This window comes from Hemicordylus capensis, chromosome 1 (genome assembly GCF_027244095.1).
Source record: "Hemicordylus capensis ecotype Gifberg chromosome 1, rHemCap1.1.pri, whole genome shotgun sequence".
NCBI classification, from domain to species: domain Eukaryota; kingdom Metazoa; phylum Chordata; class Lepidosauria; order Squamata; family Cordylidae; genus Hemicordylus; species Hemicordylus capensis.
In genome coordinates this window covers 100,708,888-100,853,066 of record NC_069657.1, presented here as the reverse complement: position 1 = coordinate 100,853,066, position 144,179 = coordinate 100,708,888, and positions in this window count along the sequence as shown.

Sequence of the window (144,179 nt, the reverse complement as noted above, 5' to 3'; positions counted from 1 at the left end):
TGAATTACTGTATCTGCCTTCATTTAAAAAGTGAAGCTGGGTATAGGCCCCCTGAAATGCAGGATACAGATAGGAGGTATATTGCCATACCTGATTTCAACAGAACATGTGAATGCCTGTGTACAAATCTGTACCTGTGCACTGTACACTTGTTGAATGAGTGCTGAACACAACATGTGAATAGGGCTCTCGTTTCTCTTTATGAACTAGACACACAGGCTCAGGGCACACGGTTTTTCTGTATGTTTACTTTGGCTATTTGATTCTTGCGTGTTTTGTATTATATTTGGTGAAAGCTGCAAATAAAAGAACTTAAAAGTTCAGGGCTAATCTCTCTTCTGCTTTGGAACAAATAAACTGCAGAGTATCCAAAATACATCTGACAGCCCCTTCCCTGCCATGCCTCTGTTGTCTACTGTAGTGAACTGCGCTCTGAAAATTACTGACCTGTATCCTAATGGCAGTCTGTCTTAATTCATATATTCAGGAAAATTGCTTGATAGACAAGAGAGACATCTGTCTTAGAGCTGAAGAAGGCCTGCAAAGCACTGTCTGTACCCTTGGGTTATGGGTGAAGATACAGCAAGACCCTGACCAATCGCCACACTTGTCAAGTCTGCCCATTCACTTCCGCTGCTGCCCTGATTTGTAGCCTGGGGAAGAAGAAGATATTCTCTATCTTAGATACATCTTCGGAGGGTGGGGGGAATCTTTTGCAAAGAAAGCATTAAAGTGTGTGGACGAAACAGGAAAACGACACAATTAGCATTTGGCTTACTGGGAGCCATTAGATTGAAGGGCCTCTTATAAGTGGTTGAAGAACCACTTTGTTTCAAAATGGTTTCAAAACTGATTGTATGTATTAACTCTCTGTCTAACTATTGTAACCTGTAGTTTCACTAATGTATGGAATTCACCTCCACAGGATATGATGATAGCAACTAGCGTAGATGACTTGGATTAGATGTATTTGTGGCAGATATAGCTAACAATGGCTATTAGTGGGAACATCTGGCAGCTGGGCAGGGCCAGATCAGCTGAGCGGCAGCTAGGAAGGGACAGAATTGTGCATTGCTGACCAGCAGTGAGGAGTCCAGGCAGGGTCAAGTTCAACTGAGAGTTGGAGGGCTGGATCTGGGAACAGTGCCATATCCCTGCTAACTGGGCAAAGAGGCACCTTTTACCGTGGTGAATCTCTTTATTTAGCAGGGGGAGAGTAACTGGCCCTATCCACCCCCAGCACAGTACTTCCAGTGACTGTTGCTGGTGTGTGTCTTATGTTTCTTTTTAGAATGTGAGCCCTTTGGGGACAGGGAGCCATCTTATTTGTTTGTTATCTCTCTTTGTAAGCCATTTTTGGAAGGGCGGTATAGAAATCGAATCAATCATCATCATCATCATCATCATCATCATCATCTGCGGGGAAGGAGAGCTTCTGCTGCCTTCCCTGCCCTCCACCCTCTCACGCGATTGTGAGAAAGGGCTCGAGATCTATTTAAGATTATCTTAATCTCAATCTATTTCAGATTTCCACTACTTCCTTTAGACAGAACTAGCATTACATTGGAAGGATTGCAATACACAGATACTTTTGTAGGGAAAAACAGCTGTGAGAGTAACAATCCAGAGTGAAGGAGTTGCAGGGAGGTTGCTTAATCCTTCCTCTGCTTGCTGCTTTCTTCACATCACGTGGTAAGGCTTGTTGCCATGAACTGCTGGTTCCCAGCAACAAGTGCATGCTTCCAGGGCAAGCCACAAGTTCTTGTTCCAGTGTGTCGTGTAAACTGGCTATTGCCTAGTTCCCCAGCCGCACCTCTTTCCACTACCCAACATCTATAACCAAGATTTGAAGTTGGGTGGCAGATGTTGGGTGGTAGAGGGAAGTGTGGCTGGGTAACTGACATTGGCTAGTCACATGACACACTGGGACTAGAACCTACAGATTGCATTAGGAGTGCACGCTTGTTGGGAACCAGGGGATCGTGGCAACCGGACTTGCTGCATGTCGTATGCAGCTGTCCACTAAAACTCCCAATCTAGCTGTTACCACCAGCAAGGTTTATTTATGTTTATATTTTTTTTATCAAATTTGTACACCTCCCCAAACTTCCATCTCTGTGTGGTTAACAATAACATAAAGCAAGTAAAAACATACACAAAAACTTAAAATAATCTAGACAACTTAAAAATAAAAAACAGATTAAAACCTTAAAAAAAAAAAAAAGCTTGGGTGAAGAGGTGGGTTTGAAGCAGTTCAAGATGCATATTCACCTTCACAAAGAAGTCTGCAACCCTGATGGGAAGGTAACAGCTTGGGAGAGCAATGCAGTGGGAAAGTAATCATGGAGGCGCTTCATACAACACATGCAAAGCACGTGACGGGGTTCTGCGGGGAAAGCGGGCTTAGCTTGCTCTCCCTGCAGACAAGCAGCCACTTGTAGCTGGGTGGCTGGATAGGCTGCCCACACGACTGCCAGCTCCGTGACAGAGCCAGTGGGGTCTGCAGGGATCAGGGGCTGAGTGTTCCCCAGAAGTTCCAGGATACCCCGCGCAGGCGTGCAGGGCATCCTGGAGAGACCCCTGAGCCCGGGAGGCTGCTTGCAGCCGGTCAGGGGTCTACTCGAGTGTTGCCGCACGCCACAGCAATACAGGAGCACCAATCCGTTAACCTCGTTTAAGGGGAAGGGGATTTAGCGTGGCTAGCTGCTGGGAGCCACACGGCTCCCACTGCAGCTCACGATCGCCCCAAAGGGGGCTGGGCTCCCTTAGCCCGCTTTTGGGCGATCGTGGGAAGAGCCTCACTGAATCTTTTAAATTCCTGTTTTTAACAGATGGCTTTATTTTGTTTTTCTTGTGTTTTTCTAGAGCCTTCGGAGACAGGTGGTATATAAATTAAAGAAAGAAATGGATACATGAATGGGTGCATGATTGAATGAATAAATACCAAAGTGGGTTAAGCACTAGCACCCCCCACCCAGCTGCTTCTCCTCTCCAAACTGCCCCTGCTAAAATAGCTTTTCTATACACGAACCAGCGAGGGTTTTGCTATATGCAGGCATGCGCATGTCATTTACAGTTCTGCTCTTAGTCACCTGTATTGTTCCTCGGGGGCGGGGGGGGTGTCTAAATCTTTAACCACCAGAAATCACAGCAAACCTGTTTTCTGACAGCAGCTTTAAGAACAAGGCCTTCTGCAGCTGAGAGCAGATATGGTGGCACTTATTGACTCAAAAGGAAAGAGTGGCACCTACTGCACCCTCTTGCTGCAGCCTGAATGTTTCTCTGAGATTTCCAATTCACAGACTAAGCAGTCTTGATCCTGTTCAGCTTGCAAGATCTGACAAGAACAAAGCCCCCTTGTTGTTATGGCTGCAGGCATAATCTGAACTTGGGCTATTAAAAATTGAAAACCTTCCATTCAGTTTGTTCACTGGCACATTTCTACTTCAGACCTGTTACCCTGCTTTGTGTATACTGAGCTATTCCTGGAAATCTTTCCCGACATAGGTCAAGAGTGGCGCACATCATGTTTTATAAAGGAGGAGGACTGTATGGAGATAGCCTGCTGGCTTGAAATAATGATCATCTGTAATGTTTGGCTGAGGTATCCTGGGACATTTACACAATAGGTAGGAAGCCCCCACACATATTCAAGCAGAATGCATGATCAGAACTCTTTGAAAGCATTTTTATGTCTGTGTTAACATACAGAGGATAAAGGAACAAAACAACTGGAATAAAGTTCTACTTATTTTACAGGCATGGGGGTGCCTGCATAGTAGAGGTGAGGTATAAAAACTGCATTACACCATGATAATCCATGAACATTGCAAGAAAATCAACATCAATGATTCAAAATTACTTAAATTCATTATGGAACAAGCACTACTAGCTCTCCAAATTTCATGAAGATCTTCTGAGAAATAACCAAGATACAGAAGTTTGAAAATTGATAGGGAGCTGTTTACACTAGTTTGCAATCTTTATGTAGTCAAGGCCAATCTACCTTTGTTTGTCCCCTTGCCCTAGGCCCATTAAACATGTCCAAAAATTCAGATGCATAGTAGATCCATTCTTTTTTGTTCTGAAAAAAATCCATGGAGATATTAGTCTTTGAACCATTATATCTTGGTAATCCAGTCCCAGCAATCAAGAGTAAGTCCTACAGTGACATGGGGAGCAAGTAATGGAGAGATCCTTTGTAAAAACACAGGAAATAACAGAAAACATATTTAGAAAAAGTATTGATACTGGAACCATCCTTTTTAAAAGGTGGGAGATAATAATTGAATGATCTCTGGGTCAGGGAAAGGCCTGCACTGGGCAGGCAGCCAGCACTGATAGAATTAATGGGGGTGGGGGGGAGCAGTTGACCTTGATAGACAGACTGGATACCCTAGATCATGACCCAATTGATTTACAGGTGGGGTGGGTCAAAAGGGCTCCTGGGGACTGTTGGAAAGAAGAAATGGGTGACCCAGGTGAGAGAGGAACAATGGAGGCTGGGCAAATTCTCTTGGGGTCAGTCTGCAAAATCACAGGATTTTGCAGACTCAGACACAGGACAGGATTGCAGGGGCTTGGTCTCACCAGGATTTTTGTGAGATTCAACGGTGAAGGAAGCCAAGGCTTGTGGCTTCAGAATTTTAGGGCAGGAGAAAGTAATTTTAGTAAGAACTTGTGTTAGGAGTTATTTCCTTTATGTGTGTTGCTTTGCAGACCTAAGTATCTGTTTTCTTGTAACTGAGTAACTGGTGTTGTGGACACCCTGACTCCAACATTGGACCCAGGGTTACCAAACCAGAATAGCTTAATATTTTTATTGTTCATTTGTATTGTATGTTTTTAAACTTTTGTAAACTGCCTTGGGATTGTTTTAAATGAAAGGTGGTATATAAATTTAACAATAAAGAAAAATAAATAAATAAATAAAATTATGTGGCATCCAGGCCTGCAGCTGATTCCATTTTATTAAGGAATCAGTTAATGCCTGAATTCAGATGAACTGACCCAGATCTCATGAATCGCTTCTGGACAGATGGTAATTGCTCTGCAAAGGAAGAGGCAATCCAGCATTGTTCTCAATGTTTGTGAAATGGGTAATCGAGAGACAATGGCCAGACTTGGTTTCCGGTTTCACACATATCCAAATGTTGTCACCATGGAATGCCTTTACATATGCAGGGCAGGAAGATCTACATACACTAGCAATTTGGATATGTTGGTGCCCAGCTCATTCATGCTGAATCAGAACTCATAGCCCAGAGGGCCACGTTCGGTTCTGATCTTTGCCAGTACTACTGAACTCCTTGCAACAGGAATTCAAATGGAGTAAAATGATTAAACTCCTAAAAGTTGCCTGAGCTTGCTTTCAGGTAATATCTCTGGGGGAAGCTAAGAGTTGAGCTCGCATTCCCTCTTACAAAAAGTCTGTGTTAATCATTGGTGATTGCTCTGCTTTGCCCAAAGGGGATAATCCTGTCTCTCTCTGAGAGGTATTTGCTGTGTAGAACTCTTGTACCTGACTGCTGTCTTTAGAAATTCCACCCTAGGTAGATGCACACAAAAGAAAATGATTTAAAGTCTCACACCTATAGCTGTGATTCTTCTTTTAACACTCTGGGGGGGGGGGGGGCAAGGCACCAGAAAAATCTAGGGACGAAAGAGGCCCATTTGCAAGCTCAAAGATGTCGATTTGCTTTGGGAATGTCAATAGAACAATACTCTGCCCAATGACAGTTAACAGAAGATGAGATCCAGATCACCCTGGACTGAGCTAATATCCTGAACTAATATTAATAATTAAAAGACAATATCCAGAGGGTAACAGCAATTAACACCTTTTGTGATCCAGGAAGGAGGATGATATTTTGAATAGACTCTATGGAGATCAAAAGGAAGAAACAACTTTAAGGAACTGAGCTCACCAAACAGAAAGCTAGCAAGCTTTGCCTAACCAGTAGATCTTTGCTCATGTGTGCATCCCAGATGCCTGATGCCTAGCTGTGTAGCGAAGGAGAGGCCTGAAACCTGCAGACAAGAGGCTGCTCAGTTATTCTTGCTGTGGGGTAAAGAACCAAGGGCTGACACTGTCTGTGAAATCCAGCACCAGGCTTTTTCCATCTGAAGCCTGCATCACTCTCAAGTCCCAGCAATGAACAAGCCCTTTGAAGCCTTCTTCGTGAACCTGGTGAGATGCCTATTCAACAAACAACTCAGCCTACTTCCCCTTCCCTCCTCCCTACTAATCACTGCCACCCCTTTTTCCTAAGCCCTCCCTTTTCTTCCTCTCTATCTGTTTCTTTCTAAATGTTTTAGTAGGGTTTATTAGACAGCTGTGATTATTGATTGCACACACATATGATAGCTAGGCACATTGCACTACACCTTGAATCAGAAACATGTTTAATTTGGGTGACCTGTTTGAATTTTATCCTGATGAGCAACTTTCTATAATAAAAGCCGACTGAATTATTTGGAAGTATTCTGGGTCTTTTTTCTACCTTCGTGCCCAGACTACACATGGTCGCTGTATAAAGAACTGGTCACTTTGTGACGTTGGTGAAACCAGCCTAATTTCACACGCTAGCTCTTGAGCATTTCTAGTATACAAATCAGGCTTGGTTCACAAAACTGGATTACCCCCAAAAAAGATCTGGGCATTTTGAAATACTCTTCTAACCGACTAAGAGGCTCTTCTTACGATTACGGAGAAGAGCCTCTAGGGGGCTTGTGGGCCACACACAAGCAGCAGTCTGCTCTGGGTGGCCGCCCACACAACTGCCAGCTCCGTCATGGAGCTGGCCGGGGCTGGAGAGTTCGGGGGCTGCATGGCCCCCGGAAGCTCCAGTATGCCCTGTGCGAGTGCGCAGGGCATACTGGAGAGACCCCCGAGCTGGGAGGCTGCTTTTAAGCCTCCTGGTTGGGGATCTACTCACGAGTAGCCATGGTGTGGAGCTGCGCCGCAGCAACTCATGATAAGAAAAACCGGGTTTGTGGAGCGCTCACTCCACAAACCCGGTTTAAGGGGAGGGGTAGTTTGGTGGATTAACCACCTGGAAGCCACCAGGCTTGGCTGCTCCCCTAGCCTGATTTCGCCTGATTGTGGGAATAGCCCCTAAGTGTTTCTAAGTGCAACCAAAAAGCTGAAGCCTAGGACCAACTAGTTTTGTAGCAACTAAATAAATTGATTTTCTGTTTTGACAAATCCTCACAGAGTGACAAATTCTCACTCTCAGTGTGAGGGATAGGATGCCTCTAGTGCAAACCATCTCCAAAAGGACCACTAAGCCAGCTATTGCTATCTCTCATCATGTGCAGACACACATGTGGGAACAGGGGTTTATATTTGCCAAACAACAAGGTAAAGAGAGAATCCTGGACTGTAGCATTCCAGACCAGGCTGTCCAATCTCTGTTTAGGGAGTGCTTGGTGGCAGAAAAGTAATCTACCAGAAATACAGAATAATTTTTATGACGAGTCCACTCAGGCAGCTCAGCAGGAGTGACTCAGTGATCATTTCCCTCACAGAGCTGGTCTGAATAGAAAGGATTTTGTTCCTTACAAGGCCACCCCCTGTAACCATAGGGAGTGGCCAATTTTCCCAGTAATGCCCCAGGCAAGGACAGAATGTCATGATGTTGATTCCCTCCCCAGGGCATTGTGGGGCAATATCCCCAAAGGCAGCATTTTAAATTGCTGCCGCTGCAGCTGCATGGAAGACAGCTGAATTGTCATTGAAAGAAAGAATACAGGTATGCCCCCTACTTCCCACTCCAGTGCACTGAACCATTCCAATATATCAGGTTGATTTGATACGTCCATAATTATTACTGCAAAATCATTGTTGGTATCAGGTCAGAACCCATTCTGATACTGATAATTAGCATTGTGCGAGCTACTTCCGCCTACTTCGGGTCTGAAGAGTGGATGGGGTGGCAGGGAGGTACACTACTGCCCCTCTGGAACAGTTTTCAAGTGAGCGCTGGTGGGAAAAGAGCGGAGGGAGGGGTAAGTGCACCCTCCCCCACCCTTAAAGTTGTCCCACCCCCACCTTCAAACTGGCCCCCACAGGTTCCATGCACATCCATATATATACTTGCCCACTTTAATCAGTTGTTTGTTTATTTTTACAAATAACCTCCTGCTCAACTTGAGTTGAACTGCAGAACACAATCCTGTGCATGTTTAACGTAATATAGGTGAAGTGGTTTAAACATCCTAAAGAACGGTAAAATCATAGAAGTCCAGTTTGAACACACATATACTCACATACAGAGTACTAAACATTTCTGTTTAAGATGAGAATTAAGCTGGTTATAGTTTTCACTGGTGCCTAATAAGCATGGAAATTGCAAGTCAACATGGTCACCTTAACTTCTACATCATTTAAGCAAAAAAGACTTTGTAAAATATATATTATGCTGGCTTTTCAAATAGGGCTCCATGCACCCACACTGCACCTTTGTCTTTCAAACTGATATTGGACTGGAGCGGAATGAACAGCCAGCAATTATAGGGTTAACTGGGAAAAGGGGTTTTCTTTGATTGACAGTCTGTAGACCTGAGGGGATGACCAAATCAGTTAACAAGTTGGGTGGGTCTAAAGGGCTCCTGAGGGTCATCTGGGAAGAAGAGAGGTGTGCCCAGGTAAGAGGGGAGCAATGGAGTCTTGCCAAGTTCTTTCAGGGTGAGGTTTCTGCAAGTCCCTGGGGTCAGAGATTGCATGGTTGGTATCACCTAAGTCCTGGTGAGATCCAAGGGAAGGAAGCCAAGGCTTATGGCTTTGGAAGGTTAGACTTAGGAGCAAGTGTTTCAGTAAGACTTGCATTTGGATTTATTTTCTTTTGTATGTGTTGCTTTGTATACTCAGGTATCTGCTTCTTGTAACTAACTAACTTCAACCCTGACCTAGGGACTGATTACTTTTAAGTGCCGCCTGAGAACATCTGGGTGTTTTGAAAAACTCTTGTAACCACTAAGCTAATATTATTTGCAATGGCTACACGTGAAATCCTGAAATGCTTGTTCTCTCTCTTTTAAAAATATATATCAATAAATTGTTTTCTTTGTTTTTACAAGCCCTCTTACAGGGTTTGACTGACTATAGGGGGGGTGGGAAGCCTCTAGTTCACATACCCTCAAACAGGAGAGCAAGACCTGCTGCTTTCCAACTTAAACATATATAAGTGGAACCACGTTTTTATATTTGCAAACTAGAAAAATAAAGAAGAGACTGCACGTTTTAGTTTCCCCATTCTAGTCAGGGGCAACTCTGTTAATTAAGGAATGTTTGGTGGCAGTGAGACAATCTACCAGAAATTCTTAATTTAAAAAAAAAAAAAACTCAGTCAGCCCATGATGCTCAGTGAGGCATGACTAAGCTGTAGTCTCCTCTCAGGTGGGATGGGCTTGGGATTCTTACACTGCCCAGGCAGAAATTCAACTGGTGAAGTTTCTGCAATAATTTGCTTGAGATGCCCCTGATTAATTGTTGCCTAATGCAGCTCTACAAGATACAGTGCTTCCCCAATTGCCAGGATTCTGGCAGGCACACAACCACTCCATGTTCTTTCTTTCTCAAGTCAATTCAACATACACCTTTGTTACATATCCAAGAGGCCATAGATTTTTTTTTATTACTGCAGAAATTGTATTATACCCCATAAATCAGTTTAACTTGCCTCACAGATCTAACTCTGATGCACAGAGATAGCCAATTCTGCAGGCACTGGAAATTGAAATTGGGTTAAGTCAAATTTATTGTCATCAAAACCTAGTTTTTATCCATACATTTTTACAACAAGGTCAGAAAAAAGTTTTGCTCCAATATCCCTTTTCAAATAGAATGGAAGTTTAGCAAATGACAGAAATGCTTAAGCTCCTTCAAATGTTTGCTGATAGGAGAGGCAATAGATTTTGCTTATTTCACCAATGATGGAGCATTATCCTAGTTACCGGGAGTTTATCCCCTGCTGAGTGCTAACAATAGGAGCTTTGCTATTTACATGATGCGCCTGTAATTTTCTTAATGACATCAGTAAGTGAAGAAAACGTTCTTAAAATAATGAAGCAAAGCAAGAAAGTAGAATCATGCATTTCTCTGTGGAATCAGATTCATAGTTTAAGCAGTTTAGGAAGGACTGGTGTTAGCTTCTATATCCTTAACACTGAAGAATCAATATTTAATTATATAGTTAATCCCCCACCCACCCACATATCTTTGCAAACTGAAGATGTTAAACTATTTTTTAAAAAGCCTTACACTTTTAAAATCAGATAATCTCACTGCTAGAGAAAAATGTACAGCTCATACCACAGAGCTAGCTGGCACTGGGTCTTCATGAACCACAGGTTCATGGATAAGTGGCACATAACTTATCTACACTAGCCCATATCCAGACTAATGTTGTGCTGACTGCATAGGTTTTCTGTCATGGAAGGATTTTTGGTGATCCCCTTCTCTCTGCAGCTAGTACCTGGTACTTTCCAACTATGACCCTGAGGGTTCTTCCAGCCCTATGACCCTGAGGGTTCTTCCAGCCCTTAGTTGCTGGAGGCGCAGGTGGCTAGAGAGGAAAAAAAGGATAACCCCACTTGCAACAGAAAACCCTGGCATATTGGTGTAGTGTTAGACTGGATATCAGCCACTGTGCTGAGGCCAGCTGAATGCTTTCCATGTGATGGCTGCTCCATATTGTGCATGAAGAGTTTCCATGCACTGCCAGTTAATGGTGTGAACACTCTTCAGATAATAAGGGCAAAGCATATGGCAGTCCACTTTACAACATACACAGCTGCTGCAGAGATCAACTGTCACACAGCCACTTCCGCACAGCCTTCCTAACAACATGAAGGCTATCCTTAAGCGTAAGAAGCTTGCAGGAAGGTGATCACAAGGGATTTAATACAGCCTAAAGATTCTTACTGAATTGCCATAATCTAAGTGGCCAGAGGGTCTGGCAGAAAGTGTTATCTGGCAAAGACCCTCTCTAGTCTCACAGTTTGCAGCAGATGTGTTGAATGCTGGCTGGTGTAGCAAGTTAGCAGGCCTCATATAACCCTCTGATATTGATTGTCCATAATGTTCCTCATCTCCTAACTGGAAGATTGGGAACATCCCAAAGGCTTACAGGAGCTTTTACCTTTCCTTATTCATCCATCTCACACGCAAATTCCGCCTTTCCTCTCCTTTTGGAGCTAGCCATGGTACACTTACTTTTGCATTAATATTAATGCTAGCCACAGTCAAGGTTAGCAATCCAGAGTGTGCAACTATACTTCTAATCATAGTTGCAATCTCTGCCTTAAAGCGAGGGATGGCTATCATTCGTTACGTGGAAAATGCCTTCCTGCTCAAATTGTACAATAAAGGTGCCCAGCTAACACTGAGACATTGCATTAATGAGCCATTATTTGTGAATTCTATCAGTATCTCTAGTTAGCATGACATCACTGTGGATGTAACTAGGGATGGGCATGGAACCACACAGGGGAGGCTCGAAGGCTACGGGGGCGCTGCTTTAAGAGCAGGGGAGGGTGCACTTACCCCTCCCGCCACTTTCCCCCCGCTGGCGTCCATTTTTGTCAAAGCCCATTGGGGCGGTGTACCTCCCTGCCGCCACATTGTCTGGATATAACCGTAAGTATCCAGTGGGCACGTGCACATCACACCCACCCACATGCACGTCGGGTGCCAGTGTGCACAGGCACGTCAGATTCTTCCGGTTATATCCGGACAACGAGAGCAATGGGGTGGCAGGGAAGTATGCTGCTGCCCTGATGGGCTTTGACAAAAACGGATGCCGGTGGGGCGAAAGCGGCGAGAGGGGTAAGTGCACCCTCCCCCACCCTTAGTCACCCCCGCTGGCAAACTGGTTCCATGCACATCCCTTGATGTAATACTGCATCATAGTTAATGCTGAACAGGAAAGGTAGAGGAAGGGGATATATGCAAGAAGGAGAAGGACATAGAAAGGAGTGCACAAACTTGTGAGGCATCCCCTACCTCTTAAATGTATCTACAAGACCAGGATGCATGCACTGACTTTAGTCTCTCTTTTTTAAGGACACATAGATATTGTAACATGCAGACACATTACCAGAGGTCAGTCTTCAGTAATGTTTCCAAGGGCACTGTGGAGAATTGGCCCACAAGTGATCTGGCTCCCTTGACAGTAATAGTCAGTGGTCTGCATGATATTTCAGAGCATCAAGATAGCACAACCTAAAATGACTGGTTCATTAGGAACAGTGATGATATTTTCTTTCCAAACCACTCATTCAGGTTGATGTGTGTGACTATTATTTGAATAAAATTATACTTCGATCTCTGTCATGACAACTGCTTCTTAAAAGCAAAAAGAAATTTCTTAGCTACAAATAAATAGATCATCATTTAACTGTCAGAGATATAAGAAACAACAATTGATTTGGTTTTATTTATTGAAATATTTCCACTGATTATTATTAGAAATGTGTGATATATACTATTGCTTATTCCATTATAATATATAACAAGGTTTTTCTCACAACCAGCTCTACCCAGGCTAGCGCAACCCTACCCAGGTAGAGCTGCTCATGAGAACTGCCGGGACCAATCTTGCTCCCAGCATTCCTCGGCCAGGCTAAAAGTGAAGTAGGAGAGCACACATACACCCTCCTCCCTCACCACCTGCTGGTCATGTGGGCAATAAGGTTGCTGGTAGCCATTAAAACCAGGCTGCCAGCAGCCATTTTTTCTGGGGGAAGGAGTGTATCCTCCTCTAGCATTTCCACAATGCACCACACTCCTCACGCGGTGCATTGTGTGATTCTTGGAGACCAGGCTTCACTTCTCCGACCTCCAGATTGCTGCACCACTTGCCACAGCGGCAATCATGTGGGCAGATGAGCGGCACAGCTGGGAGGAAAAAGAGGTTGTGTGTGGGCAAGTAGGGCTGATCCTGCCTTCCCCCCAGACTGCCCCAGCCCCAGGAAAAATGGTCGTGAGAACAACCTCAACATCTCTGTTTTCTTCCTTAACAAATGAATGCTTGCACATCTACTTAAAGCTACTATGAGATGTGTATTTGGAGCCCTTACCTATTTCTGTCCATAGTCTGAAATGTGTGGGTTTTGTTCCTTTTCCATTTAATTGTAATACAGCAGGACTAAGAGGTAGTGTGCATAATACAATTCATCTTTTTAATTGTCTCAGGAATCCAAGTGTTTTGTCTTCAGAATATATTATTTTAGAGAGATACAAGAGTCCCAAACAATCAGGTGTTAGTGTACAAAGCAACCTCTAGATGCTTAATGTGCAAGTGATGGTCACAGACAGGGACCTACTAATCTTTAACAGCAATAGTTACTACGGGATTCTAATAAGCATTTAATAAGCAAATCTCATGTGGCTGATATTCAGGAAATTCATTGCTTGTTTCCAGAAATGCAATTGATAGGGAAACACATGCACTAACTGTTGCAGACAATTTACATTTCTAAAACCAACGGGCCAGAAATTCTTCTACAAACATACCTATAGTAAAAACAAATTGGTAGATTCCAATTGGAGTTACAGGATTCCTGGATTCTTGACCTAAATACTAATTTGACTTTTGAATCTGGATACCTCAGAAGTGGGCATTCCAGGTGTGTCCCCCCCCCAATGCTGTTTATTTGCTGGAATAGGTACCAGAAACAGGATTTTGTAGAAGTTCTGTGGCTTGCTGCTTCTTCCCATCTGTTCTGATAAGATCTGTGATTTTCACCCAGACACAGCTGGACTCCAACCCAGAGAACACCTTCTCAGAGAAGGATGAGGAACACAAACCAGCTGCGATCCCTGGCTCTGATGAAAGTCTCCTAGATCTAATAGATCCTAAGCAGCCAAAGCTTGCCCCCTCCCCTGTGGTTGCTCCCTCAGAGGAGCCCTGGAACTGAATGGGACTCCTGTCCTATCCCAAGGACCCACTTCACCACCCTGAGACTTCACGAGCAGAGGTGACAGTGTGCCAATGCTGAACTCCAGCACAAAGCCGAACTCCAGCACAAAGGGCTTATCTGGCTGCTCAGGGCCTACCCATGAAGGTGTGTGTGTGTGGGGGGGAGACATCTGTTCTGGGTCAGGGCTGGCCTGAGCAATAGGGAGGAATAGGATTTGTCTCTCTTATATAGCCTGTCCATTTGGAGCCAGCCTTTGTTGGTTCAAACCATCCTTTATTGAGCTCTTGGTTCCAGCTGCTCCCTCACTGGATTTGGGTACAGATATTTTGGTTCATCTGCATAACTTACAAATTAGCATTCAAAGTCTATTCCCCAGAATACTATTGTTGGGATGCCATGTTACCTGGTTGCTTGGGTGGCCCTGTGAAGTCTGGAGAAGGGTGTGGTATCCTCCTATGGACCTTTTGTTCCCTTCAGGGGGTGGTAGGAATGAGAAGGGTCCAGGCTGGTTGGATCCCAGTGGAGTTAAGAAAGCTAGGCAGTGAGAACTGCAGGAAACAGCTCCAGGGAGACAGATAGGTTGGGTGTGACAGGAAACAGGATGCAAGGACAGGAAGGGGGTGGGGCTGGAAGTAGGCTTTAAGCCCTGTCAGCTCTGCACTGGGGTATTTAAAGCCAAGGCAGCTGATGATGAGGGGCTGCTTCTGAGTATGGGAGCCAGGAGTTCTCCAGGAGAGGGAACTGGCTGAATGTAGCAAACCAGGAGAAGGACTCAGGTGACAAGCTAACCTCCTCCCCTGGCTGTTCCTGAGGCTGACCTTTTTTGGTGTGCTTACCCAGTCATTCTGGAGTTCAAGAAGGGCTAGGAGCATACCCCGCCCCCTAGGAGTTTGATAACTATTTAATATCTGCATCACCGATGCCAAATCATAGATTTTGTAGAAACTTTGTGGCTTACTGAATCACATCTATCCGAATGGGGCTTGTGATTTTGATTGATCTGAATGGCTCAGAAGTTGGTGTTCCAGGCCTTTTCCCACCCCCCACTCCTTTGCCCAAATACCACTTATTGCTGGAATGGGTATTGAAACCTAGATTTTGTGGAATATTCTGGCTTACTATCTAGTCCAATAGGATTTGTGAATTTGGTTCTGCATAGGCTGGAAGTTGACAGTGAATCCCCTTTTGAAAATCTTTCTATATATTTCTCTTAGGCATACCCGTTGCTAATCCCATGTGTGCTGCCACACTCGGACTCATGAGAGTCCGAGTAGCTGCCAGATAGCGATGGGTGGGAGGGAAGAAAATGGTGGTGGCAGCTAGCCAGCTGGCGGGGAAATAAAATGGTGGTGAACAGTGGCGGCTGGCTGGATGACAGGTGAAGAGGGAGGGCAGCCAGGTGGCCGGGATGAAAACTGTGGCAAAGGTGGCAGCGGGCAGATGAAGTGGTGGCATGCAGGCAGGCGGGTGGTGGAAGCACCAGGGGGGAAACGGAGGAGGGTGAGCGGGAGAAGAGGCAGAAGAAGATGGTGGCAGTGGGGGGGGGCGGTGGCGAACTAGAGTTGCAGATGCTCTGTGCCCAGTTCAGCTAGTACCATTTAAGCATGGATCTGGACAGAAAAAATGTGGCTTAATCCATCAACCGCATTCAGGGGCGTACCATTAATAAGACAAAGGGAGACAAATGTTTCCTGGCCCAGCCTCCTCTGAGGGTCCTCCAAGGCCAGTATCCCCAACAGCACCCAAGAAGCCTGGCAGTCTGCTCCCCCCATTTGCAGTCACCCCATCAAGCAATGCAATTTCATATCTCCCCACCCCACTTTTCCCCCACCCTCTCCCCCACTTGCAAAGGCAGCACTGGCTGGTATTTGGTCTCAAATGGGGCCACACGGCTTCGTTTGAGAGTGAAGGCACACACCGTGCATCTGACATCAGACGCAGGGGGCGTGGCAGGGGCTCCAGGCAAGGCCCCTGACTGGTATTGTCCTGAGTGCTTTGAACCCGTCCACCCAATGGTGGCTCTGCCCTTACCTCTGATATTGTCTGTGGTAGGAAAACAGCTGAAATTTTCCCTCTTAATGTAGAGAATGAAATCTGATCAAATTATATAAAAATAATTATTTGTAGTTTGGTTTGCATGGGACCAAATAATATGGGTTAGCTTTTTGGAGATCATGATGTGCCATAGGTTTTTGTACCAGATGTCCATTGATGAAGTTTCATTTTTCCAGTGTTCGGCCATAACTAACCTGGCAGCAGTTACCATAAACACAATTAATTTTTTAGATGACACATCTGTATTGACCCCAGAGAATATATTTGCTAACACCAGCTGGGGGCATGATCCTATTTTCTTCTTTGTAATTCTGCACATCTCCATGAAAACCTCTGTCCAAAAGGATGAGACCCTAGGGCAGATCCACCAAAGATGAAAATAGGTCCCCTTCATCCCGCAACCACTCCAGCAAAGCAAAGAGCAGTCTTTTTGGATGTGTGATATTTTTACTGGGGTCAAGTACCATCTATGGAAAACCTTGAGAAAGTTCTCCTTAATTTGGGCTGAAGAGGAGTAACCGACTTCCATTTTATTTATTTGTTTGTTTGTTTTATTAAAATATTTCCATATGTTCAACAACTCACTCCTGCTCTTTGATTTCCTGGTGGAAATCATTTCCCCAAGATGTTTTAAGACTAGGCAATGGGTAAAATGTGTGGTTTATAATCAAATCATATAATTTAGAAACTTGTGTTTTTGATTGGTATATATGTTCATTAAGAGTGTTTATGGTTTCTTATACATACTGTTTACATTGATGTTTCAGCTAAGGCTCTTTATTAGAAGTTTCCTCTATCTACAGATTTTACGGTGTTCAGACATATGATAGATTTCTATTATCTATAGGTTTTATAGTTTTTGGATGTCTATGCATACTTTCAGATCATAGTTGTTTAGGTTATTATATTGTGGTGGGTTCTTTTTTGGTATATCTGTATATTTGGTGGAATTCATTTAGGTCCTTTATAGCAACATAGCTTTCCCCAGTCTTACCTGGAGATGCCAGGGATTGAACTTGAGGTTCTCTGCATGCAGAGCACTGCTATACCACTGAGCTACAAGGTCCTACAAGCTGCAAGATAATATTTGTTGTAAAAAATTACAACAAATATTTGAAGGAAAGCAATACATGGCCACAGGCCCTATCAAAGAAATATTACAGTGCTTGATGAGTCGCCCACCTTTTTAGAGACGCTTAATGGTGTGTTAGATCAGACTTAGAGGTTATGTTATTCCAACAGCTGGCATCAACCTACATTGCAGGATGAGAAAAGGCCTTCCCAGAAATAGCACTGGGTGTTTCCCCCCCAAAACTGTCATGAATACCCAGACTGATTTAAAGTAAGCCCCCTGGGTTCCAGACACCGTGATCTTTACTACAGGGATATAGAAATATCCTATGAATGATAAACTAAAGCTGACAGTCAGTCAGGCTCCTCCTGTACTTAGCTGCATGAGCTTTCCAATTCGATATTACTTGTGAAGCAGAAATGTAACTACAGGGCTACTCACTTTCCTTAGGAAAAGAGAGCTTTAGTGTGCACTTCGTTGCTTCAAGGTCTGCTCTGTATTGTTTGTTGCGGTGCCACTCATAGCCTTGCTAGCTATACTCCCAAGAGCTGTTAAAAATCCTTTGAACAAACTGGAAATTGCAGAATTGGCTCATTAACAGCTACATGTCAAAAGAAAGAACACTTGTTTTCTCTGGGTGGGATAATTATTAATAATAACTTAGTTACTTCGTCTTCGTCTGTACTGGATGAAGCAAACATTTCTGTCTCTCATTTTGATGTAGTCTTCAGACACATCGTAACAACACTGGCAAACTCAGAGAGCACAACAATTTCATGCTTTGGCATCAGGGTGCCAATTGTTCTTTACTCCTTTGGTACAGAGCAAGATGGTAGCAGCATGCTAAGCATTCTGAGGAATGATGGGAAAGTGGAATTGTCCTAACTGCTGAAGAAACCACAGTGATGGGCATTGGATTGGACCGAGATTACTGCTTGCTTTGATCAAGATCAAAAGAAGTGGGAAGGGGTAAAGAACTGGGACAGCACAGAACTGAGGTGAGGTTTTCAACTGTGTGGCTGTTAGCTGCAGTCACATTGTTTGTGAAGACCAAGGAAAGATGGCCGTGCAGCACTTTCTTTCTTTGGTGTGGAAAGGGAACAATCACACACAAGGAACCTGCAAGCGGCTTAAACAGTTTAATCTGAGAATTTGTAATGACTCTTTGAATAAGCAACCCTGCAGAGACATCATCAGTGACATAAATCCTGCTGCTAGGAGACAAGTTGCGTTTGCTGTACACTTAAGCAGCAGAAGGAGGCGGGAGGCAGAAAGCGTCATTGCATCAAATGCAGCCCTCTCGACGAAACTGACGAGTTACCAAGTGATAATTAATAATTATCCCACACAGAGGGAACAAAAGTGATTTATTTTCACATGTGCTTATTAACAAATGACATAACGCTATGTCATTTGGATCCCCTAAAAAGAGGAATTACAGACTGCAACTGTGGTTAATATATTAAAACATGCCCTTGTTGTTTGCTTCTTGGTCAGCCTTTTTAAAATAGATGAGTGGAATCAAAGTATGTCCCTTTTTATGTTGCTATGGAGATTATTTGCCACATGTAAAATCTTTCTATTATTTGCTCTTTCTTGATATTATTTTCCTTTCACATTTAGCAGTTGTCAATTCACTTACATGCCATCCATCTTCTCTCATTTATTACCTTCCTCCACTCTATTTTTGATGGACATAATGGGCTGAGAATATCATTAACACTGATCCTAGCAAGCATTTTCCCCCTATTGTGTTTCCCCTGCATTGAGTTTAAGATATAACTTATCTTCTCCCAGTTCACTACAACAGACATGAAAGTTTGGGCGGTATGTAAATGTGGAGGAGAGCTGGTCTTGTGGTAGCAAACATGACTTGTCCCCATAGCTAAGCAGGGTCTGCCCTGGTTTATTATTTATTTATCTATTTATTTATTACATTTATAAACTGCCCCATCCAGAGGCTCTGAGCGGTTGCATCTGAATGGGATACTTGATGTGTAAGCACTGCAAGATATTCCCCTCAGGGGATGAAGCTGCTCTGGGAAGAGCAGAAGGTTTCAAGTTCCCTCCCTGGCTTCTCCAAGATAGGGCTGAGAGAGATTCCTGCCTGCAACCTTGGAGAAGCTGCTGCCAGTCTGTGAAGACAATACTGAGCTAGATAGACCAATGGTCTGACTCAGTATATGGCAGTTTCCTATGTTCCTCTGATCTTGAATTGGTCTTTGGATGGGCATAAGTTGGAACAAGTTAAGACCTTTCAATACCTTTAGGGAGAGGAGAGCTGGTCTTGTGGTAGCAAGCATGACTTGTCCCCATAGCTAAGCAGGGTCTGCCCTGGTTGCATATGAATGGGAGACTTGATGTGTGAGCACTGCAAGATATTCCCCTCAGGGGATGAAGCTGCTCTGGGAAGAGCAGAAGGTTTCAAGTTCCCTCCCTGGCTTCTCCAAGATAGGGCTGAGAGAGATTCCTGCCTGCAACCTTGGAGAAGCTGCTGCCAGTCTGTGAAGACAATACTGAGCTAGATAGACCAATGGTCTGACTCAGTATATGGCAGTTTCCTATGTTCCTATGCTCAATAAATAAATAAATAAATAAATAAATGCAGTTCCGTGCTTATTTAATAACACATAAATTACTGACCATGGTTATCTATACATTAAAATGTTTGACTTTAATTCATAAAGCAGAATTTCTAGTGGCCAGTTTTTAACCCTTAATAACTTGAGCAATATACATGATGAAATTGAGATCTTTTAAAAATTTAAGATAATATTAGGTAGGAACATAAGAAGCTGCCATATATTCAGTCAGACCATTGGTCCATCTAGCTCAGTATTGGCTTCTCCAAGATTACAGGCAGGAATCTCTCTCAGCCCTATCTTGGAGATGCCAGGCAGGGAACTTGGAATCTCCTGCTCTTCCCAGAGGGGCTCCATCACCTGAAGGGAATATCTTACAGTGCTCACATTTCTAGTGTCCCATTCATATGCAACCAGGACAGACTCTGCTTAGCTAAGGGGACAAGTCATGCTTGCTACCACAAGACCAGCTCTCCTCCCTTGGTAGTTAAACAGAATAAAATTGCATGGTTGACAGAAGAGGCTATAATAAATAAAATGAATGAGCCAGTGTGGTGCAGGGAGCAGGACTGGAGTTCAATCCCAGCTCAGCCAAGAACTTACTGCATAGCCCTGGTCACTAACCACCCCTAATGCTCAGGTGTCTATCATCAAATTCGGGAACGTGTAAGACTTGTCTCGTAGGTTTGCTGGGACAATGAATGGGATATAGATTGTTATCCAAATTATATAGTGAGCATAATCCTATGCTATGGTTTTCCCAGGATCTGGTGCTAAGAGCTAGCCCTACAATGAAGCATTAGTCTTTTTTAGGGCGAGGAAGGGGAAAGGCTACTCCAGTCCTCTTATCACAACAATAATCTTTGCAAATCCAGAGTAAAAGCCTTGTTAACAAAAACAAGAAAAGATCTTGAGTCTAATTGATTGTGGCATAAGCTTGCAAGGGCTAGAGCCCACATCATCAGATGCTTGAAGAGAGAACTTCAGTGGTTAGGTATATATACTCCAAAATACAGAGAGAATATGAATACATGGTGCTTGTATTTCTTGACCTTGTGACTTGCCTTTGCAAAAGAAAAGAAAAATGCTTGTGCACACACTCCACTCAATAATAGTGATGTTATTATTGAAGTTCGTACGAACTATTCCTTGGATTTGAATATGGGCAATAGAGAGAGTAGCAATGCTCACTTTCAATAAGAAGATGAGCAATTGCAGACCTGGAGTTTTTCTCTTTATGCTAATACACTAACGATTCTTATCCTAGCTAGAGAGGAACGCATCCCCATTCACATCCACATCCCCAGCGCCACTGCTCTGGTGGTATCTTGTCTCTAGTCTCTCCGCACTCTCAGCAACAACAGCTCTCTCTCCCTCTTCTTCCTCCCACCAGCAGCAGTATAAAGGCAGTTTCTGCCCTCCCTTCTTTCTCTTTTCCTGGTTCCTGTAATGTATCATTGCTAACAGAACTAGGAGGGGAGAGAGATACTGTCCCTGCCACTGTCCCCAAAGAGGAAGAGAGGAGAGCTGGTCTTGTGGTAGCAAGCATGACTTGTCCCTTTACCTAAGCAGGGTCCACCCTGGTTGCATATGAATGGGAGACTTGATGTGTAAGCCTAGGTGGCCAGATTTGGCTTTTAAAAAGCCAAATTCTTGCTTACGGCCCATTTGACCCACGGGTATACCCCTTAGGTTCTGGCAACTCTGGTAAGCACTGTAAGATATTCCCCTCAGGGGATGGAGCTGCTCTAGGAAGAGCAGAAGGTTCCAATTTCCCTCCCTGGCATCTCCAAGATAGGGCTGAGAGAGATTCCTGCCTGCAACTTTGGAGAAGCCACTGCCTGTCTGTGTAGACAATACTGTGCTAGATGGACCTATGGTCTGACTAAGTATATGGCAGCTTCCTGTGTTCCTATAAGGTGATGTAGCTGGGGTGGAAGAGAGAGAGCTGGCTGGAGCAGAAACTACCATCAGTTGAGGTAGTTCTCTCAAGGGAGAGAAGGTTTGGAGCTGGGGGCTCATGGTTTGAATTAAAAGTCAATTTAGAACTCTTGGGGTGTGTGTGGGGGGAGAGAACTTCCCAAGCCTTCTTTACTACTTTTGATAACTCCTGGTCCCAATCTGAATCAAGTCTCGGGGAGTTTGCCTATCACTAATATTTAGTATTTAAATAGCACTTTTTGTACCTTCCAAACATACTTTGCATTAAACCCCTTAAACCCCTGCTATCTTGGCAAAGAGGCACCTTTTAACGTGGTGATTCTCTTTATTTAGCAGGGGAGAGTAACTGGCTGTATCCACCCCTAGCACAGTACCTCCAGTGATGGTTGCTGGTGTCTTATCTTAAGTTTCTTTTTAGATTGTGAGCCCTTTGGGGACAGGGATCCATCTTATTTATTGATTTCTCTGTGTAAACTGCCCTGAGCCATTTTTGGAATGGAACTCTAATAAAATACATACATACATACATACATAAAATAGAAATAACTAAAATGTATACTTTTATTTTAAAAATATTTACTCAGCGTTTCTCAATCTAATGAAAAGTGGCTTTCATCAATAGAAGAAAATAAAATGATTATATACTTATTATTGTATGTGGGTGTTTGTTTTTCTTCTTTCATTCTTGTACACTGACTTTTGTGTTTCTTAGGAATGGAAAGGCAAGATATAATATAATATAATATAATAAACAAAATTGTTTATGTAAACAATGTGTTAATATTGCATATGGTAATATGTTTATGTTAATAAACAAAATTAAAATTAAACAAGCAAAAAAGATAATTAAAATATCATCAACACAGGAAGACTGAATAAAAAAAACCAGAAGTATTAGAATGAATCAGACCAAAAATATGAAATTGGTTTGTCCCCTAAACTGAAAAGGCCTGGCATCTGATGCTCCAAAGCCCACATAGGCCACCTTGAGTTTCATAATGGAATGTTAGACAGGCAGAACATAAAGAATAAACAGGGACCTGGTGAACCTGTTTAGGTCATGTATTCCATAAAGTCAGTGAAAGAACGAAAAAAACATAGATCATGGTAGATACCTCAGTCTGCAGGGGAACTGAAGCAGAACCTCAGATACTGAATAGAATGTGTGAGGGGGATGTATTAAACCAGACAGTCTTTAAGGTTATCAGGTCCCTATCTCAAGCAGTTTATGGCTTTATATCATTGTTCCTTACAACAGTCCTCTAAGGCAGGGGGTTTCCCAACCTTGGATCCCTGGAGTACAACTCCCACCACCCCCAACGGGGATAATGGGACCCAGAGATCAACAACATCTAGGGACCTAAGACTGGAATACCTACTCCAAGGTGGTGGTGGTGGTTGTTATGCCAATAACACAAGGGAGTGGAAGTAGCCAAGAGGCCATTTTCTGCATTAAAATGTTGGATCGGTGTCAACTCCGACCCGACAGTCGAGTCGGTGTCAACTCCTGGCAAGCACAGAGCCATGTGGTTTTCTTTGGTAGAATACAGGAGGGGTTTGCCATTGCCATCTCCCGCGCAGTATGAGATGATGCCTTTCAGCATCTTCCTATATTGCTGCTGCTCGATATAGGTGTTTCCCATAGTCTGGGAAACATACCAGTTGGGATTTGAACAGGCAACCTCTTGCTCCCTAGGCAAGTTACTCCCCCACTGTGCCATTAGGTGGCTAATGCCTGAGGTTAAATCTGAACTGGAGGCTTCCCAGTTCTCAGCTCAGTCTCTTAACTACTACATTATGCTGCTCCATATGCCTACTCATCCTGAGGTAAGGATTAATCAAACCAGTTCAAAATCCCTAACCGTGAACTTTAGCAAAGGATTTCCCTCATTCCCCAAGGCAGCAAGCAATGTGCCTGCCTTGTACTGTGACTAGTGCTGCTAAAGCAACTGTAGTGCAAGCTTCTGAGTGTGCCACAACAATTCACTGGGGACAGGATAGGGCTGCTGACATACTAGTAAATGATTAATAGTGTAATATGTTTTTGACTCCTTTTAAATTTCCTATTCCAGCTAGTATGACACATTTTAGTCTCCAGTGTAGCAGCAGGCAAATTACCATTAGTGGTATAGACTAATTTACTGACTTTACCAGCATGGATTTATTTTCTATGGTACTTAACATCATCTTCATCATCATATAAAAGGCTACAGAATTACATCATCTTGTTGAATGACTGTCTGTGCTTGCCAACATAATATAATGCTTCTTTTTCACACTACGGAAGCTGCAGGCTGACCTCCTACGCCCATCACTATGGCTCCATTTAGCATACTTTGAAAAGGCCTGACTAGTATTACAGTAAAAAACCTGACTAAGAAAATAAAGGTAACACGCTAAATTTATGCAAGCAACATTCACTGGATAAGAGACTAACACTGCAGTCTTAAACATACTTATTACGAAATAAGCCCCATTGAACACAACAGGACTTTTTTCTGAGTAAACATATATCATGCTGCATGAAGTGCCAAAAAAGGCGCAAGTTTCAGATGTTTATGTTCGCCATTTCATGAAATTTTAAAATCCAAATTCCACAATGTTTAAAATTAGGATTGCAATGAAAGATTTTGACCTCACATTCAAATTTCAAAACTGAAATTGTCACCAGAATGTGAAAATCTGTTTTGTTTGGCCAGATTAAGTTAATATAAACTTGACTAAATTCTGTTGCAAGTCAGCTGTCATATATCATCAAATACTGACCACAATATGTCAGATACTGTTGAATACTGACTGCTACAGCATGCAAACTGTATAGGATACTGTCAGTTGCTGACTGCTACTGCGTGTCAGCTGTCAGAACATCTATTGCTGATTGCTTGGTATAAGATTCTGTCAATTACCAACTCGTACTGCACTACATCTGTGATTTACTGCTACATTTCAGTATACAGAGAGAAAAAGAGAGACTATCCATAGGAATATGGATTTGCAGAGCATGTTTTTGTGGAAAATGTGATGTGGGGATTTGTTTCTGTTTTAACTTGAACCAATATCCCTGTAGATAGCAAGAATGCATATGAGTATGAATATGAAACTGTAACCATGGGGAAATGTTTGGGCTTATATATTTGAATGAGACTATTGCTAAAAGGAAAAAAAATCACACGTAAGACCACCATATGGCTTTAACATCCTTAAGAGGTCTGATCTTATGTTTCAGTTTAAGCCAAGAGTAACTAAAAGGTTCTTCCAAGACATGGCTGTGCCACGCACGGAGTGAGGGAATCATGAAAAGAGCAGTACCTATAGCAGTTATTGCTCCAGCACTAGGGAAGGATTGGATCTTCCACAAAGATTATGCACACATAAAACCGTCAGAGGCAGGGACGGGCCTCTTCCTACTTTCCAGAGACAGACCTCTGAAGTGCTGGATCAGACTGCAAGTGGCTGGTCAATTTTCTTTTGCTTTCCTTAATTATTTGTATTTGTTTTGCTTTGTTGTAAAAGGGCACTGCTTGCCTTGAACAAAAAAGATGGAATAGAAGCAGTTATTTAAATAAATGCATACATAAAATATAAAATCGGCAATTGTGATGAGCCTGACACAGAAAGTTAGGCAGTGAGCCTAATAGTTTAATTAGCACTCTCATTCATTATTATCGTTCATAATCATGCTATACTGAGGCTATTCTTACGATCAGCCAAAAGTGGACTAAGGGAGCCTATCCCGCTTGTGGCCAGTCGTGTGCTGCAACGGGAGCCACGCGGCTCCCGGCAGCAAACCTCCCAAAGTATCCCTCCCCTTAGATGAGGTTAACGGAGCGAGCACTCCATTAACCTCATCTATTTGATTGTGTGTTGCCGCAGCATGCGGTGACACACAAGTAGACCCCCAACCGGGAGGCTGCAAGCAGCCTCCTGGGCTCGGGGGTCTCTCCAGGATGCCCCTGCACTTGCGCGGGGCATCATGGAACTTCCGGAGGTCGCGTGGCCCCCGATCCCCACAGCCCCTGCCGGCTCTATGACGGAGCCAGCAGTCCAGTGGGCAACCGATCCAGCTGCCCAGGGCTGCCTTCTTATCATCTGTAGACCCGGAAGAAGCTCTTCTCACTGATCGTGAGAAGAGATTCACAATGTAATCATACAAATGTAATTACATTAAAATGGAATTCAGTCATTTTGCTTCAGTATATTATAATTGAACAGGTCTTGGGGTGTCCCCCCACAGTTATCAGATGTTACAGGCATACCCTACTAAGCTAATGAGAATTTTAATGAACTTATCCCATGTGCCTTCTTTTAGTTCACTTTATGGAAACCTATCCTCTTTCTACATGTAAGTGAATGTGCCAGGTTTTCTTCCTCCAAATTTGAAGAAGAAGAACTTCTTAGTGCATTTGGTTTGATGAACATTCAGAATCAATTCATATTGTCTGAGTGCCATGATCGTGACATAACAAGAAGCGTGCCTTCAGTGTTTAATGCTCCAAGTTTTCCATCTGAAAGCAGATAGCAATGGAGCAAAAGGAATACTGGCCCTATCCACCCCCAGCACAGTACCTCCAGTGACTGTTGCTGGTGTGTATCTGTTTCTTTTTAGCTTGTGAGCCCTTTGGGGACACGGATCCATCTTATTTGTTTATTGTTTCTCTGTGTAAACCGCCCTGAGCCATTTTTGGAAGGGTGGTATAGAAATCGAATGAATGAATGAATGAATGAATAAAAATACCTCTGAGTAGGTATACTGATGAGTACAGTGGGAAGCTGGATAAAATCAGTCTTCCAGAGTTCCAGCTAGCCTCTTGAAGTCATATATCATACTTCCATATATAACCACATATCACACTTCCTAGCTGAAAATTTATGAATAATTACCCTTAAACAAAGTTGCTGATCACTGACTGTAATAAAGATCTGTAAGCCTGGCCTTTAAACAAGAAGCTCAAAATATCTTATTTTAAGCATCCCTAAGACATTCTGTTGCCTCAGGAGTCAGGACTCCTGAGGCACAAGCAAAATACAATGATATTCAGGCTGAGCACATTAAGCTCTAAAGCAATAAAAATGCTATACCTCTGGGTAGGTGCTGTTAATAGTAACGTGAATAGTACCAAAAGCCCTGAGCTAAGCAGGCTATAGTGTTTAAAGTATCCATATAAGGAAAACTGCTGTAGCACCCTTGGCACAAATTACCATGAAAGAGGGTTGCTATTGTAGCCTTGAGCTGTGATCCTTGAAACTGCTCCCTTGGTACCACACCTGATTTGATTTAAGTGGGGCTGGCATTAAGCACAGGATTTTTCACAGGCCAGGCAACCTACTATGAGGACATAAACAGTGTATGTTTTTCATCACTGTTTTCACATAAAATCTTTATATAGCAGATAATTAAAACACATATTGTATTCACATATGACACAGTCATCCTGGGAGTGCTTCCCAGGAGGGGGAATTCCCCAGTTAACCGTAGGTGGTTATTCATGCAATTACTCTAGCTTAAATATCATTTCTTTCTTTCTTTCTTTCTTTCTTTCTTTCTTTCTTTCTTTCTTTCTTTCTTTCTTTCTTTCTTTCTTTCTTTCTTTCTTTCTTTCATTTTTCTAAGTGGCAAAGTGAAGCCAAATTCCGTCGTTTAGTTTGTTCCAACTAGTGCCATGTCAAATTTTCACCCATGACATTTTTCAGAACAAAAGGGGTAGGAAACATTTTCAGTAGGAAACATCTTAAAACCCCTCCTATTCGTCCCTTTCTATGCTGTTTGTTGACTGCTTACAGCAGCTGCTTTTCCAAATCTGTGGCTTTGGTGCCACTGGGTGTTTTCTTTCTCAAATGGGCTTCTTCCTCAGGGGAAAAAGCTCATTTATTTATTTGATTGATTGATTGATTGATATACCACCCTTCCAAAAATGGTTCAGGGTTTTATTTTACATCAAAATAAAAACAATTAAAATCAATTAACAATTACAATCAAAACTAAATCAATCAAACAATTAAAATCATTTAAACATTAAAATCATTTTAAACCAACATTAAAAATGTAAAACCATACATCTTACCATACAGGCAAAACTATGGTATTGTGTAAAGTGTATAGTGTGCCGTCGAGTCGGCCCTACTCAAACATGATGGAGCATGCCCACACTCACACGTTGAAAAGTCCTGCCCCACTCCTGTCATTGCACTGTTTGTCTGAAGTGGGGAGCTCCATAAGTGTGATGGCTGGCATTTCTGTGAGCAGCCACCTCTGGGTATTGAGGCTGCTGTGAGCTATCATGAGTACTGTGCTTCCATTTTCAGACAAGCAGCACGGTAACCGTGGATGCCGGGCTCGGGGGGGGGGGGAGTGACAGTAGTGGGCAGGACTTCCTCCCCACTTTTCAAGTGCGCCATTATGTCTGAATAGAGCTCATGCGTTCATATATTTTAGAAGATCGCCATAAAGACCAATTAGAATGAGAGCACTGTTTCTTGCCTTCATTCTGAATTGATAAATATTTCCCTGTTTGCCGCCCACACTTTAAAAAATAAATAAATAACTGAATGGGGTTTTCAGAGGTGAATTTTTTCCTTAAAATGTCCTTGCAATTTTGGCTACTGTATTTACCTGAATATGAGACTAGATATCCCCCAAGTTTTTTAATATTAGAAATTGGGAGGTTATCTTGAATTAAGAGTCCTATTCCTTCTGATTAAATGTAAGTATCTATATCTTCTATATATTTATTTCTCCTAGGTGTACCCGTCGCTAGAGTTCACGAGCAGCTGCCCATTAGCAACGGGGATGGGAGAAAATAGGGATGGTGGCCACCAGTGGGTGGACAGCCAGCCAGAGCAGGCGGCAGCAGGCCAGCCTGGCTGACGGGAACAGCAGGAGGCAGCGGGCTGGCCTGGCCGCTGAGAATTGGTTGGCGGGCAGGAGGAGGTGGTGGGCCAGCCAGAAACCATGGGTGGGCGGGGGGGATGAAGCCGGGCGGGGGGAGAAGTGGGCTGGGGGGGGGATAAAGAAGCAGGCCGGTGGGGATAAATAAGTGGACTGGTGGGGGGGGGGAGAATCAGGAGGGGGGGGAGAAATGGGCTGGCCCAGCCAGCGGAGGCGCAGATGCTCTGAGCCCGGCTCAGCTAGTAACCTATATTTATCTACTTTTAAAGGGGGTCATCTTAAATTCAGAGGTCTTCGATTCGGGTACATACAATAAACTCTATTTGAGCCTTAATTGTCATATATAACTTGGGATCTGAAAATTAGTTTAGTAGTAATTCTTGTGGCAGTAAGTGACTTGAACAGGTTCTATTACTACAATTATATAATATTTTGGATTAATAATTAGGATTCTCCTTAGTTGCCCTCCCCACTCACCCTTGTTGGTGGCAGGTTTGACTGCTCCTGCCACACAATTCTTTCTATGCACTACTGACTTGATGGATGATGGTACATTCAATTTACCTTCACTGACATGTCCTCCTTGTATCAAATGAAGTAGGTTCTTCTGGCTACACACTCTTTTAAGTTTGCCAGGCATCTACCTAGGGCAGTGGAGCCTAGCCAAACAATGTGTCCATCCTCTGCACCCTTAGCATAGCAGAAGTAAGAATAACTATATAAATGCGGATATACAGAGATCCTTCTCATATTTTAAAATATTTTGAAAACCTGATTTAGAAGGGAAGAGGGTGAGTAGAATGGACAAATCAATTTAGCTTACAGTTTTTATAAATGAACACTTTCTCTTAAGCATTAATTAATCCTATATTGAAAAGCTGGAATGAGGAAAAGAAAAATGGATGATAACATTGCTAATGAAATTATTTTTGTTTTGTGCTGAGATGTAATTGGATTAATAGAGCCAGATATTAACTGATTGAAAAACAATAGATAATAATAAAATATTAAATTAATGGTAGCTGAAGACATGAAACAGAGAGCAAAGGAACCTGCTTTAACCAAGATAGGAGATAGGAATAAAGAATATCCCACAGATAAATTTGGATTACACAGGATTAATCTGATATGAGTTATTTCCTCCTACATGCATGGCAAAATGAATGAGAGGTGGTAGACACATAAACAGTCAGAACCTGGTGAGGTGGGGCTAATGAGAAGTCTGTCACTCCATCAGCTTATTCTTCTAATGGATCAGATTTAATTTAAATGAAATAATAATTAATATTGACTGTAGAATGGTAGCAAAACAGCTCAGCTTCCTTATCTGGACCACTTTTCAGGGTCCCCTCAAAATTTCACCCATGTTTTCCAAGTCAGACATGAGAAAGAAGTGTACAATTAATATATTTAACTTTATTAGTGTGGCATTCCCTCTGCACAAGTCTCACAACCTCTGGGCATACAGGTCTCAGAAGGATGGGGAGGGGTTCCTAAGCACCCTGTTCCTCCTCCATCTGCCAGGAAGAGCGGATGTCTTGCTCCTCCCAAGGAGCAGATACAGGCAGCCACCCTCTATCACTGGCCTTCTCATCACTGGATTCAAGCCCATTATATACGTTCATGGGTCAGCCGCCACCCCTCTTAACCCCTCCCCTGCCTTCCTTTCCCTTAAGATCTTCTTCAGAGGCCCTCCCCTGCCAAACGAGGTGAGGTGGATGGCTACCAGAGAGAGGGCCTTCTCGGTGGTTGCGCCCTGTTTATGGAATAGCCTCCTCAGTGAAGTTCACCTGGCTTCATCACTTCGTTCTTTTAGACACCAGGTAAATATCTTTTTGTTCACATGGGGCTTTTAAATTTAGGTTTTTAAATTTGGGTCTTCAGATTTGTTCTGATTTTTAACTAAATTTAAAATGAGAGTTTTAAGCTGCTTTGTATTGTATTTTGTATTTTCTTTTTACCTTTTCCTGGTCTGTTATGATTTAATGTGTTTTTATTGTATATTTTAAGCCTATGTTGTGAGCTGCCCAGAGAACAATTTGTTATGGGACAGCTAACAAATAAAGTTGTTTTTTATCATCTTTGTCATCATCGTTGTCATCATCATGTGACTGGCACCAGTTGCATGCCATCTCCTGCTTATGGTTTATAATTATTCTGAAGCTTCCATGACTGTATAAAATGATAGTCATTTCTCTTTGATGAATGCTGGGGTTTGATGAACACCAGTATGAAAACCACTGCCTTAGGGCAAACTGCATGTGATCCTAAATGTGTCACTGCACTGACCCTGAAATACATCGAGGGGCGATGGGAGCAGTATAGAAGCCAGATTGGGCCTGATTGAGCTACTACCAGAGAAAACTGAAGCAGATCATGTTCAGTGAACCATTTAATGACAAACATAGTGAGCCCTTAGCCTTTTGTGATAAAGTATTTTTACACAGCTGTGCAATCCATTCATAAGCTTCTTCGTACAAATTCCTGGCATTCGATTTGGGAATCACCGGTTTAGTTCACAACTTCTGGATGAGAAAAGAAACAGAGATAAAGGTGTCTATCCTTAAAATCATGCCAAAGTTAGATCAAATGAAAAATAACTGTAATTCCTTCTAGTTTTAATCTACTATCAGAAACATAGTAGATTTAGCCAACTTTCACATCTATTTCATCTGTAGCTTAGTACCATCTTCTGTCTAGAATGCAGATTGGTTTCAAAAGCACTGAAAACAGAGAATCCTCAATAATCTAGAGAAACTGTCTATAAATTATTCAGCAGCTTCCATCACTATATTTAAAAATGATGTAAATGTTCTTTAGACAGCCGCTTTTTCAAACTATCAAAGGCACTACATAGAGCTGTGACTACCTAAACCTGTAGATGATTTGTGGAATCCAAACATGCTGTTAGAATTTAAGTTATGTTTTGAACCAACTTAATCCTTTGCAACAGAAGAGAATAAAAACCAAAATTGAATTGTTATTTTAATGGGTGTTTCATATTCACTATTTCCTTTTTTACCTGCACTGCAGCTTTTTAATGGATACACTTTCCATTATTTGTCTTTTTAAAATCTCCACATCCCTGCAGAATTGTATTATCTTTGCTCTCCCTTATTTTAAATTTCTTTTTAAAATGTACTATGAACTCAGGCATGACAGAGTGAATTATATTACATTTGGTATTTAAAGCTGCATGCAGTTTGATTTCGAAATGCTCGGACAAGAGATAACGCACAAAACCATCAAAGTGCTATCAGTACTCATAAACTAGTTTTTAATATTTTCTGCCTACTGTGAGATAACAGCAGGGAAAAATGTAAAGCTAGTTCTCTCATGTCGCTATAACATTAAATGAAAGGATGGGGAAATCAACACATTAGTTTTATAGTAATGCTCTTTGTTCTCAAGAAAGAATCATATTTTGCATGTATATGGGCCAGGGTCCAAAGAGCAACTTTAGATATGTCCAATGGCTTGAGAAAGCTCCATAAAGGTTGTTTACTTTCTTGCTTTCAGTGACAGAGCCATCTTGGCTTCAAAAGAGATATGTTGTGCAGTATGACGGTGGGGGGGAAGCAGTTGTTGAAGAAATGTAAGCTCTGATCTCCTTAGGCATGGGTAACTACTTGTGCTTCACATATATCAATTAAGTAATTCTCACAACAGCACTGGAAGGTAGGTCAGTATCATCATCATCATCATCATGAGATGCAGTGGTGCCTGAATGTGAAAGACAATGGCTTGCCTACAGCTTTCTAGTTAGATCATATCAGATTTAAATTGGAGACTTCCAAGATCCTTATGTATTGTCAGTCTGTGTTGGAAGTTGGAGGCACATTGATTCCATTCCTTCCTGTTGATTGGAGGCACATTAATTCCATTCCTACCTGTCAGAGGGATGCCAGAAGGTAGTAAGAACATAAGAACAGCCCTGCTGGATCAGGCCCAAGGCTCATTTAGTCCAGCCTCCTGGTTCACACTGGAAGCCTACAGGCCCACTGGAAGCCTACAGGCAGGAGTTGAAGGTATGCCCTCTCTCCTGCTGTTATTCCCCTACAACTGGTATTCAGAGGCATCCTGCCTCTGAGGCTGGAGGTGGCTAGGAGACTATTGTTCTGCCCCCGGGGACTTATTCTACAGGGTGCTGCAAGGTTCCATCCAGTACCCCATGTTTTTATTGTCTGCATGAAACCATTGAGAGAGGTTGTCCAGAGGTCTGGGGTGAAGTGACCTTGCAGATCACACCCATCTCTCTTTCTATTTTGCAAGAGAGCCAGTTGCCATGGTGGAAACGCCTGACAAGTGTTTGTGAGCAGTGTAAGTGTTTTTGAAACTCCAGGCTGGACTACTGTAATGCACACTATGAAAAATTATCCAGAAATTTCAGTTAGTGCAAAATATGGCCATTTAGTTGATTACAGGAGTGAGCTTCAAGGACCTTAATACACTGGTGTCAAAGCTAGCGGCACTGGCTCCCACTGTTCCTTAAACACCAGTTTGGTTTTAACTTTTAAAGTCTTAAGTAGCCTGGGCCAAGGTGTCCTAGGGGAACTTTGTCTCCCTTTCCAGCCTCTCTGTATTCTGAGATTTGGGGAACTACTTTGGGGAACTCTCTCTGCAGGTAAACCCACCAGCGCTTCCATATATTAGTCAAGTCTGAGATGTTTGTAGTGGGAGGCGACCATAGAACATTTTATATTTGATGTTTATCAGTTTTGTGACTGTCTGGTGTTTTATAGCTTAACCAAGACATTTTTATTATATGGTAAACTATTTTATTAGGTTCAGAATGACTTTATCTGTTTTAATAGCTGTGACTTCATTAGCTGCCCTGAGGGCCACTTTTGGGATATAAGTGTGAAAATATTTCAGAATAGGAAACTTTGGATGTACGTGGGGGATGACACACACTGTCAAGCTCCTCCATCTTCTTCCTAAAGAGAGACTATTCCCTTAGATAACCTAGGGATAAGTTCCATGGGGCAGAACAAGAGTCTCCTAACACTACCTTACAGCATCCTTTTGACATTAAAGCATCCTTTTGATAGGGATAAGTAGATTCAATGCAACACTGTGCCTCCAACTTTAGACATAGCCTGCCAATACATAAGGATACCATGGTGGATGGCATCAAAAGCTACAGGCATGCACACACACACACACACCCCTTTATCTCTTGGTATCGTCATCCATCACGGTGATCAAGGCAGTTTCTACTCGCATTTCAAGCCTAGAGTCAAACTGCTAAGATTTTAGATAATTGGTTTCATCCAGAAGTCCCTGGAGCTGTTTGTGTGGTTAGTTTCATAACCCGTAGCCAAGAAAATATTGTTGAATATTGTACAGTGTTGTTTGGAACCATAGGCTATTATTTTGTACTGATGCTGATTCTCTTGTGTGGGTGTTCTGTCATCCTTAGCCTTTTCTGTATTATACAGCATTGCCAAAATGGGGTGGGGGTGGGGGGGAGGCTTTCAGAAATGATCTTCTGCTTTCTTGAATGAAACACAGATTGCAGCCTTGTGCTTCTCTAAAACGCTTTTGTTCACTTGAACAGTTTTCAATATGTGAATATTAATGTCTGCCTCAGAACCCAGATTCTTAGGAATGGGGATTATGACTGGAGCTTTTCATTTCTATTGAATAATATTCAAAAATAGCAATTAAATTGGTCTAGGAACTTTGTCTCATTTAAAAAACATAATTATTTATGTACAATTACTACAAGTACTTTTTGTTATAATATATAAAGGGCCAGAACAAAACTATGTAAAATGGGGGCATTTTTCATGTCAGTGGAAACCTAATGGGTCAAGATTCTGAAGAATTCATTGAGGCTGTTCACACAAGCAGCCCTGCTGGAGGGGGGGGGAGATCCAACAGGAGATTACAGGGGGTGCCACAGGAAATATTTTTAACAAGATTTTTAAAATATAATTTTAATGCAATTTTTTTCATAAAACACAAAAACTGTAAAAGCAAAACTGCAATGATTTTAAATCCAGCTCTCTCTTATGCTTGATAAATAACACTTGATAGTGTCCAAAGCACTTCACATACATTATCTCAATAATCCATACAACAATCCTGTTAGGTAGGTCAAAATTAAAATCCCCATTGCAGGACTGAATCGAGAGAGAACAGATACCGAAGGCCACGCAGTAAGCACTTTGGAAAGGCAATATCTGATTCAGAGCTCACACGCTTAGCTGCTCCAACTACAAATAATGAGGTCACCCACACAAGCAAAAACTGCGTTCTACCCATGTTGGTGTTCTGTGTGTGCTCCAAACCTTTAGTTGTGTGGGTGCAAACAACTAGGTAGGAGGAGGGACAGGGGCGTAGCAAGGCTGGAGTGGGCCCAGAGACAGGATTTTAAAATCCACCCCCCACACTGAAGCTCAGCTCATGAAGTAAAGAAATCTTAAATGAGGCTGAATAGTGGTAACAAAAAGCATAGTAAAATTTATATACATATAACCTATGTGCCACAATAGAACGTCATCCTAAATTATTTTTTAAAAGGTTTTGTAAATTGTGGACGATGCAAGTCATTGAATGATACTAGAGAAAGACATGCTGTTCTAATAGCTCCAGGTCTTAACACTCACATCAATTTCAGAGGATGAATACAACTGAAGGAACACAGTACCTCATCCTCATTACTTTATGTGGTTCACTTCCGGACATTAAGATTGTCACTAGCTTGGAAGGCTTTTTAATTGGTTAATGCAAATTCATGGAGAGTAGGACTATCAGTGGCTATTAACCGTGATGACTAAAAGGAACAGAGGTGGGCATTGGAGGAGAGCAGTCCTCTTTGTGCCCTGCTACAGGTTTCGCAGGAGCATTTCACTAGCCAGGGATAGCAATAGGATGCTGAACCTGCCAGGGGTGTTGCTATTATTGAGCAGATAGATTAAAATAACTTGGGGGCCCCAGTTCCTGAGGGCCCTCCAGCTCCACCCCTTCCTATTTTTTCATTATCTCCCTCACTCTGAGTCGCTGGGGAGAGGGGTGAACCACTCTCCCCTAGCTAAACCCCTGGAGCCTACACAGTTCTTCTTTTGTTCTTAAAGTGTGAACACTCTCCACTTCTTACCCCTAGCAAACGGACTGCAAAGCCGGGGGTGCAGCTAGGTGATTTCAGACTTTGGACATAGTGGCCTTAGTGGCCCTACTGCATCCGCCCCTGCCCCTTACCCAGGCTTGGACAGTCCTGCCTGGGTAGGGCTGCTCATGTGAAACACTGCGATCAAGGCCAATCCCAGCGCTGCCCTTCCAGGTACCCTGGGGTTTTTACTCAGGTATATGGTCTCAGGCTGCACGCAGCCCAAGCAGACACAGAGCTGGGAGCCTAGAGTGCCCAACTCATGGTGTAGTCCCTCAATGCACCACACTCATTGTCTGCTGCATTGTGGGATATCTGGAGGCCAGCATGCATTTTCCCAGTCTTCAGAATGCTGTACAGCTCTTAAAAGTGCCTGATGTGCGGGCACACGAGCCGCGCAGCCCCGGACCACACTGGATCTTCTGGGGGGAAGGTAGGTCCTATTCTGCCTTCCCCTCTCCTGCCCTCCCCAGCACTCTCAAAAGTCGTGTGAACAACTTCATCATGTGTTTAATAAAACCAGATGTTTTTCATTGACATTTGCATTTTAGGGCATCAGTTGCTTAAAGCAGCATATTGGGATTTGCCCACAGATTACAGAAATATGTCCCTAATGAGACCCCTACTAACTGGGCAAAAAGGCACCTTTTTAACGTGGTGATTCTCTTTATTTAGCAGGGGGAGAGTAACTGGCCATCTCCACCCCCAGCACAGTACCTCCAGTGACTGTTGCTGGTGTCTATCTTATGTTTCTTTTTAGATTGTGAGCCCTTTGGGGACAGGGATCCATCTTATTTATATATTATTTCTATATATAAACCGCTTTGGAAACTTTTGTTGAAAAGCATTATATAAATATTTGTTGCGATTGTTGTTGTTGTTTCTGTTGTCCCTAATGAGACATACAAAGTCTCTACATTGTATGCACATAGTTAGCGGAGATACAGATAACTAATTAGTTATGTTGACATGGGACACACTCTGCACCCAGGAAATGGGAGCTGCATGGAGAAACACGTTTATTTATTAATTTTTAAATGTCTTCTGCCTTTCTGCTATAGTTGGCATTCAAGGTATTTTAACACAACTCTCATAATAACACTATATAATGAAAACATAAAACAGAAGAAAAATCAGAGAGAATCTAATTATACATAAACAATGGGGTGACAGCTAGACAGCCAGAAGCCACAAACCAACCCAAGCACCCCTCACCCCACAAAATCCCAGCAAATATAACAAATCCATTTACCTACCAAGCCCCAAGTAAACAGGACGGAGTTTGCCTGGCACTTAAAGATAACAATGAATGTACCAGGTGAAATGGAAGCCAGTACATTATCATGAGTGTGGCTTATAACCACATGGAGTGTGATGTAAGAGCACTGCGTTCCTTTTAGTGTGTCTCTGTGCACTGTACTATGTGTATTGTAGTACTATACTAAGTACTGTGTTTTCAAGCTTTTTAAAGTTTCCAAACTTTCCTCAGAGAAGAAATAATTTTAAGGCTAAAATGTTTAAGACCGTGTGCTGTGTTCTAAAATATTTGTTGATTCCATCAATTGTAATGCTAAAATGTTTCATTGCATTCATTTGTGCAAGGTCAACTATCAGCATCACTAAACGAAGTATCTCATGAAATTCATTACAGAGATATCTTACTAAGTAATTAAAAACAATTATTTATAGTTTAATTGTTGTGTTATATTTAACAAAGATTTTTTTAATAGACACTGGCTGATATCCAGAGCAATGCATTATGTACATGCAAGGAAGGTGCGTTTGTACTACAGAGAGTTTTCCTACAACTGTACAGCAGGGGGAGACAATTTCAACTATTTGAGTTGCCTCCAGATTTACCTGAAAATATATCCCTGAGGACTGCACTTCCATCAGGGACAGATTTCTGGGTGACACAGGATACTTCCAGAGACAGCACAAATTGTCAAAATTTGCTCCCCAATCCTCCTGCATGCCCAAAGCTGCAAAGCTAGGAAAACATTCCATACCACAGGAACATATTTATGGTGCATCCACGGTGCATATCGTGGATATCGGCCAGTGGGTTTTGGAGAGGTGACCTTCCTCAGTTATTGTGAAGAAGTAATCCTGTATATCTCAGCTTTTCTTAAATTCTTGGGTAGATGCCAATTTTATTTTCTTAATGTATCAATGTGCTGCTGATTAGGTTCAATCATATATTAAACACATTCAAGGAAACACAAGAAAAGAGATTATCAAACTTTCTCATAGTGAGGCTCCCTTAAATAAAATGTATACTTTTTTGAGCCAGTCCAACTGTGTGTATAAAAAGATAAGGTTTTCTCTCTCTCTCTTCTGGCAGCACTTAACTGTTATTCTTAGCCAAAGAAGAAAGGTCTCCATAGACACACAACGTGATTTAAAGTCCCTTACAAGAGGGACTCTAGGGAAAATAAAAAGCTTGTGAGAAATATATATCATCCCATATGTCGAACACTACATATCTTCTATTGCACTTAATTTTTACTGTTCTGTTCCAACCAGACTGTGAAACTGGGGTAATGGATGAGATCTGAGGTAGGAACTGAGCCGGAACACAGGCTGAAGCAGCAAGTAGTAGGGCTCAAATGGTTCAGATACTGAAGAACCTAGGGCAGCAAGAGTTTCTGATGAAGACAGCCCATCTGGGTTCTTATATATCCAAGCAGATATACTGTATAACCCCCACAAGTGAAGCTGCTTGGAATTTAAAGGGACGGCACTTTGGCTTGGAGCCATGTACTATGGCAGCAATGAACAGCCTTGAATAGTGACCTCCGCCTTCTCAGATGGTGAAGAAAGAGAACAAAGTGCCTGGTTGACTGATGGGCAAATTCAGATTCCTCACCTGAAATGTATACACGGACAATCCCCAGTTTAGACTTGGGACTGTTCTTCCTCCTTGGAGAAGTGAATGGTGAATTTCTGGTGAATTCATAGCAATGAAATCTTCAGAAGTCACCATCAGAGGGGTAACCATCAGCAGAGGATTTGTAGGGAATGCTTTGAAGATAAAAAAAGAGAGACCTGAAAAGAAAGTACTCAAGGCTCTTCCCTGAGAAAAGTCAAACTACATTTGACAACCACAGCAGAAGAGAGAATTCCTGGAGCCAGGCTACACAATCTGCAACCTCTTGTAATCTGCTATTTGGACTGTACATTTCAGAGTGCAGGTCTGAATGCACTGTTAGAAACCTCCCCTATATTAATGCGTGTGTGTGTGTATAAATCCCTCCCTGCACAAATAAACAAGGACACACACACAAATGTTCTAAACAACTTCCCTGGCATGTTGGTTTTGAATGTTCAGAGGATATATGACTGAGGGAATATTCAGTCATCCATATTTAAACATTTGGTCCCCCACAGTCTGAATCGATACACTCCAGTTACATTATGCATACCTGAGCATATGTTCTACCTCTGATGAGTGACCATTCCTGTGCTTGTATATATCTCTTTACAGAACATTTTGATGGTGAATGCAGCAGAAAAGAGAAGCTTGATATTTTATTGGAAAAGGCACCCTAAGGGAAGCTGCTGTGTTTCATAGAGCACTGCAGACCAAACATTATCCTTTTCCCATCTGAACAAAAGGCAAGGCAATCCCTATCTCTTGGGATGATAGTTTAGATTTGCAGATCGGAATCAGTGTTTCTCCACACTTCATATCATCTCTAATAAATGCAGATAGGCAGAGCTCTGTGTAGACTCCTTCATCTCCGGTTTGATCCCTTCATAGTGATGATAACTGTAATCACAGCAGACCTGTGATTTCTAGTGTGTGCACACAGCTCCATGTGGGTTTTATTCCACTGTTTGTTTGTACAGTCATGCTGTTTACACTATAGGAAGCAAATGACAGCACACATCTATGCAGGGTACAGTGGTATTTCATCCCTCATTTGTCCGTACATAGGTTTCAAAAGCTTCATCCTGAAAGCAAAGCATCTTGAGTTTTAATAGAGAGTATCAAGATTGAGGACAGCTGCTTTGGATACTGTTCTTTTCAACAGCTCCCAGTTATTAAGGCTCCCCTCCTGCTTCAAACGCTATCACATAAGGTGGGGGAGACTGCAGGATCAAAGTACTTATTAAGGTATAGCTTCTAAACTAGATTCTTCCACAGTAGAGCCCTTTGTTTTGTAAAGATGAATGAAAAACAGAACTAAGTAGAAAATAAGCTTCATTTTTTTAAAACAACAACAAATATGTTTGGCTTTATGAGGTGGCTTTTATTAGTGCAGTACAGACCTATGTCAGAGAAAAAGGCAAATGGCCATTTGAGATTTATCAGTGTATTTGACGGAAATAAGTTCAGAATATGGCTTGTTCCTACCAGCATGTCATTTGTATAGCAAGTGAACCATTCCATATGTTCTTTGGAGATATGTTCATTGGCATCAGTTCTAGTAGACTGGATGCTAATACAGTTTATGACCTGATCCTATGAGCAGCTGCTGTGGCAAGTAAGTGTATAAGATTACATATAAGGGTACCTATATGCTTATGAATCCAGTTGCATCAGCAGAAGTCCCCTTAGCCAGATAATCACACACACAAAAGGAAGGGCTGCATTGTAGAACAGGAGTCAGGACGCCTTACTTACGCTCTGTTCCAGGAGTTCTCAAACTTGGGTTTCCAGATATTGTTGGACTACAATTCTCATCACTCCCAGCCACAATGGACCTAAGTTGGAGAACACCTGCTCTATCCTAATAGTCTTTTGGAAAGCAAAGAGTCAGCTACATTGGTACATACTGAAATATGATAGCAACCAGCTCTGATTCCCCCAGATAGGCAACATGAGGGTTTCTTAGTGATGACCAACAAATATAGAAAAGTATATATTTAAACTAATTTAAATATGATTTTGCAACATGTGGAGGGGGACGATTCAAATAAATACCCCCCACATGCAATTAAAGGATGTGCCAATGAATGTGTTGGCATGTCCTTTAGTGACATTGGGTAGGCACATTCTCACTGTGGGCCCGACAGATGGAAGAAAGACATTTATATAGGACTTGTGTGTTTTCAAAGCAATTCATATGCATTATTTCAATTATCTTTACAGTAATTTTGTAAGGGAGGCCAGTACGGTTATCCACATATTGCAGATGAAAGTATAAGGTAGATACAAAACATGCCGAGATAGGGACAACAACTGGGGACATCTCACATTGTTTGCTATTGTTATACCAGATCACAAGCTGCACTTTCATTCTGTTTGTAACATCAGTTTTCAGTGAGTTTTCATGAAATGAGATTCTACACAAATATTTTATTTTTGTAAATTAGGTGCTCTCTTATTATTTCATAGACAAGTAGATTTTTCTCTTTTAGTGCTTCACCGTGAGGAACCTTAAACCAAGATTTGGGATTTGTTTCATATACCCTTCCTAATGGGAGCAATTATTCTAACCCCAGTTTTCCTTTGTACTTTACTTCCTGTCCACTTTAGTCTGGTTTCAGGGATGGTTGTGTGGGCTTAGTCCAAAATCCTCGTCATATGTTGGAATGCATGTAGAGCAACATACTTCTACCTGTACCTATAGCTGGAATGGTCTACAATTCGGTTCACTTTTAAAATGAATGCATATATAGGAATTCACACAAAAACTTGTACATGTGTACAGAAACATATACAACACTCTGAGGCTGTTCACACACGCGGCCTAGCCCAGGCTGAGTTTGGTTGAGTTTTTAAGTTGGCGTTTAGCTGAGGCTAAGAGAAGCTATGAGTCCGATGGAACCTATTGTTCATTTAACCTCAGCCAGCTATTGTCCGGGCAATTGCTGCTGGGTTAAATGGCTTCCTCCCAGCACACCAACATTTCCAGCAACGAGCCGGGGAGAAGGAGCAGTTGCACCAAGCGAAGCAGCTGCTCTAATGAGAGCAGCCATGGCACTCATGCCCTGGGGCACCTTGGGATGCAGTGGGGGAGTCCTCCTGCTCCCAGCTCCTGTGGTCACCACACTGCCACTCATGTGGGTATGTGGCATGGCGGAGGGAGGGTGGTTGCTGCTCATCTGCCAGGGAAGGCAGGACAGTTCTTGCCTTCCCCGCAGCAGCCTCAAGGTTTTTTTGAAAGACCTCAATGTCTGAATAGGGTTCAATTACAGCCATTGGTTGGGATGTCTTTTATGGGTGGTAACCCTTTTGGTAAATGCATCACAAGCAAAACAAAAAGGCATTGAGCCAGAGATGTGTGGTGTACATGCTATGTGTGCCATTCTTGCTCACTCTGTTGCATATTTGAAGATTGTTCATGGCTGTGTTTTGTTTATATGATGGAGCCCTTTCAACTTAAACAAAAAATATTTAGAAAGAAAATGTTCCCAAGTGGTCCACATATTCTGCTCTTGTACAGGATTTTTGTTCATTACACAGCCGTACTGTGTAATTGGGTAGAAGAGATGTATTTAAAGAAAATACACATTATAAACTCCAGATAATATTGATTTAAGCAGCAATGCTAATATTTAACAAATTGTCTTCCTGATCACAGAAGTAAACAGTGAATAAGGACTCCCCCCAACTATGTTCCATTTTGTCCCTACAAAATATAAGTGCACGCATGGTTCTTTTCCAAGGATACTTAAACCATATGTCCAAAGTACAGATAGCAGTTGAGCTAAAAACTCATAGAGGCTATTCCCACGATTGCCCAAAAGTGGGGTAAGGGAGCCCAGCCTGCTTTTGGGCGATCGTGTGCTGCAATGGGAGCCACGCGACTCCCGGCAGCTAGCCACATTAAATCCCCCTCCCCTTAAATGAGGTTAATGGAGTGATTGCTCCGTTAACCTTGTTTTTGTGCTCTTGTGTCACTGCGGTTGAGCCTGAGCCATGTTGCTATTAGTAACTGAATGGGAAGTTGCTATTGGCATGTGGACACCATAAAAGCCTGAATCCCCACTTAGAGATCTTTTCTTGCAAATCCTTGCTGCCTTGGACACTTTCTAGTCCAGCTAAATCTAGACAAACCTTGAGGTGACTTTTTGCCTTCCTTATGTCCTAATTCTGTAGGAACCTGTATACAATCCTCCCTCTGCTGGTGCAATCTTGCAGAGACCAATCTCAGTTTCTGGGTACAGCTTGGCCAATCTTCTTTGAGGTGTCTGTCACTTTCAGAATGGCAGTTCCATAGCAAGATTGTGACCTGCTGGGCTTTTAAATATAAATGAGCTGCCTCTATGCATTCCATGAGCGGTTAGAAAGCAAGGAATGTTCTTTAAAGCTTTTTTGTTGTTGTTGTTTTAAACACAGATCACTTTAGTTCAACAAGGATGTGCAAAATATTAGGGGGGAAGAGCCAAATTTGCATGAGTTTCAATTTTCACATGGGAATTTGCATGTTTGATAATGGGGAGCCTGCCATCAAATAGTTAAGCAAATCAACTCAAAGCATGCTATGCACAAGTCACCCCCTGCCCAAACTGACTATCTGGCTCCAGGGAAGTCTGCAGTCTCTGAGCTATAAAATCTATAGAAACTATATGGATAGTAATTGTTCTGTGCTTTTAAAGCACTGCTATTACTGCCAGCTAAAAGGGGTTGGGCTATATATACTGAGTGTATTCCCATTGCCCATTTCAGTCAGTAAATCTCTTCCACACAATATGATGCAATGTGATGGAACTCTAGCAAGGTGAACAAATTGCTGGCCTAGCTGAAGGGGGAAAAGAGAGCTTTTCTCTCCACTCACATTCTAGGCCTTTCCCCTATGCTCATTTCTTGATAGAAAACACATGCAGTTCTTACTCATTTGTTGTGGGAGTTCCAGTCTAGACATCTTTTCTCAAGGTAGCGCTTTCTGTTGCAAGGGTAATGCACAACACAAGCCGTAGTATTTTGCCATTGGATTCTTCCCCTCTCCCTCCGCCAAGATAATCAGTCCTTTGCAATGGCAAGTGCTGTATATGGCTTGGTGAGCTTCATTCTATTGTTTGTCGTGTTAAGAGGTTAACACACTACACAGCTAAAGTGCAGCTGCACTTAGGAAGCACTATTTTCTTTAAAACTGATGAATATTGCTGCCCTTCTGTTTTGTGGATGCTTTGTTCTTTATTTTAAATATTTGCCTATAAGCTGTGCACCACCTCTTTCCAGTGATGGAGAGTCCACATCTGGCTGAAGAGAACAAACAAGAATACAGATCCCCATGGAACGCAGTTTCTCTTTATTCCATCGTATGTGGGGGCAGGATATACTGCTAGCATAGGACTACACAGAAAATTGATGGGTGGTGGTTTCATCCTCTTGCAGTACCAGGTTCTGTGGACAGAAAACAGGAGATGGACACTGCCTACAAGTAGGGTGGCTACATGTCCAGGATTGGCCTGGACAGACAGTCCAGGAATTGGACATCCTGTCCAGGATGACAGAAAAGCACCATCCTGGATATGAAATGTCCAGGAATCTGAGTGGGAGATGCTTTAACAAATTTTATCCAATTGTTTTGGTGTTTCTCTTCAGGCATTGAAGCTACATGGTGCCAGTGTTTAAAAGCTCTATCTTTTTCTGTGTAAACCGCTTTGAGAACTTTGGTTGAAGAGCAGTATATAAATATTTGTAGTAGTACTCTTATCCTTTCTCTGGCACCAGGGCTGCCAACCAGATTAGATGGTGCTCTATATTTGGCTGAGTAAACTCTTTCCCCCTCCTTTGTGGATCATCTCTAAAGTTAGAGAAGGTGGTAGCTGGTCTCTGGTTTTAGCTGTGAAGCATATTTACAGAGTGAACCTCCTTTCTTCCAGTGGCATTTTTGAAGTCCCACTTTTCTTTAGAACAATCATTGCCTGATACAGCACCTGCAGTCTTGTGGCACCCCTCAAGGCCAACAGGCAATATTGCCTGTCTAGAGTAAAGGGAGAAATGCAAAGAGCAACAAGCCTTAAAACAAACTGTCCTCGATTGTTACGGGAAAGAAGAAACTCTGCAGAGACTCCCCATCCCCACCCCGTTACTATTCCCAGAACTACAAGAGCACCTAACTCTCTCGTGTGTAAAGAACATTCCAGGGCAGAAATGTGTTAAGGAGCTGTTCAGCTCCATTGTCAAGCATTTATTCCAATCTCAGTCCAAAAAAGTAGGTTTTAAAATTTGCTCCCATCCCACAAAGGTTGTGTCCAGGAACTATCTTTGACAAATGTGGTAACCCTACCTTCAGGCCCTGTATGCTTCCCAAAGGCAACTGACTGGTCACTGTTAGAAAAAAGAATCTTAGACCAGAAAGAGCTTTGGTCTGATTCAGGAGAGAAGTTCTTAAAAGATTCTGGCCTACTGAAATCACCACCGGCTTTAAAAATCAAGCAATTCATGTAAACTTTAAGCTTAATTGGGTGTGCCTGAAAAGGTGGGTTCTGTTTTACCCTAATTAATCATTAAGGAAACTACATTTGTCATCGGGGTTGGTCCTTAAGGTACTATTTTCGGTTTTAAGTGACTGAATGTGTGCAGATAATATACCAGGGAGGTATATTGCTATTGCTTAGCCACTCTAGCTCTTTTTAGAGTTCTGATTTTTTTTTCCTTGTACAATTATATCTTCATTCATTTAATGGAGCAGTGAACAGCAAATTTTGGTGCTGATTTGGAAATTCAGTTAGTTTTTGCTCTGAAGCCTTAAGATGAGCAGAAGCTTTTAGCAACATAATGTTAGAAAGTCAGCAATACTTGAATTACCCAAATCCTAAATTCAGAACAGGGCTGACCTACTTTCTCTGCCTTGAAAAGCATAATCCATCAACCCACACAATTAGCCCCCAGCATCAATTCAGGTCACCAGTCACCTCAGCAACAAGAATACAGTTTAGATTATAGACTGTGCTTCTTGTTAGTATGCAAGATGTTAAGCAGGTGCCCTTGTTATTCACGGGGGTTCTGTTCTCGCCTATAGGTGTGAATACAGAAACCACAAATAATAAAACCTTACCCCTATGGGAATCAGGGTTGGGTTCCTACACACACACAAAGGGCTAAAGGTTAGGGGAGAGCATAAATAAAATACTCTGCCTTACTTTCCAGGTCATAAGCAATGCCCCCCAAACCTCCAATTACTCCAATTTTAGCAAAATAATTGTAGTGTTTTGGTTTTTTTTAAAAAGCCACACAATGGCTCCACACTGCCTCCAGACCAGAATGACTCTGTCACCTATCTGCAGTTTCAAGGCCACAGGAAATAACTTCCAATCACCTTTTTTTGCACCTGTGGATATGGAAATGAGGTCTCTAGGACCTCAGCATAGATATGCGAAACTACGATTGCTGGAACCACAGATAATGAGGGCGACCTGAACTGAATTTTTGGCCTTGTTGGGATTGTGGAAGTGCCTCTTGACTATAAAAAGCTTCTGTCCTCTTTGTACACTCTTGATTTTTTTAATACTGAAAACCTCTAAGAAAACAAGCTTAGAATGAATCACCTGGGTGAACAAGGGGCAACCAAGAAATCCTGTGCATTACAACCAATTTCTAAATTTTTAAATTTCTAGCCCCCATGGTCCAAATTAAAAATAAACCTTATTCTATTCTAAGCAACATTTTTCAGGTTTAACTGCAACAGCTACCACAAAACAGATTGGATACACAAGTCCAAACTAAGACATATTACCTAAGGAGACCTACATTTCCTTTGTTACCATATTAAATTATAGAATATAATATTAGTGGTCCTGGATTCTAGCACTTTGACTAGCGTTATCAATTATAAAGCCACAGAGCAGGTTGGAGCTTTCAGTTTCCATGCTACATATTCTACATCTGATGGATGATCTCCAATTGGGAATTGACAGGAGTGTGACCCTGTTGGTCCTCTTGGATCTCGGTGGCTTTAGATACATGGTATCGTTCTGGGTCACCTGAGGGGGTTGGAGGTACTGCTTTGCAGTGGTTATGCTTCTACCTCTTGGGTAGATTACAGATGGTGTCTTTTAGAGATTGTTGCTCTTCAAAGCAAAAGCTACTATATGGAGTCCCACAGGGCTCCAGTCTATCTCCAATGCTTTTTAACATCTACTTGAATCCGCTGGGAGAGATCATCTGGAGAGTTGGTGCTGCTGGGTGCTATCAATATGCTAATGACACCCAGATCTATTTATCCATATCAGGAGATGGCTTAATCTCTCTAAACGCCTACTTGGAATCAGTAATAGCTGGATGAGGGAGGACAAACTGAGGCTGAATCCTGGAGGTACTCACTGTGGGAGGCTGGAATTTACGAAGTGATTTAGATCTGCCTGTTCTGGGTGGGGTTACACTCCCCCTGAAAGATCAGGTATGTAGCTTAGGAGTACTTCTGGACGCAAAGCACTCCCTGGTATCTCTGGTTGAGGCAATGGTCAGGAGTGATTTTTATCAGTTTTGGCTGATATGCAAGCTACATCCATTTCTCAAGACAAATGGCCTTAAAACAGTGGTTCATATGCTGGTAACATCCAGGCTGGACTGCTGCAATGCGCTCTGCATTGGGCTGCCTTTGTACGTAGTTCGGAAACTGCAACTGGTGCAGAATGTGACAGCCAGGTTGGTCTCTAGGGCCACCGGTAGAGACGACATTACTCCTTTTTTAAAAGAACTACACGGGCTGCCAGTTAGTTTCCAGGCAAAATAAAAGTGATGGTTATTATCTATAAAGCCCTGAATGGCTTGGGCCCAGAGTATTAAGGAGAGCACCTTCTTCATCATGAACCCCACTGCCTATTAAGATCATTGGGCAAGGTCCCGTTGCAGTAGCCACAAGCTCACTTGGTGGTGACCCAAAACTGTGCCTTCTCTAGAGTTGCCCTGAGGCTCTGGAACACACTGAAATAAAATTAGAATCTCCCTGTCTCTGGATCTTTTTAAACAACGTCATCAGGCTTTTATTTTTAGGGGCGGGTTTTTGTTTTTGTAATTTTCATCTGTTTTATATGATTTTTTAGGTTTTAGCTGCTGTTTGTTTAAGTTGTAAACCACCCTGAGATTTTATATGGGGCGGTATATAAATGCATTAAATAAATTAAAATAAGACTAGGTAGATAAGCCAATAAAATAATAATTACAAGCCTATAAAATCTAATCTGAAATATGTGTTGGTCTTTGTGGTTTTTCTAATCTACATACTAGGCACTTTATTTGAAGATATGCATACTCTGCCTTTCAATGAAACATTTACAAGTCAGTTTATAATAATATTAAAACAATAAAAGCAAACTATAAACAATAAACATCAAAATCTGAACATAACAGCAGAAGCAGCTAAAACAATAAAACCAGCAGTAATAAAACAGTATTACTGTGGGTTAAACTGGGTTATTAAACAGGTTTTAACCAGTTACCATTGCTCAAAGCTCAGTATTCAGAGAAGGGCTAATAACATTTCTGGGCAGTACAGTAGCAGAACATGGTCTATTATTTCTAAATAATCATGTAATTGGGGAGCCATTGTGATGTCATAGATGGAGGAAGGAGAGCCCCGAGTTCAAGTTCCTGCTCAACCCCGAAGCTGATACCTTGGGGAAGTCACGATCTCTGAGCCTAACTTGCCTCACAAGATAAAATGGAATAAACATGAAGTCCTTGATGGAAATGAGGTGATAGAAATGTGATTAATGTGTACCTTCCACTCTCTGTGTAATTTGACTCAGAGTTCTGCCTTTAGAAATCAGCCCAAAGTAACTCCCTGCTTCTTAATAAGGTATTTGTATAAACAGTACCAGTTTCAATTATTTTCCTGTCTTTGTGCTGTTTCCTTGTAAATAAGTATATTCCTTATTACAAAAGAAAAAGGGTGTAGTACCATCCCTTCAATCCAAGCAAAACAGTGAGAAAGAGACGTGATTTGTGTGGCACTTGTTTGCAGATGGATGTAGCAGAAATGAAACATTTTGCAATACTGCTGCATATTGAAATACTCCATCTAATTAAAAGTCTTTCAGCACATATGGGATTCTGTCTTTTGGGTGATCATAGTGAAGGGTGTTTTCCAAAATGCAGGCACAGCAGAGAATAGAAAATACAATAGCAACTTTAATTAAACATGTTTTATTTTTCATTCAGTCTAAATATTTGGCACTGAGAGCCATTTTGCTGCAGGTTGAATTGCACAGATCGGTGCCAAACTGGGTAATTACTTTCTTGGTGAATGCCCCTTGGACTGTCTGTAAAATGTAAAGGCTAAGAAAAACAATGGAAACCAGAGCACTTATGTTTATTATTTTGTTTATGTTCATCCAGAGAAGGGCTTAAATATTATCTACCAATGCCCAAATCCCTTGGAGCTGTAGTAACCCATACTGTTCCTGGAACTCTTTTGCAAAACAAAAGTAAACGTTTGTGCTGGACAACATGCCACACAATGTCCCCTGCCTCTTGCCTCTCATCCTGGAGGCTCTGACTATTTATTTCACAATTGTCATTTTGACACCAAGAAGAAACATTTTTCCTCAGGGCAAACAGCAACAAGATGGGGTATGTTGTGGATCAGGAATGTGGTGGGGACAGAGGGCTACATTTCCCTCGCCCCATGTAATGAGAGCCAAATCTGGTTGATATTTAGTGAATTAAAAAAAAAAGAAGAAGCTAACTACCCTAAATCAGATGCTTGAAATAACATCTGGTTTGACTGTTAAGAGTCAAGTGATGAGAACCAGAAATGACATAGTGACACTGGTCATTCCCTGTGTTTAAATACAAAACTGCCCAAATCACATAGAAAAGCGGGGAGGGGGATCCAAAGGAGCATTGAACACCCACCACCACCTGCACCTTGTCTTCCCACAGCCCCTCATTGCAAGCTCTTATCTTCCAGCTTAATACACTTTTGGCACTTGACAGAAGTTGCAAGAAGTTAAGCCTTGGGTGCGGGAGGATTCAGTTCTACTCACCCATGGCTCCCTTTTGCTGTTGAAATTGCACCTTGCCTCCCTCTTTCTGTGCAGCTGGGGCAGTTCCATGTTAAACACATGGATCAGCCACTGTGAGATCTGATTTGATCTTTGGGATAAACAGACTGGTACACCTAGCTTTCTGATTCTTGGATCACTATGCTCTTCTTTGTGTTGACAAGCATTAGCATTGTATCGGTATCACTGTTATGACTTGGACTGCCCATTTCCAAAGGCACTCATTACATGGTTCACTTTTTGTAAAATTCTTCAGACTTGGGAACTGGTTTTCTCACCTTTACAAGCTGATCCTGGCTGTTGCTTTATGTGCTCTGGCTAGAGCAGATGCCTACACCAACACAACTACAGTGACCTCCTAATCCTGAAAAGCAGTTCATATATCCAGTTCTGACTAATATATCTGTATAAAGTCCTAATCCCACCACACACTAAACACTTCTAATAGCACAAAAAAATTATCAGTGTTAGGAGGGCAAAGGCAGGACCTTGTTCAGGACCTTTCCAGCAACTAGTTGGCCTGTTACATGTGGGGTTGGATTGCAGTTCAGATGGAGCAAACGCATTAGGATGAAGCATACTAGATCTCTTGAACCAGATCCTGTGCAACAGGATTAGATCTGATTTAACACAAAATAGATACACATTTAAAATACTGTGGCAAGAGAGTTCATCCATTTCCAGTAACAGATTCCACACTTGCCCCACCCCATCAGTAGTTACAGTGTCTGGACCAGGGGCAGCTGGTTGCTGACAAGTTCAGGCAGGGTGAAAGGTAGGCGTGGAGCCAGACCGCCAGCAGCCCGTGTCCGGCTGTGGCGGCGGCTCTGCTCAGCCCCGCGTCCAATGTCAGACGCGGGGGCTAGCCATGCCCCCATATCTGACATCAGCTCCTGAACGGACCTGCGAGGCTCCATTTGGGAGTTTGAGTCTGGCTGGCACTGCATTCACAGCGTGGCCAGGAACGGCTCTTCCCTGCCTTAAAGGCGGGGAGAGCCACTTCTGGCCACACTGCGAACGCAGCGTTCGCCATCCAACTCCTGAACGGGGCTGCACAGCCCCATTTGGCAGCTAGGTTGGGGCCGGTGCTGCGTTCGCAGCATGGCCAGGAGCTGGTCCTGGCCGTGCTGCAAACGCAGCAGCCATTTAACTCCCGAACGGGGGCCGCGTGGCCCCCAATCGGGAGCTAAACCAGCACTCCCGCATCTGACGTCAGATACTGGGTGTGTGTCAGGGCTGCGAGGCACGGCCTCTGATTGGCGGCGGCCCGGATTCTTTGAACCCGTTCAACCAATGGTGGCTCCGCTACTGGTGAAAGGTGACAAATATCTACAAGAAAGCCAGTCCTGCAAGTGGGGGAAAACAAGACTTGTGTATGTGCAGTAATGGCAGCTCCTCATAGGGAGTCTGGCAAAGAAGCAGAGGGAGAAAGAAGCAGCTAAGCAGGGCTGGCAAGGAGGGTGGGTAATCCACTACAGGCAGAGCTGGCCAAAGAGTCTACAATGAGAAAGATGTGGGAGATGGAAACAACCTTTCCTCTAAACTGTTTAAGAGAACGTCTTCTTCATTGTGACCCCCACCGCCCATTGAGGTTGTCTGGAGAGGTCTGTTTCCAGTTGCCGCCAGTTCAGCTGGCGGCCACACGGGGACAGGCCTTCTCGGTTGCTGCCCTGAGACTGTGGAATGTGCTCCTTACTGAAATACGATCCTCCCAACTCTGAAATTTTTTAAAAAGCACTTGAAAACCCAAGCTTTTTAAATTTTTAAGTTTTAGCCTGTTTTTTGTTTTTAGATTGCCTCAGTTGTTGTAAGATTTTTGTGTATGTTTTAACTCGTTTTATGTTGTTGTTAACCGCCCAGAGACTAAAGTTTGAGGCAGTGTACAAATCTGACAAACAAACAAATGACAATATGGCACCATAATCTCACAAGGAAACAATCCATATATAGATTCATAAACCTAATATGTTATACTTATGAAGCTTCCAAATATCTGCTGCATTTTTAAAGTTTTGGATACTTAAAGACTTACAATTCAGTTTTTGTGGCAAAACACTGGGGAACAAACTCTTGCAAAATACTAAATTGATTTGAGTTTCTGCATTCTGACAATGAGAAAGATTCAGGTTCTGCAGCATCATAAGCTTTACTAACAGGAAATATATATTGTTTCAGGGGTAAATGGCAGTAATAGGCTGGATGAGGGAGAACAAATTGAAGCTGAATCCAAGCAAGACGGAGGTGCTCATTGTGGGGGCTCAGAATCTGAGGAGTGAGTTAGATCTCCCTGTGCTGGATGGGGTCACACTCCCCCAGAAGGAGCAGGTGCGCAGCTTGGGAGTACTCCTGGACCCAGGCCTCACCCTGGTTTTTCAGGTGGAGGCCATGGCCAGGAGTGCTTTCTATCAGCTTCGGCTGATTCGACAGTTGCATCCATTCCTTGAGGAGGATGACCTCAAAACAGTGGTGCACCAGCTGGTAACCTCCCGGCTTGGCTATTGCAATGCGCTCTACGTGGGGCTGCCTTTGTACGTAGTTCGGAAACTTCAATTAGTTCCGAATGTGGCAGCCAGATTGGTCTCTGGGGTAACCCGGAGAGATCATATTACACCTATTTTGAAACAACTGTACTGGCTGCCGATATGTTTCCGGGCGAAATACAAAGTGCTGGTGATTACCTTTAAAGCCCTGAATGGCTTAGGCCCGAGTTACCTTAGAGAGCGCCTTCTTCTGCGTGATCCCCACCGCACATTAAGGTCATCTGAGGAGGTCCACCTCCAGTTACCACCAGCTCGTCTGGTGGCGACTCGGAGGCGGGCCTTCTCTATGGCTGCTCCGGGGCTGTGGAATGTGCTTCCTGCAGAAATCCGTAATTTGTATTCTCTGTTAGCCTTCAGGAGAGCCCTTAAAACGTATTTGTTTGGCCTGGCTTTCCAGGGTTTTTAAATTTTAACCCGATTTTGGGGCTTTTAATTACTGTAAACTGTTTAATCCTATTTTAAAATGTTTTTTATATTGTTAATTGCTATATTGTTTTTAATTTGTTTTAGTTCTTATTGTTTTAGTGGCTTGTTCTAATTGTAAACCGCCCTGAGCCATTTTGGAAGGACAGTATATAAATCAAATCAAATCAAATCAAATAAATAAATAAATAAATAAATGTAGGTAAAGATAACATACTGATTTGGAGCCTTCTCTCATATGCATTACCATTGGATTAATGGGATCCTCAGCAGTCTCCAGGGATGTTCTTGCCAAATAAATACAAGATGCTTTTCACTAGAACTAAAATATGTGCTGAAAAAATCAAAGATTGTTAAGAATACTCCTGGTACAGAACAGTTTCTATAAATAGAAACTAACTAATCAATATGTGAAATGGATCCAAACCAGTAAATCTTACAAATATTAGTCTTTTCTAGTTACAAACTTTTAACTTCAGCATTCCACTAAAAGGAAGGAAGGAAGGAAGGATCAGGTACAAATGTCACCTTAGCTAAGCAAGGTCTGCCCTGGTTGCATATGAATGGGAGACTTGATGTGTGAGCACTGTAAGATGCTCATCCCTTAGGAGATGGAGCCACTCTGGGAAGAGCAGAAGGTTCCAAGTTCCCTCTCTGGCATCTCCAAGATAGGGCTGAGAGACACTCCTGTCTGCAACGGAGAAGCCGCTGCCAGTCTGTGTACTGAGCTAGATGGACCTATGGTCTGACTCAGTATATGACAGCTTCCTATGTTTCTATACTTAATTCTGTCAAACATTTGATTTTTCAGATGTGGGGTTGGGGTTTTTTTTTGTTTTGTTATTATTATAAAATGTATGACCATGAAAATAGATTTGACCACTCCCTTAACTATTGCAAAAACAATCAGATTAGTCAAGATTCAGGTCAACAGTCTAACTGCAGTTTTCAAAAACCACTTCAAATACACTATAAAACCAAAATGTTATTCTATTACTATGCCTTACTCATACATAAAAGCAGAAAAGAATAATTTGCTTTTCAAGGGCAAAAAGTGGCACTTTATTTACAGGAATTACACCCACACTCCCAAACTGGAAGAAATCCTCCAGTTTCTTTTCCTTAAAAAAAAAAGAAAAAAAATCTAAAGGCAGTACTAGAAATTCAGCAGACACTGAATATCTGAAGAGTCTGGTCTCTCCAACAAAGTTGTGATTTACCAATGAAACAGGAAACAATCTCATTAAAAGATTAGGCAGGCTGAGTGCCCAGTTGGAATCATAAACCTAAAAGAGCCAATCACTTTAATGGTTTTGTCAACAGAAAGGGCAAGTCAACAATGGAGAAACCTGACCACACTGACAAATCTAGCATCCTAGCACAAAACAAATTGCAGTACAAAGTTTCTCCTGTCATTGAAGTCTCTGGGATTCTTCAGTTTCCCCAAGAACCTGATGAATTTGTAGTTTGCATCTTTAGAAGTTAAAAGAACTTCTAAAAGGAAAAAGAAGTTAAACAAACTGAAAACCCAAGCCAAGTAACAGTGATCAGAATTCAACAACTGAGTTCCCCATGCATACAAACACACACACACACTCACACACATACATACTGAATGTGCCTTGGAAAAGATTTGTAAATGTTTCCACTGTGTATTGCTTGTAAAACTTCACAGCCTGGAAAGGTGCCCTGGATGAGATGTCATTCTGTGTGCTGCCAAAGACTGAAAGAAAGAAAGAAGAGGGGCTAATAAAATTGCCATTAACAGGAGAACACAATGTGTCTCGGCAAAAAGGCCTTTCTTTTGGGGCTAGGAAAAAGAGAGTGAAGTTTGCAATTGTGAATGCCATGCTCAAAAGGAGGAGGGTGGAAAGAGAGAATGAGAGAGATATAGGCAAATCGCCAATTTTTTTACGCATTCCTTGGACCAGTAAAATTGTCTTACAGCCATAGTTGACATCAAGCCAAGAGAAGTGGGCAGCAAAAGATTCATGCTTTTGCTAATCTTGAATGCTAAAGTCTCTTCCGTGGTATGGTGCACGAGCTGGTGATAGCCTAGAGAAGATTCTCTCAGTGGTTTCGGATTTTCAAGAAAAACTGATATTTATTTATTTTTATTTATTTTATTTATTTTTGCATTTTTATACCGCCTTTCGTTAAAAAGATAGCCCCAAGGCGGTTATGATAAAGCCATTCAGTTTGCTTAAAAGTGTCAGGACAATTCCATTTCCCAAACATTCAAACAGTAATACCACATGGGGAAATAGATCCTTTCTCCACTAATGAGGCTTTGGTTTGGAAACTGTGGCTTTATGTGCATCATGGACATTAATTAATGGTGCTTAGGAATACTGACTGATGCCAAGTGTCAGTTCAACCCTCCTGCACCATGTTATGACTGAGCACTCAGCTTGTGAGGAGATTTATACCAAGCTGAAACCAATTTAATCCTTCTTCATACACTGTGATGGATGCTCAAAGAGCATTGAACCTGCTGCTTTCACTCCCACATCCTACGTACCATATGCACACCTTCTGGGAGAGTGGCATTTCAGGGTTCTCTTTCCCAAGGAGAAATATCTGAAAAAGATTTCGGCTTCTCCACATCTGTAGGAGAGCCTTGGTGCATACAAATGGCAGGGTCCCAGATCATTCAGAGAGAGAGAGAGAGAGAGAGAGAGAGGCTATTTCAGATGCTTTGCTGAATATACACAAGAAGCATGAGTGAGGAGGACAGTGGGCATAATGTTGCTGCTTCTCTTGGTGTGGCCATCATAATATGTGAAGGAAACAGCCTGAAATTTTTCACACCCGGCTTTTAGTTCGCATCTCCTCCAGAATGGAGGTGTGCATTCACATATTGGCCAAATTTACCCCCAGGTCTCTGTGAGCTATCAGGGAGCAGTTCACACACAATTAAGTTTTTCATCGCGCGTTAAGAGTGTAGCCCGATTTATATCAGGGTAAAATAATTCACTTTTTGTATTGGTTTTTAGGGGCAAATTTGAACTCGCAGTAAAACCTCGCAGAAAACCCGCAGTAAAGCCTGCTGTCTGGGAAAGCTCCTGGAAAAGCCCTTTGTCAGTTTCAACACATACATACAACCCAAGAAGCAGGTCCTTGGATTCTGCTTTGAGGTTTTATAAACTGGTTTCCTGCTGCTGTGAAACTGGCAAAGGCTATATCCAGGCCTGACCTTGAAACAAGACAGTTTCAGAGGAACAAAGGGACTTGTGGTGTTGCTGGGGAGGTGGAAAGGAGAGGACGGGCAACAGGACCAAAAGTGTGGATCAGTTGTATGAATGTTCTGTACATATGACGGTGACATGTGAAAGAACAGAGCTCAAGACTGTTGACTGGTAGTAATAATAGAGAACATATCTTGTTAGTACTTAAAGAACTTCACTGGTTCCCAATTTGTTTCTGGACATAATTACAAGGTGCTGCCTTTGTTCTTCAAAGCCCTAAACAGCTGGGTCCCTGAAGAACTGCTGACTCCCATCTGCCTGATCAATGAAATGTTCCTTGAAGTTCTGCTCAGTGTGTCCCCAGCTTCTGAGACAGCTATGAGAAACTGTGTATTTATGCTGTTAAATACTTCTGGAAACAGGATTCAAAAAGGGTTTACAATTGCACTTATTCAGAATTTGCATATCTTTATTGAACTTGTTTTATGTTCACACAGCATTGAATTTTGGCAAAAGCTATAAATAAATAAATAAATGAACTGCATGCACTTATCTTTGCATTTATACAAGTATGATCTTGCTATTATCTGTGAACACAGGTAAATTAACATAATTTTTGATTTGCATGCTGGTCAGCACTTAGTTCAACCAAAGGTTGTGCATTTATTCTTTTATTTACACTACTTTCCTGCTTTTGATTTTGAAACTCCTGATGCAGACAAATTTGATATTCAGCACTAAAGGGCTATACAAGATGCATTTTGACAAGGAGGGAAATGCTCTGAACCATCACAACGTGAAGGAAAATCTTAGTTAATATCAAACAGCAATGACCCTAACAGATGGCATACAAATAGAAAAGAGCCTGTAAGATATACCTTTTGGGAGGCTGGAATATTCATCAGCTCATGTTGATTGGAAGCAATCTGTTTCTACTCCTCAGTAGAGGTATCTACCTCCTTGCCAAATCACTATTACAACTCTCTGAGGAAACAGTGTGTTGCCTCCTAAAATTCCATGTGGCATCCTTGAAGATACTATGTCAGTTTAAATAAAGTTCTGCTCTGCTTCTTGGCAATAGCCTTTCTCATGTACGCAAGACCTACATTCCCTATGATCTGATTAGCTAGCATTAAAAAAGGTGAATTTGTAAAATAACTGTCACATAGAATACGGAGGGGACACCAGCAGTCTGTATCATTAAAGAACTACTCAGGCTGCTTGTGAGAGACATTTCACAGAACAAGTAGTCAAGGTCATACTCTACTCTTAATTTTGAACAGTGGCTGACATCCAGACTAAGTTACTCAATAGTACTACTCAGAAGTTACTCTAAAAGACTACTTAATTTAAACAGGAGTTGAGTAATGTCAGCAGATGTATTTATTACATTTATATCTCGCTTTTTAATATAATTTAATCTGATGTGGCATACACAGGTTCTCCAGGTGATTTCCCATCCAGGCACTGATCAGATGCAAACCTAATTAGCTTCCTTAGCTTCATGGATCATGTACCTTCACTTCGAATAATGTCCCAGGACCATTTAAGAAACTGTAACTTACTTTGGTGGATTTACAGGCAGCTAATGAGATAGTTTTCTATGGTGGTTTCACAAGGAACGGTGGCAAGTAAGAATGGGAGAGCCAGTGGTTCCTGTTAATGGACAATATTGGTAACCCACCTCAGGCCAACTTTGTCAAGCTGACTTCAAATGCCTGGTTTCAAATGTCAGGCTGAGGTGAATTACCGATATTCTCCACCCAATACTGGCAGGTTCAGATAGCAGGGAAGAGGCAACAGTAGTGGGAGTGTGCCCTTGGTGGGAACCGGCAGCTCTTCCATACTTACTTGTCGCCATTACATGTGAAACCACCCTATAGAATTTCCCATGTGGTGGGGATTGTTTTACCATTCCCATCTATCTGATTCTGTACAGATCAGATGTGTGTTAAAACGGTTTGGGACCAGATTACCTGAGAGAGCCCCTTGTCCAATATTTACAGACTTGGACTTTAAGATCTTCTTTGGAGGCCCCACTCTGAATGCCCCTGCCAAATGAAGTGAGGCAGGTGGTTACTAGGGAGAGGACATTTTCAGTGAAATTACCCTGTCTGTGGCATAGCCTCCCCAGTGAGGCTCACCTGGTGTCATCACTTTGTTCTTTTTGACGCCAAATAAAGACCTTTCTGTTCACTCAGGCTTTTAAAAATTGATTTTTTAAAAAGTTTTAAAATGTTTTGTACTGTGTTTAGTATTTCTATTTTATAAATAGTATTTATAAAAATTCAAATTATAAAGTAATTTGTTTTGTGTTAAGTGTTTTAATAGTATATTTTTATGGTGGTGTTGTGAGCCGCCCAGAGAACAACTTGTTATGGGGCAGCTAACAAACAAAGTTTGTTTGTTTAAATTCTCCTCAACATATGAGGAGATGTGACAGATGTTTGGCTTCCCGTTTGTTTGTATACCCATCATGGGATGATCCTAATGAAGTAAGTGGCAATCTAAATTCATTATTCTGTTATTTATCCAGTTCCTTTTCTCTTATTCATGTTCCTAAAAACTGAAAGTCAAGAGTAGAAAACTGATATTCATACTAGCCACCTGGTTTGACCACGATTGTCTGGAGGCCAAAAGAAAGTTAGTTCATACATTTAAATCTTACACTGAGGGCCCTACGAATATTTCGGCCCAGACCTTAGTAACTTTGAAGAAGCAGAATAAGAAATTATTGAGAAATAAGAAATTACAGGCCAAGCAAGCAGAATGGGCTGACTTGATTGGCGCCTCCAAACTTCAGAACCAGGCTAAATTTTGGCGTTTGGTCTTGCGCCCTATAGCGAGGGTTCCTTCTACTTTCAATTTAATTATCCCAACCGGGGTATGGGAACGCCACTTTTTGGCACTATATAAAAAGGAGAGTCCCTCTACAGTTATACTGGATTGTAATGTTGATCAACTACCAGGCTGGAGTCCAGTTTCTGTTTCTGAAATTGAGAGCTTAGTTAAGAAATGCAAGGTGGGCAAGGCCCCAGGGTCGGACTACATTACAATCGAAATTATACGTAAACAATATGGAATGGTGGGCCCCTCTATTAGCCTCGTTATTTACCTTTATTAACTCGACCACCAAAATTCCTGAAGATTGGGGCACTGCAATAATTATTCCAATTTATAAAAAAGGGACTAGAGATTATCCCAGCAATTATTGGCCGATCAGTTTGCTTAGTGTCATCAGCAAATTGTACGCCAGACACCTCCTGGGAAAATTGCATGAGTGGTTAGATTCTGATGACATTCTTTCGGCTGAACAGGCGGGCTTTTGTGAAGGATGTTCCACCATCCAGCAAGCATTTACTTTATAGCATCTACTTGAAAAATATTCCTTTAGGCCCGAGTCTTCCCTGTTTGCTGCATTCATAGATTTTAAAGGCCCTTTCGATTCCATCTCGAGGGATAGATTGTGGGCTAAGCTAAAGGAGTCAACTATTGAGTTGCGTTTATTGCTACTAATACATAATCTCTACGTTAATACCCGCTTTAGAGTGCACTGCAGTGCGAAAGGACAGCTCTCTGCAGAAATAAATAGAGATGGGGTTAAAATATACCCTTGCCTCACTTCTCTATACTGTATTAACTCTTTAGTCTCCCACTTAAACGATCCAGCCCTTCACCCTCCTAAATTGGCGAATAGACATGTCCCAATACTACTCTATGCAGATGACATTTTTTCCTACTGGCCTTGCTCCTCTAGTATTAGTTGATAGCTTTACATCCAAATGGAAAACAGCATTAAAAACAAAGTTGCATCATCTTGGTACATCCCAGGAAGAACTTATAGGGCGGGGATTCGATCAGGCTATTCAATTTATCAAACAACGAGCGCTAGATATAGAGCCGCAAGAGGAATCTGCACGTGTGACAAGAGGGCTATATATAGGCCCTCAAGGTTTTAATCTTAAACCTGCTGATTATTTAGATAACATTCTAGTATCTAAATTTAGGAGAGCCTTGACCCTGGCCCACCTCATTGTATTTCCTACTGCGGTCTTGGAGGGAAAATACGAGTGGCGTGCCTTTGTCCCTGTGGTGTAGGTGAAATAGAGACCACTGCTCATGTAATTCTTTATTGTGAATATAATAGGGATAGTCGTTCTAAGTTTATTTTACCTTTGCTAAAGAATTGTCCAGGCCACACCGATCTTTTTTACTTGGAGTATCTGCTATGCAATTTTAAACCTGGGATGACTGTTAAGGTGGCCAAATCTTGTTTTACTGTATGTAAGCTTTGCAAAGCCTGCATTACTTAATCAAATATTTTGTAAAATGTAAAGATTAACAGGTCTATGACCGTAATAAACTTTATCTATCTATCATACTATCTCATAGTGAAATAACATTTCCCCTCAGACTTTGAAATCTGTTTGAATCCTGATTCCTAATGGAAATAATGGCTACATAAAAGTAGGGCATTATATAATAGAAAGTGAAGGAGCAGTATAGCTTTACCTTAAAAAAAAAAAAAAAGCCAGAAGTCATAGAAAACTCTGCACATTATTGCAAGGCACTAAAGGCCAAACAGGTACTCAAAGGCTTGCCTACAGTGTTCAGAAAGAAGATAAAGGATTTGTCTGATTCCATGATTATAATATTCTCATGTACACAGCATGATGTGGATCAGCAAACCCCACCATTTCTGTACACATTACTGCTGGTACTGTGACTTCCTATTCATTTAGTGCAAGCAGTGCACATTTTTACATAATGTGGAAAAAACATGATAAGCGTCCTAAGCGTCCTTAAAGCTGAACAACTGAGAACGGAATCTGGAACATAAATTTCCATGAATTTTTTAATTCAAGGATCTGAGCAGTAAAAGCAGACAACCTTACAAAGCTTGAATGAAACAATTTGGGTTGATATTAAGGTTGTATATATTCTTTCCACTGAACTCGCAACTGACCCCAAATCCTATTCACCTTAGCTAAAATCATGCCCGGTTTGCTGCAAACTTATATTGAGCTTTACAGCAGTATTTTTAGAAGCCAGCCAGTTGCTCTATAATTAATGTGACATGACACCTGTCTTCACAATTCACATCAGTGCCAGCTACATAGTGTAAAACAACAGAGAGAGAATTTTGCCTCTGCCAGCTCTGGTGGTTTTGGCTGCTAGTCTAGTATCTTATTTCTTTGACTAAATGGGTTTTAAAACTCCACTGCAGCATCATGCTAACTTTCACATTCAGCTGCTGGCAAACAACAGTCTACTAGACCATTAACTGAAACCTCAAAAGTCTGACTTTGCTTGCTGTAAGAAGTGTAGGTTACAACACTGCTAGGGAAGTTTTCCTGAAAATCTCATCTCAGGGTTTGGCCTCAGTGAGGATTGAGCTTCTAGCTACATCCACAGCCTTTATCTGCATGGTATACTTCAAAAAAGCACTCCCCTCTAGCATGGCTCCAACCACATGACCCCTCTCCTCAGATCCTACACTGGCTTCCTCTCTCTCTTCCTGTATTCAATACAAACGTCTTGTTCTTATATTTAAGGATCTCTACAACTTTGGCACACAGTATACATTTCTACATTCTGTTTCACATTCTATACCTTACTGTGATCTTCACTTCTCTAAGCCTAGCAATCTCAGCTACTCAAAGGACTCTAGTGTCTTAAACATATGATTTGCCAATTCTCCCTGCTACCATTCATGGGCATAGCATCTAATGGACAAGGGGAGACATTTGTCCCCCAACCCAGAGGGCCAGGGGGCCCACATGACTCGAGGTGCACCCTGCCATCACCCTTTCTGTGCCCGGCGCTGGTGCCCTGTAGCTAGGGTGCATGCATGCTTTCTGTAGGCAATGGGAAGAGAAGAAGCGTGCTGGGTCAGGGTTTCCTTTCTCCTCCCCCAGCGCTTCCTCCTCCCGGCGGACTGCCCCTCGCCACCTTTGAGGCACCTGACTGCCACAGCCATGCTGCCCGGCCCTGATTCTCTGCTGCCAACCCCGGTGGAGGACAGTGACCTCTGGTGGCCCTGCACTTGGCCTGGCTTCACACTGTTGAGCCAGCGCTGCTGCTGGCCATGGTGGTGGCCACTCTCCCATTCTGCACCAAAAGTGAGTCCAAAAGCTGGTGGAAGGGAAGGTCTGGGTGGGTTAAGTTGCCCCGCCCCTTGCGATTGACATCAGACACAGGGGGTGTGGCTTAAGACACTGGGGTGCACACATGAAACATGCATGATGGAGGCCTCCTAACTGCAATTCCAATTTGTGCCCCGGCCGCCGGGAAGCTTGCTACACCTCTTCTACCATTTATACCTGCCATTTCCCTTATACTTTATACCCCTCTTACACCTGCATACCCCCAGAAGCAAATCTTGCCCAAGTTGGTGGCAAGAAAATACAAGGAAGTTAATCTGCTCGGGAATTATGCAAACAAAATGCCAGCTATATGTTGTGGATTCCAACCTTGGCCTGGAACTCCATGGCCAGGGCTCCAGAGCATATCCCTGGCCCGGCCCTCCTCCTCCCTTCTCCTCTTCTCATGGCTCCCTCTGTGTGATTGATACCCAGATTTTCCTCCTACCTTGATTCCACACAATCACGGTAGCTCCTTGATTACAAGGAGGGTATCAATCTCCTACCTAGCTGTTAGCACCCACACAACCAAAAACTGGGAGCACACACAGCTCCCAAACCTGGGTAAAACACCATTTTCACTTGTGTTAATGACCTTAATAAGGCTATATGCTCCCCGCCAGGGCACGGTGTGTGGCGGGGTCCCCCTAGACAATCTTCTGCAAATTTACAGCGTGTCTCCATACGCCCAGACAATCCACGCTGCTCCATGGATCAATGCAAAGTGGATCAGTGGAGCATGGATCAGTGGAGCTTGCATTGGAGTGCAGCATGCGTGCAGCGTGGATCAGTGGAGTGCAGTGGAGCATGCAGCATGGATGAGAGGAGGCTGGGACTTGTTCCCATATCCGATGAGTGTGATGCATTGGGGGATATCCCTGTGCGACCGGCACTCCAGGCGCCCATCTGTGTCCAGCACGAGCACACACACAACCCCGGCACCAGGGTTAAGGGCAGGTTTGCGCCCTTAACCTCGGCTAAAGGCCGGGGTAAAAAGCTGGTTCAGGTGGGCAGGCAGAACGGTCTATTCCGCACGGATCCCGCTGCTTCACATGCACAGCCTAACCCAGGCTGGGCTTCCCTTGCCTGAGTTGGGCTGTGCATGTGCATGTGAATACTCTTACTTTCACTCTGCCCATCCTACTTTATATTATTGTTATGGGGACAAATGTGATAAATGTATATATTCTACCCTTGGAGGAAGAATGGGATACCGATGTGATAAACACTTCAATTTCTGTTAAATCTATTAAGGTTGTGAAGCAGGGGAAAGATTTCTCAACATTTAATCAAGGCTGTGATAGCAAGTTATAGCATTATGGAATTATTTATTTATTTATTCGATTTCTATCAAATTCAGATCTAATTAGGCTCACTTTTATGCATCAATCTATGTTTTCTCCTACTACAAGATACCTACTTATCAAGCTTGTGTTGTGAATAAAGCTGCAATTTTTCTGCCATGCACATCTCCTGTATCACAACATAATCAGCTCTACTAAGGGTATGAAAAATAAGCTGTCAGCATTTTGAATAAAAATGAAATCTTTAATCAAGAAAATGTTCCTAAGCAAGCATGCTAATAAAAGCATTAAAAGGAAATTTGTATCTCTCATGGTGTTGCTAGGTTTTAATTTCAAAAGAAAGGTGAAGGTATATTATGGAGCTGGGGCTGTGACTGTGGAGTTCTATGTCACTTTTCTATTCTCAAATAACAAGGAACATTTCCATCACCGGGGGGCGGGGGGAGATATTCCTTATGATCAGCAACATCTGGCAAATCTAATTCTCATTTGAGAGAGGGAAGGCTAGTAAATACCAGAGCCTAGTTTCACTGAACACAGCCAATTTATATGTGGGGCATTTATTTAGTGGAGCATTACATTTTCCAAGCCAGAAAAATAAACACACCATCTTCTTCATGGAGCCTCCTGTACTAGTGGTGTGGGTGGCCCACAAGGTTAAAAATCTGGTTCATACAGATTTGGGGGGTGGGGGAGAGATCAACTATAGATTATGGAATCATCATGTTCTCTCCACAACATCTTTTGAAATAATCGCATCATCGCAGTCCTTGAGGAAGCTGACGGGGATGTTGGGGACATGGAACTTAATAGGAGACAACTTTGGTGCATTCTGCCAATCCTGATGCTTACTTCAAATGAGAAACCCAATGTGAGTACTCAGCATAGCATTATTTAAGGACTACTTTAACGTAATAACAACAGTACCATCCACTTCTGGTTATTAACCACTTCTGGTTAAGCCAGTTCATAAAAATGAAATTAGCGAAGGTTCAACTGAATTTTGAAAGACAATTAAATGAACTGAAGCAATTGCAAACATAATTGTAAGAATACCAAAACTACTGCTTAGATGCTACAGACAGGAGTGCCTCTTGCATGCCTCAAATAAACTCTTTCCTGTCACTGAAATATACTCTTTTCTATCACTGAAGCCCTAGAAATTTGGTGTCTAAATACTGACATACCTATATTGAAAGTCATATTTTAAAGGGTTTTTTTAGCCTTATAGCCCAAAGGTTCAGGGTGGGTAACTACAAACTGTTTATTTGAGCTGCCCAAAGTCAGGCCGAATTTTTTGAAAATATTCACATTGCTTCTGGAAGGCATATAGGCCCTGGATTACTCTACCCACATCTCCATTAAAATAATATACACACACCCCAATCCAAAAATATTTTGTCGGGATTAAGAAACATTTCAGTTAGTGGCCTTGGAGAGTGTGTGCAATTCTCTTTCCCTAATCAATGAATGGGGGTGGACAGGGAATGGTCTTCATGGCTCCTGAACACATAAGAGTTTCCTTGGTGTGTGCAATGTGGATATGAAGCAAATATGCCAACTGACTTGAATATATGCCTTATTCAAGGTAAGACACATGCCTTACCTGATAGTTTTCTTGGGTCATCTTTCACTTGTCTAAAAAGCCAGGAAGCTCAAAGTAGCTGCTCTTAAATAATATGGCAAGATAAAATTATGACAAAATAACTGTTTTTACAAGGAACTGTGAAGATTAGAAAACCTCACTCAGAAGACCAGCCAGTGCTACAAATACAATAAACTTTGTAGGACTTGCCTCATTCATGGCTCAAGGCTATTTGCTAGCTCAACTCAGTTTGTGATAAACTTTTGACAAAGAAAACAGTTAGCACCTATAAGATGCAAAGAGAACAAGGGAGCAGCTCTGCAAACTGATTGCAGGCAACTGGCTTTTGTGTGTGGTTTAATTGGCTTTTTTTCTTTCATATTCATTAAGAACTTTTATCTTAAACAGTGGACTTCTAACTGAATGTTGAACAGTGAACTCCTAATGACACCACTGGATATGGGCCTCAAGAAGATTATGGCCTGGGAACCACTTCCTAGCCTTGGATTGTATGGGAGTCCACATTTCCCACAATGTGATGCAGATGCACAATTGAACTAAACAGAATGCAGCTGTACAGATGGTGTGTATTGTCCTTCTGTGTGCAGGGGATGGATCTTAATGAGAATGTCATGAACCTCGAACCTGACCCTTCAGTACCTGGGTCAGCCGCAGAGGACTCTCAGGTTGAGGTGGTCATGAACCCCGAGTCTGACACCATAATGTCTAGGTCTGACACAGAGGACTCCAAAGGTGACATGGGATCTGAGGGGCCTCCACCTCCAAAACCAGAGTCCCTGTATCCTCTGACACAAAGGATGAAGTAGAGGGACCACAATCCCCACCAGCCACTACCCAGCTCTGCCACAGCCAGCACTTGGGAAACAGGGCACAGGCCCTTTAAGACCTAAAGCTCAGGTGGGACTGCATCTCTGGCTGCTACTTCAGGCATCACTTTGCCTCTGTGCCTTCAGACAGAAGAACTGTCTGTCTGAACAAAGCAACTTTTTTGTGGGTGTGCTCTGGTTCTAGTTCTCGGATAAACTGGATACCTGGCTTCTGACCCCTGACCGCCCCCCCCACCACCACCATCTGTGATCTTGATCTTGCTTGCTCCTGATTTACTGATTTCTGACCTCCTGGTCATTGTGATCTTGACCTTGCTTGCTCCTGTTGGACTGACTACCAAGGTCTTGGCCTTCTGCATGTATTTCTCTGGACTAGTGTTACCCCTGGTGGATTCTTCCTGCCTCTGCATCTCCTAGCCGACTACTTTGTTATGTATCAGCTTTGCCCAGGGACGAAAGTGACTGGATACAGGGATCAGGGGCATAGCTAAGGAAGACGAGCCTCGTATTCTTTCCCCAGTGGCCCCTCGGAGTGAGGGAGATAATGAAGAAAATAGAGTTTAGTTGTTGCAGTTATTTTAAGAACACACATGGAGATTGTTGTACAATCTAAACTAAATAGGTTAATTGGTTAAGTACATTTGAGATAGGAAAGACCTATCCTCTCTGCTATATAATGAATGGGTAGGGGGAGAGAGATGTCTCAATCTACTCTCTAAGAGGAAAGGAAGAAGATTGACTCTCTAAAGGAAGTACCCAAGGAGTCAAGGCAGGGGCCATAGAGTAGAGGCAAAGCAGGGACAGGTAAGGAGACTCTCACGAACTACCTCTACTCCCAATGCCCCTAGTGGTCATTAGGATAGTTGGTGCAAAAGGTTGATGCATTGAAACTCCATCTCCAACATATAATTGTTAACATAAATATTGCTTAAGGAAAAAAGTCATCTGAGTAGATACATGTGGAAATAAACACAATTCCTAGGAGGCAGGTGTGTTCTGTTAGGCTTCATGGTGTCAGAGACACTGGTTTATAGAGCAGAAGATAAGAGATGTGATTAGCTGGAAGTTAAATTTGTCAGTTAGAGGTTGGGCGGTGACAAACAAAGCCAATTCCAAGTAAAATCAATGCTTCCTATATTGCAATGCATGTCCCTCACTCTGGATTCTATGTGGAGGCAGCTGCCTGGTGGCTGCCTGACCACTATTGGAAACACTGCTACCATCAGGAGCATTGTGTCTCCAACTCTTGCATCCTCAATGTCTGCTACTGGTAAGATAGGCAACCATTTCATCTCTGTTTGCAGCCCTACTCCAGCATTATCAATTGGGAAGCTCTTGGTTGCAAAATTAGAGGGTCTGTTTTGGCTTTGTCCTAATATTAAAGTAACTTTTTTTTTAAAGGCCTGTGATTATTGCTTTGATCAAGGAGCAACCATTTGTGTATAGCAATAAGTTTCCATAGTTTTTAGCTGTATAAGGCACACTCATGGTGGCGGTGTTGCTTTCTGATTCTTTTGTGATTTCACAAGCATGTATATGGTTCAGTTCAACCATGATTCCATGGATTCAGATATTATTAATTACTACTACTACTACTACTACTACTACTAAAAATATTTATTCATCGTCCCTCCAATACACTACTGCTTGGGATGGGTCACAACATCAACAAAACAGATGCAATGTAAAATAAAACATTAAACAAGTTAAAAGACCAGACTAAAAACACATTTAAAATTACAATTATTAATAGAAAGCTAAAAACTGAGAACTAAAAAGCCTACCAGATACAAGCAGCAGATAAAAGATTAAAATAATTCTTTAAAAATACGTTTTCAATTTAAAAAAAAAACACTGACGGAGGGAGCATGGCAAAGCTCTTCAGGGAGGCCGTTCCAAAGCTAAGGGGCTACAACAGAAAAGGCCCTGTCTCTAGACCTCGCCAACTGGACTGATGTTAGTGGCAGACCCATGAGCAGACCAAGGCCCTGGCAGGTTCATATTACATTTCAAACTCTGAATTCTGACATTTGAAGTTCATAATCTGATTTTAGCATGAAATTTAGAACTCAGTTTTGTATCCTGGGTGAAGGCTATGGGCTACAAAGTCCAAATTGTACTCAAATTTGAATTTAGACCTGGAATGTAGCTTATAGCTTTTTAATTTTAATTCTGAAATTTATTTGAGAAATTATTACATTTGTCCAAATTACAAATTATTTTTATCATTTAAAAAAATGTCTCCACTATTATAACTATTAGGAACATTGAAATAAAAAGTACATTGGGTAAAACAGGATAGAAAGTTATTGTACTGGCTCAGACTATTGGTCCATCTAGCTCAGTGTTGTCTACAGTGACTGGCTCTCTCCAGGGTATCAGACAGGGGTCTTTCTCTACCCTTCCTTGAAGATAAAAGTGTCTCTGCTTAATTTCTGGGGACTGTCCTGTCTGCAGCCTCCCATGCCACATCATACACCATTTTTCTAGAGTACAAGGAGTACTGTGGGGAGGCAGATGAGGAAAATACCTTGCATTACCATCAATGTTTATCTGGATGCTATAAACCTATCTATCTATATAATTCTCTAAGGAGTACCCGTGGCTAATCCCGTGTGTGGCAGCTCTCGCGAGAGTTCATGAGCAGAAGCACCGTGGTGATTAAGCAGTGGAGATTCCATATGCAGAGAGAAAGGAGGAGCCTGTGAGAGCAGAAGCACCATGGTGATTGGGCAGTGGGGATTCCATATGCAGACAGGGAGGAGGAGCCTGTGATGGTTCAGGACAGTTGGAGTGCAACTGTTATTGGTCAGAAGATGTTCTCTCTGGTCTGATAGAACAAGGACTTTAAAATTCTCTGAATTCATTTTTTGGTTTTGCTAGAAACATGGATGTCCTTTGATCATTTTAAATTTTTTCAGTCCATCAACTCAATATATAAGATATTACACTAAGTTTTTTATTCAATGCAGCTGGGACAGAAAAGACTAAAGGATCCAAGATTTTTCAGAATCTTCCTTTTACTTACTGGATAGTAATACATAATAAAACATACTTTATTAATTATATATATTACAAGATTTAGTTAACTTACTTAATGAAAGTTTTCAAACAAATATCTTTTCTTATTATTATTTATACAGGTTTCAGTTTAGACAGCGAGGGAATGTATATTCTTTTAATTTAAATTTAATCACTAAAATTCAACTATAGTTTTTTAGCCTGGTGTGTGAAGTTCACACCACGGAATACTGGGGATGTCTGTCTCTGCGCTCGAATTACTTGCATTATTTTTATTTTGTATGTCATAGTTGGATCGGTTCTCTAGGAATCTATATATATATAAAAGGATAGTTGGCAGGGTCTGTGAAGGGAAGGGTTGTGAGGGACGAAAGAGCCCCTTCAGGAGATGGAGGCTGCCACTGTGTGAATTATATGAGGAAACAAGATGAACAAGATCTGTTAACTCAGAAAGGGAGGGGGGAGGGGAAGAAAAACAGAGGGGAAGAGTGAGTAGAAGAGAGAGAAAGAGAGAAAAAGAAGTGAGGGGAAGAGAGAAAAAAGGAATGGCGAGGAATGAGCCCAAGCCTGTCAGCAGCCTGAGGAGGAGCATTCATGGCAGTGCCTATTGGCAGCAAGGAAAGGGGCCAGTCAACCACTGCTGCTGTTTGGGGCTACCGAAGACATTGGCGGAGGGAGGCAGCAGGCAAGGGATGGGCCCAGGCCTGTCAGTAGCCTGGGGGGAACGAGCAGCCATGGCAGTGGCGGCAGCAAGAAAGGGCCTGGTCAACTGCTGCTGCTCCTGTGGGGAGGAGCAGGAGTGGGCTCGGGTGAGGAGGTCTTTGGGGATAGGGGGCTGCAGCTTGGCCAACAGGCACCACAACGCTGCAGAAGCGACCAAGAGGGTGATGGAGATGGAGTAAAGGGAAGGAGGAGTGACCAAGAGGGGAGAGGGGGATGGAAACAACCAGATGGAGGAGGAGGAGCAGGAGTGCGGCTCAAGTGAAGGTGGAGAGATCTCTGAGGTGAGGGGGGCTGTGGCAGGGGGTGAGGGGAGCAATCAAGTACTATTATGCAGATGCTCTGTGCGGGTTAAGCTAGTTTCTATTATCTCAGCAATGGAGACTTAAAGACAAACTGTGACTGAATGAAATCCATTAAATGGTTAAAGTGAGACATTTTATAATCAAGCCATATTCTTTTGGCCAAAAAAAATCAAAAATCACAAGCTTTTACATCTTTCCTGAATCTTCTGAGTCTTATTTGAAGCAGAAATAAGAAGACTGTTATATGGGGTCAGGAGTTGAGAGCCATGTCTCCAAAGCCACACCAAAGCTGAAAAAAGTAGAAGATCAGAACACTTCTACCTCTCTTCATTCCTGCATCCATCCTGTTTCATGTTCCAGATAAACTATACTTCCTGCAAACCTTTTGGTTTAAACTTATAAATGGCCTATTCTACATTTTTAAAATTCAGATAAAGTTGAATGCTGCTTGCCTAAAAGGAGTCTGACCAATACCCATGTGAGAATACATCTTCAAAATGGATAAAATTGAAATCCATATTTTACTATAAGTGCCGATGCCAGCAAATGAGAGAGTGAAGCTATTCACATGATTGCTCAAAACCAGGCTGGGCTCCATTAGCCCAATTTCAAGCAATCATGAGAACCACTGGGCTTGCGAGTGAGTTTTCTGGCGGCTAGCCCGCCTAACTAACCCTCACCCTAAAGGATGTTAATAGAGTGAACTTTGTTTATTTGATTCCCCCCCCCCGCCTGGGGTTGGGGGGAGAGGGGGGATCCCAGGAAGGCACCGTGCACACATGCAGTGCCTTCCTGGGGTTCGGGGGGCTGGGGCACTGCACAGTGGCGCTCCCCTTCCCCGACCCCCAGAGCTCCCAATGGAGCTGTGGCCAGACGTGCAAGTGCCCAACCAGAACAGCCACTCATCTGGGCAGCCAATTCAGCCGCCCAGCAACAAGCAACTGCTTGTCTGCGGGGAGAGCGGGCTAAGCCCGTGCTCCCTGCAGAAACCCCGTCTGGCACTTCACACCAATCGTGCGAAGCACCTCAGTGACTATTGTTGCCAGAGCTCCCCTGCCCCTGGAAATTAGCCTCTATCTTAGGCTATCAAATTGATGCATCAACTGGAGTTGTGTTTTGAGGGTTGTTTTCCATTTCAGACAAGGAAGATGGTCCTATTGACAAGGCATTGATCCTGGGAAAGGCAAAAACCACACCGCGTGCTCTTGCATATTTTTAGAACAATAAACTGCCTAGCATTTAAAGGTCCTGGGACAACTGAGAGGTTCCAACAGACCAATGGACCATACTTTAATGCAGTCAGAGCAACTCCTAGCTACTGATTGAATTGGCATATCTAGAGTCTTTGTGCTCCAGGAAAATAGCACTGACTCACCCATGCAGCAACTCTGACTCTTAATAACAAGTTACATACTTACATACTCTCCATGTTTTAAACTCCTGGAATTTCAGTAGACCCCTTGTCTTCTGTATTCCTTGTCAAAAATCCTTACCCCTGGTCTCACCACTGAAGATTCATTCCTTTTCCCTTGCCTCAATTGAAGCAGACTAGGAGAGATGTCAACGGTGCTCTTTGTTTATCTTCCTCCTCTTCATTCCCTTCATTTCCCCCCAAAGCAGCTTGACTACATCCTCCTCCACTTACCCTTCCTTTCTTTTGGAAGAGCCTTTCAATTTGCTACTGCAACCAATATCCAACACCAAGTTATTGAGGCACTTCACACAACACGTGCGAAGAGCTTGACGGGGTTCTGCCGGGAGAGCAGGCTTAGCCCGCTGTCCCCGCAGACGAGCAGCCACTCGTAGCTGGGTGGCCGAATCGGCCTCTCACACAGCTGCCGGCTCTGTCACAGTGAGGGCTGTGGGGACTGGGGTCCACGCAGCCCTCAGAAGTTCCAGGATGCCTTGTGCAAGCAAGAGGAGGCTTCCCGGAGAGACCCCTGAGCCCAGGAGGTTGCTTGCAGCCTCCTGGTCAGGGGTCTACTCGTCTGTTGCCAGATGCCACGGCAGCACACAAGCAAATATATTATTTATTTATTTATTTATTTATTTATTTATTTATTTATTTTAACATTTATATTCCGCTCTTCCTCTAAGGAGCCCAGAGCAGGGTACATAGTTATGTTTCCCCTCACAACAACCCTGTGAGGTAGGCTGTTGTTCCTTTATCTCTTAGAATCCAGTTAAAAGAATTCAGTCAAAATGGGGTTCTGAAGGGCAAGAATCATATACATTAAATAGATGAAGGAAAAGGCAATCAGTCACTCACATTTCTGTCTCTCCCTAAAAGATTTTCTTTTTATAAGTTGACTTAAAGTGATTGAAAAAAAATGTCCAAGAATATACCTATATAAGAAAAATCTTCTTGTAATTTACAAGTATTTAAAAAGATGTTAAATGATACATTGATTTTTTTAAAAAGTGGTACAGATTTAGATTTTACTTGTTTGAAAACCTATGATTATGGAGGCTGTAATCATTTGCCACTATCTAGTTGCTTTTCACTGTGTGTTTCAGTCTATTGTTTGCTGTGCTCTGCCTTCTTATTGAAGCCTCAGCCATTCCAAGTATTAATTACTACTTAGGAGAGAAAGGCAGTGGGAAACAATAGTGATGAGTAAAAAAAACACTTCCATCAATATACCAGCCATACTGCATGCACTTTACTACGCTATTTTTAACTTGTACGCATACAGCGGAGATTAGTAGTTTATAGGAATAAACTGAAAGTGGGAGAGAGACTTCTTGCTGAAGTTTTCATCAAGTACACCACACTGATCACCTTGGAAGAAGGGTGGGATATTTTTTCCATATTTTTTAGCCTATTTTCCTTAAGAAAAATAAGCTTATGAGATCACCCAGATGTTTGTGTGTGTGTCCGTGTGTCCCTATCGACTTCGCAATGACTGGACCAATATGAACCAAATTGGATACAGTTGTAGGGACACACGGAGAGTCCTCAGTGGTGTAGTTTGCGATGATGTCATCCACCCTATTCAAGATGGCGGACGCATAAATGTTTGAAGTGCAAGTGGACTAACCTGTGAACTGCCTAACCAATCTGAACCAAATTTGTGACAGCTATAGGGACACATAGGAATGCCTCAATGGCATAGAGCCAGCGTGGTGTAGTGGTTAGAGTGCTGGACTAGGACCGGGGAGACCCGGGTTCAAATCCCCATTCAGCCATAAAACTAGCTGGGTGACTCTGGGCCAGTCACTTCTCTCTCAGCCTAACCTACTTCACAGGGTTGTTGTGAAAGAGAAACTCAAGTATGTAGTACACCGCTCTGGGCTCCTCGGAGGAAGAGCGGGATATAAATGTAAATAATAATAATAATAATAATAATAATAATAGTTTGTAATGATGTCATCCACCCAGATCCAAGATGGCAGGTTTCAGGGGCAAGTGGGCTAACTTGTGGAAATTGATTTGAACTGAATTTGGTATAGTTGTAGTGAGTGGCACAAAGGGACACCTTGATGACATAGTTTGTGATTATGTCATCCACCCTGCTTCAAGATGGCCTGAACGTTTGATGTGTAACTGGGCTAATTTATGAACCGTCTAATCTATTTGAACCAAATTTGCCACAGCTGTAGGGACACATAGGGATGGCTCAAGGGCATAGTTTGTAATGATGTCATCCACTCCTATTCAAGATGGTGGGCATGTGAACTTTTGCGGTGGTAGTGAGTCCACTACAACTTGTGGACTGCCTAACCGATTTGGACCAAATTTGGTGCAGTTGTAGTGAGTGACACAAAGGGAGACCTCAGTGGTGTAGTTTGTAATAATGTCATCCTCCCCAGTTTCAGATGGCAGACATATGAACGTTTGAGGCACTAGAGGGCTAATTTCTGAACCACCTAACTGACTGGAACCAAATTTCCTACAATTGTAGGGACTTGCAGTTATATTAAGGGCAATAATATAACTTGCCCTTCCTTCCTTCCTTCCTTCCTTCCTTCCTTCCTTCCTTCCTTCCTTCCTTCCTGTCAAGTTCTCAAGATATTAAACAGCAATAACAGGAAGAAGTCCAGATGATAAAAGGGCTGCGGCAGCCCTGCTGTGAAGGTCCTTGTGGAGAGTTAATGAGGGAAGGAGATAGCTCCTCTATATTTCCATATTGCCACCTCCACAATAAATTAATATTTTAGTAAATCAATATATACTTTAAAGTGAGCAATAGATTTGCAGTTTTTTTCTTTAAGTTGATTTCTTGCAAATCTATTTGATATTGTGAAATGAAAGGTTGTATAGATTTCAGCTTGCATCTATGCAATCTTAAGATAGCTTTAGGACAGCCCTCCCCTCTCTTTTCTTAAACCAGCCTATGTCCTGGTTTAATGCCAAGGCGAGGCAAGGGGGACTAGGCAGGAGACAACTGAGGTGGGATGAAAAGAGTGGGAATGAGCCACATTTGTGGCTCTTTTTCTGCCCACTCCACCTGTATGGGCTACCACTGTTTGAGTTCCAAAGTCAAGCTGTGGCCACCTCCGCCATCCCCGTTGCCTGGAAATTAAAGGTAGAAATTCCCCTTTAACTCCTCCCCACTCAGGCTAGGCAATCTCTCATTACTTGAAAAGGGGAATCATCACCAGATTCCCTTTTACAATATAGCCCCCAAGTCGGCCTGTGAACCGGCCCGGCCCGGTTCAATGGTCAAACCAAACTGGATGGTCAAACCAGTTCAGCCAAGCTCAAGAGAGGACTGGGCCGTTTTGAATCTGGTCCGGATTCAAACCAGCCTGGCTGGTTCCATTCACATCCCTACATCAAACAGACCACAACTTGACTTTAGAACTCAAACAGTGGTGGCCCATACTGGAGGGGTGGACAGAAAGAGAGCCACAAATTCATTCATTCATTTGTTGTTTGTTTAGCTCATTTATATACCACCCCATACAAAAAATCCCTGGGCAGTTCACAATGTAAAATCATTAAAATATTAACATAATTAAAACAATTTAAAATACAATAAAAATTCTAAAAACAAAGCTTTAAAATTATAAACTAAAAAGCCTGACTAAGCAGATATGTCTTTAGGTCCTTCTTAAAAACATTCAGAGAAGGGGAAACCCTAATTTCATTAGGAACCGCATTCCAGAGTCCCAGCGCAACTCTAGAAAAGGCCCAGTTTTGAGTCGCCACCAACTGTGCCAGTGGCAACCACCACCAGACCTCCCCAGATAATCTTAACATGCAGTGGGGTTGATGTAGAAGAAGGCACTCTTTTAAGGACCTCAGACCCAAGATGTTTGGGCCTTTATATAAACAGCACTTTGTATTTCACACTTTTCATTCCCACTCTTTTCGTCCCACCTCACTCGTCCCCTGCCTCACCTGGCATTAAACTCGGGCACAAAGGCTGGCCATTCACTGCCCTGAACTGAACTCAAATAACACACCACTAAATCTGAATACAAAAACTGAGGGAATGAATGAGAGAAGGCTGCCCTAAAGCTACCTTAAGATTGTGCAGCCCGAGCTGTCATTTGGAAGGCTGGTTTTTGGGCTGGGTTGGAGAAGCCCTTACCACCACTGATGTCTCCGTCACCACCTCCGCTTCTGCCATACCCACCTCCTGGATGTTGGAAGTGAAGGACTATGCGCTGTCTCTTGTCTCAGAGCCAGTGGAGGACAGACTAGTGAGTCAGAGGGCTAGAGGGTCAAGACATTGGTCATCCCTTCTCTACTGCTCTGACACTATCCCTTTGGAATGTAGATTGCTACTCTTAGGGATTAACTTCCTCCCTCTCTTCTCTTCCTGCTGTTCCTACTACCTTGCAACATGCAAGCTTCTCTCTCTGCACCATGTGTGCAGAGATGCAAAATCCATCTGCATCCAGCTAGCTAGCTAGAGTAGAGATCCTAACTCCTCACTTTCCTGTCTAGAATGGAGTTCTTTAATAAATGCCATATATATTGATTTGAAACTATGAACTGGCTCCAAGTTACTTTACTCTCAGAATACACGCAGGCCTAACTAAATCCGCTGTGTTATGCCTCTGTGCACTCTGCTATAATGAAAAAGGGTTTCTCTACCAGAGAGAATTCCCAACACGCCTCTGCCATACCCACCTCCTGGAAATCAAAGGTAGAAATTCCCCTTTTGCTTGCCCCTCTCTCCTTAGGAAATCCCCCTTTATTTGTAAAGGGGAATCCTCGCTGGATTCCCCACAAGAATACCCAGAAACCAGCCCACAAACCAGTTCTTAGAATCAGTCCTGGACCGGTTTGAACTTTTTGTAATGAGAAAAACTACTGTCCTTCAGTATATAATATCTAAAATTCAAGGTTACAGTGATTGTTAAATAAATAAAGGTTAAAAAACAACCAGAATTATCAGACCATAAGGATAATGTTATTTGTGATATGACATGCATCAATTAAAAAGAATATATTATCTGGGTTCCACTCTACATGTCATTAATCGAAAGATGAATTGTAAAAGAACCATTATGCCACTAACTGCATTCATCTAACTGTGAGGCAGTAACTATAAAACACAAGATGCTTAGCGTAATCATGGCAATCAGCTCAGAGTAGCATTTCTTCATAGCCTGCTATCTTGTAGTTCCATGTTTTATTCCCCCCCACCATCTTCTACCAGAAATCCATTAAACTTCAAGCAGCTGACACAGACAATCCTTATTCAAATAGGTTGTGCTTTGTAATAAGAAAATCGCTAAATTTTGACATTTTTCTTAACCTTAAACATTTCCTACTAAGTATGATAGCTACTGGAATAAAATAACAATGACAACAACAACAACAATAAATAAAATGAAGTGTGTGTGTGTGTGTGTGTGTGTGTGTTCCTTTGACTGGGAAACAGTGTCAAGGTTGTGAAGAAGCATGCTGCAGTTAAATTCATCTAACAAAAATAAATACATACAACTAAGATAAAAGTGCTCTAACAAATAGCTTTTTAATACATGCAGTGGCTGATATACTGACTGAATGAAGGGTATGGGTGAACAGGCTCTGTGGGGATTCACTTGAGAGCCCACACTCAACTTCCCCAATCCTCTCAAGTGTGCGCTGTTGAACTAGGGGACTAAGACTTCTGAAAACTTTGGATCAGGATCCCAAAAGCTCTTTGCAAGATCAGAAGCACATCACTGATGAAACAAGTCATTATCTTACTCACAGCATCTATTCTACACGTTATGTAGCCCTTTATTTTTAAAAATGAAAACAGTAACTGAGAGATCCAAACAAAGACCCATTCAGGACTGGACTGCAGCAGGCAAAAAGGATGCATTTAACCATTTCTTGCTGTGCCATTACGCTGATTAAATGTGCACGTTTGAAGCTGCTATTAGCTCCTAGAAGTAAGCTTCTATTGATGCCATTTGGAATTACCTTCTAATTCTCATGGCAGTGTCAGGAAGCCATTTTTGTTGGCACTGCAGCATGAGAGCAAAATGCTTAATATTAGGACTGTGCATCACATCAACCCAACAATTGGGTCCAAGGTGATGCAAGCCCTAACACAGGGTTTTTCACAGGAAATGATTCCAATTAAAAATTCCTTTAATATCAGTAAACCATTTGTTATAATAATTTATCAGTGCTGCATCACATAAGATTGACTGGGGGGCTTTCCTTTATCGAAGATCATCCTTGTCAAGCTTGTTGTGTGCTCCAAAGGCAAAACTCAGGCCAGTCTCTGACCCTGCCATACTGAGAGAGTGGAGGGTGGAGAGTAATGCCTGGATTGTGAGTGAATTGTGCTAAGTATGAGAAACTGACTGAAAATTGTTTCTTACTCAAGGCTTTAGACCTTAATAGAAGCAGAAGAGGATGAATTTGTAAGCCCCTACCCTGGCCTTGTTATGTTCATGCATTTCTTCTTTGCCAATGTAATCATGATACTCGCTTCCGAGACTGCATATGCCAAAATTAATCACATTAAGAACGCAAGAACAGCCCTGCTGGATCAGGCTCAAGGCCCATCTAGTCCAGCATCCTTTTTCACACAGTAACCCACCACGTGCTGCTGGAAGCCTACAGGCAGGAGTTGAGGGCATGCCCTCTTTCCTGCTGTTACTCCCTGCAACTGGTACACACAGGCATCCTGCCTTTGAGGCTGGAGGTGGGCTATAGCCCTCCGAAGGACTTGAGGAATAAAGCTATAAGTAGGCTTTAGGAATAATACACATAGATAATGACACCTACATACTTTAAGGGTTGTAGAGAACAGGCCCTCCTTTCCCCTAAAGAGTGAACCAGAAGTAAACCCTGTCCTGACTGACAGGCAGTGACCTCTAGGGATCAGCCACTCAGCACACAGTGGGTGGGACCTTTAGAGCCATGCGACAGGAAGAGAAGGTTTGCCTTTGTTCAGTTGGAGCAAGGCTAGGCTTGCAACAGGATGGTAGCCATCGAGCTGGCTACTGAAAAGGACTGCAGATCCTTGAGAGACAGGATTGCAGGATACTTGAAGCTCATCAGGTGAGGGGTGAGTTTTCAAGGAAAAGGGGATTTAGTCTAGGGAACAGTTTGCTAGTCAGTTTGTATCAGAAACTTCTTTTCTTGTAGTGTGCCTTGCATATCCTTGCAATTGTTCTATTGTGTTCCATCTGTAACATAACTAAGCTAAGAGACACTAACCTGTGCCCAACTCTGCAACTAGGGCATTGAAAAAGTCTCTGTAAACTCTCAAAGGTGCCTTTTGTATTTTCTTACATTTATGTTCTTTGCAACTGAGTAACCACTATTTTTAAATTGGGCCATCACAATATCATCCAACAGTGCTTTTTAAAGTATTCTTGCAACTGCTGAGTTTTTCTTTTTACCTGTACCTAAAAGCTGAGAGAGCCTCAAATGGAAACTGTATTTCTGAATAAAGTTTTCCTTTGTTGTTATTGTTGTTGTTGCAATTTTAGATAAGCCTCTTGAGTGGATTTTTAACTCAGGAAAGTGGGGTCTGGAAAGGGGTTTACTCTGGTGCAAACATGCCTCAATTTGATTGTTCAGCAACTCTACCAAGTTTTCTCATCACGTGTAGGCTGCACGTGGAAGTTTTTTTTGTACTTTTCCATTGGTAAAGAGCAGAGTTTCCTGGAATTCCACCCTAATGGGGGTGTGTGTGTTTAATCTCTGTAATAATTACAGTGTGGTGGCAGCGATTAAGCTACTGAAGAAACAGGAAAGTTTAAAAGGAACAGCCTATGTGGGTGAAAGCATAGTGGGGGATGATTCAGCATTTTTCTTCCCCTCATATAGGCTTGCCCTAAGATAAAGGCTGGGTTAAATCTGCTACAAGGGTGTATAGCAAACACATAGAAATTAAGGCTAATTTCTTTGTCTGTTATCTATCTGACCATTTCTTGAGACCAAAAGGCACCTCAAGCCTGCTTATACAACTGATCACAAAACTGTAACCCTTGAGTGGACAGGAATATTTTGAGTACACTGAGAGAGAAACAGTTCTGCTTGATAGCTGTAAACAGTGACAGACATGACCCTCCACACTGGATCTTTGAACCTTACATGGCAGAGAGAGATCCTGTGATGGGTAATTGTTGACACATCCAGGAGAATCGGAGAGGACAGTAATATCTTCCCAATATATGAGATCCAGACTCAACAGGGATCAAAGGTATAAAGAGCCGCTCTGAACATGTCTTCAAGAGGCAAAGTGCAGCAGGCAGGCATTTTTTGTCTTGTGAAAGCCATCTGTGCCTAACAAGGAGAGTTGCCCACCTGTGAGTCTGATTGTCTAAAAGCTGTGGAGCTGAGACAAAGATATGGACAAGACCTCACTGGTGATCTCTCCACAGGGTGAGAGATCAGGGTGATTTCTGTCCACACCAGCCACTCTCCCTGCCTTAAGACGTATCTAAAAGCTTTGATCACCAGCTATGCACACCAGCGCCGCACACATCCAGTGACCACTTTGAGACCTGGTAATATGGGCTGCAGTGGGCTATGCCAATCGGGTGTCCACACTAAGTTCAGCATCAGTATGGTGGTCCCCGGGGAGCCGGGGTCCACCAGCTTGCCTAAGGATGGGTGAACCGGCCCAGGTCGGAGATAGAGCAGGTCAATCAGGAAGAAATTCTCTCCCTTTTGAGCAGATGCAGCAGTGGCATTTCAACATGCAGCCTTTACCTGGTCTCATCCTACAATGCACTATGAAAGGAAACAACATCATGACATTGTGTGCTTTTCCTGGTGTGTGTGTGTGTGTGTGTGTGTGAGAGAGAGAGAGAGAGAGGAGAGAGAGAGAGAGAGAGAGAGAGAGAGAGAGAGAGAATGAATAGCTGTGCCATCCGCTACAGAGGATGGCCATTTCCACCTTCCAGTAATGCATCAGGGAAAGGATGTAACATCATAACATCCCTTCCTTTTCTGGTGCATTTTAGCCAGCGTGGTGTAGTGGTTAGAGTGCTGGACTAGGACCAGGGAGACCCGGGTTCAAATCCCCATTCAGCCATGATACTTGCTGAGTGACTCTGGGCCAGTCACTTCTCTCTCAGCCTAACCTACTTCAGAGGGTTGTTGTGAGGAGAAACTTAAGTATGTAGTACACCGCTCTGGGCTCCTTGGAGGAAGAGCAGGATATAAAATGTAAAATAAATAAATAAATAATATTGTAGGACGAGAGTAGAGAAGGAAAGGCAGCCATTTCACACACTGTTGCTATGGCTGTCAGGAAAGCAGCCAATTTATTCAGAGAAGCCATTTCTAAAATAAAGGTGATCCTCACCCCAACGTATCGAGTCGATACCAATGTATCCCCTATAAAAGGAATCACCAGTCTTTAGGAAACTCATAGCAGGATGCACAGGGCCTTAGGGAGAGAAGTAGATTCCAAATAAATTAAACTTCTTTTGAGGCAGAGGTTCCTGCACATAATTTAAAGCTGTTCTTCTAGAATCTAGGCAATATAAATGCCGCTGTTAGTAGCACCAAACCTAAAATTAGATGAATGATTAGATAGAGAGTCTGAGAGGCAAAGAAGGGCTATGTATAAAAAAATGTTCCTTTTGCATCTCCTATATTGTGTTGTACATCTTGTATTATAATTTGATGAAAGTGTTGAATACATTCAGGAATATTAAGTGCTCTGCTTGAACAAACTAATAATAAATAAGCTGAACCTGCAGAACGTTTATGCTATTTCCTTGCTCTCATAAGGAGACAGGTCTTTAAAAAATTATCAGCATATCTGAAAAATAAAGTCTAGCTTGGAATTCAACAGAAACAGCGGGGGGTGGGGAGGAAGGGTATAAAACACTTTGGTTAGTGGCTTGGGAAATGTGACTTGTTGAGAGTTTACAAATGTAGTGGGCATAAGGTGGAATCCATTTATATCCACACCTGTGCAAAGTGCTTAACCCTACAGAACAGAACACCTGCTCCCATTGCTAAATGACCACTTCATGGTTTCCATGAAATTAAATTTGTTTACAAGCGTACATCAGCACAGTCTGCTTTAATCGATTTAAAGCCTTCATAATAACAGCCATCCATTTCTTGTAAAGAAATTCAATCAAAGGGACATGTGTGTGCATTACATATGCTTCCTTCCTCAGTTACTACCCAAACAACATCTCCATTAGGGTAAATCAGTAGGATGACTTCAGAACATGATATCAACAGGGTGGAAATACTACTTGAAATAGTGGGAAGGATAAACTTGGTAGTAAACCATTTTCTGGTTTGTCTTTATCATTATTTTTTAAATTATGCAAATTCAAGCTTTTTAATAGTATGAAAGGAAACCAAGTAATGACAAATGGAATGTTGGTTCCCTGCAGGTCTGTTTCCTCATAATTTGATTTTTCAAAAGAAGCATTTGAACATTGCTTATGGCTGGAAACACAGAGATTGGTACAAGATAATATCCTTTTTCTAAAAGAAGAAAGCTTGCTAATATAAGATAGTAGAGAAAAGAAGAATAAATCAGTTACAAATTGGCATGCTGAACCTTTGCAAAACCTTAATTTTGGAGTGTAAAATGTAAATCTTACACGTGTAATGATTTAAATATTAAATAAAATCTCTGACATCCAGACTAAGTTACTCAAAATAGTCTCACTGAAGTTAATTGGGCAAGTCAGTCATTACTAACTTGTTCCATTAATTTCAGTGAGACTACTCAAAAGTAACTTGGTCTGGATGTCAGCCAGTATCCACTAGTCAGTCTCTTATTATCATGTGCTAGATTAAAGCAAGGAAGTCCTTGAAAATTAACAGGAGATATCTCAAGTACCTGTTTTCACTGTTCTATACCAAATGACTTTCCTTTGACATCCCTCTATAAATCCAATTTACTCTAAGCTGCCAACATTGTAATTAACTATCTTATGCTACAGTGAGACTGAAAGAAAAGCTGCATCTTCTGGAATACATTCCTTCCTTATTATTTAGCTTACTGAAGTAATGCCTCTTTCTAGGTCATACCAATGTCTTCTCTAATTCACTTTATACAGTGAAATGTGAAGCAAATATTTTAACCAGAGGGCAATAATAGATCCTGTCTTCTATTGTGTTAACTGACCTTTTTGCTTCTGTATTAAAGGCTAACAAATCTGTATTACGCAGTCTGTAAGTCTGATTTATATTATACCATGGTGATTTTGATTGCCACTTCCATGCGGTTGGAAATCCACATTGCAGCTGTACTAATAAAGCTGGAATAGAACCCTGACCACACAGAAGCAGATTTTGGGTGGCTACTACACACCCACAGCAATGTATGAAGCAGGCCTGAAGCACACTCTGAAACATGCACTGCAAGTCTAATATATGTTATCAATTGTCAGAATATTTAGTTTTATTTATTTAATATATTTGTATCCCGCCACTCCTGTGTGATTCTGCTCATAAAGACAATAAAGCAATACAACAGATAAAACAATTAAATTAATAAATTAAATTAATAAAACTAAATAAATAAAATTCAGTTAAAACTAGACCCAGTTAAAATCAGATTTACAGTCTAAAAACCCACTAGAGACAGAGAGGTTATTCCCATGAGCATGCAAAACCAGGCTAAGGAAGCCCAGCCCAGTTTTCCATGGTCGTGAGAACCACCAGACTCGAGGGCAAGCCCGGTGGCTCCACAGCAGCAAGCCCACATAAATGGCTACCCTCTTAAACGAGATTAAGGGAGCAAGTGTGCCCTTACCCTCGTTCTTTTGATCGTGTGTCAGCCGCGGCTGCTTGTAGCCATGGCTGGCACATTCGAGGGGAGGGGGGCTCCTAATAATACACCGAACAATATTGGGACCCCAGGAGGCAGGGCGCCATATGGCGGCACTTCCCTGAGCCTGACCCCCGGAGCAGCCGAGCGAGAGCTGCTGCTCATCTGGGCGGGTGATCCGCCCACCCAGCAACACCCCTGTGATCGTTTGTGGGGAAGTAAGCACTTTTGGGCTTCCTCCCCGCAAAAGAGGATAGCACTTCTCATCCATCGTGACAAGGTCTTACGAGAATAAAACTTTAAAAGACTCTTTAAAAAGATGGCTCTTTAAAGATTTCTTTAAACCCCTGAGGGAAGGAGCATGGCAAAGCTCATCCAGAAGGACATTCCAAAGCTGAGGGGTCATATCTGGAGAAAACCCTTTTGCTGGTCAACCAGATCTCAGTCAATGGTGGGACTGTAAGCAGGGCCTGAGATGATGAGTGGAAGACCCTGGCAGATTCATGCGGGTGAATGCGATCCAACATATACCCCTACTCCAAATCATGCACAGCTTTAAACGTCAAAAACAGCACTTTGAATTTAGCTTGGAAGTGAATTGGTAAGCAATGAAGCTGCTGCAGGATGAGTGTAATACTTGTGAAATGACTAGCCCCCAGAAGCACCTTGAATCGATTCTGAAAGTGCCCTTTCTTGCAAGAGAGGATTAAGCCTTTTGCCGCCCATAGGCGGCCAAGGATTTGCCGCCCTTTTCTGGGTGGCTGCCAGCCTGAAGTGAGGGTGGGGTGGGGCAGGGAAAGGCTCTCCCTTTTTTCATTCTTAAAACCACCGCAATAATAATGAAGAGTGGCTGCCCCAAACCTGCGATGGGATGGGGGCAGCGAAGGCTGCAGCGCTGGCTGCAGTGAGTGTGGGGGGTGAGGGGAAAGTCCCCCCCCCATTTACCTTTAAAATGCCACAGCATGGCGCTGGCGGGATGGGGCAGCAGCTGCAGCGGGTGTGTGCGTGAGGGGAAAGTTCTCCCTTTTAGCAATGCCTGCTGCTGTGCGGAGGGATGGGACTGCAAGGGTGGTGAGGGAGAGCTCCTTCCAGCTCCCCTCCACTCTCCAAAATGACTACACTCCCCGGCTGCAGCAATCATTTCAGAGGGAGGAGGGGAGCTGGAAGGAGCTCTGCCTCACCCCCCTTGCTGCCCCATCCCTCCCCACAGGCAGGACTTTCTCCCATAAACCTTCAGATCTGCTCCCCCATAACCTCTTTCTGCTTTTCCTGTGCATTTTCCAGATTACACGTTGTAACAGTTTCGTAATGTGTCCAATAAGCGCCCCTGTGCTTTGCTCATGTTTTGACATCACAGTTGTTGCACTGTCACTAAGGTACCGTCCATATTGCCTATTCCTTGTTTTGGATTTCTTTGATGCATTATGCCCCTATAACCAGGGGCGTAACTATAATAGGGCAAGGGGAGACAGTTGTCTGGAAGCCTTGGGGTGCCCCCAGAGGCAAATCACATGACTGACTCCCACAGCTGCACACCCACCCAGGCTTCCTTCAGTTGTATTCATCCTCCGAAATTGATGTGGGTGTTAAGACCTGGAGCTACCAGAACAGCATGTCTTTCTCTAGTACCATTAAATGACTTGCATCATCCACAATTTACAAAACCTTTAAAAAAATAATGTCGGATGATGTTCTATTGTGGCACATAGGTTGTGTGTGTGCGTATGTGTGTGAATTTTACTATGCTTTTTGTTACCACTATTCAGCCTCATTTAAGATTTCTTTACTTTATGAGTGGAGCTTCGGGGGGGGGGGGCATATTAAAATCTCATCTCTGGGCCCACTCCAACCTTGCTACGCCCCTTCCTATAACTTGGTAAAAGCGCTTCAGGAAAGTAGCATTTTCCCATTGTAGGGAGGCTTGCCCCACATTTTAAGCGTTGTAGCGTGTGGTGGTGTGGATGGGTTTTTTCATGCATGAAATAATGCTTACTAGCTGGCCTGGGTACAGAGCACCTGCACCTCTAGTTCTCCCTCATTCTCAGCCCTCATTCTTAGCCCTCCCCCCTCCTCTTCCCCCCTCCAGTGTTTTTTCTCTCTGGCTGGCTCTTTCTCTTCCCCATCTTCTCCCCCACCCCCGCTGCTGCTTTTTCTTTCTCTCCCCCCTGGCCACTGCTGCTTTCGCTTCCCCCCACCACCACCACTTTTGCTCCCCCCCCACTGCAACTGCTTTCTCTACCCTCCCGCCCACTTGCCTGTCCGTTTGCCTTACTTTCCCCACTGCCTTTGCTTTCCTCTCCCCTTCCCCTCGCCACGGGGAGCAAATGGGAGAGACTCAGATGCTGGCTGGGCTTCTCCAATAAACAAGTTCCTCATCTGAGACACCTCCTAGATCGCTCTAGCATTCACAGCAAACCAGACTCTCCCCACTCTCTCTTTACCCCCTCAACCTCCCCCATAAAAATCCCTTCAGCCAAGAACAATTCACTGCAAAGGATCTCCTCATGTGCCACACTCCCCCTCCTTCCTTATACAGTTAAGTCCCCACCACCCCAGCTGTGCAAATAGCAGTTAAAAAATCCAAAAATCTCTGCTCCCTCCTATTATTATTCCCCCCTCTGTCACTGGATTATTATTTTTTAAAATATTTTTGGTGTTATTACTTATGCAAAGGTGCAATTATGCACAGGGGCATATCTAGGGTGGGGTAGGCAGGGCACGTGCCCCGGGAGCCACTTGAAGGGGGGCGCCATTTTGTAAAATTAATTTTTTTTTAAAAAAAATGGCTGCCAAAAACAAAATGGCCACCGTGCATGCTCAAATGGCCTCTGTGAGGCCCTTGGCCATGCCAGGCCTCACGGAGGCCATTTGAGCATGCGCAGTGGCCATTTTGTTTTCAGCTGCCATATTTTTTTTAAAATGGCCACAGCACATGCTCAAATGGTCCCTGTGAGGCCCTAGAGGCCAGTGGGGGGAAGGGTAAGCTTTGAAGACCCCCCCCCCACGGCCTTTAGGAAGCCCCCCAAAGGGGCTACAGGTATTTTTTTTAAAAAAATAATATAAGTTACTGCACACATATTCAGATATGTGACTTGTATGTGACTCTCAAACTTGTATTTTTCAGCTGATATTATGGTAAAGTTATCTGAAAGATGGGTGTCATATATTTGAACAGGGGGCGCAATTTCAGTGTTTGCCCTAGGCACTATTTTCCCTAGATACGCCTCTGATTATGCAAACAAAACAAAGTTTTTTTATTCCCCCTTCTGGCGGATTTGCGCAATCCAGCCAAGATTTTTTTAAAAAACTCATCATGTGACACACACACCCATGACTCCATTGGCCCAAATGGAGCAGGGAGGAAGGGAAGATAAATGTGTTTCAAGGAGAATATGGACAAGTTCAGGCTTGATAACATTGCAGTGGACAGAAAATATGAATGGCCAGCAGCCTACAACAAAGCATGAAATAACCTTTGACTCCTGGTTTGAAAACATGGCACCTTTTACCGTGGTGATTCTCTTTATTTAGCAGGGGGAGAGTAACTGGCCCTATCCACCCCCAGCACAGTACTTCCAGTGACTGTTGCTGGTGTCTTATCTTTTGTTTCGTTTTAGAATGTGAGCCCTTTGGGGATAGGGAGCCATCTTATTTGTTATTTCTCTTTGTAAACCACCCTGAGCCATTTTTGGAAGGGCGGTATAGAAATCGAATCATTATTATTATTATTATTATTATTATTATTATTATTATTACTACTACTACTACTACTATTCCGGCATACTCTGCAATGCTTTAACCATTGCAAATCTCATAGTCTGGAAAATGCCCTGTTATAATTTTTTCAAATGGTGCTCTTAATTTCATTAGATTGGATGGGAGGAGGCATAAAGAGGCTGCAGCAGCAAACTCTGGATGTAGAAGCCTTTCAGAGCACCTTCTTAATGATGTGTGTGCTTCCCCCCTGCACTTTCGGGCTGTGTCCCTGCAGCCTTTTTATACTTCCCATACTTGATCTAAAGCAGTGCTTTGGGACATGACAAAAGGGAGGGCTTAATTTCTCTAAAGAAAGGCAGGGCATACATTAACACATTGAACTAAACCTTTCCCATGCTCTAAACTCTAGAGCCTCCCACCCCGAAGTGCTATTAGTTGTGTAGGGGAAAACATACAAGCACAATGATGGAGCAGGGAATCTGCATCAGGAAATTGGTACAGGGAATAAGAATTGGTGTCAAAGTAAGAAAGTGTGGGTGCTATATGAGAAGGATTGGTGGTGGTTTCAACTAATGCAGCATTGACAATTATACAGGAGGTGGGAAGGCAAATTTCATTGACCTCTCCTTTCCGTGGAAGCATTTTTTCAAATGAAAATATGTCCCTGAGGATTGCATGGTCGTCAGGAACACATTTCTGGCTGAAACAGAGCACTTCCAAGGGAAGCGGGGGTAATCAAAATCCCACCCTAACCCCCCCATTCCCATGCAAGTGCTTACTCGCCTAGCACCCACACTTTGCCACTGTGAATGTCAGTCAGTGCAATTAATGGTCTAATAACTTATACAAGAGAAAATACATTTCAAGGAGGTTCATTACCAACAAGCCCCTATCCCCAGCATATTTTGATCCCACTCCTTGAACATCTACAGCATTACCAATGGAAACAGCCTTGTGTTCAGTACTGGCAAGCACTACGTATTGCACAAAACATAAAAGCCCCATAAAAATAACATTTAGTTGCATGCTAACTTGAAATTATAAAATGCTCAAGAAAGACCACAGGCATCCTTGAAACTTACAGAAACAATTGGAAGTTAAAACACCAGCATCTGTAATTACTTTTGAACTAATATGAAGCAAATTGAGACTTACAGTTATCAGAAACCTTTCTTCAGGCAACAGTTACAATTGTAACATCTTTAGCTTGCATGTAGAGACTGCCTATATTTTCAAATCGAGGACTCTAATATCAGAGATTATACAGGGCTTCTTTATAGTTCTCCAACAGATATTTGTCATGTTTGAGATTTCTGTTTAAGTCACTCATACATTATTCAAGACATTCTTGTAATAAAACTATAGAGCTGAGACCACGCACAGTTTCTACAATATAAAATGTAGTTACAATTCCCATTTAAACACAGCAGATCTTTCTTTGTTCTAGATCTTGAGTTACTATTCACACATGACATTTTTCAGTCTAGCATTACTAAGGACTAATCCCGCACATCACCGTTTCTGTGAGTAGAAAATGTTCAATTCATAAAAGAGAGGGGCAATTTTTATGGATCACCCTTCCAGTGTTCCAGTGCTCCCAGATGTTGTTGACTACAACTCCCAGAATCCCCAGCTGCAATGGCTTTTGCTTGGGGATTATGGGAGTTGTAGTCAACAACGTCTGGGAATCCCTGTTTGTTTGTTTAACATATTTTATACCACCCAAAACTTATGTCTCTGGGGGGTTTACAACAAAAGCAAAAAGTTAAAACATTAGTTAAAACAAATAAATGACAAATTAAAACATTGGTTAAAATAAATGACTACAAAATTTAAAACATTATAAGATTTTAAAACCTTAAAACAGTATTTTAAAATGAAGTTAAAACAAATGAAGGGAACACTGCACCCTTCCCTCTGCTACCCCCTGCATCCCCAAATGGGGCATATTTTTCAAGGCACAAAGGGCAAAGAAGATTGGTGAAAAACTTCCTTACCCCCCTTTGCACAAGCAAACCTGTTTGTAGAAGTACTAATCTGGATGCTGCCCAGTCAGTTAATGCATTAATATTATTACAGCTAGTGTATTGTAGAAAGTTGCTATGAGCCAAGGCTACTCAGTTCAAATCTCAACTAAGCCTTGGGCAAGCCATTATATTTATGCCTCGGCCTTCCCTCTCTCATCTGTACTATGGAGACACAAGCTGGAGTTCCTGATTCATGGTGATGGTAATGTTGGATAGAGAGAGAAATCTTCCCTATCTCCTCTGATGCATGGGGAGACGAGTGTCATGTAGCTAGAGATACAGAGCTGTGCCCAGGCCCTGCAATGGGTACAAGCCTAAATCTGGAGAATGACCTTGAAAGTCTCTTCTGCCATTTTGGATTCAAGGAATGGAAGAATCAAACAGTGTCCAAACACTAGACACTGTCCAGTGTCCAAACAGTGTCCAAGACACTGTAGCCACCATGATGATTCAGAACTGAAGTGCTGAGTTGAGCAAACCTATACCCCCATCCGTCCTGAACTCATCATGGGGGCTTTTGCTGAGCTGAAGCTCAGACTGCTTGTTTCCCTTCAGCCACCCATATCACAGTGGTCCACATTGTATCAGCATGCTGGTTTCTGCTTTCAGGATTTTCCTGTGACAATTTTGGAAAATTGTGGGACTATTTTTCATCAATTGTAGGAGGTCTCTATCATGGACCGAGAGCTTCACCACCACTTTGGGACTCCCTCCCTAGTTTACTGCCTTCAGCATCTGCATGTTCAGACTAAAGGTTGCAAATGGGTACCCAGTGGTACTGGTCTGAGTTTCAGAATTGTTATATGGGTTCCTCCAAGAAAAAATGATCTCAAAATGCTAAGTGTTATTATATTTGATGAAATCCAGTGACATCTTATATACAATTGCTGTTAAGCTCTCCAGCTACGATGAAGAGACCTTTGGATTTGTTTCTGTGGAGAGAGGAATAGGTAACTATCTAAAAATTATCATAATCCAGACACTTAGAACAATAGCATTCATGTACATATGGAATTTTCTTTCTCAGAACATGGGACTAAATTTTAAACCAGTATAAAAAATATAAATCCCTGAAAGGGCTTAAACATCTAAAATCTTTCATCTCAAATTTATATTGTAATAAAAATCCTTCATAAATTGAAATGTGCTCTCAGCTATAAATAAACCTGTATGAACCTGCTTTGATAGCATAACGCCTGCAATGATGGCTAAAGCTTCTATTATTAGAAAACAGATTTTTTTCTTAAACGTGTCTGCTTCAAATGAATCTCTATACAATTAAGCATATGAGAATGGTTTACTCAATGATGGGGTCCAGCTCAGAGGATACCATTGGAATTATTTTCATATTCCAGAGTTCTCCCTGGAGCTTTGGGGAAGAATAAACTTTTCTGCATATATTGGTTGTGAAAAGGGAACATCTTTAAAAGACCACACTTTTCACATTTATTTCCCCAGAGTATTCAGTTTATGAATCCTACCTATATGAAATCATCATCATAGCCACAGTTGGGAATTCTGCTTCTAACTTAAAAGCTCTAAGGCACGATCTACCACTCTCTTTCTATGAAACAGCTTAGCTGAAATCAATAGTGTGCAGGGCTGCATAACTGGATCTAACTTGCACACAAAAACTGAATTCTACAGCTGCTTACTCCTGGGTTTTCTTCCAGTTTCTCTCCACTTGGTTATTACCCACACAGTTTGAGGACTGCAAAGAAAGTACATTCATCCATATAGATTTGCACAAATTATCATTACCTGATAACTAGGCAAAAAGGCCCCCTTTTAAAGTGGTGATTATCTTCATTTTGTAGGGGGACAGCAACTGGCCCTATCCACCCCCAACACAGTACCCCATCCAGTGACTATTGCTGGTGTCTATTTTAGATTGTTAGTCCTTTAGGGGATGGGGAACCATCTCATTCATCCATACATTCATTCTCTATGTAAACTGCTGTAGCAGTATATAAATATTTGTAGTAATTGTACTGCAAAGTAATTTTCTGCTGCTCGCAACTGACACCAAAAGATGGTCTAACTTACTGTGTTTCATGCCAATGTCCTAATTTTAAACACACTGGCTGATATCCTGACTGAGACTGCACGCATCCACACGCAGGAAGCATGTGATCAGTGGCTGCGGTCCTGCTTCTGAAGTGCAGGTGCTTGCATATGGGAGTGTTTGACTTTTGCTCATCTCCCCTCCCTCCCCCCCCAGGAGTGCTCTGTGCCACCCAAAATGATGTCCTTGAGGGTCACATAGTCCTCAGGGGCATAATTTGAGGTGAAACGAACACTTCCATGGGAAGGGGAGATTGGCAAAAGTTACCCGTGCTTCAGAAATGGGACCACAGCCACTGATCACTGGGATGCAAGCAGTCTCTGTCAGGATGTTGGCTCATGGCTGTAGTACACTGTGTCGGCTGATAAGCATATGTGCAAGCAGGGACCACTCCAGTCTCTTTAGTGTTGAGGAACATCTGCACAGGCAATGGATTATGCATATGAAGCATTCGCCAATACTGAAGACAAAATTGGCAGCTGTTACCTATACGGTGCTCTGGGATCACACCAGAGAATTCCAAATATGTACAGGAACCACTGGATAAGTTTAATCATATGTAGTAAATTATATTTCAATCAGTGGGGTCTACATCCATGTACTGTGTGTTTAGACAATAAAACCCATCCCTACATAGAAAAATGAAGCAAAGCTATTGTTTTACTCTTTAACAAACATATTTATCTGCCCACAGAATAATGAGGAAGCAGATCTGTCTACCATTACTCATTCCTTAGTCATGTCACACTTGTGGTATTGTAATGCACTGATTCAAGTGCAACATTAATGCACTAATCCTACGTGAGTCTGCCCTTAAAAAGCTTTCAAAATTTTCAGCTGGTGCAGAATGAGGTTACCAGTTTAGATTTGGGCCATTTGGGCAAACCATATTAACCCAGTCATGAAGTAACAGCACTGGCTGTTGATCTGTTTTTGGGTTCGATGCTGGTCTTGACATTTTTAAGACACTAAGTGATTTAGTAAAGGTCCTAGATACTGGAAGAACCTGTTCCCAAATGTATCTATCTGCCGAACAAGTTCTTCTAGGAAGACTCTGCTCTGCGTGCCAATGCTGGCTGAGACATGATTGTCAGGTGCGCAGGACAGGGTCTTCTCAGTGGCTCTTCCCAGGTTATGGAGCTCCCTCCCTGCTCCCGTATGCCTTCTGTGAGTGAGAGTCACCCTCTTCATCTAGCCATTGGGCTGTAAGGAAATCTGGGCAGACCTTTTTACTGTACTTGTTATGTTCTGCATCTGTGCTCTGTTTTTGTGTGAATTTTAATTTATTGATTTAACTTGCTGTTAATGTGTCTTTATGTTTGCTATGAGCTACCTGGGAATCAACTGACAAAATAAAATAAAACGATGGATGGATGGATGGATGGATGGTCATTCTTGGAAGTTGTGTACTGTCTCCACTTGCATTTTTCTGGCATGTGAAGCACAACTGAAAGTCACATTGTACCCATTCAGCCTTAAAATCATCTGTGTGTCCATAGATGTGACCATCAGAAATACTTGAAACAGCAGTGAGCTGGGTATCGACATACACAAAAGCACTTTTAACATTTCAGAGTTCTACTATGCTGTCATATGTCACAACCATAATACAATCCTTTGCTGCTCACCTTCAACTACTTTCATAAAGACATTTTGAAAAAAACACCGATCAGTTCTTCACCACAGGAAGCATGGGCCAGAAAGCATTGTTAAAGGGGACTGCAATAACTTTAAAAAATAAAAATAAAAATAAAGAGAATGTATTGACTTGCATAGCACTACAGAAACAGTTGACCTCTTTTATCGCTCTTGTACAATACTAAGATAAATGTACTGCACCAAATATATGAGGCTAATCAGATGAGATATCTGATTGGCCCCATCAAATCATGGAGGAAGAAATATGGGTTCACATGTCTTCTTCCCACGCATGACATCATCTTGTCACTGTATAATCATGTGAGGGAAGGGCGGAAGGTCCAAATTGCCCTTCACACACTACTGTAGTATTTAAATCGGTGAAGGGCCGCTCAAACATTCTGACCCATCAGGCAATTATGTGGTAGTGTGGTGGAATGCTGATAGAGAAAAGAGCATGTGCTTCCCACTTCTCCCCACATGATTTGATGGAGTCAGTCCAACATATCATTTGAACTGGTCTTTAGTAAAATAAATGGCAGAAATTAGAGAACCATGGGTTCTAATTTCTGAAATCCACTTCTTATGCATCCCATTTTATCCTGAGAAGGCTACTATACTCTACTAGAAATCTAATGAGATATCTAGATTTGTTGTTGATGCATAAAATAGGTTATTTGATTTACATCATTCTGCATTGTGTATTGATTTGTGAGACCCAGAGACCCTATCTGTTTTTTGTCCGTGGCAGGTGCTACTGAAGTCTCTTGCTCTGATCTTGCAATTGATGGCAGGTAACAAATATGAAGCAGAACTGAATACTGATAGATGAATCTCAAATGCACAATCTTTTCTATGTTGGTGCTTATATATTCACTTCAGGAACCTCCCCAGGAGCAGTTTCCTACACAATATAATTCAAAAGAACCATGGGGTAATCTAGACTGTATCACATTTCATGATTTGTCACCATTTCTTCCTCTTTGACAGTTTAATTCCACATTCTCCATTCCAGTTTCTCTCACACACAGAAATTGTATCCGATTCATAGCCTTATGATCATCTACATAGACATCTCAAATGCACCTTTGTTTGAGCCTTTGCCCAATTATTCCTCCTTATCACCAAAACCATTTTGTATGTATGTATGCATGTATGAATGAATGTATGTACATATGTATAGGCAGTGTGCAAAGACTTGTTCTGAAATAATAGTAAACCAAAGGGAAATTAAAGATGCAGTATTTAAATTTTTGTGTGTATGCTGGTGCAAACACACCCACAGAGTGTATGTAAATTTATTCTGTGCAGGCTGTATCATTTCTGTTTGCCTCCTTTTCTCACACTTAGCCTTCTATTTCCCCCCTTAACATGGGGGGACATCCTAACTATCAAAGCGTGTGCATAAACCGCAGCTTGATGCCTGCAACAGGACACTCCCCAACTAGCTGAGGGAGGCCAGTGGCAGCCCGTGTTGCCCTGCCCCCACATCTGAGGTCAGACGCAGGCAGTTAGCCACTCCCACTGCATCTGTCGTCAGACACCATCTAACTTCAGACTGGGGCTGTACGGCCCCGTTAAGAGCTAGATCGGGGCCAGCACTGCAGTCACATCGCAGGCAGGAAGAGATGCTCCTGGTCGTGCTGTGAACACAGTGCTGGCCATTTAACTCCCAAACGGGGCCACACGGCCCCATTCGGGAGCTAAACCACGGCACCCTGCGTCTGATGTCAGACGCAGGGGCGTGTCGGGGCCATGAGGTGTGGCCCCTGAGGGGCGGTGGCCCGAGTTCTTTGAACCCGGTTGCCCAACGGTGGCTACCCCCCTGGTCCTCCACAGCTCCATCAGTTCCCTTACATATGTGTCAATGGGGCCAAAGGGCAAGCACTTCTCCCTGCTTCAATGTGTTTCTGCTATAACCGGCAGCTTTGGGAGTGCAGGAGAGCGCCCTGGGAGACATGCCTGCTGGCTCTGTTATGGAAAAATATGCACATAAGGCAAATGATGGAACAACAGGGGGACTGCATGTGTATAGAATCGGTTTACGTGCATGCTTTGGTAGTTAGGATGTTAGTCACCGAATTTGCACAATTTTAGCTCCCAGCATGCCTTGTGTGTCTGTGGCTGGGTTGCTTTGTCCTTGCCTTGCTAGTGAAGGGAAAATTGATGTATTGGCATGTCCTGCCTCATGTGAGGTGGCCAATAGGGGAATGGTGCAGCCACTCTATTTAGGTGAATGGGCCCTGTTCTAGGCCTCTTTTTTTAGTGTGCTGGCAGCCTGCATCAGCTTCTCATGCTAATATGAGCAACATCTCCAACATTTGTTCTGGACATTTTGAACAGCCTTTGGACGTACTCTTAGCATTGCATTTCATATGGAATGTTTTCCAAAGTCCACAAAGTAATCATTAGATTAAGTGAAATAAGACCATTAGCTCTCATTTGGTAAATCATAAATAGTTCCTCCCCTCCTAACAGACAGTTTAGTTTTTAATTAACTTCACTATTTGTGCCACAGCCAGCTTACAAAATTAATTCCAGTTTGGCTTTTAATTACAATGTAATAGCTAATTAAACCAATGGGGGAAGTACTTAAATGTTAATATCTCAAATTAAGCATCATAAAGCTCACTATGCTAAATAACATGGATCGTTTTTATGTGTGTCTAAGGCTGGAGTTCTAAACAATCTTGATTTACAAATGTTTTAAGTGAAGCTCAGTTTTCTCATTTATACCGAAATACTTCCTTTACAATTAGCTGAGGATTTCTTAATAGCTCCAGAATGAAACCAAGTATGGTTTAAAATCCATTCTCCTAATGTTTCTATCATTTTCCAGAGAGGACTGTAGATCTATTCTCTGCAAATCATGATAAAACTGAGTTCTCTGTTGATTTAATTAGACAAAAGACTAGAAATCCACACAAAGTAGGTACAGTATTATAAACTCCGCCCTACTCTAAGACATGACAAGCTGTAGAATGCAGTGCTACTGGGTTTAGTTTCATTTGGATGAGAGAGCACTGGAGATTTATTATGTCTTTGTAATATTTGCTTTATTTACAAATGTATGAGCAGTGCCTACTGGAAGTAAGTAGATTCTGAAAATCAAGTAATAGATCCAGAGAGAAAGTTAGAGCACATGCACAAGAGATTAATTCTGTATCCCAAAGTGTTTTGGCTTCAGCCAGTCACTTGCATTCCCAACTTGCTCTGTCCCTGTCTCCCAAAATTATCTCACTTCTCTTGCTCTCTCTCAAAGAGCAGAACAATGGTCTCATTCCCTACCTTCAAAGCAATTGCTCAGAGAACCATCCACATAATTACACATTAGGTCTGTTCACACTTTCAGTCTGTGTTCACACTGAACACACAGTGGGATCATACTGTACAGTTCCTGGACAAACTGTACACACAACTGTAAATCATCAAGAACCATCAAGAACCCTGCAAAGAACTATCAAGAACCCTGCAAAAAGCAATGTACCTGATCATGCAGTCAAGCCACATGCAGTTTATAAATGATATACAAATAGGGTCTGTTCATACAGTAAACCAAATGCATATAAGTTGTGGTGGGGCCTGCTGCCACAATCCTACTTCCCCTTACCATGTGTGCTCAATCTACCCAGATTGAAAGTTTGGAGTACTAATATCATTTTGCATCCTACGACTTATTCACAGTGATCAAACTGGTCAAATTCATAGTTTCTTAAATTGATTTGATTTCAACAAATTTAACTTTGATTGAGTTCTGCTTGAGTTTATTATAATTTTAAGAGTTAATTAATTTACATATTATATCCATGTATGCTAAACTGCCCAGCATAATGACTGATAAAAATGATACATGAATAGACAGACATTAAGTTGTACAAGAAGATGTGCCTGTCTAACAGATTCTGCATGGTGCAGTTCACAGTACACCACAAAGGGAGATCAACGCAATACAAAATGATAATTCAAATTAGCAGATAGTCAGTTTCACATGATGTTAATTTAGCCATTCTTGCTACTTCTCTTAATTTTCCAAGCCATTCCTCTTCTGAAAAATTCAAACTGCCTTGCCAATATTAAGCTAGAATTAATCTTCAGCCACAGTTAAGTTAATAATTATGTTAAATTATCTAGAAAGCTGTTGTCTAAATAATCTAAAAGAGTGATGTAGATTATATATATGGATTAATAGTATTTGTTCCCTTATATCACAATTCGCAATTTAAAAAAATTTAACCATGGGACAGATCCATTACATGTGATAGAAATTGCCAATATCTGCACAATCTCTCTTAACACTTTACTTTTATACCACTGCATAGCTTAATCTCAAAGTAAAATACTATATTTGAAGCAATTATGATGTACAAATGTAGATAATCTGGCCACATATTTTAGGGGACATGCAATTCTTTGCCGTGGGATGTGGTGATGGCCACCAGCTTGGCTGGCTTTAAAAGGGGCTTAGACAGATTCATGGTGGACAGGTCTATCAATGGCTACTAGTCTGGTGGCTGTGGGCCATCTCCAGCCTCAGAGGCATGATGCCTCTCAATAACAGTTGCAGGGGAGCAACAGCAGGAGAGAGGGCATGCACATACCTCTTGCCTGTTGGCTCCTCAGAGGCATCTCGTGGGTCGCTGTGTGAAACAGGATGCTGGACTAGATGGGCCTGCCTTGTGCCTGATCCAGCAAGGCTGTGCTTATGACAGGCCTTTCTAAGTCAATGTCCCATTTGACTAATTCTACATGTACGAAAATTCAGTCTTAATCATGCATTTGTGACAAATATAATCATACCAACGAGTTAAACTCACACAAAGCAAAAGAAAAATTCCTGATTCTGCATTTTAGCACAAGTATGTTAGCCAGATATCTTCTGGGGAAAGAATCTTACTAATGGACAATTAAATATGTCAAGCTTGCTCTTTGGAATGTGTAAAATGAAAATGCAACTCTTTGAGGATGGGCAAAGCATTTAAAAACTATTCCCTAAATGCACTTGCAAACATTTCTAAAAACATCACTGGGATATGTGACAACTGCAATAAAACAAACTATTTAACATGCAATGACAACAAAAGTCAGCTATTAATTTTTTTTTTTAATGGGGGTGCTGTGGTGGAATAAAGAAGCAAGTAGTTCTGCATGTTGAAGGGAACTTGGACTTTTATTTCTTGAACTGTGGGTGCTACCACCCTACATTAGGCACAGCAGACTACTTTTAAAACCTGAGGACGGTTCACAAGTAGCCAAGGGTATGGCAACGAGGGTAAGAATTGGGGGGTCGGGGTCTGCTGTTTAAAGAAAAAGCTACTAAATCCCACTGGGTGCACACAAGCTCTAGGGTTCCCCCAAAAGTAGTTTTTTGTGTCATAGTCCATCAAAACAAGTACCACCCTACACACTTTGAAGACTTGAGGCTCCAATTCTCAGACTATCCATGCAACATTTGCATTTCAGCATAGACTGTCTTCAGGGCAGCATGTTGGAAGTGGAGTCAACATGACTTCAAGCAATAATAAGTGCTTGGCAATTGCTACATATTATGGATCAGTCAACTATATCTAGTTATGATTTGCTAATGTAGAAGTGGCTTGAAATCAAAAGATCAGAAATGGCAGGTGGTTAGTTAGGTTAGCTCTAGAACGGACATAAGCTTAAGTTATCTTGATTGCACCTGGGATCCATTACAGAATTCATCTCCTCCTCTAGATTTTTAAAGTTGCTTTTCAAAAGCCACTAACTTCAAAGGCCTTTGGATTTCATCCAAAAATAAAAGATGGAGTGCACCTTATATAACTATATACAGTTTCAGAATGAATAATCCAAGAGATTCCAAGGCATATTCCAATTTCCTGCATCAACTCAATAACTAAAAATAGTGTTTTGCATACAGTATGTGGTCCCACTTCCAACTCTCTATATAAAATCAGCATAACAATGCCATCTCTTAACTTTTGGATCCATAGCATGAAACTCTCATAATCTGATTTGAACAGATAATGTTAGACATGATCATAAAGATCTTAACAGGCCCTTTCCTCTCTTTACAGGTATACAACATACACATTTAGCTAAGAAAACCTGGCAAGAAGCTGCTAATCAGGCCATAGTGTGTGTCAAAAGCTTTATTAAGATGAAAGACTGTTGAGGCAAAGCATGGTAATGCGGGATTGGCCCTATATTTTTAACTTCTATAGCAATGCACTTACTTAAAGGAAGCAACGTCCCAAGGGAGCAACATTGCTAATACAAGCCAGTTCAGTCTTTGTTTCACTTAAGCTATGCTTGCTTACATAAGAGAAAGATCAATAGAAAAAGACAGAGACTTGACCTCCGCCCACCTGTTGAGATTTTCTGAATAGCATATTATACTACGAAGTGGGGCCCCTCAATAGCGGTATTCATCCTGCTACTGCTATCTGTCACTAACTGCCAATTATAATAGAGACATATTTTGTAAAACATGATCCATCAAAGCCTCAACTGTGCTGTAATAGAAAATGTCAGGACAGTATTAAAGCATGTGTATTTAACACATTAATACATTGCGAATCATGAAATTCCAGGAACTTAAGAAAACATTCAGAAGACGGGGCAGCAGAAATGCATGTACAAAGTATTTATCAAATATCACTCTGTGTTATTGTTCTTCATCATTTTAATAAATAAAAATAAATACAGTATTGATGGCATGTGTGTGATGGTTTTAAACACAAAAGATCAACTTGAAACTGGTCTGAATTGGCACTGTTATCTAGTCTGCTTTCAAAATTTATCTTCAACCTTGCTAATATAAACAGGGGTGCAAATCCCTGCCTAAGCATTTGAGTTTCCCCCGCATTTAACTGAACTCCCCGCCAAACCTAATAACCATTATCTCCCCGCCCCAATGTCTTTCTTAAACAACCCCCCCCCCAAAAAAGTCAAGGATTTGTTCCTCAAGCTTTGTCTCTGTCTGCACTCCTGAATATAAAAATTAGTCTGTATTCGATGATTTTGTCCAGTAGTCATAGCACTTTCCCACTCTAGACAAGAGAGAAGCAAGCTGCCTAGTTTGGCCTGCACAGGACACAACTTCAGCTGTTTCTGTGCAGAGACTAAAGGTGCACAAAAGCTAAATCATGAGTGGAACTGGATCACCATGGAATAAACTGACTTTGTGGAATTGCTTTTCATGGAGGTTGCTTCAGGAACAGGGTATTCAGTCTAGGAAAAAAACTATCCCTGGTGAGCCCCTGGTGGTGCAGTGGTAAAACTGCTGCCCTGTAACCAGAAGGTTACAAGTTCGATCCTGACCAGGGGCTCAAGGTTGACTCAGCCTTCCATCCTTCCGAGGTCGGTAAAATGAGTACCCAGAATGTTGGGGGGCAATATGCTAAATCATTGTAAACCGCTTAGAGAGCTTCCAGCTATAGAGCGGTATATAAATGTAAGTGCTATTTGCTATTTGCTATCCAGAACAATCTAGTGGATTATGTGATCCCCTGGTGTCATTCCAGCTCTATGATTGTGTTAGGTGTCCGGATTTCACTTTCCTGGGCTGGTTGACAAACGTCAATGATTCAGTGTGTCAATTACTCGATGATTGTGGCAGTTAAGTTAGTTCATACATTCAACTGCAAGTCATCAGACACTCCAAGTGATGAAAAACCAAGCAATATAGACTAGGACTGTGTTATGTATTTGCCAGATTTGATTGTCACACCAAATGTTGCTTTCTAACAGAGCAGGAGTACACAAAACGTTTTTGCTCTTTAAAGCTATTTTGCACTGGATCATGGCCTTTGTTTCCTCACTCTGCTGAAACATCAGTGTCATTTTTCTTCTACATTAAAGCTGCAGGATCACAGCCAATCAAGAAACATGATGACATCATGACCATATTGCCAATCAGTTTTGGTTACTGAGGACAAATGCTGCCTTCCCACTGCCTTCTTGCTGATTAAGGACAGACACAAGGATTGCATCCCATTGCCCAGGCAAACAGGCTGCTACATCCTGTCATGCCGTACTGTGCTGACAACTTCAGTGCTTGCTAACACTGCCTGGCAAGACTCTAAATGCAAGTCTAATTCTAATTCTGTCTAATTCTGTCCCAGCCAATCAAATATGCATGACTGAATGAGGGTGAGGGTGTATTGGATGGGATGCCTCAACAACAGGGGCACATTCCCCTGACACTTATCCCTTGCCAACAAGAGATAACTCCCTAAAGGATGCAAACAAAACGTTACCCAAAACAGTGATTTGTGAAGTGTATCTGAAAACATGAAACATGCTCTCTGATTTGGCTTGAGACTAATGGTTTACATTCTAACTAATGAAGCACTGGTACAGCCTGAGACGCATTGGTGCTGTGGATTAGGGATGCACACAAAACTGATTTTGTGTTCTGTTTCAAGCTCAGATTCAGATTCAGTTTATTACAATCATAGATCAATATACGTTCAAATCCAGAAATAAGGGTTCTTAAAAGTGAATATTGATACAAATGGGGTGTGTGTGTGTGTGTATACACATTCAATATTAAATTAGGAACTATTACAAAAAATAATATAAAATGGAATAAGATAACAAACAAAAATTTAAGAGCCTGTATTAACCATCTCCAACACACCATGTGTGGATCTAATCGCAGCTGTACAGAATTTGGCCACCAGATGCGAGACATCGATATATATTGGAAAGGAATAAGTTTATATAAAACTCATCAGAGTTATTTGGATATCTAAAAACAAGAGGAACAATAAATCTAAGACTCAAATCATTATAAAAGAGCAATACAAAGGCAACTGTTTCAACATCACCGTTCCCACAAGAACACAAACTCTCTAAATAAGAGGCCCTCCTAAACCTACCCTCTAATACCAGAGCGCAACACATCCATCTGGGCTAGTGTCAAGGCTCTTCTGTGGGTTGGATATGTCAGATTATACAGGTAGTTGGGTGGTTTTTGCAAGGGCTTAACTGCTCCAAACTGCCTGTAGCTTGATGCCCAGCCTAAATCTATCTGGTGTTCCATATTGAGAAGGTACTGCTTAAGGATCACCCTGGCATTATCATAGCCCAGAGGGAGTAGAAATTCTATTGACAGCCCATATAATTTTAACTTTTCAATGATTAATTGTGTCCAATCAGAGGGGTATTCATCCTTAAAGATTAAGAGAGATAAGCCAGAAGGAAAAAAGGTCAATTTCAGCCAGAAGTTGAAAATATAAGTTTAACAAACCAGCTTTCAATTACAGCTTGACATTTGACACTCAGTAGGAGGTTGAAAAAATAGCCCTGAGAAATTTAGACTGGATACTTTCAAGTGGACGAAAGTCACGATATATGCAGATGTGTGAGCCATAAAGAAGCTGTGAAATTACCTTAGTCTGAAAGACCTTAATGGCAGCTGGGACATATCTGCCCCCTGAAGAAAAGAAGAATCTCAGAATCGCAAAAGTAGACCTCTGAGCATTTGTTGGCATTAAATTGCGCTTTCCAGCTACCTGTCACCTGGATAATGACCCCCAAATATTTATATTGCAATGTCTGTGCTACACCAACCCCATTAATTTGCAATTTATGCATTATAGGTTTCTTGTAAACATTACAACCTTAGTCTTCTGATAACTGATGGAGAGCATGTTTTCATGACAGTAGTCAGCCAGAGCTCTCAGCATTTTGCTCACCCCCATCAGAAATCGTGACAGAAGCACGGCATCATTTGAAGTTAGATGTCTACCACCCAGTTTAGGCGGGTGAAATTCCAGATTAGAAAGTCTGTCCACCATATCATTAATGTAGTAGTTAAACAGTAGTGGAGCTAATATACAGCCCTGCCAGACCCACCTTTCTGCTCTAGCGTGATTTGTTAAGTGTCCCTGCAGACTGCAGCACACTCTTAAGCGAGAGCCCCTATAAAGATTTTTTATTAGCCTAAGTAACCTTCGGTCAATAGAAGAATTTGATGATTTCCTTCATAATCTATCATGAGAGATTATGATATCACATGATCAAAGGCTGCCTTGAAGTAAAAAAAGGTAGCATACAGTGTACCTTTTGGCTTGTTCTTATACTTGTTTATGAGATGCCTCAGGACCAGACCCTGATCTAAGGTAGATCATCCAGCTCTGAAGCCAGACTGCTCATCTTTCAGTACACTTTCTCGGTCAATCCAATCAAGGGGTTTCCAGTATAAGTGTCTGGCATAAAGTTTACCAATTATGGAGAGAAGGCTAATTGGTCTATAATTAGCTGGAATTGTTTTATTGCCTTTCTTGAAAATTGGGATAATGATATGTAGGCCCCAATCATGAGGTTTTAATTTATAGGTGATTTTTAATTTGTTAAATTGTTTTAAATTTTTATATATATTTTAACTAGTTTTATTTATGTTTTATGCTATTGTTATCCACCCAGAGATGAAAGTTTGGGGCGGTATACAAATTTGATTAATAAATAAATAAATAATACACACAGTCTGATTGACAGATGTGAAGAGTGATGCTAATACTGGGGCCCACCAAGCCATATTAGTCTTGATCAATTCAATGGGGACAAAATCACCACCAGGCACCTTCCCAGATCTTTTTTGCCCAACCAATTCATTAACCTCCCCAGGACTAACGGGGCCATTCTGGGGTGGTAGAATCTGCCCTATCATCTGTTTTATACTATCCCAAATACCAGGTGAAATCAGTCTTTGACTGTTCAGGGGCTTATTCTCCCTCTGACTAGCGACCAAAATATAGAGGAATTTTTCAACCTAGAGGCCTGTATCAGCACCTGCCAGGACTCTTTCACTGCTAGTTTTTTCTTATGGTGAAACAGATTTCCATACTGTTTTTTTCTGGGACATCACTGATTGAGAGGATGTTGATGGGGGCCCTGCTCTAAACAGATTAAGGTTCTTTAACCAGTTGTTTCTTAGCTAGTATACATTCATGGTCAAACCATGGTCTGGATCTGTTATTATAAGATGGGGAACCTGGTTGCTTATCAGTAGTGAGTGGGCTCTGCAATAGTTGGATCAATGTTTGTTAATGGTCCAAAATTTCATTTATTGAACCAGCCATTAGAATATTAGTCCTAAGATACAACAGTTCCTCCGACTCAAGAAGGTCACTCAGATCTTTAATGGTCTCACTGGTACATCTGACACAAAAGCAGGAAACAGGATCGGCATAGACAAGGGTTGGTTCCTCCAAGGTAAAAATATTGCAATCTGGGGATCTCAAACAGGGTCAAGGGCATATGGTCACTTTCCACTCTAAAGTCGACTTTCAGGAGTAGGATATAATCAAGCAGAATTCTGGAGACTGCAAAACAGTCAATCATACTAGCTCCCTCCACGCCCCCTGTATGTGAATTCCACTGATAAATTACCTTCCAATGACCCATTTAGTATAAACATATCAAGCCTGCTAACAGATTGCATCAGGCATGAGCCCGCGTAATTACTAATCAGATCCCTGGAGGTACGCTGCTCTACAGGCGTATCTTCAATCTCCTGATATCCAGGATATTTGGCATATAGAGCCTCATTGTCTGTACCAATATGGGCATTATAATCACCACCCAAAATTACTAGGGCATCTGGAAAAGAAAGGAGAAGTTGTCTCAAGCACTCCTCAAGTTCAGCCCCGAACACGCTAATTTCCTTTTTTCATGTCTGAGGGGGAACATACATGTTAGCAACCAGCAATAAGTAAGATCTCAATTCTGTAAGAAAAGCCATAATGGAGTGAGATGAAATGTCTAACTTGACACATTTAGTTCGAAGTTTTGTAGTGATACTGATAGATAACGCCCCCTACCCCGGGTCTCCCTCTTCCATGTTCAGCTGTAGCATAAGATGAAAAAGAGACAAAACCATCTAATTCAATCTCTCTAAGCGCCTAGGTCTCTTGGAAAAGGATAATGTCAAATTTACTTAAATACTCCATAATGGAGGGATCATTTTCCTTGGCATGCCAATGAGCTATATTCCACGTTGTCAATTGGATGTTACAAAGCTTATTATTCAGTCAATCTTTGCTCAAAATGAAACACAAATGGCCAAAACGTTTCACTGAAAACAGCGGTCAATCCAGCTGCTTCAATGAAACAACTCAAAATGTTTTGTCTTAGCCATAGGGAACTATGGGGAAACTCAAAACACCCCATTGTTACCCATGGGTAGCTCCTAGGATGTGCACAAACCTTGGTTGGTGCACAGGTTCAAATATGAACCAGTTTGTCCCAACCATGAACTGTTCGGCAGTTTGCGGGTTGGCAAGCAGCACTATTAAAAGTGAGTAAAGCAGGTCCATACTGCCGCTCCATACAGATTCCGGCTGCTTCAGAGCTCTCCCCAGCAGCCCATGCATGACGGTGCGGTGTCATCATGCACATGGCCTCCATGCATGTGCAGAAGCCATTTGCATGGTCAGCAACACCATGTTGACCATGCAAATGTCTTTCATGCATGTATGGAGACCATGTGCATGCCAGCACCATGCTGGTGTCAAAAATGGGCTGCTGGCGGGGGGAGCACCTCAGCATCAAGAAGCTGCATAGAGTGGCAGCCAGTGTTCCCTCTAACAGGGATTCCCAGATGTGGTTCACTTCAAATCCCAGCATCCCCAGCTGCAATGGTCTGGCTGGGGATTTTGGGAGCTGTAGACAACAACATTTGGGGATCCTTGTTAGAGGGAATACTGGTGGCAGCATGGAGGTGAGGACCTGCTCTACTCACTTTTAAAGGTGCCACTCACTGCCCCCCCCCCGTGCCACCCTCAAGCCACCGAACCGGTTTGTTGTTGGGCCAAACTGGCACAAACCGGTTCCCAGAACTACAAAACAGTTTGTATTTGAACCTTTGCACAAAGCGAATCTCTACCTAGGGACATCAAAGTGGATTGTGTGGTAGGGCATGATGGGTGCTACCTACCACGCAACCCACAAAAGAAAGGGCAAGCAGGTGATTTTAAAGAATTTTTTACCTTATCCCCAAACACACACACCCAGGAACCAATAGCCCGCTTGCCCATTTCCTTTGTGGGTTGGGTGGTAGGTAGCATACATCATGCCCTACCACACAATCTACTTTGGTGTCCCTAGGAGCTACTCATGTGGAACAATGGGGTATTTTGAGTTTCCCCAGTATTCCCTATGGTCAGAACAAGCTGCACTCACAGAGTACATGCACAAAAGTTTTGCATTGCAATTTGCAATGCATTTTGCAACTCTCCCTTGAAAAAATCTGCAGAAGCACACAGTAATAGGGAATCTGTCTCTCCAACACACAACACACATTTCGAACACAGCCCAAAAATGGCCAAAAAAGAATCACTGACCCCAAAGTTCCCTGCCAGCCAAAGTGCCTGCTGTGTAGTAACATCACTGGTATAAGTTGCTCTCTCACACACAGTTATGACTTCTTACATTACTTCCTAGCATTGCAATAGCTTCCACAGCAGCACCCTTAGCAGCAAGCACAGCCATAAGCTCAACTAGAGTAATGTCAGCCACATTTTGACTGAGTACACCTTGTAATCAGTGGTATAGTGCTGCAGGGATGGGAAAGGACATAGTCCCAGCAGTGTTCCCTCTAAGGCATGAGCATGTGCACGCGCTCATAGGTTTTTGGAAGTCCACTCAGTTCATTTTAGATGCCGCTCAGGTTGAATCAGGAAGATTCCATTCTGAATGCATGTGCGCCCACACTGCCTTGATACTGCCACCCAGAACAAAACTCATTCCGCACCCAGACAAGGTTTTTTTAGAGAGAACACTGAATCCCAGTACTTTTCCCCTCCAGGGTCTCAGCAGACACACAAAGCCTTTGGCTTTCTATATGGAAATAATATTCTACTCTTGCTATTCTAACCATTCCAGACTTAGGAACATAGGAAGCCCTTCCTGAAGATGCTGCCAATTAATCTAAAATTAATTATAGGGAATGACCACTGAAATGCACTGGTTCCAAATGGCTGCTGGTCATTTGAAAATTCCATGCATTCCTATAGCCATACAGAAGGAACCAGTGCATTTCAGTGGGCATTCCCTGACATTCATTCTAGTACACTCCCTCGAGTCTACATGATCCTTGACCAGGGTGGATTTGATTTAAATCAAACTGATTTAAATCACGATTTAAATCACTAGCAGGGTGGATAAAAATCAATGATTTTTTTTAAAAAATCAAAAAAATCAGATTTTTTTGATTTAAATCAGATTTTTTTGATTTTTTAAAAAAAATCATTGATTTTTATCCACCCTGCTAGTGATTTAAATCGTGATTTAAATCAGTTTGATTTAAATCAAATCCACCCTGTCCTTGACTACTTGTAACATGAACCCCACCCCCAAATTATTGCATCTATCTAAGTGAGAGGTGTGACCATTAGGATGGATGGGTCCATGAGGTGTGGCTGTCAAGGTGGATGTGGCTATAGGGGCTGTCATGGAAACCATCTGCACTTCTGAATTTGAGGCAACATCACTGCTTGCAATGCACATTGCAGAGCAGACCAGAGCAGTGAGTGAAGCATAAGTTAATTTCAAAGCTATACAGCCCCATCTCTCTCTCTCTCTCTCTCTCTCTCTCTCTCTCTCTCTCACACACACACACACACACACACACAGCCCCCATCTCTCTCTCTCTCTCTCTCTCTCACACACACACACACACACACACCTCTGCCAATGTCAATTTCTTACCACAACACTATCTCACAAATAAACCAAACCACAACTCAAGGAAGGAAGGTACCCATGTTCTGCCTTGTCAATCTGACATCCATCAAAACCAGATAGTTATAGCAGCAATAGCACAGCATATTATACTCAGTGCTGAGAAAAAACCACAAAATCAAACCTTCCTTGATTCCTTCCTACTCTCTGATGTATCCTCTTCAAGAGACTATCAGGGCTCTCTCTGCCTCCCAGTCCCTTTGAATACATTTTGAAATTCCCTCCAAATTCCCTCTCTCCTCCCTCTCCCACCCCACAGCCAATGGGGGCACAGTTACCCATGACAACACTTGATTTGTATGATAATAAGCCAACCAAGAAGCAAGGAGATCACAAGCCAATCAGAAGCCAGTGACAGAAAACCAATCAGCAAGGGAAAAACAGGCCTTCAAAATGACACTTGATGTGTCAAAACATTCCAGTCAAAATGAGGTTCTTCTGCTCCAAGCTCGAAACATTTTGAGTTGAAATGTTTTGCTGCTGAAACTCTCTGCACATCCCTATAGTGGATGAATTCCAAACCCAAGGGGGGTATTCTGATAAGGGCTGCGTGACCCTCCGGGACATATTTTCTGGTGGCACAGAGCACTTCTAAAAGAAGGGGAAAGTTGTTGAAATTCCCCTGCAAGCGCTGGAGTTGACTTAGACTGTTCTCTTTGCAGCACCAGTGCATTTCATGAGCACTGGTTCATTAGAGTGCCAGCCAATGTGTGTAAGCACCTACAGAACTTACACATATAAATAAAAACACAGTGTCACCTCAGTGCTAAGTACAACACAGGAAGAAATGAACTAAATTAAAATACCTGCTAAGTAAAATGTGCCTGAGAGATTCAGGGCACATTAGCAGTGCAACCTAAGAGAAGGAAAGGCCAGAACTGCTTTTCAGGAAGAAATATCTGGACTCTACAACTGAGAAAAATCTGGTATTGTGCGTCAGCACTGAATCCAATTTAAATTAAAAAGCAAACCTTGCCAACTCATTAACAAGTATTGATCTGTGGGGTCCTATACTCATCCTTGGGGCCAAAACTCAGAAAGGAATTAAATTCCATTTTTCAAACGTTATCAACACTGATTTTTCTATTTAGATCCAGCTGCATGAAAAATGCTTAGAAGACACATGAAGAACATCTGTTCAGAAAAAAAGCAACAAGTATAATAAGTGATTGGATGCCCAGAAATAGCATCAAAAGTTTGAGTCAGAAGCCACCAAAGTAATAAATCTTGTTCCCTTCCACTAATGTAAGCTAACTTCATGAACCAATCAAATTAAAATTGATGCTGTCTTCTGTTCCCCTGTGACCAAGTATGTTACCAATAATATACATTATTTTTAATCAGCAATTAGTCATTAAATTTGAATTTATTGAACCAGCAACAACAATAATATGTTTTATAGGCCAATGTAGCTGAGTAGGACTAGAGAGATAAATAATCTTAGTGATACATGGGGAGTTTCTTGGGTAACTCATGTCCATTAAAGCTAATGGGAATTATGTTTGTAAATGTGCCTTGGAAAAGGGACGGTTCTCCTGCCAAAGTGCTGCTAACAAGAGTGGTGTGAATATTTTCTCTTCTGTGAGGGACTTGCAAGTACTGGGAGGTGGCAGCCTCCAGGCAGCAGGCTCAAGCTCCTTTCGGATTTCCCACCCTAGAATATGTTTTCACAGGATCAAGAATCAGAAGTCTTGTTGACTATATGATGTATCTAAATCAGTTTCAAGGCTCTTTTAAAGGATGCGGCTCCCAACAGAAGAATCCTGGAAATTACAGTTCTGCAGAAAGACTATGGGTGAATGAAGTATTTACAGAATCTTCAAAAATATAATTCCTAGTGCTCTTTGGGAGTAAAGTTATCCTAGATAAACCAGTATTAAACTTATTTAGTCTGAATTTGTGATGTAGACAAGCCCTGAGTGCCACCTCCAGACCCAGAGGCAAGTTGCCTCTAAGTAACCATTGCAGGGGAGCAACAGCAGGAGAGAAGGCATGTCCTCACCTCTTGCCCTGTGGGCTTCTCAGAGGCATCTGGTGGGCCACTGTGTGAAACAGGATTCTGGATTCGATAGGCCTTGGGTCTGATCCAGCAGGGCTGTTCTTATGTTTTTGTATTGATTGCCAGAAAGGAGGATAAATGGGACAACCATTTATTTTGCCCCCAAAGTAGGGCTGCCATGTGAAGAAGAGGACAGGACTCCTGTACCTTGAAGAGATACACTGAAGAGGAAATTTCATTAGATGCAGCTTTTCTTTCTACACCCCATGGTGTAGTCCCAATTTAGACTGAGCCACCTCATGGCTGGTATTTTTAAAATGACAACTCACAAATGGAAAGATGGTATTGTGGTTATGTTGCATCTAATTTGGTCCTGAGAACAAAGGCTAACAGTTCTATCTGTTAGCTTTAGGGATGTGCAAGGAGGTTCGAAGTCGAAACACCCCTGTTCGGTCCAACTCCAGAATGAAGCATCACCCCCGATCCTGGCCATCCAGGGGGTTCGCGAGTCATTAAAAAAAAATAGTACTTACTGCCTCGGTGGGGGGGGAGTCTGTGGAAGTCTCCCCCCCCCCCCCCGGCCTTCCTTGTGCCAAAAATCGCCCAATTCGGGCATTTTTCAGCACTTTCTGGGCCTTTCCCCCATCAAGGTGGCCATTTTGGAGGCCACTGTGCATGCACAATGGGCCCCTGCGTGGCCAGGTCATGACCGAACCGAACCCAGGAGGGTCAATGGGGGCAAAACCAAACTGGCCTGGTCCTGTTTGGACTCGAACCAAATTGGGCCAGCCAGTTTTGTGCACACCCCTAGTTAGTTTTACATCTGAGAATGCTTTGGACTCTGAGAACGTGTCCTGGATATAGAAGTTCAACAAGAAGGTGCATGGCTCAAGCAGGGTTTATACTTGGGGAGTCAAGCTATTAATCTTAAACCAGCTAAATATTTTGATGTGGTGCTTGTCCCTAAATTTAGACGAGCCCTCACTTTAGCACGTTTAAATGTTCTTCCTACAGCAGTATTGGATGGCAGGTTCAAGGGAGTTCCGCTATTTTTACGTCTTTGCCCATGTGGCAAAGGGGTTATAGAATCCACCTCGCACGTTATTCTTTATTGTGATTTTTATAGGGAACCCTGTTTAAGACTTTTATCTCCTATGTTAGACAATTTGCCTGGCCGGTCTGATGAATTTTATTTAGATTATCCTTTAATTAATGAGGACACTGATATTATTTCTGTTATGGCCAAGTTTTGTTATATTATTTGTAAAATACGTACTGCTTTATTGTAAATGTTTGCTGGTCAATGACCGAATAAACTTATAACTTTATAACCTAACCTCTGAGAATCCGTTTGGCCATTAATTTAATACAAAGGTAGAATATAAATATTTTGAATAAATGAATGAATATCCCACAAACATGTCCCATCTTGTCCCCAAAAGGTTTCCCGGTTGATCTTGAAAGCCACAACCTAAGACTACATGTGTTATATGGCTCATGGATTTCTCTAGCACAGATATCCCTGTTTGGCAGAAAGGTTGCAATTCTGCAACTAGGAGGGTTCTACTGTAGATAGTTACACCGTTATATCCATTTATTCATCCATTCAACCTGCTTGAATAGGTCAATAATCTCAGTGGCTTCAATATTCATGCCCTATCCCTCTTCTGTTTTGCTTTCTCCCTGCCTCTCCTTTTCAGTACATACATTTTGACAGGTTAACATATTCAAATTTTTAATTGCATTACCATCCCACGCTAGGTTTCCCTCCCCTCTCCGCTGTAGCCCTGCAAGCATTTTTGGCAAAGAACATTCTCTTAGTAAAATAATGATGGGAAACACTTGCAAAAAAGGAAATCAAAAACCAGTGCTCATTGACTCCACAACTTGTATTTTCAAAGACTAGAGTTTGGGGGAAGGGGGGATAACACAATCTTGTTGCTGCTCCTGCTGCTGTTTTCCTGAAGCAGCCCAAAAGCAAAGCAATGCTGCTTTTACTGCTCTCTCCCCCAGCACCCCCCCTCTCAGACACACACTCATGCATATGCACAACACCTACTACGCTACAATATATTTTCAGTTCCTAACATCAGTACACTCCACTGGCAATGCCAGGAAACTATTTACTGGAGGAAATAACTGTGATAAGAGGCTAAAAATAGCCTGACCGGGTGGGGGTGGGGGAAACTGGAACACATTTTATTGAAAGACATGTTGAAAGGAAAGGAAATGAAGCTGTTAAAATGATAGTCTATGAGACAACACACACACACACACACACACACACACACACACACGATGCAGACAAATATCCCTTTGGTTACAACAAAAAGGTCTGGCAAAACCAATGTAGGGCTTCATGTTTATTAGGATTTTTTTCCTTCCCTTTGCGGAATGTTTGAGTTCAAGGCTGATAGAGACACTAAACAGACGGACCACTACTTTAGCACAGTTCCCCCTTACCATTCTTGCATCCTGCAGGAGAAAAAGACTTGTTTGTTTTTGTTTTTTTAAGATACTGACCGTGCAAGCCTATGCACATGTACTTGGAAGTAGACCCATGGAATTAATGGGTCTTACTTCCAAGTAAGTATGCACAGGATTGCAGCCTAAGACACACAGTAAACATGTGTTCATGAACGCCTCAATGTCTCTACTATTATTACTCTCATTTTAAGATTGGGTATAATAGTCATACAGATTTTTAAAAATCTGATGGGCTATTTGTGTGAATGGCTTACCTTGACAGAACAGCTCTTTAAAAGAATCCAAATCAGCTATACAAAGGGAGGCCTAAATATTCAATTGTTATGAAGACACCTAAATTGATGGCTAAGCACAAATGTGGAGAAGACAAATTCGGTTTACTCTGCTACAGGGACTTCCTAGTATGCGGAAGTCCTTGGCTAGAACCCCTGTAACAGCTTTTTGTTACCATGTGATGCTGTCGCCTTGTACAGCATATGCCTTGGGCAAGAGGCCGTCCAAACCTGTAGGCAAGAGCCAAAAACAAGAGCCTGGCAACAAGCTCCTACCACTGTACACTGATAGCAGTTCCAACACTTATGTGATTATTAAACTACATGAAAGTGTATCATCAGGCCATGCCATGCCCACATTTTTCCTCCCAAATACTGTGCTGTGAATCTGGTTTCCTGGGTAAATCCAATTCACAGAATATCTCCAATCAAGCTACAAGGATGACACAACCAGAGAAGCATAAACGGAGTATATGTTACACAGCTATAGGAATGATTCCCAAAGCCATCTTATATAGAATACACATTAAGCTGGAACGGGTCCCTTTACCAAAGGAGAAAAATTGAAGGGTTATCTGAACATTCTAAGACAGCCATGATACAGTCCTGAAAAGTGGCGTGCCCATGCACAACTGGTATGGGGCAGGAGTCCACTGTTGCTTTCTTCATTATATGCTAATTTGACATGGGGACATTTCCCTCGACACAATCCTTGATGTGCCTTCTGTGGTGGTAGATGTCTTATGCAGGAGTGTACCATCAGTGGCTCTGGATCTTTGTATTGGCTCCTTCCACCCTCCTATCACATGCTCATAAATTGGCCATCTGTGAAATGCTCATGGAAAAGGTATATAGCAACATATAGCAACATCTGGGCCCCACATACTCTCTAATGTAACAGCACTCACTAGCATGATCAGTGCTTTGAGAACCTTATCTATATATAAAATTAACTAGTTGCTTCAAGAACTGTGCACAATTTGCAAACCATTTTATAAAACTTGAAGTGCCAATCACAAGTCACATTGGATTGAGCTTATGCAAGGGCAAGAGCACGGGAGATTGGTCTGTCTGCTTTTTCATTATTAGCACCAGGTTTTATGAGATGAAACGTAGTTGGAGTTTCTTAGCTTCTATAGGAACAGATGCTTTTTCTAATAAGGAAGGGAAAAAGAAAAAGAAAAAAACCTTGTATGCCCATGTGTCCAAGGTGTAATGCTAACATGATCTCCTTAGCACAATTCAAAACAGAAAATAACCGAATTTGATTCATGGCCGGCCTTCCAAATGCTACTTAAGGTGTGGCCAAGGGCCTGTGGCCTTGATAATTCCCTCCTTTTATCAGCAGTCCCACAGGGCATTTCACAGACTCTCTGAGCTCTCTATTTCATTAAAAGACGTTTGTGAACCTCTTCAAGAAATACAAGTCCATAGCCCTGTTGGGGATACTAGTTGCACGTTGCTTAGATCCAGGCCCATATTTGGCAATCCAGAAAACAGACTTGCACATCTTGTGCATGATTACACAGTCCCCTATTTGCAGAAAAGCAAGGAGTTTACTCATCCTAGGACAGCCATACACATTTGTCTTACTTAAACTGTATGTTCTGTTCTTTCTAAAAGAGGATAAATTAAAATTTTAATCCATCTTTCCACCATTTTTCTAGAATGACAAAACTGGTCCATCTATTATTACAGCTTTCTCTCTAGCTTGAACACTGTTGCGCACTTAATCAGTGCCAGATCTAATCTTCAGTAAACAATTTGTCCCTGCTTAAACAGCATCTGCAAAGAAATTCTTTTTTGGCACCGCTGTAAGAAAGAACACAGAGACAATTAACCTCTGCCACTTCCAGAAAATTAAATAGAAATTTGACATCACATCAACATGACAAATCCAGCAAATGTAAAGAAATACACACTAAAGGGTGCTACTCCGTTCATCATTCAGACACTTATATTGAAAGATACCTCAGATGTCTGGTCTGTACTATGTACACTGACTGAAAGGGTGTTTTCTTGACATTCTTTTAAACTGGGAGCTTTGTTTCTGCTGTAGTTTTCATATATTCTAGTCCCAAGTATCCTGATGCCAAAGTCTTGCAGATGAACACATGGACAGGCAAGCTATAACAACCAATTTCAAACACCATCCTATATGGATAGCAGAAAGGAGAACCAGTCTGTTCCTTTGAAATTGCATAGAAAACAGATGCCTTTTTTGGCACAATATATCAAAGAAAATATCATGAACTGTAATTGATGTCACTCGTGATATTAGTCCAATATGGAAGGAGGTTCAATAGCAATTTTTGACCAACTCGATCCCTCATCTGTTTCTGGTGGCTTCCTTACAGTCTTTTTTTTTCTTCCCCTCAGACGTGCCATTTTCTAAATAGGGAGACTAATGCAAATTCTTATTAAGATATTTGGAATTAAAACTGATCTGGATCCTTCCCCCTTCCTAAGAAATCCCTTCATCACCATGGCATTCTGTAATTCATGAAATCACAGTATATCATCATTCTTTTGCAACTATACCCCAAGTGACATTTATTTTGAGTAAGAGTAATTCAAATATTGAAAATATTGAAAATATAGTTATTGCTACTATATATATTATTGTTTATTGTGTGCAATCCAAGCAAAATGCATAATCAATGAGACATTTTGTGTTGGGCTGTGTGGTAACTGGTCTTCCAAGCTATGTCCTAAGCATATATCAACATAGGAAGCTGCCCTATTCTGAGTCAGACCATTGGTCCATCTAGCTCGGTGTGATCTATAGTGATTGGCAGCGGTTCTTCAGGTTTTCAGGCAGGGTCTTTCCCAACCCAACCTGGAAATGCCAGCAATTGAGCCAGAGGCTTTCTGCATAAGCAGCAATAGCCTATGATCCACTCCTTCCCAACAGAAGTCAATGGGCTGGTTCAAATGTCTTGAAGAACGCTGGTTAAAACCAGGTTCTGCACAATATATCTGAGCCTTGGGAGGGTGCGTTCCTCCCTTCTATCCCTGGATGAGTGTCCTCTTCCCATCCAGGTTACAATAAACCAATATTGGTTGTGATGTCTGAACCCATCAATCCATGTTTATTCTAGACTACTTACTTCAAATAAAGTAGTACAAACCTTGAGTATAGATTCAGTTTATTTGAAGTGCGTAGGCTAAAATAAACAGAGATCAGTTAGTTTGGACATCACGACTTATCTTGGCTTATTTTAAATTAATATTTTTAAATTAATATTTTTAAATTTATGGGAAGTGGAGGAAGTGGATGGAACTCATTCTCCTGAGGCTCAGAGACATTGCATAGAGTCCAGCTTTAATTGAGAGTGTGCATGATGTTTGAACCACCCCATTGACAAAACCTCATGAGATCTTGATTTTGATCTGCAGATTGTAGCTCAACACAATCATCCCCTGAAAAAAATATTTTTAAAGCAATTCCTTTCTGCATACTGTTCAACTTATGTCCACAGAGCGCCTTTACTACCCTTTCATCCCTATCTACTGCAGAACCTGACCAGTAACAATTCAACTATCCAGGCACACATTTACAGAAATTTGGAGTTCACATCAGTTCTCCACTGCTGAACATCTGGAAACATCTTTTCATTGATATTTTTCTTAGCTAGTAGGAAGAATTACAAGGCGGAATGCTTGAGGGTTTTACAATATAATTGCTCTTATATGCTTGGAAACAAGCTTATGTTATTCACAGCCTCCCTGCAATGGGACATAACACATAATCCTGTGGCGGGTTCCTATTTTTGATTTTATGACATGTGCATACTTCTGCTTGCTTGGGCCACCTGCAAGTTAGTGATTCAGTGAGAAAACAGTAGAGTCTTTAAATATTCAGTATCAGGTCACATCTCTACAAGTTAGGCAGTAGTTCATCCACTTCACAGGCTACTAGAGCACACACAGGCTAATTTCAGACCTATGTGCTATGGGCAAACACAGATGTCGCAGACAGTATACGCATTTAGAGCAGACAAGTATAATTAGCAGAAAGCAATCTCAAACCATAGGATAATCCATTTTCTGTGTATCTCTGGCTCAGTCAAGATCCCCCCACCCCACCCACCTCTTTTATTGACTCATGTAAAGGAGCAGCTTCGGTGGTTGCCTGGCTCCATGGTTCCAGCTCATAACAGTCACTCTGAGCTGTTAAACATTATTTTCTGTTTATTTTCTTAGTTATTATTTGAAGCATTTGTATCCTGCCTTTCCACCCACAGGGGTCGTCAAGGTGCTCAGATCAAAATATGAAAACAGTAAATTTAATTATCTCCTACTCTCAGTGAAGGCTCTTCCAGATAAGCTGACCAGATCTCTTTGGTATTCTCGCTTGCCTCCAACAGTAGTACCTTCTGAGACGCGACCACCAGCAAAACAGAGCAACTGGTTATAGTTACGGGGGCAATGCTTCTCATCTGGGCCACCAATGTAAAAGTAGCCCTTGGCTCCTGCTTTTTCCTCTCCGCAGCAGTTTCAATTGGCAGCAAGGGCTGTGAGGACAATATGGCAGCAGCCCTCACATCAGCTCAGGTGTTCTACTGCTACTGGCTGCTGCTGTTTGTAAACAGCAACAACAAATATTTATATACCACTTCTCAACAAAAGTTCTCAAACCGCTTTACATAGAGAAACAATAAATAAATAAGTAAGATGGATCCCTGTCCCCAAAGGGCTCACAATCACAAAAGAAACATAAGATAGACACCAGCAACAGTCACTGGAGGTACTGTGCTAGGGGTGGATAGGGCCAGTTACTCTCCTCCAGCTAAATAAAGAGAATCACCACATTAAACGGTGCCTTGTCCAGTTAGCAGGGGTAAAACGAGCAGACCTGATGTAAATGCCGCTGCCCCCATTAAATAAGCTCCTGCTTCTGACAGTTCTTTGGAATGGAGGATACTAGGTGGGGTGTGATACTTAAGCAATAATAAGCAAATAGTATAATCCAGAAGTCTTTATGGTTTCCATTCTGAAAAAAGAGCTTTCAGGGTGATTTCCTGCTGTTCCACAGGGTAACTCCTATACCAGCTGTCTCTTTCCGACTTTTGTTTGCTGAGCAATTCAGCAAGAGTAGAGGGAATGGGAGTACCATATTTTCTTGTAGAAAGGCCGCACTGGTGTAAAAGCCACAACATTGAAAAATGACTGAAATTTTAAAAAATCACATCAGAAGGTGCATCGGCGTAAAGGCCGCAGCTAAAGTACCTTGGGGGGGGAGCAAGGGGCAAAATGCCCCCACGCGGAGCGCAAATGGCGCTTCATGGGAAATGGGAGGAGCATGCAAACCCAGGGCCAGGAAGGCCCAACTGTGCTGTCGCCGCTCCCCTTTCGCTGCCTCCGCTCCTTCCAGGCACTCTTGCACGTGGAGCCTATTGTTAGTTGGAGGGTCCTGCTGAGTTGCCGCCGCACCTCCTTCCCTCACTCCTTAATTCTGGCGTAAAGACCACAGGTGCATTACATTAACTTTTTGAAACGTATGCGCCACAGCCTTTCTGCCAGAAAATATGGTAGTTCCTCCCTCCCAGGATACAACTAGGAGCAGGGGTGTAACTATAATGGGGCAAGGGGGAGACAGTTGTCTGGGGGCCCACTGCCTTGGGGGGCCCCCAGAGGCAAGTCACATGACTGACTCCCCCAGCCACGCACCCACCCGGGCTTCCTTCAGTTGTATTCATCCTCCAAAATTGATGGGAGTGTTAAGACTTGGAGCTACCAGAACAGTATATCTTTCTCTAGTACCATTAAATGACTTGCATTGTCCACAATTTACAAAACCTTAAAAAAAAAAAAATAGGATGATGTTCTAAATTATATACACATTCTACTATGCTTTTTGTTACCACTATTTGGCCTCATTTAAGATTTCTTTACTTCATGAGCTGAGCTTCAGTGAGGGGGGGCATTTTAAAATCTTGTCTCTGGGCCCACTCCAACCTTGCTACGCCCCTGACTAGGAGAGAAGGTGCTATCAGAGTTGGTTGGCTGGCATTTTGGCAGAGGCTAGGCACAAGCCATTGGCATTTCTAGGGCCCAGAGCAGGTGTGGCTTGTGAACGCGCCTCCGGGGCAGCGGCAGGCGGCTTCTTTAAGGTAAACGGAGCCGGTGCTCCGTGCCGCCCAGCAGCCCCCGCGGCGGGGAATCGCCTCCGCCACTCACCTGGCTTCCGTGGAGGCAAGCCCCTGCCAGCGGCCAGGTGAATGGCGGAGGCGATTCCCTGCCGCGGGGTCTGCTGGGCGGCACAGAGCACCGGCTCCATTTACCTTAAAGAAGCCCCCCGCCGCCCCCCCCGGAGGAGAGTTCATGAGCCACGCCTGTCCCAGAGGTTCTCTCAAGGAACCTGTACGAAATTTTCCCTTTAACAGGAATTATGAATAGGGAATTTGGCCCAAATGTGTCACATTGGTCGGGATTTAGTCAGAGCACCCTTCACTCTATCACAGTATCATCCAGAGGAGCCTTGGAGTGTTGGTGTCAGTTTCCACATCTGCAAGAGATCCCTAGGGAAGGCACCATTGTTTAGTGCATGTACCCAGGGTACAAGTGCACAAGCTGATAAGTAGCACTTCTTTTTCAGGTGTGAGGGATGAAATTTCACTTTGCCTTACCACTCGTTTTCCGTTTTCTCTGTGGAGATCTGCAAGAGGCCAGTGGGCTTGAGACCCACTTCTTGTAACTGTGTGATAGCTGCACACACCCAGGTGTCAAATCAGTTTGAACAACAAGAGACTGATTTGACATCATGGTGATTATTCAGTACTCGTGGAGCCATGATACTCTCTAAAAGGAGACACCCCTTTACAAGGGAATATATGTTAGGACGTAATATGAGTTGGGACTTAGCTTGGAACATGTCAGCTTAGCCCTATGACCTATTGCCAGACTGCAAGTCTGGAGCAAAAAGAAGGGACTGCCTCTAAAAACAAGAACATATCAAGCTGCCTTAGATTGAAAATCAGATCACCAAACTCAGCAATATTGTTGCTAAGTGACTGTTGACTGGCAATAGTTCCAGGGCTATAGATGGGGTCCTTGCAACCCTTCTTGGAGACACCAGGGACTGAACCTGGGGCTATCCGCATACAAAGAAGGTGCTTACCAATGAGCTATGGTCCCCATATACAGGGAACATTTTTCTACCTCTTGAATAAGCACAGCTTTCTAACTCAGCTGTCATTACAAGATTCTAAGTCAAAGGGTACAAATCCTAAGCAGACGTGAGCCCCAGGAATTTCTCTGAGAAATTAACTGGAGGGTATATGGCATACCATTCCTTGCCATTCTTTTTCTAAAATGCCACGGCAAACTTGTTTTTTATGGTCATATGTTTGAGAATATGCATGTATGCAATAGGATTAGGATCACACTTGCAAGTGCATGAGGTAAGAAAGGACCTGGGATTGTTGGAAGGGAGACAACAACTACTTTTGGTTTCTGGAAAGAAGGAATGCCTAGCACTGGCAAAGCTGGGCTGTGTGTTAAGGTAAAGTGGTGGGACTTTTTTGTGGATTGGAACTTCAATTCTTTCCCTACTTATATTAAATTATGTACAGACACACTCAACATTCACAGACCCAACACCCACTGTTTCACGTATCCACAGTCAGGTAATTGGCACCCAACCTTGGTATATGCGATTTAAAATGTTTTAAATGGGTTTTATTTTCATGTATCCATGGGCTAAGGGGTGGGCGGAAATGACCTCTGAGGTTATTTCTGCCCGCCATTTTGTGAGTAGGAATCATTTTGTGGCTAAGTTTGACAAAAATGAATGGGGAACCTGTAATTTTCTGCCAATTTCTGGCTGATTTGTTTACTTTTAGGGGGCACTGCAGAACTGCAGGAGACCCACGGAGCACGGTAAGGTACTTTACCGTGCTTTCCCCATGTTTTTTGTCCACTTTCCAGCCATGAGCCCCTGGTGGCGCAGTGGTAAAAACTGCCGCCCTGTAACCAGAAGGTTACAAGTTCAATCCTGACCAGGGGCTCAAGGTTGACTCAGCCTTCCATCCTTCCGAGGTCGGTAAAATGAGTACCCAGAATGTTGGGGGGCAATATGCTAAATCATTGTAAACCGCTTAGAGAGCTTCCAGCTATAGAGCGGTATATAAATGTAAGTGCTATTGCTAAGTGCTATATCCACACACACCCCTTAGAAAGCTAACTCCCGTGATTCCATAGCCCCAATTACCCAGTATTCACGGATTTGGTATCCGCGGCAGTAGCCTGGAATGGAACCTCTGCAAATACCGAGGTTTTCCTGTATTTATTTCTGAGGTATTTGTTACCCTGGTTACTAGTAAAAGTACACATTACTGACACGAACATAATCTCAGAAGTGCTAAGGAACTTTATTCAATGCTTGTATATGACACCGATATTAAAAAATTACATGCAAGAAGGTTAGGCGGTTGTATGCTGAAATACACATATCACAGCCCTAGGGTTGCCAGATGTCCTTTGTTTTTTGACTAGAGTTTTTTATTACATAACTTTTGACATTTCAGGGAACATAATGGTTAGCCTAACAATGTTAGAATACCCATAATTTGCGGCATACCATAGGACAAGCATCATAATTCTAGCTTCCATTTTTATTTATTTTTTAAGGCAAACTGAGAACAGCCAAACTGTCTCAAGTAGTCTTTGAAAAGCTTTTCAAATCTGAGCAGGACTTCCAGCCACAATTAACTGATTCCCATCTGAATGTTTCTGAGGACACAATAAAAGTAGTGAACATTTATATGTCCCTCCCTCCCCCCGGATCATGTCTAATGGACATCCAGGCCAGATTTGCATATATGATGCTTTTTTAGACAGAGGAAGACCATTGGTTCATCTAGCTCAGCATTGTCTACACTGACTGGCAGTAGTTTTCCAGCTTCTCCAACTGGGTCTTTCCTAGCCCTAGCTGCCGATGCCAGACTGCTCGGCATTGGTCATGAAATACAGAGCTTATTTAAAAGATGCTGAGAGACAATCAAGGTTCTGTATCAATATATCCCTCCCCACCACTCTGGCTGCCATTTTAGGGGACATATTTTTATTACAAAAATATAAATAAAGCATCCAGTTGAAGCCAAAGATGTAGCTGAAGCCAAAGCCATGTAGATTTTCTAAAAACTGGCAATGTTCCAATTCACCACCTCTACCAAACGAATAGCAGCAGCTCTTGCCAATGTGGAATAAGGAGCAGCACATACCTGGGCTTAAACATAAGAGTCTTACATAAGAAACATAAGAACAGCCCTGCAGGATTAGGCTCAAGGGCAATCTAGCCCAGCATCCTGTTTTACAGAGTGGCCAACCAGATGCCACTGGAAGCCTGCAGGCAGGAGTTGAGGGCATACCCTCCCTCCTGCTGTTACTCCCCTGCAACTGGTACTAGAGGCATCCAACCTGTAAGGCTGGAGGTGGCCTATAGCCCCTCCAACTAGTAGCCGATGATAGATCTCTCCTCCATGAAGTTATCCAAACACCTCTTAAAGCCATCCAGGTTGTTGGCTGTCACCACAACTTGTGGCAGGTACTTCCACAAGTTGATTATGTGTTGTGTGAAAAAGTACCTCTGTTTGCTGGCAATCAATTTCATGGGATGACCGCTGGTTCTAGTGTTATGTGAGAGGGAGAAGAATTTCTCTCTGTCCACTTTCTCTACACCATGCATGATTTTATAGACCTCTATCATGTCTCCCCGCAGTCGTCTTTTTTCTAAACTAAATAGCCCCAAGTGTTGTAGCCTTGCCTCATGAGAAAGGTGCTCTAGGCCCGTCAAGTCTTATAAGTCCTAACACCCTAAAAGGTGACATAAACAGCAAATCCTTCGTATCCTGTGGCCTTAGATTGAAGATTCCAGGGGCCCCTAGTTTAAACTATCCAAAGCCCACCCAGCCTCCTTGGAGAGCTTTAGAGGGAACATCTGACACTATATTTGCAAATCAGCTTTACAGATTCCTGTGGGAGTCCCTACAATTATTAGGAGGGACTAGGAACACTGAACACTTTCAGAGGGACTGTGGTGGCCCACTGCTCAGCTGCGCCATTTTGCTCCCCAACCAAAGCCAAAAACATTCCTCACAATTGTTGTCAGGCTTCCAATAGTCTTATTTATGCTGCTTCTTGCCACAGTTGGAATATTGCGCCCATTCAACAACTCAGGATATGTTGCAACATTCCATGGGCCCTACTCCCACGCCAATGTGCATCAGATTGCAATCGTAAAACCACCATTGCCAGAATTCAAATTCAGATTGCAAATGCATCTCCACTCCTTTCTATTCCACATGGTCAAACTCAAGAAAGCATACATTTCACGTACGGAAATGCCTTCAACAGGCATTATGTGTGCATAAGCGAACACAGGAGTTCAGCCTTTGCTTGTTATCTAGTGTGATAAAAAAAGAATGGCAAAGCTAAGTCAGTGTCTAGAAAGAATAAACATTTCCATATAAAGTATATATTTTTCAATTTCTTATTCTATAGGACGTTTCACCTTATGACTAGAATAAGAAAGACACTATACTCAAGGCTGTTAGCTTTTTTAAACAAAGTGAAACAATGATATGCCACTATTGAGATCAGAAATATTTTGAAGCAGAGCCTAAACAATGACTAAAAAGGCAGGCTTTTATCTTAGAGTCAGTCCTGGCAATCATCATTCAAAACTCAGCTCCTGTAATACACTCTGTGGGGGAGCTATCTTTGAAGACAGCTCAGAGACTTAATCATATGGAACATGCTAGAAGGATGTGTGAAGACCTGCAACAACTTCCTATGGCCTTGGAAGCCTCTACATTTCTCAGCACTTTGGTCTAGCCCAGTGATTCCCAAACTGTGGTTTATGTACCCTTCTGAGGGTACTTGAGGGTTTTCCTGGGGGAAACCTTGACATTCCCTGCACATCGGCTTCTGGAGGCTTATTGGGTGGTGACGCGAAGCAACATCAGAGGACCAACCTCCTCCTCTCATTGGCATCATTTTACAATTCGTAGATGTCCCTCTTCAGTGCAGTATCAGGGTGCAAGGATACCTAGGAATCGAATCGATAATATGGTGCTTACAGGAGAAGGAGGATGGTCGCTGCTGCTCTCACTGTTCCCCTCTATTGCCTTGTATGTCAGGACCCAGTGGGGATGCTTCCTGTGCAGTGGCGGGGAGCAATGGACGTGAGTCCTGCTTTGCCCCATGCAGGATAGCAGAGCTGAAAGAACACTTCTGTCTGTGCACTGCCAATTACTTTCTTGGCAGTGCACCATTGCTGCATGATGATGCCCAGCTAAGAAGGCAGGATGCCTCTGAGTACCAGCTGCAGGGGAGTAACAGCAGGAGAGAGGGCATGCCCTCAACTCCTGCCTGTAGGCTTCCAGTGGGATCTGGTGGGCCACCGTGTGGATGAGCCTTGGGCCTGATCCAGCAGGGCTGTTCTTATGTTCTTAAGAAAGCTAGCAGGACAGTAGATAGACAAGAGGTCACCTTCAGAGACAAGAGGTCACCTTCAGAGTTGCAGCTTCAGCTGCCACTGGCAGCACAAAGGAGCACTCACATCTATATGTGGGGGGATTTGAAGGCGACAGCATCAAGGGACAGGGGTCAGTGCACCACAGGGCCTAGCCTCAGAGCCCCATGAAACCTGGCACCAACCCACATTCAGAGCAGAGACTTCTCCTCTCATATTTTGTAAAGAACAGCACACAAGACTGGCAAAAAATAATAATGCTGATGATGACAAGGTGCACCACACAACACATGGCTGATTGGTGACCAGCAGGGGAGGGGGAGAAGTGAAGGACTTAATGATGCCTGAGGGGATACCATTCTGGGCATGCAGCCAGCAGAGGTACCTGTAGAGATGGGATTCACGCCTATAAGTTTGCTTTAAGATATCGTAATAAGCTCTGAGCCTATGAGAAAGAGCAAGGAAACTATTTAAATAAACAGAAAAAATTGCAAGCACATATTGTTCAGCTCTTGCCTGTGGGCTTCTCAGAGGCCACTGCATGAAACAAGATGCTGGACTAGATGGTCCTTGGGCCTGATCCAGTAGGGCTGTTCTATGTTCTTATCATTCCGATGTACATTTCTAGCATGAAAAAGGCTTGTGCTGCTAAAACTATTATTTGTGACATAGGACTTTTTCCACTGAAATTAGCATGGCTGGCTGTCAGTATTTTACCTGCCCATTTTTGCTTCTGGTTCAATATCAAATATAGTGTGAAATGAACAAGGTATTCTGAGCTACAAGGTTTAATATGTGCCTAGTGCCCCCCCCCCCCCCACCTTGATCTGCCAAGCCCCATCCTCTGACTGGTCTCTATCCCATAACCCACCAAAATCTCATCAAGCTCCATAACATTTGCATAAAGATAGGCAATTTTCAACACTCCCTCTTGGTTGCAACCTTTCCCCTGCCCTGCCAAGGCGGCATGCCATTGTGCTCTGAAGGGCCCCTAAACCCTCAGGAACCCACTTTGCAGAGGCAGCAGGCTGCAAAGCAATTTGGGGGGCATCAAAATAACCACCCCTCGCATGAATGGAAGTGTATTCTGTTTGAAAAATAACAACATAGGACATCATCCACTGATAATACATACACAGTAGTTTTTTCTTTTCGCACCTCTGCATTGTCCAAGCAAGGACCTTGCCAGGCATTTGTATTTGCATGTAATAAACGTGCAGTTGCTACACAGGTGCTGGGGATGGATAAATCCAGATATCTTCTTCAGCAGTGTCTTGGTTACAAAAGTATCACATTTTCTCTGTACCCAAAGAACAACGCATGCTTATACACAATATAGCTGGGTTTCGAAAGGCCTCTGTCACTCGTTCCATAGGCCCAAAGCAGGAGTGTATTCAGGTTCCTTGAACAGCAATCCCCACTTTTGAACTTGAGAGCTCTTTCAAAAGCAGATTGTGTTATGAAATGCTGATCTGTTGTTTGAAAAGGGAAATGCCCAGACCATTGGGTACCTAGCATAGCTCTTTGAATATCAGCCTACATAGTTCCATTTTTCATTGTCTAGGAAGCTTAATAATCTTACTCTAGTATGATAATACGGATGTTCTCAGCTTTTAAGTCAGATGGAGTTTTGCTCTGGTTCACATACATTAGGAATGGCAGTCCCTCTCTTGCTTGGTATCCGAATCCAAATGAGAGCAAGGCTCACAAAGGTATTAATTGAGGCAACCGAATCCCTTCTTACTCCTTTCATGGTTAAGTGAAGCTTGCTTCTTTTTATTTTCTAAGTATGGTTAGGCGCCTCAAGCATGCTTGTTAGGATGGAAAAAGCGTGCAAATCCCAGACCAAGGACCCTGCCAAAAGTCTCTTTAGACAGTCAAGGCAGCCAAAAATATGCTGAGAGCATGCCAGAGCTATACTGGGTGGCTAAAATTAAATAAACAGTTAATAAAAAGATGTTAAGTCAACCAAGACGAAGACAAACTCGCAATCTATCTGCTTTATGAAAAGGGGATCTGCAATAGCAGGGAGTTGAGGCCCTCCACACTTACAAGTTGGCACTTAGACATGAGATTTAAGCTTAAATCGTGCCCACTATTTCTGCATGATAACAGAAGGGAGTAACAGGGGAACAGATCAATGATTCCTCCTGGCAGTGAAGAGCTCCCGTTAAAACCTAAACGCAGTCTGCCCCCTGTTGTCAGCAATTTACAAATTATATCCTGCAGCAATAGGCATCAGGATCCCAGTGACAGAAATATCGATAACGGTTTTAAAACAAAAGGCTGGCCATGCCACAGGAAGCTGTTTTTCATTATGTGTATTTGAATGCTATTTAAAACAACAACAACAAAAACACCCTGCGTTATAAAATGTGGTCATTCCCTAGCAAAAGTCTCTGGTCATATTAAAGATGTAAAGGCATTTGAATATGCATACCTATGAAATTAAGCTCTCTATCACTGGTTATTGTTAGAAAATTAAGGATTAACTTCTCCCAGAATGCCTCCATAAATATCAAATGCAGTGAAATTACATGCCTTTGTTCAAGGAGTCCTGAATGTGTAGACGCTCGTGATAAATGGTAGCAGAAATTACAGTGAACAAGTTGCCTTATGGCAAAATGTAAATAACCCAGCAAGTGTATAATTTGCTTCTGTTAGAAAAACAAAAGTAGCTGGGGGTTAAATCACATGTCGCACATGAAATAAAAGCTCTATGAATCTCAACAAAATAGCCATGATGCTGCTGTTTCTTTGTTTGTTCTTCCAGTTACCATTTAAGGGAAGATGGAAGAGCACAATCTAAGTCTTGGGACAAAGACCACTGACAACCCTGGTAACAAATCTATCACACACACACACAATTTTGAGAGTACAGGATCACACATGTGTCATGTAAGGTTTAATACAATTAAGAGATACTAAAAAGTAGGACATACTGCATTTCAACAAAAGGTTCCCCAGGCCAGAGTGGTATAGTGGTTAGAGTGCTGGACTAGGACCAGGAAGACCCGAGTTCAAATCCCCATTCAGCCATGATACTTGCTGGGTGACTCTCGGCCAGTCACTTCTCTCTCAACCTAACCTACTTCATAGAGTTGTGAGGAGAACCTTAAGTATGCAGTACACCGCTCTGGGCTCCTTGGAGGAAAAACGGGATATAAAATGTAAAAAATAAATAATTAATAAAATTATATAACAAGCTATGAGAAAATGGTTCCCTGTCCCAAAAGGGCTCATAATCTAAAAAGAAACACCAGGGAGACATCAGCAAGAGCCACTGAAGATATGCTGTGCTGGGGTTGAAATAGGTTGAGTCAGGAACCTCTTGCCCATTTACCCAGTGTTGTTTTTTAAAGCAAAACATAATTTAAAATAGCAATCTCAGGGTGGTAGTAATATTGCCTGAAAAGCAATTCAGTTGTGGAATATCCACCTTTTCCTTGTTCCTGTTCTTTGTCCTTCCTGGATTAATTACATACATGAGTCCAGCCAGTGATGGATCATGTAGTGAATAGGGTTATGTAAAGTAAAGGTTAAGTGTGCCGTCAAGTCAATGTTGACTTCTGGCGCCCACAGAGCCCTGTAGTTGTCTTTGACAAAATACAGGAGGGGCTTACCATTGCCATCACCCGCGCAGTATGAGATGATGCCTTTCAGCATCTTCCTATATTGCTGCTGCCCGATATAGGTGTTTCCCATAGTCTGGGAAACACACCAGTGGGATTCAAGCCTCTGGCTTGCTAGTCAAGTCATTTTCCCACTGTTTACAAACAATGGAGCAGATTCATCTCAACCCTCCTACCAGTGAGTTTGATAGAGCTAACATCCAAGTAAGCAATACAATTTGCAACTTGAACGATACCTACACTAGCCACTGTTTGTCACACAGAAACATATATGCAAGCATGGAGGTGTTTACTTTTCCAGGGGATCATCTGAATGTTATATTTATATTCCTTCACAGTTTCTCCTTAAGAGGTTTCCTCCCTCCAAGCTCTCTCTAGAAGCTCTCAAAACTCTGACAGTGTTAATGGAGTATTGCTCATACAGAAGCCAGGCTACAGGTTCAGGAATTGATTGTACCACTTGCTCAGTGTTTGGGAAGCTTCTGGATTGTTAAATCTGGGCCTTAAAGATCACTTGTTATTCTCTCAGATTTGAACATAAGAGACAATCCTGCCATTCAGAGTACAGCTCTCAACAAACACAAAAGCCTCCTATCAGTGGCTTCATCTAGTTGCTATATATTTATGAATTGCTGCAATTAAAAAAAGACATTCAGACTCACAGACTCACTCCTAGAGCTATGTGACAAAGAACATGGGCAATCACGCAGCTAAGGTATTTCAGCTGAACTCTCCATCACCAGAATTTGTCTGCCTAGGAAGAGTACCAGTGGAAGATCTGTGCAGGATATAGTTAGTGACATCTGATCACAGAAGCACTTGCTATTACAGATATGCCGTTCACACCTTCAGATAAACGCTGCTTTAACTGTGAGTAACTCACTGCCAGGGATGACTGATGGGGCTGGTGTGGGACTTGTTTGAGATGCTGTATCTAAACATCTAAATGCTGGCCCTGTTTTAGATGCTGTATACAACTACAGCATCTTTCTTAACATTTCTGAATAGGGCTTTTGTTAAATGCTTTAGTGAAATCAAGATATATGATATCTATGATTTCCCCCATGATCTATTAACTCATAACTTTTGTTTCTTTCTTTAAAGGGAGGTAAGATTATTCTGGATGACTTGTTCTTGATAGTCTCATGCTGGTTCCTACTAATCACCACATTATTATCTATGTGCTCACAAAATGACAGCTTAGTAATCTGTACTAGGGTCTTTCCTATAGATGTTTGGATGACTGGTCCTTTCCCCAGCTCCTCCTTCTCCCCCTTCTTGATGATAAACTACTTAGAGATAGAGTCAAGATTTGCTCTTCTACAACCTTTCAGCACCTCACCTGTTCTCCTAGAGTTCTCAGAGATCTTGAAGTGTACATTAGTACAACTGCTGCCAGATCGGGCTACCTTTCCGTTTTAGGAGAATACATAGCAGATAAGCAGCTCTGCCTTATCTGCCATTACATTTCACCATCTCCAAGCAACAGATTGCTTCTTTAATCTCCAATCTTCCTCTTGTTTCAGACATAGCTGAAAAGCTCTTTCTTAATTGTTCTTGGGATCACCATGCACCTCAGCTCATTGTGAAATTTAGCCTTAATATATATAAGTTGATTTACATGACAGATATTCTGGGTATGGGCAAGATGTTTCAGCTTTTGTCTTCTTCAGCTGCTCTGATGTGATTGGAAAGGTAACTGCAGTTAAGGAATGTCTGTGATTGGCTGTTCCTGATGTGATGTCAGGTGCTCTCCTCAAAGTTGAGGCCACATGCGGCTAATATTCCAAGTTATATATCAAAAGGTTTGCTGCTTCCAGGTGTCATATCAATGAACTGGCAAAACCTACTGAAATAAACCCCAAGGGCAGAAACAATGCAACTGAATTACCATTTTGCTGGAGCACAGGTATTAAAAAATGCTCGACCAATTACAGAGTCACTTTTTGAAGGCCACATTAATATAGGAAGGATCAATATGAATTTTCAACTGGAGAAAATAATGGCTACACCTATTCAAGAGTGGGGCTCAATCATAAAAGAAAAATAGTGTGTGTGCCTGTGCACATGTGTGTATTGGTTGGAATGTGAATCATCTTTACATGTGCTAATATAGTCCACAAGACCACTACATCAATGCAGGTGTTGCAAGGCCCAGTGTAAGATCTTCAGACCAGGCAGACAAAAGCAGCCTAAAAGAAGATTATCCAACCATTTTGTTCCCTGTTCATATACCTAATGCAGCTGATTAAAAAAACTTCTGATTTGAAAACGACTGGTTCCCTGAGAGAGCCTAAGCTGAAACTGGGGAAAGTTACTGGAGCAAAGTAACAATTTGACAAGTCAAGCAAAGCACAGCTAGAATACGGACGATCAGAAGATCCTGGGAAGATTATAAATGGAGTCTGGGGAAATTTGGTGGTGGAGCCTGAAGGAATTTTAATCCAATCGTCTTTTTGAACCTGGCCCTAAAATTACAGCTGTTGATGTACCTGACTCCAGCTGAACAGTGGCTGGAATGCCCTTTGTCCATGAATTCAAAAAAGTTATACAGTCTTTAACTTTTCAAGCAAACTTAATGCCAGCCATTAAGGACATTTCTCTGGTTCAGATGCTAGAATTCCTTCTAGGAGGAAACATTGTCAAGACAAATATGATCAGAAACTTTGCTGTTATTGAAATTATTGCTGGACAATAACAATATGAGATGTCTGTGTAATATCATACAATGGAGATTTAAGAAACAAAAACCAAACCAACTATATGCTTGTCCAATCCTGATCTTTATATGAATAGAATTTACAAATAAAGTGTCCATTGTTGCTTTTATTATTTCATACATTCTTTTCTGTTTTTAAAATTTAAACCACTCTCTATATTTGCCAGATCTACAGTGAATATGAAAAATATTTGCACTCACACATGTACTTTCTTTACAAATCTGTAGGCATTTCCCTCATAAAGGCCAAGTTCCACATAACTCTGCCGGAACAAGGGGTGACATACAATGACTGGCCACGTCTTTGGAACATCATGGCCTATTCCAGCATCCCCTGGTGCAAGTAGAGCCAGGATGTTATTATAGCCCTGCAGAATATGTTGTCACTACTGTGCCAGGAACTGCTGCCATTGCCAGCTGTCACTAATTAAAAAGTTATTATAGAAACTATAAGTACATGGAGACAAAATGTGGTGGGACTACATGCAAGGAATTTCTGGACAGTGGAGTAGCCATATTGGAATAATCCTTCATGCACAGTAAGTGGTTTGAATCATGTTAGAATGACATCAGCACTGACATACACATAGTGAGCTTGGCATGTTTGCAGCTGCCTTACATAAGACACTGCTGTGCTTTTGCAACACACACTTTATGTGAGTGTTGTAGTTATGCATACTAAGGATTGGGATTAGGGCTGCCAAAGGGACACAAAGGGGGTTGAGTCTCAGGGGCGGGGCTGTGAACAGCTAGGGAAGGAGGGCTGTGACAGGGGCTAGGGAAGAAGGAAGCCAGACGCCCCATGTGGGGAAGTATACTGCTTATTTACGGCCCTGAAAAGAGAGTGGAGAGGAAGAGACCCCTCCAATGCCTCCCCCCAGCCCTGGAGGCAGAAGACAGTGTGAAGTAGCACAGCCACGAGGAACTGGGAAGTGCCTCACCTATGCTGCCTTATACCCCCCCAAAATGGCACATGTCTGTGGCATCATATGTCTGGCTGCGCCTGTTGCCGGGGCTTTGGCAGCTTGGTAAAGCAAAGAGAAAGGAGCTTTATGGTAATTGTGGCTCTCCACTGGATCTATCTATCTATCTATCTATCTATCAAATTTGTACACCACCCCGTACACCTTTCATCTCTGGGCAGTTAACAATAGCATAAAACAAATTAAAAACATATACAAAACCCAAAAACAATTTAACAATTTAAAAAATAAACCAGAAATTAAAACCTGAAAATTTAGGAAGCTGAGAAAGCTTGGGCAAAAAGATGGGTTTTCAAGTGTTTTTTGAAAATTGCCAGACATGGGGAGGATCGTATCTCAGCATGGAATGCATTCCACAATCTCGGGGCAGCGACTGAGAAGGCCCGCCTCTGTGTAGCCACCAAACAAGTTGGCGGTAACTGGAGAAGGACCTCCTCAGAAGACCTCAATGGGCGGTGGGGCTTGTAGTGAAGAAGATGCTCTCTTAGATACCCAGGGCCTAAGCAGTTTAGGGCTTTATAAGTTATAACTAGCACTTTGTATTTTGTCCGGTAACCTATTGGCAGCCAGTGTAGCTCCATCAGTAAAAGGAGTAATGTGGTCTCTCCGAGATGACCCAGGGACCAACCTGGCTGCCGCATTCTGAACCAACTGAAGTTTCCGGACTACAAACAAAGGTAGCCCCATGTAGAGTGCATTACAGAAGTCAAGTCTGGAGGTTACCAACAAATGTACCACTGTTTAGCCCCTGGAAGGGGACAGGAGACTTTCCTTTTCCACCTCACGCCTGGTCAAAAAGAGAGCAGTAGAGTCTCCTCATGATGCCCTCCAACAGGGCAGGGCAAGGCAGAGTCCAGTGGAAAGGGGTTGCCTAGGCGAGGTATGCCAGCAGAGAGAGAGAGAGAGAGAGAGAGAGAGAGAGAGAGAGAGAGAGAGAGAGAGAATGAACAAGCACAAGCAATGAACTCAGGAAGAGACCAGCTAGCCTGCCTGCCCACTTATTGGTCCTTGAGCCTTGCAGGGAGAGCTGTTGGGCCGTGGAGGGCTTTGGCTGGCTTCCTAGCTGAGTGCTGATCACACACATGCATAACTTTACTGGTGAGAGCACCTGAGCTCCCTCCCTCTTTCTGCACTCCAGCCACTCTCCTCAGGGGAGGGCTGGATGCAGGAGAAGTAAGAGGGAAGGAGATAATGTGATTGGTGGCTGGCACTGGCTGCCCTTGTGGGAGAGTCTCAGAAGGCAGAGTGAGGAGAAATGGGGAGTAGGTAGATTAGAAGGGGAAAGGAGGTGGGGCATGAGAGGGAGGTGGGGCATGAGAGGGAGGTGCAGGGAGCTCCCAAAATACGGGGGAAAGAGTTATTTTTTACAAGCAATTTTTGGCTCCAAAACAGGACGTCCTATTGTAGTGGCACCATGCAAGATATGGTGAGGAGGTTTAGTGATGTGGTCCACTTTTTCCCTCTTTGCATATAGAATCTATATATATAATTCTCTATGGCATACCCGTGGCTAATATCGTGTGTGGCAGCTCTTGTGAGAGTTCACAAGCAGAAGCACCTGATTGGGCAGTGGGGATTCCATATCCCTGCTAACTGGGCAAAGAGGCACCTTTTACCGTGGTGATTCTCTTTATTTAGCAGGGGGAGAGTAACTGGCCCTATATACCCCCAGCACAGTACTTCCAGTGACTGTTGCTGGTGTCTATCTTGTGTTTCTTTTTAGAATGTGAGCCCTTTGGGGACAGGGAGCCATCTTATTTATTTATTTATTTATTATTTATCTGTGTAAACCACCCTGAGCCATTTTTGGAAGGACGGTATAGAAATTGAATTAATAACAACAACAACAACAACAACAGTTGGAATGCAACTGTTATTGGTCAGAAGATGTTCTTGATTGCAGAGGAGAGGAATCTATATATATAAAAGAATAGTGGGCAGGGGTCTGCGAAGAGAGGGGTCATGAGGGAGGAAAGAACCCCTTCAGGAGAAGGAGGTTGTTGTTGTGTGAATTAGATGAGGAAACAAGATGAACAAGATCTCTTAACTCAGGAAGGGAGAGAGAGAGAGAGAGAGAGAGAGAGAGAGAGAGAGAGAGAGAGAAGATGGGAGTGGGGGAAAGACAGAGGGGAAGAGCGAGTGGAGGAGAAAGAAAGAGAGAAAAAGAAGGAAGAGGAAGAGAGAAAGGAGGGTGAGGGACGGGCCGAGCCTGTCAGTGGCCTGAGGGGAACGAGCAGCGATGGCGGCACCTAATGGCAGTAAGGAAGGGCCCAGTCAACCACTGCTGCTACTGAGGCCATTGGTGGAGGAAGACAGGCAGGCAGGCAAGGGATGGGCCCGGGCCTGTCAGCAGCCTGAGGGGAATGAGCAGCCATGGCGGCGGTAGCAGTGAGGAAGGTCCTGGTCAACTGCTGCTGCTCCTGTGGGGAGCAGCAGGAGCAGGGCTCAGGTGAGGAGATCTCTGGGGATAGGTGGCTGCAGCTTGGCCAATAGGTGCCAGCAACACTGCAACTGCAACCAAGAGCGGTGAGGGGGGTGGAGTAAAGGGATGGAGTGACCAAGAGGGGTGAGGGGGATGGAAGCAACCAGGTGGAGGAGGAGGAGGAATGCGGCTCAGGTGAGGGTGGAGAGATCTCTGAGGGGAGGGGGCTGTGGCAGGGGGTGAAGGGAGCAATCAAGTACTAGCGCGCAGATGCTCTGCACAGGTTAAGCTAGTTCTATAGATTCCTTATACTTATACATATAAAGAGTTTCATTGTAAACTTGGTAACCTTGAAGTCTTGTTTTTTCACTAAAGGCATGGGAATTGCTTTCATTCCTCTTTTCATGTTTTGAATCTTATATCTTTGTGCAAATTAGTATAGCAAGGCAGAAATAATGTTTACTTAAAACATGACCACCTGGAGAGGGGAGGATATATGAGATGTGCACCAAGGAGGATATCTTTATTAGAATGTCCTTGGCAGTTGGTCCAGTGTTTGGGTCTCACACATACTATTGATAAGGTGTACCCACCAGACCATCTCCAGGTGTTGTTTATGAGTCTTGTCAAAGTATAAAAAGGCAGCAGGACACCCCAATATTTTGAACCTCTGCACAGACCTAGAGACCTGGGAAGGTGCTACGCAACCAGCTGGCTTCATGGGGTGTGCCCACCATAATCTCTGGTGTTCCTGATGAGCAGAAGGGACGTATGGTATATCCTTTGTTCCGTAATCTTCTTTAGGTATTATTTAACTCTATCTAATAAAAGCTCTTTGGCATTTACAACTTTTTGTTGTAAACCGCCCAGAGACGTAAGTTTTGGGCGGTATAAAAATGTTTTAATAAATAAATAATTAATAAATAAATTTACCCTTGTCTGAGCTTATTATCTTCTAATCCTAGAACCTGGAGGTCACTGGCTGGCCACCAGTGCCAATACACCCGCCCAATGCGGGACTATTGGGAACTCTAATTGGGATGAGTATGATATAGCTGCTCAGATCCATGGACGGAAGTACACACAAGATTAAGATCATATCTGCATAGCAGTTGAACTTGCCCAAGCAGGTATAACTGCTGCTGGCTCCAATTTACAATCGGCAGGTGACAGGCCACAGCAGGGGTCTGCTCCAGGCTGCTGGGTGTTGAGACCCAGGAAAAGTGGTTGCCAGTCAAGGGGGGTGGACACAGAGCAAGGTCCAAAGCAAGGCCATGTTCCACAGAAGGCAGATCAGGGTGCAAGGGGCCAAAGAGCAGGTTTCTTCAGAACTATGAAGAAGCATAACGGTTGTGAACTGATAGGCCGGCTAACCCTACAGGATTTACAACCCCATGAAAGTAAACAGAAAGCAGCAACAAAACTGGATGAAGGAAAATAAAAGGCTCGCAAAGAAAACAGTAAATGAATAAAGTCCCCTGAACTGAAACTAGGTACCCCCCTCTAACAATAACAGAGTAATAAGTGGAAGGAAAAGACAAAACAAGGAATGAAACAAGCGAAGGACACTGAACAAGGAATTAAGGGAACAATGCAGGGAAGTACAGACAAGACAAACTGGAACACGGAAAATATATAATATGCAAGAGCACACTATAAGCTGCCAGCGAAGTTGCAAACAGCAACTCAGCCATGAGAGACTGTTGAATATATATGGTTCCACAGAACCAGCAACCAATCAGGCTTCCCTGAGTCAGCAGTTTGGCTTTCTTTCTTGTAATCTCCTGCACCTGCGTGAGTCCCACTGAGCCTGCCTCTTGATATGTCGTCTCAATACAGGGGAAATCCCAGGCTCTTCCTCATCAGAAACCAAGTCTGGCAGCTGTTGAGAATCTTCAGCTCCAGAGTCTGGTTTCTCTGCCAGTTCTAGTTGCTGTGGCTCACTAGCAGGCGAGTCATCCTGCTCTGATTCTTCTGATTCTGAAGTCTGAGCCATGACAATAACCTCCAAAGGCAGCAGATCAGGATCTGAAGGGTCAGAGGCAGGAGCTAGCTGAGGTCAAGCAGGAGGTTGAGACCCAAAGCAGAACACTCGGGTGTGAGGCCAGGAGCAGGTATACGGCCAAGTCAAGCAGGGGTCACAATCTGAGACCGGAGGGGGGCGGGGGAAGGAGCAGAAGAGTAGTAAACTGAGCCCTCACATTCAAGACAAGTTTCTTAGACTGAGGAGGATGTGGCTCTCAGACTAGGACTTTACAGAGCTTGGTGAACCAGGACTGGCCTGTTGAGTCAGCTGATAATATTGAGGCAACCTGGACTGCAGCCTAGATGCACCCCTGACCACCGAGCTTAGGCTTTCTGGTGCCAAGCTCACCAAGCAGGCTTGATTGTCTGTTGTCTTCTGAGCGAATAACTGCCCTTCACTCAAGGACACCACTGGGATGGGGACAAAACCTGTTCACAGTGGCTTCCTCTCAATTCATATTACAGCCCATTTATTTTCAATGGTAATTACTGGGAACTAAACTAATCACTGTCTCCATAGTCAGCCCTTCTTCTTCATACATCTGTCTGAGGTTTGGGGTGTGTGTGTGTGCGCGCGCGCAATGCAAAGGTATGATGGATCTTTTTAATATATTGATCTATTTGGGCATTTGCATTTCAACAAGATGCAAAAACAATAAAATAAATGCCACAGGCACATAGTAAGCATCTGCCCCGGGGGCGGGTTTGAGGGGAGAGAGGGGGAGGGGGAGAGGGGGAGGGGGAGAGAGAGAGCAGCTGGCCTGGAAAAGTTGCCCATCTTCAACAGGTGCAGCCTCATGTAGCTGTGGTGAATGCATGGATGCTAGTTTCCATATACTTGTCGTGGATTCATTAGCTTCAATGCTGAGTGCAATCAGCATCAACCTGAACTAAGCAGATGACCTTTCCTCCCCCTGGTGTTCTTATTGCACACAATTCTAAAACAGAGCCACAAGGTTTTGAAAAGGCCAGGGGAGTGAAAATGTGAAAGCAATTATAAAAGCAAATCAAAAGGAGGAGGTTCAGCAGGGACTACCATGTAAATGTCAGAAAAATTCTACCAATAGTTCAGCCATTGGAGTCACACAGATACATGCCTAAAGGGAAAGAAGACAGTTGAGGCAAGATGGTGGCAAGTCAAACCAGTGCAGTTTTAAAGCACAATACTCAGCAGAGACAAAGTATTTGTTTCTTTCTTGCAGTCCATCTGGATGGTTACGGCATACAGGGTGAGCAAAGTTTCAATTAATACAGAAGATCTGAGACAGGGCAGGGTCTGAAAGCAGAGATTTTTAAAATAGTTTTCAAATGGATGATGACAAGAAGATGTTGACCCCATTGTGTTCTCCTTTTCCTTTATTACCATAGAACCCTTGATTATGACAGAGAACACTAGCGTAAAAATACAACAAAACAAAGAAATCCACTACAGCACATTCATTGTGGGGCTTTTCCCAATGCCTTTCCCCTCCTTCCTCACCAAAATGCACTGCACCTTTCTTATTAACAGGAGGGACTACAGGGAAAGGAGCTTAGAATGGGCCGCCTGCACCAATAAGATGCAAGGGAAGTGCAGTTGAAGAGGCAACTGAGCATATGACTTATGGGTAAGACTGTAACTATGACCAGTTCTGTGACTCAGGTTTCTAAAAGGATGTTGATGAACTGGAATGGGTTCAGAAGAGGGCAAGAATGATGGTGAGGAGTCTGGAAAACAAGTCCTACGAGGAATGATTGAGGGAGCTGGGTATGTTCAGTCAGGGGAAGGGAAGACTAAGGGGAGCTATGATAGCCATCTTCAAATATCTGAAGGGCTGTTACACAGAAGGAGTGGACTTGTTTGCTGTTGTTCCTGAGGGAGGGACTAGAACCAAACAGTTGAAATTACAAGGCAGAAGGTTTAGGGTATAAATTAGGAGGAATTTCCTAACTGTATGCCTCACAGTAGGACAGTCTGTTTTGTGCAGTGGTGGACTCTTTGCCAAAGGAGGTTTTCAAACAGAGGCTGGGTGGCAACTTGTCAGGGACACAGTAGCAGTTTCCTGCACTGAGCAGGGAATTGGACTTTCACGGTCCCTTACAACTCCAACATTCTATGACATTTTAAAAGCCATTAATTCTACCATTCATAGAACCATGGCCTGTACATTCATCTTGCACAGAACATGGAGGTGGTGCAAGCTTTACAGATGTCATGAGCTGACTTCATAAATCAGTTCTAACAATTTTTCAAAAATGTGTTTTCCATTAAGTATTTGTTAACAGCTTATTCTGGCCAGTTGAGTCAAACGAAAACCCACAGGCTCTATCCAGATTGCAAAATACTATAGAAGTAAAGGCAAAATAATGTTCAGGATCATCCAATGCAGATTAGAGCCCTACATGAAAAGGGAAATGCTGGATGTTTCAGAAAAGGCCGTAGAATAAGAGGCATCATTGCTGATGCATGCTGGATAATTCAGAAAGCCAAAGAATACCAAAAAGAAGTCAACGTGTGCTTTATTGACTACAGAAAAGCCTTTGATTGCATCAACCATGTCAAGTTGTTTAATATCCTTAGGAAAATGGGCATCCCTGAACGTCTCATTGTTCTCATGAGAAACCTATACACAGGACAGGAAGCCACAGACCAGACGGAACATGGTGAAACAGACTGGTTCCAGATCAGCAAAGGAGTAAAACAAGGCTGTAAACTTTCTCCATATGCTGAACATATAGTGAGAGAAGCTCGATTGGAAGAAGAGGAGCGTGGTTTTAAAGTGGGACGAAGAAACATCAATAACCTACGCTAGGCTGATGACACCACCCTGACAGCTGAGAATTAGGATGATCTGCAAACTCTAGTAATGAAAGTCAAGGAGCACAGTGAGAAAATGGGACTAGGACTAAATGTAAAGAAGACTAAACTAATGACAATGGGTACAGCGAACAGCCTCTGAATTGATAAAGAATAGCTTCTGATGGATAGCTTCTGCTTTTTAGGATCGAACATCAACAGTAAATGATCCAGCAGTCAAGAAATACACCGCAGACGAGCACTTGGTAGGGTTGTAATGAAGGCCTTGGAAAGGATATTCCATCTGAAATTGGAAGGCCTGTCCAAATGAAGAGAACAGAAAGGAACACAAACTCTGGCAAAAGAAATGCAAGGTGACAATAAGGGAGGCGAAAAGAGGTTTGAGGAACATTTAGCCAAAAGCATCAAGGGGAATAACAAAAACTTCTTTAAATACATCAGAAGCAGGAAACCTGCCAGGAAGGCGGTTGGAGTATTACACAATGAGGGAGTGAAAGGGATTCTTAAGGAGGATATGGTGGTTGCAGAGAAGCTCAATGAGTTCTTTGCATCTGTCTTAACAGAAGAAGATAATGAGCATATACCTGTTCCTGAACCAGGCTTTTTAGGGATGGAGGCTAAAGAACTGAGTCAGATAGAAGTGACAAGAGATGATGTTCTAAACTGTCTGGAATAACTGAAAACTAGTTAAAAAGCCAGGGCCAGATGACATCCATCCAAGAGTCCCCAAAATGTGAAATTGCCAACCTCCTTTGTAAAATATATAACTTATCCCTGCAATTGGGCTCTGTACTGGAGAACTGGAAAGTAGCAAATGTAACACATATTTTCAAAAGGGGATCCAGGGGCGATCTGGGAAATTACAGGCCGGTTAGCTGAACATCGATTCCAGGCAAATTGATGGAAAGCATCCTCAAGGATAAAATTGTAAAGCACATAGAACAAAGGCCCTGCTGGGAGAGAACCAGTATGGCTTTTGCAAAGCGAAATCTTGCCTCATAAACCTTTTGGAGTTCTTTGAGAGTGTCAAAAAGTGTGTAGATCAAGGTGAGCCAGTTGACATAGTATACATGGATTTCCAAAAAATTTTCAACAAAGTTCCTCATCAAAGACTCCTGAGGAAACTTAACAGTTATGGTATAAGGGGGAAAGTACATGTGTGGATTGCTAACTGGTTGAAAGACAGGAAACAGAGGGTAGGTATAAATGGAGAGTTTTCACAATGGAGGGAAGTAAGAAGTAGGGTCCCCCAGGGATCTGTACTGGGATCGCTACTTTTAATTTATTCAAACTGGGTGAGTGGGCAACAAAGTGACAAATGTGGTTCAGTGTTGTCAAGTGTAAAGTTATGCACATTGCGACGAAAACCCCCAACTTCAAGTACACGCTGATGGGATCTGAGCTGTCAGTGACTGACCAGGAGAGGGATCTTGGGGTCATGGTGGACAGCTTACTGAAAGTGTCGACTAAATGTGCAGCAGCTGTGAAAAAGGCCAACTCCATGCTAGGGATCATTAGGAAGGGGATTGAAAATAAAACTGCTAATGCCCTTATACAAAACTATGGTGCGGACACACCTGGAGTACTACATACAATTATAGTGACCACGTCTGAAAAAGGACATTGTAGAACTGGAAAAGGTGCAGAAGAGGGCAACCAAGATGATCAGGGGCCTAGAGCACCTTTCTTATGAGGTAAGGCTACAACACCTGGGGCTTTTTAGTTTAGAAAAAAGACAACTTCAGGGAGACATGAAAGAGGTCTATAAAATCATGCATGGTGTGGAGAAAGTGGATAGGGAGAAATTCTTTTCCCTCTGTCATAACACTAGAACCAGTGGTCATCCCATGAAATGGATTGCTAGGAAATCTAGGACCAAGAAACAGAAGTCCTTTCTCACACAATGCATAATCCACTTGTGGAATTCTCTGCCACAAGATGTGGTGACAGGCAACAATCTGGATGGCTTTAAGAAGGGTTTGGATAACTTCATGGAGGAGATTATTGGCTACTAGTTGGAGGGCTATAGGCCACCTCCAGCCTCAAAGGCAGGATGCCTCTGAGTACCAGTTGCAGGGGAGTAACAGCAGGACCTGTGAGCTTCCAGTGGCATCTGGTGGGCCACTGTGTGAAACAGGATGCTGGACTAGATGGGCCTTGGGCCTGATCCAGCAGGGCTGTTCTTATGTTCTTATGACATTTACTTAGATGCCATGACGTGTCTATACCTATAAAGATTAGAATTGTTCTGACAATGGTTTTTCCCATGACACTCTATGGATGCGAAAGCTGGACTCTGAAGAAGCAAGATAGAAAAAACATTGACGCTTTTGAACTTTGGTGCTGGAGAAGACTTTTGAGGATACCATGGACAGCCAGGAAAACAAACAAATGGATCATGGAACAAATCAATCCAGAATTTTCACTCGAGGCACAAATGAACAGGCTCAAATTATCGTACTTCGGACACATTATGCAAAGACCCAGCTCCCTGGAGAAGTCCATAATACTGGGGAAAGTTTAAGAAAAGAGAAGAAGAGGACAACCAGCTGCAAGGTGGATGGACTCGATTACAACAGCTATGAATGCACCACTGAGAGACCTTAAAGGCCTAGTTGAAGACAGATCATCCTGGAGAGAATCTATGCAGTCTAAGAGTCAACACTGACTTGACAGCACTTAATCAATCAATCAAAGGCAAAGAAGGTCTAGAATTCTGGTGAAGCACAGGAACTGGCAGAGGCAAGAAAGTCAGATCCGGGCTCAACAGGAGAGGTTAAGATGATGTAAAACTGGAATCTTATGAACGCTTACTTCAGAAAACCCAATTCAACTCAGTGGAACCTGTTTCTGAGTAAGCATCTGGAGGATTAGGCTACATACTTCTGAAAGTTGCCACTAGAAAGCATATTTGAAACTCCTGTGGTCTCCACCCCATTAAGGAGAAGCTCCCTTGACCTTGTAAAGCTCATTTCTACAAGAACTAATTCTAGAATGTTGCTTTAAAAAAGTGAACCTGGACTTTTCAGGACTTGATGCATGGGACACCCGTTCAGGAAACCAAAAGAATGTAACTTGGAATGATGGTGTTCATGCAGTAAATAAGCATCCCTGTTTATAAACAATGTTGTCCTCATGAATACATGCTGCCCCTGTCACTGAAATTTGATAGCTTGAATGGTCAACTCCTCAACAGGAGTTGAATAGCCATCTAGGACAGCAGAGCAGTCAGAAAAGAAGATGAACATGTGTGTCAGTTAAGCAAGGAACAAGGAATACAAGTTTCAGGGTAGTGTTAGAGTACTAGGGTCAGCGGCAAGGGCTGCAGGACCTGGACAGCTCCAAGAGCTATAACAGAATAGGAATCCGGGGGGGGGGGTTGGAGGAAAGATTAAAAATTTGTTTAAAATAGCTCACTTGCCCATTTCTTTTGTGGGTTGGGTAGTAGGTAGCACCCATCATGCCCTAACATCCAACCCACTCTGGTGTCCCTAGGAGCTACCCATGGGGAACAATGGGTTATTTCCCCATTATTCCCTATGGCCAAAACACTAAAAAGGTTTTGAGTTTTGTTCCATCGAAACAGCTGGGTTGACTGCTGTTTCATTGAAATGTTCTGGCTGCTTGTGTTTCATTTTGAGCTCAAAACAAAACACAAAATCCATTTTGTGCACATCCCTATAACAGAAATCTAGCTTCAACCATGGTCACGTGCCAAATTAGCCCTTGTATAGACTAAGAAGGGCTGATGACTGCCAGAACCACAGAACCATATTAGGAAGATGACTTTCTTCCTAAGCTGAAGAAACAGAGGCTTTAAAGGGGCCGCTCTCTAACATGCAGTATTGCACTACATGCAGGAAAGGAAAGGTTGTGCTGTCGCGTCGGTGTCAACTCCTGACGACTACAGAGCCATGTGATTTTCTTGGTAGCATACAGGAGTGGTTTACCATTGCCTTTCTCCCACGCAATATGAGATGATGCCTTTGCTGTTCTCACTGAAGTGAGCATCCACCTCCAGCACTTTCCTATATCGCTGCTGCCCAGTATAGGTGACTATAAATATATATTTATATAGGTGACTATAAATATATATTTATATACCGCCCTGAGCCATTTTTGGAAAGGCGGTATAGAAATCGAATTAATAATAATAATAAGAATAATAAGAATAATAATAATATTTACTAGGCACAGTCTGGGAAGCACACTGGCGGGGATTCAAACTAACAGCCTCTTGCTCCCTAGGCATGCAGCTTCCCTGCTGTGCCACCGCAGCTGATGCACTACATGTAGGATGGCTTCAATTGTACCTGTTGCTTCCTCAGCCAGAGGCTCTGGAAAGCAAAGTCCATACTTTGGGCCATACTAGATATTATAAGAAATATTCTATATTATAAGAAATTATCTATCTCTATATTTAATTCTCTAAGACATACTCGTGGCTAATTCCATGTGTGGCAGCTCTCACGAGAGTTCGCAAGCAGCTGCCAGATAACCACGGATATGGACAAGAAAATGGCAGCAGTGGCAGCTGCCCGGCTGGCGGGCAAAGAACGGCAGCAAATGGCCAACGCCGCCAGGCACAGAAAGCAGCCAGTGGGCAGGCGAGAAAACTACGGCGGCGGAAAGGGTGGCACACTCCCTCACTGGCCCACCTGCCAGACAAAATGAATGATGGCCCGGCCCGCCAAGTGGAAGAAGGCGGCCCACCGGGGGGTGGGCAGCCAGCGGGTGGGCAGGTGAAACTGGCAGGCGGGTGGCGGAGAAGGCAGCACACTCCCTCTCCAGCCTGCCAGCCAGCCAAAATAAAGAATAGCCTGGCCCATCGGAAAAAGTGGCAAGGTCGAGAACTGAATCAGTGCACGAACCTAGGTTTGCGCACATCCCCTGAGCCGTATGGGAAGGGCGGTATATAAATCTAATAAATAAATAAATAAATAAATCCGTATCTGAGATTGGAGGGGGGGAAGCAAAGTACTCTATAGTGAGCAATTCTAGTGCATGGCCTTGCCAGAATCTCCATGGAGGCTTGTCCATCTAATTGTTAAAAGCTTAAACCTTAAAAGCTGTCCCTGCAAAAGAGCGCAAAGAAATTCTTAGCACAAAATGATCTCTCATCCAAGATTTTCACATCTCTTGCACTTATTTGTGCCATTTGAATAAAGTGAAGTGGCTGCCCTCAACAGCCAAATGTGAAGAGCAGAGAGCAAAAGAATCTTGGACCACCTTGGTTCATAAAATAGACTTGCAAGAAAAAGCAGTCATGTCCTTGTAGTGCAGTACAACATGTGTCTGCATCACAGCTCCAATGCCTACCCTCAGGGAAGGATGAACTTTTACATTCACAGAGCACAGCAAATTGTGTGCTATACTACAAATACTGTATAGCTTTTCCACAATACCTTTGTGCATATGAACAGACACATGTGTTCTGAGATATCATTTTTCTCTCATGTGGCATTGTCTCCTTATGGCACTTGCCTTCTGGTTGGGATTCTAGAATTCAGACCAGTTTTCAGCCTCAGCACAAAAGTCCCATAGACAGAAGGGGTACTTGTGTTGCTTTTGGGAGAAGGAATGAATCTGCAGTACAGCTGGCCCTTGAATTCGTGGGGGTTCCGTTCTCACATGTAGGCATGAATACGGAAACCACAAATAACAAAACCTTGGAATTGGGGGTGGGGTCAGGGTTTAGGTTCCTTGAGCTTAGAAAAGGTCCAAAAAAGCAGAAATACAGGGAATAAAGAATAGTACCTTGCTCTCCAGGCCTCCTGCTCTAAAGAAAGGCCCTACAAAACCTGTGAATCCTCCAAATGTTTGAGAATTTTGGCAAAAATTATTGGGGGATTTTTTTTTTTTTAAGAACAGCCACAAAATGGCTCTGTGCTTCAAAATGGTAGCCAGAAATGGCATCGGATGTCATTTCCGGCCACCCAGGAACCAGGTATAGGCAAATTTTACCTCTTTTTAAAACCGCTGATAAAGAAACTGGGTCTCTAACCACGGGTGCCAGGACCACAAATAACAAGGGGCACCTGTATCGGGCCAACATGTGAAAGTGAACAGGAGTTGGAACAGTGTGTGTGTGTATATGAATGGGGCAGAAAAAGTGCTCCAGACACACAAAGTGTCAATAGTCGACAACCAGAGCAACAAAGTATTGCTGCTGGTAATCAGGGGCGTAGCAAGGTTGGAGTGGGTCCAGAGACAAGATTTTAAAAATGCACCCCCCTCACTGAAGCTCAGCTCATGAAGCAAAGAAATCTTAAATGAGGCTGAATAGTGGTAACAAAAAGCATAGTAAAATGTATATATATATAACCTATGTGCCACAACAGAACATCATCCTACATTATTTTTTTAAAGGTTTTGTAAATTGCGGACGATGCAAGTCATTTAATGGTACTAGAGAAAGACATGCTGTTCTGGTAGCTCCAGGTCTTAACACTCACGTCAATTT